This window comes from Eucyclogobius newberryi, unplaced genomic scaffold, assembly GCF_026437365.1.
Source record: "Eucyclogobius newberryi isolate DKJ021-1_F unplaced genomic scaffold, fEucNew1.0.hap1 SCAF_16, whole genome shotgun sequence".
Lineage (NCBI taxonomy): Eukaryota > Metazoa > Chordata > Actinopteri > Gobiiformes > Gobiidae > Eucyclogobius > Eucyclogobius newberryi.
In genome coordinates, this window is record NW_027315790.1 from 27,379,012 (window position 1) to 27,523,190 (window position 144,179).

At 44.1% G+C, this 144,179-nt stretch overlaps 1 protein-coding gene across 1 annotated transcript; it reads right to left on the reverse strand.

The window, feature by feature from the left end:
- Positions 1–6,111: 6,111 nt before the first annotated feature.
- Positions 6,112–89,357, reverse strand: angpt1 (angiopoietin 1). The gene is made up of 9 exons (XM_072448182.1): positions 88,892–89,357; positions 47,528–47,683; positions 46,213–46,334; positions 44,514–44,746; positions 34,493–34,620; positions 31,423–31,524; positions 24,546–24,712; positions 12,316–12,446; positions 6,112–6,721 (listed from the first exon to the last, which is right to left on the reverse strand). The coding sequence occupies exons 1-9, from the start codon at positions 89,345–89,347 to the stop codon at positions 6,558–6,560; spliced, it is 1,659 nt and encodes a 552-aa protein (XP_072304283.1). The 5' UTR covers positions 89,348–89,357; the 3' UTR covers positions 6,112–6,557.
- Between the last annotated feature and the right edge of the window lie 54,822 nt (positions 89,358–144,179).

The following is a 144,179-nucleotide window of genomic DNA, read 5'->3' on the forward strand; positions in this document are numbered from 1 at the left end:
GATACAAAGATAACGTGAAGTCACCTAAAATACAGCTCACCAACAGATTTTTACCACTTTCAGAGATGGAATTAAATGAAAAAAGGAAAGATGACGTGGCCAAAATACAGCGAGGAGGATCTGTGCCAGGAGCCAAGGTCAAGATTGTTTTAGTTGGGGACGGCGCGATAAGTCACGTGACGCATGAAAAGATAAACACACATTCTTTTCCAAGCGCCACTGTTTCTGAGATAACGTCACTCCTTCCAAATATTATGGCTAAGCATGGAGGAGCTAAACAGCTGATTGTGCACGTGGGTGCAGTGGACATGCGGCGGGAACAGACTGAAGTTTTGAAAAAAGACTTCTTGAAGTTATTCGACGTGCTTGATAAAATGGAAATCAAAACTTTCATAAGTGGACCTCTTCCAAACATCGACAGGAGGATAAACAAGTTTAGCCGGCTTCTTCAGCTGAACACATGGCTGTCCAAAGAGTGTTCCCCGAGAGGACTACACTACATTGAGAACTTCTATCTATTCTGGAAACGAGAGGACCTGTTTAAGAGAAATGGCCCCCACCTATGCAGAGGTGGAGTGAGGGTGCTGACAGAGAACCTGCTCCACGCTCTGAGGCATTGGACTGGGCCTGGACAGGGTCCTGAGCAGATAGTTAGAGAAGAGAGGAATGAGAGAAGAATTCCTGCTCCCTCAGCCAGAGACCGAGCCAATGTTTCAACATCAAAAGCACCACAACCTCAGCCTCCACCAAAGGATTCATCAGCAGCTGCTCCACCACCACCAGCAAAGGATTCAGCTCCAGCTGCTCCACATTCACCTCCACCGCCTCCAGCAAAGGAACAATCTTCAAAGGCCTTGGACCCATCTGTGACAAGCCCAACAACATCCCTGTCATCGCCCCTGCCTTCACACCAGCCCTGGGTTCCCCCTGCAACATCTACTCCCACTAAAGATTCATCATTCTCCTTCTCATCTCCACTCTCACCCATGGGCCTTCCCAGCCATTTTGAAAGTCTGATCAAATCAGGCATTAAGATGGCTCCACTCACGCCCAATATAGCAAGGGCTATGCCGACTACACCAACAAAAGCCCCATCACCCATCCCCCCTCGCCTCTCACCTGGTCCCAAACTCTCCTTGGCTACAAAAGCCCCACCACCCATCCAACCTCGCCTTTTACCTGGTATCTCCCATAGCTAGGATGCACTGGGTCTCAGCGTTGCCGGGACTTATTGTCACATTAAAAATCAAACCAACCCGGGGCCCTATGTAAAAAGTGCCCCCCCTAGTGCTATTTCTGTAGTCACATCATCACACAGATGGAAAAACAAAATGCGAGTCAGGCCCAATCTGAGAAATGTGATTCATATTCCCTGTGAAAAGATAAAGCCCGGTCCCACTGAAACTAGTCTGAAACTTGCTGTGCTAAATGTCAGATCCTTATGTAACAAATCTCTCTTAATTAATAATTTTATTTCTTCTTATAATCTTGATTTTATGTTTTTAACTGAAACATGGCTTGACAAAAACACAGGAAATGTAGTTCTGATAGAATCTGCTCCACCCAACTTTAAGTTTGAATCTGAAACACGAGAAAACAAAAAAGGGGGTGGAGTCTGTGCTGTCTTTAGAGATGAAATAATTACCCGCAGGTTGTCTTTTGGGGTGTTTTCATCATTTGAGTATGTATCCTTTAAAATGGAGCTAAAACGGTCTCCATCCATTCTCTTCATTGTTTTATACAAGCCTCCCCAGCACTGCCAAAGTTTTATTGATGATTTTACTGAGATGCTTTCAGTCATATGCACAGACTTTGATGGTTTGGTCATTACAGGTGATTTCAAAGTGCATGTTGATAATATTTTTGACAGAAACGCTAAAGAGCTTGATGCTGTCCTTGAAACCTTCAGTCTTACTCAGCATGTGAGAGGCCCCACCCACAGCAAAGGACACACTCTAGATCTCATAATTACAAAGGGGGTAAATATTTCAAATGTTAATGTGATCGATGTTGCTCTGTCTGATCATTTCTGTGTCTTCTTTGACCTGTCTGTTTCTCCCAAACCTCCGGTTGGTCCTGCAGTTGTTCAGAGGAGACACATAAGTGATGGCACAGGTGCACTGTTTATGGAAATGATAGACTTTGAAAATGTCTCATGTTCTAATGTAAATGATTTGTTGATCTCTGTTACATCTAGTGTTTTGAATGTTCTGGACACCATCGCCCCTATAAAGGCTAAAATGGTTAAAAATAAGCAGAAGGCGCCGTGGAGAAATGATGATTCGGTCAGGGCACAGAAAAGGGAGTGCCGCAGGGCCGAACGGAAATGGCGCAAGTCAAAGCTCCAGGTTCAAAAAGAGATTTACAAAGAAAAGCTGAACATGTACAACCTAATCTTATGTAGAACTAGGGAAAGATATTTTTCTGAAATAATTGGAAGCTGCAGTAACAACTCGCGTGTCCTGTTTGCCACAGTAAACAGATTAACAAACCCTCCAGCTCAGCTGCCGTTAGAACTCATTTCCACATCCAAGTGTAATGAGTTTGCATTATTCTTTAATGACAAAGTTCAGGGCATTAAAAATGCTATAAATCCCACAATGCAAAAAATTACCCTAAAACCACCAAGACACTTAGAGCTAACTTACTTTGCACCAGTAACTGACAAAACTGTCCATGAGATCATCACCAGTCTGAGTTCATCTACATGCTGCCTTGATGTGTTACCCACCAGATTTCTAAAGTCTGTGCTGAACAGTTTGTTAGCACCATTCACTCACATAGTTAACATGTCGCTTCAATCTGGAACATTCCCAATGTCTTTGAAAACTGCGGTCATAAAGCCTCTCCTAAAGAAGAGCAGTCTTGATGCCGCAGTACTGAGTCATTACCGGCCCATTTCTAATCTGCCATTTTTGGGCAAAGTCCTTGAAAAGGTTGTTTACCAACAGCTCACAGATTTCCTCTTAATAAACAACTCATTTGATGTTTTTCAGTCAGGTTTTAGACCTCATCACAGCACTGAGACTGCTCTTGTCAAGGTGACAAATGACATCCGCCTGAACACTGACACGGGCAAAGCCTCAGTCTTAATTCTGTTAGATCTGAGTGCTGCTTTTGACACTGTCGATCATGGGATCCTCTTACAGAGACTAGAGGACTGGGTGGGCATCACTGGCACTGCCCTAAACTGGTTAAGGTCCTATCTGGAAGACAGGAAGTACTTTGTTGAAATTGGTAGCTGTGTCTCAGACCACATGACCCTGACCTGTGGAGTGCCCCAAGGGTCAGTCCTGGGTCCCCTTCTGTTCAACCTCTACATGCTGCCGTTAGGTCAGTTGATACGCAGTGAAAATGTGTCCTATCACAATGATGCAGACGACACTCAGATCTATGTTTCACTGTCGGCAGGTGACTATGGACCAGTAGATTCACTCTGTCACTGCATCCAACAGATCAGTTTGTGGATGCAAAACAACTTTCTCCAGCTGAACTCAGACAAGACTGAAATAATCGTTTTTGGCCCACAGAAACAAAGAGAAAGTGTTAGCGGTCACCTCCAGAGTCTCGCTCTAAAACCTACAAACCAAATTAGAAATCTGGGGGTAATAATGGACTCAGACTTGAACTTTAATAGCCACGTCAAATCAATAACATCAGCAGCTTTTTACCATCTAAAAAACATTGCCAAAATCAAAAATATAGTGTCAAAACCAGATTTAGAGAGACTTATCCATGCGTTTGTCTCCAGTAGATTAGACTACTGTAACGGCCTGCTCACTGGCCTCTCCAAACGAGTTGTAAAACAGCTGCAGTACATCCAGAACGCTGCTGCTCGGGTCCTGACTAGAACCAGGAAGTATGATCACATTAGTCCTGTTCTCAGGTCTCTGCACTGGCTCCCTGTGGCTCAGAGAATAGACTTTAAAGCAGCTCTGCTTGTGTACAAGTCTCTCCATGGCCTAGCACCAAAGTACATCTTGGATATGTTAGTGCCATATGAACCATCTCGGACTCTGAGGACCTCAGGGACCGGCCTCTTGCTGGTGCCCAGAGTCAGGACAAAACATGAGGAATCTGCGTTTCAGTTTTATGCAGCTAAAATCTGGAACAGTCTTCCTGAAGATGTGAGACAGGCTTCTACTCTGACAATGTTCAAATCTAAGCTAAAAACAGTTTTGTTTAGCTGCGCATATGACTGAAAGGATTTTTTCTTTGCACTCTTCTCTTTTGTTTGTGATTTTATTAGTTTAGAAAATCAGTTGGATTGATAATTTTTAATTTAGTTAATTTTATTGTATTTCTGTTTCTGTAATTTCTTTGTGATTTGAATGCATTTTTCCTGCTGTGAAGCACTTTGAATTGCCTTGTGTATGAAATGTGCTCTACAAATAAACTTGCCTTGCCTTGCCTTGCCTATTCTCATCTAGATGTTACAAATGCACAGATACGTTTTTCAGCATCGCTTTTAGGCAAGATTTTCCGATTTAATCTATATTACACTGTCTGAAATAGGCAGTTTTACAGGCTTTATTTATTTGTACTTTGGATGAAAGATCTTTTCGGTGCAGTGCATTTGCCAATAATGTTACTTTACATTGTTTCTTGCTCAATCCAAAAAAGATAATGGAATAAATAAACCTCTCTTTACTGCATATTGGATCTCCATCTATTTTTAATTCAGTTATTAATGATTTGTTAACCAATGCAACGCAAGGTGATAACTCAGGTCTAACTCTTGGCAGTTCTTTGGAGTCTTTGAGCCAGCGACAAAAGGCCAGTGTGGATCCAGTTGCAGATGCCGGTCCAAAATAACCACATGCACTTTAATGTGACAGGACAACGAGACCACCAGTGTGACCACCCTCAGTGGTTTAACCGTCCACTTCACACTTCCCCCGCTCATCTGCTACGGTTACAGAACTCTCACAGCCGGGACAATGGGAACGTGAAGGGCCTTTACCTTTACTGTATGAAGACATTTGACTCACGCCATACTTTTACTTCTATTTGAGTCATAGTTTGAGGTACGTTTTATTTACTAAAAGTGACGACAGTAAATGATTAAAACATTTGTGTTTCTTACATTTTACCCTCAGATAGAATTTGTTTTTGTAATGTCTGTGTTTATTCTTTGTCAGAATCTGTGTTTATTGAATATTTTGTCGATCCAATGACCTGCACTCAGAAATGTGACTGAGCTCCTCCCCCTATCTCTAAGGGAGCGCCCTGACACCCGGCGGAGGAAACTCATTTCAACCGCTTGTGTCCTTTCGGTCATTACCCAAAGCTCATGACCATAGGTGAGGGCAGGAAAGTTGACTGACCAGTAAATCGACTCAGCTCCTTCTTTACCACAACAGTCCGATGCAGCGATCCGCCTGTCGATCTCACGCTCCATCCTTCCCTCACTCGTGAACAAGACCCCGAGATACTTGAACTCCTCCACTTGGGGCAAGGACTCCCCACCCACCTGGAGAGGGCAAGCCACCTTTGTCCGGTTGAGAACCATGACTCGGATTTGGAGGTGCTGATTCTCAACCCAGACGCTTCACACTCGGCTGCAAACCGTCCCAAAGTAAAGAGCAATTTAATACAAATATATATGAGTACTTGATGTGTTTTCTGTCCTGCAGTGAAGCAAAATACAAAAGAAATAATCAAGCATGTGGAAGGTTTTTCACAGGCATTACGTCATTTTCTGTGTAACGCTTTTAAATTTGCATATTTTAACGTGTTGTGCAGCACATTCACGACAAAATCGCATGTTAAAAAAATATATATATATAATATAATATCAATTAGCTCAATAATTAAGTAACTGTCTCCTCTTAATGTATTTCTTAAATTTTTTAATATTGCATTTATCTTGGGGAGAAAAGCTGGACATCAAACTGTTTTTCAGCACTGCTTACATGTTCAGAAGTGAAGATATTATATATATTTTGACCCGTATAGTTCATGGATATTTCTTAAAAGGTAAAATATTTAACCTTTGCTTAGTTATTTGTAAGTAATGCGCAGTTTGGTATTGCAATTTAATTACAAAAAGGAGCCCAAAATCAATAAGAATAAGTTTAAATAACCTCAAATATGAAATAGAAGTCAGTATTTTTAACAATAATACTTTATAGATACAGGATAACACTTGTAATATACAGACACATAATGGACATTAACATAGTTGCAATACAAAACACATAGAAACAGTAATGATAAAACACAAGTCCGTCCCGCAGTTCAAGAAGGTGCCGCTCCACAACAGCAGCGTCCCGTTCAGGGAAATGTACAAAAAAAAGAGTTCATACGCTCCATATTTATATCACAAACGTCTTTACAAGTTATGTTAGTCCATAAATAATCCATAAAGTTTACATTTCGGTTAAAAATCCTCTTCTTGTGTCCGTTGTGTCGCGTTATAAAAGGAGAGGAAAACAAAAGAGTCAAAAGAATCCGTGGCTTTTCAAAAACAATTCTCGACATCCTCAGCCAGCAACATGAGATGATTTCAGACGTAAAAACAGAAAAACTGTCCCAAAAGAGGACGGGACGGGGCACTACGAGAAGTCCAGGGGCCGGATCATCATGGCGGTGGCACGGAGAGAGTAGCTGGGGCCCTTGAAATAATGCCACTTGATCCCGTTCAACTTCCCGACGTGTTGTCCGTGCGGGAAATACACGCCGTTCAGATTGGAGGGGCCGCAGGCGTCGAACCACCAGCCTGGAAAACAAGGAGCGAAAAGCAGAAATGAACAGTGGAAAGTGTGAAACAATACAATAAAGTGGATATAATGTGGAATAATAACACACTTTTTGACTTTGAAGTGGTGGATTTGTGGTTATTGATCATTGTCAATACATTTATGAGACATTTACTTACTTTTTGAGACTAAATACTGTTACTTTTGGTCAGTTTGAGTTTGATTCTTATGTGTTTTTATGCACAAACGTTAAGATACATTCAGGATTTGAGTTATCGTGATATTATTATTGATTATTTGACTGCCGTGTATAATATGAAGCTACATACTTTTAACCAGGGCTGTAAGCTTAAGTCTTGAGTGTATTCTTTATTTTCTTTTATTAAAATGATTTATATGGATGCTTTGAGTGTGTTAGTTTAAGATGTGGGAGTGTATCCTGCCTTTTTACAGATAAAAACACCGTTTACAGGTGGTTTTCTGTATAAATATTTGTAATTCTGTGATGTCCTGCACTTTGGGTCCGATGCATGGTCGGATCATAGAGATACCTTAGAGATTTGAGAGCTGTTGTTCCCTTTTAGTCGACCAATCAAAGCACAGGGCATGTCTTAAGTTGACTCAACAACAGATTGCAGAACAGAAACGATCATTTACAGCTTGGGGGACTATATTTTGCAAAGTGTGAAAGGAGGAATCGGGTATTTAAATGAGTCGCGTACTCACTTATTTGCCCTAATTTAACAAATGTAGGTATAAAAAGTATTTGGCACATCACAAGTACATTTTTGGACACGTGCATCTGTCTTTAGAACAGCTATTTTTATGGAAAAGCAGAGTGCAACATATACCACGATGTTTAGGGCTGTAGAGAGTCGTTTAGTCGGTTCGTGGGTCGATGGGGTCTCGTTCGGCCACATTTTTTTTAAGAGTCAACCAATTCTTTTAGGGGAATTTTAAAGGATTTATGGACAAATGGAGAAGGTATGTGAAGAATTACACAGCTTTTTAGTAGTTTTCTATATACATATTTGTAATTGCGTGACGTCCTGTTGTGATCTCGAGGTCTTGTCAGTGCTTTTAGGTCACATCCTACTTAATTTGGCGCTTGGTTTGAGCACTTTTGCCGGACACAGACCAATAATTACACAAAGAAAATAAAACTGTGCTCATTTACAAACACAAAGTCAGGAACGCTAGCTTTTACGTGGCAAGAAAACAGGTTTTAGCTGCGTAATTTCTCCCCAAACTATTCAACTCCTCTGCATTTTGAGCAGCACATATTTGACACTAAACATGGCTTCACTGCTGTAATAGACAAACAGATGAACGTCCTCCGTGTGTTTAGCCGTTTCTACGTTAGAGCAATAAACCACGTCTTGTCTCGTAAGTATTCGCAGAGACGCCGTCAAATATCACGTTAGCGGATTTGTTTTATCTCCAGTTTTTCAGTCACGCCAAATGACGGGGGATGTTTTATTTCGGTCTCTTCTCCGGTCGAAAGCGCAGTTCGGTGTGTTTATGTCGGCGTTTGGGTGAAGGGTTGAGGGATTCCCATGTCTGCAGTTTAAACTCATTTTCCTCTCGGCCCGCTGTAACATTGCACTTTTACTGACAAATAACGCAATAAAGTTCATGATAGAGTTGAAATAATCAAAGTTCAGTTCACAGTGCGCATTTTAAAGAATTAACATTTGAGAGAAGTCTGATAAATACACTGCACAACTATTACACGGACATGTTTGAAAGGTTTACAGAGTTATAAATGGACAAAATGGACACAAATTAACATCTTTGTAGTTATTTGGACAATCCTAGTGATGATATTCAAACAATATTCTATCCATCCATCAGAAACCTGCTGAAATGCCTCTGTAAAATGATTGGTTAGGGTTTATTGAATGGTCTTTATGTGTATTTTTAATCAGTACACAATATTCAAATTTTGCCCCAGTTTCTAAAAGAACTACAATATTACACCATTTTTAATACATCTTCCACCTTCATGTAGCAAGATTTATACATAAATGTAACTCTATTCTTTATTATTTAAGCAATCACAGCAAGTTAAACGCAACAATAGCTTTCATGCATGTCTTTGTTATTTTATCATAGTTTATATTTTGGTCATTATCATTGTTTATAGGTCTATGTTCATGTCGCAAAAGCACATTTCTAGTTTGTGAATTTTCTGATCCAGAGATGGAGATTCTGACTCCGTGAACTTTATTTTAGAAAGTGAGACACAGCTCGATGCCCATAATCCTATCAGCGTTTCGTTTGCCCATCGTCAGGAGCTCACGCCGGATCTGTTGGATATTTGAGGTCGACACCGGCGTGAATCGAACCCAAAATGAAACACGTGCTGCTAAATGTGAAGCCTTATCGCGCGCGCAGGCTGGCAGCTTTCCTGTCAGTCTCATCGGATGTTTTTTTGGACGAGCTTGAAAGTGAAATATGCTTCAGGACTCTTATGGATTCCCGGTTGAAGGTTATCATGACCTGGCTGTTGCGCCGCTGTGAAAATAAATTATGAGATGCACGTCAGACAATATCCAGTTGGCTTCGGATCCTCACTGTCAAATCTGCATGAAATAGAACAGCTTCTCTTCATGGGAAAATGTTTTAGGGAGTTACATAATTGTTCAGTTATGCCAGACGAGGCTATGGCACTAAACGCATACTTCTGACAGCTACTTTTGCATATGTATCGTTTTGTTCAAATTCAATGTTAGAGAAAAGCAAATCCAAGCCTCATATTCAAGTATCGGCAGATAATTGTGTAAAATTTCAAGCAAGCATTTTATATTTTACTATATTTTAAGCCGTTTTTTTCCTTATTTTCTATTTTTCTTATTATTTTTCTTTTCATAAGTCATAAGTTTGTTTTATGTACGTTTTTGTTGCTGTATGTTTAAAAAAGAAATAGAAAAAAAAACACTGGGGAATTAGATGATTTTGTTCTTTGTGAAAATGTCTATATTTGTCACTGTGGCGTTCTGCTTTATTTGAGTTGTTTTAACGAGCTAAACAAACCGCTCCACTCATCTTCTTTTGGGCCGATATACAGGACCGTTAAAGCTGGTACTCCGTGTTCTGATGTGGTTGACGAGCCACAGACACTTGAGGCAGCGGAGCGCACGCATAATAAACCCTGATCCTGCACAGCGGCGCTCCTCAGGGATTTATCTTCATCTGTTTTCAGGACCGAGATACTTACGCACTTGTAAAAAGCTTGCAGTGAAACGGTCAGGCAACTGCAGCTCGTTTTCATGAAACACAAATGTCCTCCACCTCCTCCAGACACAGAGCGCTATCTAGACGTGAGATCTGCACTTGTGTACTCTGCAGGGCATGACGGGGCATCAGCCACTCCAGCCAGATCGGGCAAAAACTCATTCTTTTTATTTTTAAATTTTTGTTTTATGCGTCATATAAGCTATAAGAAACATTACAGCCCAAAATGCATCTAAATCAATGTATATCCAGACTTATATGGGAACTCAAAAAGGCTGTTTTCTCCATTGTCTCCCATATTTCAGCTCTTAAAGAAGACCCTACACACACTTACACCTACACACTCAAGAACGGAATAGGATCTCCAAAATCAAATGTGTCAACATAATTAAGCAAAATGTCACTAATATGTGACATTTTGGCCATTTCTTTTTACATAAAAATGCCCTATATTTATGTGAAAACATGATATGATGAAAAACGTTTAACTAATACTTTTTTCCCCTCATATTTATGAGCTGCAGTGTCTTGGCTTAAGAGTTTTAAGTGTTTTATCCCTCTCTGGCATTCCCAACACAAAAACGAAAAGGCCACGGATAAAAAAAAAGATGTATAGAAAACTATTCATTGAGTAAGAAAAATAAAACAATGATCAGGGAAAAAAATCTTATTAAGACCGACCTTTTTTCTCTGGCATGTTTTTTAAAGCTGTATTTATGGTTTTAGGGTTTCATTGTGTTATTGAGCACTATTAAAACAATTGTTCATTTATTTTGAATGGTTTTCTGTTTTACACATTGGAAACGTTTCAGTTCATAAAATGTGTTATACAAATAAAGTGGAACGGGGTCAGAATGAACCACTAAGTCTTGCACCGTGTAACTTTTCTGTCTCATCCATTCTTACTGTGAGCTCGCCTCTCCACAGATCTGACCTGTAACTTAGTGGCCTAGTGGCGCCACCTGCTCGTCACCACGGGGACAGAAAAGTAGAATACCCTACTGCGTTCAGGAGCATTCAGGACGAGCAACAACCTCTCAGGAGACCACAAAAGTTAGCGCGTCTTTATTACTGCGATGACATTTACAGTGGACGTTTTGCGCAGAATCTAAAGCGTACGGACCGTGTTTTGTAAAGACGAATACACGGGCCCCATAATCCCCTGCACAGAGGGTCTCGAGAACGCTCCGTGCCTCTCCTGCGACGTCACGGCTTCAGGCGGCGCATAAATCAGGCACGGCCAGCTTTTCGTCCCGATGACCTAAGACCTGAATCTCGAACATACGGGAGATGCTTGATTAACTCCAGGGCCCCGTTCACGCCCGATCCTCTTACACTGCACACAGGGGCCAGTCATTTTAAGCGTGTGGGACATGCCGGACCACGCCTGGAGCTCAAGGACCCCAGAACAGCAGAGCCACGTGCAAGCTCACTACATCGTCTAACTGTTCGCTGACTAACATGGGTTTGGTCGCCAATCAATGACATGTATTTCTCTCGGAATGCCTAAAACGGGACGTATCAGATTTGCGTATTTTCCCACGTCCAATTGTAAAATACCGTATGGATGAAAAGATATATTTAATGGGTTTGACGTTGCTGACGGGAGCCTGAAAAGGTCCAATTAAAGGGGAAACGGTGACGGTGTTCTGGCGGACTCTGTTGCTTTGGTTACGAGTGTTTGTTGTTCCGCTCGAACCGGGGAAAACGCAATTTTTTATTTGGTATTTAAAGGTCAGGCTGACATTTAGGGAGAGAAACCAACGGCATATACGACTCAGACCACCTTTAGACCTGGCATTTATGGGATTTGAATTATTGGTTCTTGTCACTCCCTCAGATGGATGCAAGGGCAAGTTTTCCTGTACTTTCCTGTATTTTAATTAAACTACACACATTTTGAAGAGATTTTGCAACAATAAAAAGTTTGCCACGTCTCATTTAAACACGACAGGCCGATTATATAATGCTGTAAATGTATCTGAACATTTTGTGTGAACAGTAAACCTCAAAACGATCAATAAACCATTTTGAAATGTGCTTTTTTCACAACTAAAACACACTTTTTGAATTAAATTGTCCCCTTGAGCATTTACAATGAATAAAACGTGAAATAACAATCAGCAAATGTCCAGTTTAATACTAAATACTGGGGAAAAGAGGCGCAGTATTTCCTCTTTAACTGTCCTTAGAGTGACATTCTTCTCTCTGAATGTTGTTCTGTTATTTCTATCTCGTATATATGGAGCTGGACGCCGGAGACACTTCTTTGGCCATTGCGGACCCTCTTAAATCTCTCTTATCGCACTGTCCTTGCACGGTTAGCGCAGTAGTAGCGTGTAGCCGGTTAGCGCAGTAGTAGCGTGTAGCCTCTTACCGCCGGTTAGCATGAGCGCGCACTTGCACATGCAGTTGTCGTTGTCCACGTCCTTGGTGCTGAAGTCTGCTCCGTGGATCACCAAACTGCTCTGTCGTCCCGCCGTCCCACTGTGGCTTTTGAGGAACAGCCTGGAGGACAAAAGAGAAGAGGACGAGTTACAGCAAAGAGGGGCAGTCCAAACGCTGCACCGTGGAGGATATCTACAGTTCACGTCTGTGGAGAGGCGACCCAGCTCACAGAAATAATGTATGAAATTCTTAGCAGTAGAATCTTTACATAAATTCAGGATGTACAAGTTAATTGCCATTCTGTTGAACATTCCAGACAAAGTAATATCATGGGGGAGGAAAGTGACATACTGGACCTTTAAAAACACATATTCTGTATCATTTGTGTTCTTTTGTATAAGTATTATTCTTACACAATGTATGTATTGCATTGCTTTTTATCAGTCAGGACTCGTCAGGATTTGGTGTTAGAAGAATTATCATGGGAAAAGAAAAACAAAAGCTAGCTTCCGCGCGACATGCTAAGGCTAGCTAGTTGTTGGAATGAATACAATTTGACAGCAGAAATCCTGATTTACGCAGGAAACCTTTAAATCTCTACCTTTGACGTCACAAATCTGAAAAATGTGAAACCAAATTCAGAGAAGGAGCAGGGACGACAAACTTATGAACTGGATTATAAAACAAGCATTACTTGTTTTATAATCTTTAAGAATGCAACAAAAGGAAGAGTCTGAATCACGTCTGGAAGCTGCAGCATCCTCACAACCAAAAACAATGTTATAACAAAGATAAAATAGTCAACGTCTGCTCCTCTTGTTCTAACCTTTCATTCAGTAGTTCAACCCAAACAACAGTGACAGTATTTTCATGTTAAATTATGCCGTTGCCTGAAATAAGCTCTGATTTATGTGGACACACACGCAGACCTACATGAGCCTGAGTGCGTCTGCTAAAGCCATCTCCGTCCTCAGTGTTAATTTACACCAGTGTGACAGACTAAACAGAGCTCAGTGACCCCGGGCGGAGGCACAACAGCGGCTGGGCTGGTGAACGCATCAGCCCCAAACACTGGACGACGGCGGGGGCGGAGTTTTAGATAGACTTTCTTTTGAATAATAATTGCATTACCGAGATGAAGATTTTACACATAAAATACTGGTTATCTACGGGCCCAAGTTTTTTTTTTTTTTTTTTTTTTAAACAAAACCGAACCTTAATTTAAGTAAAAATCAGTAAAGTTCAAACCGAGACTATTATAGATTGTGAACTTTCTCTTGTTTAGTCTGGGGTTTCCGCTGAGAAATACAATAATCCTTTGTCCAATTGTTGAATCTTTTCTCACAAATCTATTCCCAAACTGAATATGCAGACACATTCATACATTTATGACTGGAAAATAAAACGTATTCAGGCGCGATGATGGAGTCCCTTAATGATCATCTAAAATGTGTTCCAACTCTTTTGCATCAGGTGTAAGTGTTCAAATGGTCTGACAATCCGACTTGTCACAAACTCATTTAACATGACGGACGGCTGTATTTGGACAGCTGTGTAAAGGGCTCATTAGTGCCTCCGGGGGCCGAGAGTGGCAGTGCGTCGCTGAGGGGAAATCACTAAAGCCACTAAACCAATATGTGCAATATCCTACAGTGAGCGTGCGTCATTGAACCTGCTGCACAGGAGAGCGGAGCTGCACCGTTTGGACAAGAGCCTCAGAGCTTTCTTCATGGAGGTGCACAGAGAACCTGGAGGAACACTCATGTGTGTTATGACAGTTCTGATCAGATGCACATATTCAGTATTTCCTGCGTATCATGACGTATCGTGCACATTACAATCCGGTAATGGCAGGACAAGTAACATGACTTGACATCAGACCGATTAAAAATGCCACTTTGAGGTGAAGGTATTTTCTAGTAGAAATTTTTAACATTTCTATAAACTATTGGGTTATACTATAAGCTAAAGCTTCAAGTTTTTGAAAAAAACTTTTCAGTGTCATTGTTGGATCAGTTTAAACTCGGATGGAGCAAAAATAATAACCTTTTCATGCCGAGGTAAAATTCTTGTTTGGTCAGTCAAGACAAGCTTTTACAATACTTTACAAACATGTTCAGTTTGAAACAAAATCCTGACTCTCCAATTTCCAATGAGCACAATTGACATGCAGATTAACCAATCAGAGGCTGTATTGTCTGTGTCAAAACAAACATGGCAGATTTCAGCAAGTGAATCACTAAACGCTTTTGTAACTGAGGTAGGAGAAGTTACATATTTTGTACTGAATGATACACAAATATTGAGAGATGTTTTCCACATTTGACAGACATGAGCAATAGAAATTAGTGGCTGTGATCGGATTGTTTGTGATTGGTTTTACCCATCACAAAAACTTACAATTATACATGGGAACGTGCACCAAGCCCGGGAATCAAATCTGGAACCTTCTTGCTTTAAGGCGGGAGCACTAAGCACTCTACACTCCACAAACCACACTTGAGTCTTTGCCAGTCCATTAAAATAAATCAAGAGAAACTGGTTTTATATAATCCTCAAATTGTTTGCTATCTTGTAAATAAAAGTAATGGGCTGGGTTGACATGCAGCAGCCAAAAGGCAAACTGGCGTCGCACGTTAATGTCCAAATGTTCCGTGTAAAGTAAAGCGGAAACACAGCGGGTCAAGCCTCATTAAAAATCACACATAGAGCAATAAACAAATTCTTCATTTGATGCCTGTGGGGAAGGAGTTTTCTTCAAATCTGTAGCAAATTAGTTGACAATAGAAAAAATAGATGATAAAATTAACACATAAGAGTAGTATGGTCATGCTGTCCAGTGTCAGTGATACTTGTGGCTTCACTGTCCCCACATCTTTATTATAAGTTTTAATCAGTCCCAGAGGAAAATAAAGTCTTGAACACATTGTGCACTAACCTAAAAAAGTGAAATGTCTTGTATCCAGGCCCTAAGACTCTTTGTGTTGCTTTCAAACACGCAATGCTTAAAGTGTTAGACATTTTTGATGAAGTTCTGAACATATCTAGAGGTAATCCGAAACTGTTTCTTAACAAATACTGTGAAAAAAGACCCACGAAAAAGACAAAAAAGTGTCCTGTGTGCGTAAATTGCTCCTACATTTTAAATATACTTTTGTGTATTCATGACACTGGGATTCCTTGTTAAAACTGTCCCGCAAATGCTTTTTTACCGTATTTTCCGGACTATAAGTCGCACATTTTTTTCATAGTTTTGGCCATGGTGCGACTTAAACTTATATTCATACTTATATACTTATACTTCGGAGCCACTTTTATATGATATTATTTGTTATTTTCACACTTGCAACCGCATTTCACACTCCAGTGCGACTTATATATGTTTCTTTCTTCTCTATTATGCATTTTTGGGCTGGTGCGACTTATACTCCAGTGCGACTTATAGTCCATAAAATACGGTGATCAACTCTTCTTCAGAAACTGCCACTCGACTGGTGTAAAGCGAAGGTATAATCACCAAAACGGAACAGTAATAAGATAAAAACATGAAAACCTGTTTGAACGCACTTGTTCTCTCTCTGTTATTACATTACGCCATTGTTGTGATTGAATAATTGGTCTTCATCTTCTTAAAACCCCATCGTAAGTGCTCAAAACCCAGACATTTCTCTTCCATCGCACTCTTCCAACACTAATAATCAAATAGCAACGATCCTTGATATTGTGGCTGTTAAGAGATTACTTTCACACTTGAACTAATGAATCAAACGTATTGGCAGGACGACCGAACCGCTGGGGGGACTGAGATAATGTTGTCTTTGTAATCCGTGCACGATAATGCGGTGTCACAGGCCTGTGTGCCTCAAGCGCTCCAGTGGATTGTGGGAAACGAGCCGGAGTGGGTCAGGTGAGGAATCAGACGTTTAGGAATGAGCAGCTCCAATGCAAACTTAGCCGAGTTTGCACACGGTGTGAAATATATTGGCGTAAAATGGCTAAATTCCTGTGTTCTGTTCATTAAAGGTGCACTAGCCTCTCTGGAAGCGGTCTGTCACCTGCTTGTGTTGTATTGTCTTAAAAAATGTAACAACACAACTGGTTTTATTTTAAATAGTTTGCAATGATCTTAATCCATTGCTCACTTACTTAATGCTTCTAAACGGTGTAATTATTCACCACAATAAGTTCATAAGCGCTTTTCACAACGTTCAACGGCCAGAGCAGAGTTTACCGTAACCACCGTGAAGCTAACAAACATTAGCATGCTAATTACAGCAAAATACAAATCTTACTCTTATAATGACTCTCATTTATTTAGTCATTTTACTTGAGTAATCTCCTTAACTACAACGTTGTACTCTTTCTTGAGCAAAATGCTACGACTACCCACCAATACTACCTCATATTTTTTAAGTAGATGCTAGTAGAAAAGTACTGAGCATGAGCTAATCCCAGCAGAGCGCTTCTCACAAGAGCCTGAAAAACAAACTGAGATAACAAATTGGAGACGTGTTTTTGGATGACGGGGGGAAAGTCGAAGCTCTTAGTCGACTCTGAGGGATATCGAAGTGGTCCACTCTTGGTCCTGTGCGGTCAAACTTCTAACCAAGCGGCCACTGCACTTCGATATATTATTGTCATCGACATATCAACATCTTGTCCAGTTTATTGTACGTACTTCAGAGGAACAATAGCTCACATAATTAAATTCCCCTTAAAATCGAAACGCGATCAAGCGTCTCTACTTATCCTAGCAGCGTTTGCGTCTATGTTTTGGAAAAATAACAAGTTCTTTCGCAAAATATATCCATATCTTTTAGCCCGTAGCAATAACACAATACTTTACGACTGTTAGCACCTCAGAGATCTTGGCAGGGTCAGGTTCGCGCTGACGTTCCCGTAATTAAAAGCAGAGAAGCTTTTAAGGCGACTCCATTGTTGCTCCGTCGGAACACGTTTTCCACCGAAAAGCACAGATTTGTGAGGGATTACCGCACTTCTTCTTTTATCCGACACGTCCCGTTTCACAACACGTCACAGAGGATATTGCAGACTTTCCGACGCATTACGAATACATTTTATACCTTAGAAACATTTCTGTCAAATAGGCATTGCGTGTGTCAAAGTGTGCAAAAGTCGAGCGATTCCTATCTTCCGTTGTCAAACTGTTCCTCCTCTCTCGCCCGGGGTTCTCCAGTTGTTTTGATGTGAGCTCATGCCCCGCAGGTGACGCCGCCGTTAGCGTTAGCCGTTTCACACATGGCAGTGGTTAGCCTCCCGGTCCGCGGCCTGGTTGGCTCGCTGCTGAGGTTAATCGCCCGGCCGATGTCTGCTTCCTTCTGGCGGCTCTCAGGTGTCGATCCGGTCGGCTCCTCGCTTTGTGCAGGTCAAATCCCAATGTTTACGGATGGTTCAACGCAATGTTTTTTCAGAAATAAGTATTCCCAAATTGCTTTTAAAGGTTTCAGTCGACTATACATGTTTTGGAGGGCGCAGTGGTGCTCTTTGTGTAAAGCGGTGGAAGGGGATGTTAAAGTTATTAGGTTAATCGATAATAATTTAGGACCAAAACAATACAATCGTGACAATTTTAGAAGCAAAATTTGTCATCATCCTGGTGCAATCATTTCTGTCCATAAAACAGCCGTAAATAAGAGTGTTATTTTTATTAAGAGTATAACAGTTTTTTTTTTTAAAAGAGGTTTTTTTTTAATATAAGTTATCTGTTTTTTTATTATTACACTTCTGTCCCTAATCTGTTTCTGTACCTAATCTGTGTTGTAACACTAGAATTTCCCCATTGTGGGACAAATAAAGGTTATCTTATCTTATCTTATCTAAATTTAAGTATTTTTTAGTTCAAGCTATAGCCCAACAAATTGGCCTAAATGTAAAAAAACATATTTATCTGGCTGTTTTTGTCCAATTTAGCTTTATTTATGTGCAAAAACTTGAGGAACAGGCACATGTCAGACCACGGGAATGACAGAAAATTAAAGATTTCATTGTTGTTTGGTTTCCGTAATCGTGAATAAATCGTTAAATCGTGATGTTTTTTCTCACAATAATCATAGCACTAAAATGTGATATTGTGACACCCCCATTGGTGAATCAGATCTGATCTTCCTGTCAATATTCCTAATCAAAAAGTATAAAATGTACCAGACTATGAAGCACAGACGTCACCAGACTCTTTTAAAAGTTAAATTTGTGTTAATTTAAAAAAAAAAAATCATTCTGTTTACGAGGTTTTTTGCTTTTGAACCTCACAAAAACACTACATTTCAAAGATAGAAACCATTTTCAGGTCATGAGTTTTTCCCTTTTCAACGCAAACGCACACTAAGAGCTCTGGAATCAGCGCATTGTGTTTGAAAAAATGGTTTTGTGATGTGAAAAGTCGTATTTGGCGAGTTGTTTGACATGTTCTCTCCGTGTTTTGACAGACAGGTTGAGATGAACTACAGGGTGCTCAACAGGACTTTAGTATCTTCTGATCTGAGCGTAAAGAGACAAAGGAAAGGGTCATCCAAAGCGCCCTCATTATCTCGTACGAATCTGAGCTGGCCCGGCATCAAAACAAGCTCTCTGTGATTCCTCTGCGCTCTTTTCCATATGGAGGAATGACTGGGGAATGACTGGGGAACTTGGCGTCCCAACTGCAGCGGATATTGAATAAAGATGTAACGGCGCATGTAAAAATAAACTCGAACATGTCTTCTTGGCCTCTTCTGTTCCTGTTCCCGCGTCATACCTGAAGTTTGGGTCCCGATCGTAGAGAGTTGAAACGGTTGCTTGTCCCGGGCCAGTTTACCTCCTCAGACTGTATTTACTTCCTTTGTATTTTTTTACTGCTGTTTTTGTTCGGTCTAAACGTCACTAAATATATACGTTAAGTGATGATGACTGAGTTTGCTCTTTTATTCACATTCATTTCACTCTTTTCTCTCCACTTATTTCTCTGGAAGCACTTGAAGACAGTACCGTATTTTCCGGACTATAAGTAGCACCTTTTTTCATAGTTTTGGCCGGGGTGTGACTTATACTTATATTTATACTTATAATCTGTTATTTTCACACTTGCAACCACATTTCATACTCCAGTGCGACTTATATATGTTTCTTTTCTTCTCTATTATGCGTTTTGTGCGACTTATACTCCGGAAAATACTGTAAACCTTCTCAAAGGCACTGACCTTGCAATGATTTACTCACAGTATCTAATTATGGAGAAGCAGCTCTAGACAAAGCTCCTTTCACTACAACTGAGCTCCTGAACACAGGGAGTGCTGAACATTTCACATGTCCTGATATTTAAAGTACAAAACACACAGTAACGACAGGGATTTGTGGTTAATTTATGTTTTTTTTAATGCTAGGTATAAATGACACAGAGTCTAGACTTTAAAAGACTCGTAATTAAGTGCAGGGCGGGGAAAAGGAGTGGGGGAAATGCACTCAAGCCTTGAATACTGAACGTTACTCACATGCAGAACATATGAATCAATCGAAACACAACTCAGACTAAACTAAAGATGAGGAAGAATCACTGCAACACGGTCGGAAAATCTTTAAAGTTTGCAGAAAGCGCGCTGATATGGGAAAGAATCAATCTAAAAGTGATGTGTCCATCCCGGAGACACATATTTTATTGTATTTCTGTTTCTGTCATTTCTTTGTGATTTTAACACATTTTTCCTGCTGTGAAGCACTTTGAATTGCCTTGTGTATGAAATGTGCTCTACAAATAAACTTGCCTTGCCTTTAAACGTTGATTTTGCATCGTTCGTTGTTGATCATTCTTTTAAAATCAACACAATGATAAAGGGTTTGGTCCGTTTTCAAAGACAAACTTCACCTTCTGTGACGGGAGCAGAACATTGTCCGGTCGGTGCTGAAATAGAACGTGAAGACACATTTCAGGATAACCAAACGCTCGTGACCTTAATTTAGAGTTCTCACAGCTCAAAGCGGAGATTCAGCTGTGGATACATCTGTATATCGTCTCTTATTTACATAACTCTTCCAGCACAGTTTTATTTCTTCACACTAAATTATAGCAATCCTCCCCAGGCACTGATGTGATTGATATCCTTGAAACAATATTTGCAGATCACCAATTTCAGCCGTGACACTGCTTGCTGAAAAGGAGCGGCTCTGACTCGCTGCTTACGCCTCTTGGAGCCACTTGAATCAGAAACGGAGGAAAAATAAACCAAACCGGTTTATGTCACAATTACAGAAAGATGTGGTTCAGTAGAAAACATCAGGAAGACCAGGTCCGGAGCTGCTGAAAACCACAGTGAGTCATTACATGTTGTGTACACTGAACTCAATCTGGATTCAACTATTTTCCACTTCACGCACAGTTGAAATAATTAGAACTGAATTTTCCTTTTTGTTGTGTTATGGTTACGGCAATTACAGGAACATTCTTCAAATAATTAGATCCTTCTTCTAATAGGTAAAGTGCTCTATAAAATCAGCTGAATTGATGGCAAACTACTTATATTAACTACTACAACTATTGCAGCCTAATTTCAGAATAAAATAGAAATGTGTGTCACAGAGACCGCATTTCAAACTCGTCCAGGAAAATTCACATTTGAGACTTTCATTTTTACATTTTATTTCAATAACAGGACATTTTGTTGTTTAAAGAGGACATTCTGTGACCTACATAATTGCACCTACTTAAATTACAATTTTGATTTGATTGTGATACATTGTGAAGCCCTGATTACAACTACTACAACAACAAATACTTCCAGTACTATAAGGTTTACACTGCTCAATGCAAACGCTTCATTGGTGAGGATTTTAACCTCCACTTACAACCTCAATAAGCTGCAACTATCCTATCCTTCTCCCTTTGCAACGTCCTATCATTATTATTTTCTTATTCCATTTGAAAATGTACAAATGCATTATTGTTTATTAACTGTCCTCAAAAAATCTCCTTAAGCCAATTTACTTTAAGAGCCTTGACTGCAAATCCAAACCACAAAACAGGTTTAAGTGTTCCCAGTGGTCCACTTTAATGAGCATGTGGTGTTTTTAAAAAAAGAAAATGAAACTATTATCTTTTACCCTTTGCAATCATGAGACCTTTAACTGCAGTGATTGTGTGCGCATCCTGCTCCCGTTTGGTATTGAGAAACATTGCATCATTTGAACCACAAAACGACCCGTAACTTTCACTCACGAGGACATTCCGTTCATTTAAATGCAGTATAAAAAGTCAAAGTGTTGTCACATTTATTGCTACCATCACCCACGTCATTGGAAACGGTTAAGAATGTAAAATAAGCTTTGTAATGGCTTTCCAACTGCTGCATAGTAAAGCTAATGCCAAAATGTAAGCGCAGCGCTGCTAATAAATGTGTCATTTATCCCATGGCTCTAACAGGATTTAGGTGAACAGTTTTCACATGAGTAACTCCTCACACCTTCTGCAGCTCATTAGATGCTTAATAATGGTTTAATAATAGTTATAGTGTAGAGGACACGACCGAACCGGGAATCGTACCGTGCCTGATGTAAAGATGTCCCATGACAGTGATAATCCCAAATGACCAAGGTATTAGTATTTATGGAGCAATAAGCTGTGTTCACATGACATGACAATATAATATAGTTTAAAATACAGAGGCAGGACAAGGCAGAAATCTAATGTTTGTTAATCTGATTTATGGTCATTTCTTTGGGATCACTGGGCCTATTTACGTGAAAAAAAACTGGTCTTCTCTGTCGGCCTAAATAAACAAAAAGTGAGTGATTTTTGGTGCCATGATTGAAGACTAAAGACGTTATTGTGGTCATGGCAAGTTTGCGCCCTTCACACTTCACCGTTCGAATCCTTATTTAGTCCCAATTTCCATGTGTTCCCACTAACATCATGATAAGTTTGGCTATTCCTTAAAAAAAAAAACTCCCACAGAGTTATGAAATCATCAAAGTACCGTATTTTCCGGACTATAAGTCGCATTTTTTGGGGGAAATTTATTTGATAAAATCCGATATCTTTATACTACTACAACAACTTCAATACGCAATAACTACAGCATAATCATCTTACCAACTCCTATAAAATCATGATCTCAAATGAATAAACATACGGCAAATACGACTGATACCAAGAAAAATGCAGAATGTTTACTACTGAGCAGAAAACACATGGATTACATCTGATTATTGTGTGTTTACATGCACGAAATAAAGCTGATTAATCAAAAACGTCTAGTCACATATATCAGTTCATTAGAGGATTTTAGAGAAACCGTTCAAGTGCAACCAAATCTTTAATCTTAACTCTTTGTCTTTTCCACATTTGCTTGATTATCATTTTTCTTATCTTTTTCCCCCCTTTTTTTGGTCAACAAGACACAATTTACATGCATTATTCCGTCTGTGTTTGGCTGAATTCAAAGCCAACCGTCAAATCCATCCATCCGTCCACTTTAAATCTACATTCTCGACCTAGATTCAACCCAAGAAATTGATTTGCCAAATAATAAAACAAGTCGATCCTCTTGGTTCCACTGCAAAGCTCTAATCCCAGCGACTAAAGCCTGTCAAACCATTGCATCAAGGGGAAAAGCAAAGATATCACATTTGAAAAACAAAAAACAAAACAAAACAGGGAGGTCTTTTAAAAGTCGGATGCACAAGAAAACAGCGAGTATCAAAAAAATCCCATCTAAATGTAAAATGAACTGCCTAATCACAATTTGAATCTATATTTTTGTGGCGTCTTTATGATGCTTAAACGTCTTGACTTTCGCCTCCAAAACCATTTTTTTTTTCTTGAACTCTGAGGAATTCGCGGTAGTCTTTCCACATCGGAGGAGGCCAAGCATCTGCCGCAGTGCGAAGCGTGTTATCATTAACCTCCTGAAAAGAAAACTAGACCTTCAACCCCCGGCAACGCACGAGGACCGAGTGTCAGTCAAGAGAGCGAGAGGTTCGGAAAGAATCTGAAAGGGGAACACAAAAAAAGACGTCCCGGTGCAAAGTTACATAAGAGCGTGGAGATAATGAAAGTGTCTGGAAAGCAATAATCAGCGCATTTGGGTTGTTTTCTTTCGCTCTAAACCACTAAGCGCCCTCTGCACAGACGAGCTGACCGCACTCTGACCGGCCAAAAGGGGAAATGTGACGGCGGTAAACAAAAAAAACCCAAACCGTGAGCAGCTTGAATGACACCGTTACACACCACGAAGACCTCAGAGCTGTCCCGCGGGGAGAGGACGGCACTATCCTGGAATCTGACTAGAATCATCCAAATCGTTATGTACGAGCGCCGTTTTGGGCATTTCCACCACTGTTTTTTGAGTTGCATGCTGTTCAAATGCCAAACCAACAAACCAGCGCTCAATGGTGTCGACAACAAAACGTCTAATATTGAATAAAGTCTTCTCTGTTACTTGGGGAAACAGATTCACTCAGAAAACGTTTTCGCTCCATAATGGACTGTTGTAGACTTTGCCACTTTAGGGAACCGTTCTGATTGGCTTCCCGCAGCTGTCGATCAATGAAAAAGCGCTTCCGTTGTGTTATTCTTCGCCTGAGCTACGCACCATGTCGCTGCGCCGCATTCTTCCACTCTCCAGGGAGTTATTTGGGTGTTTGAAATGAAGCAACAAAAATGTCCTGAAACTCAAAGGCGCGATCGAGAAAAAACAGTGTGATGAACCCCAGTGGCAATGTTGGTTCACTTTAATTAATTATGAGAATATATATACCGTATTTTCCGGAGTATATAAAAAAAATGCATAATAGAGAAGAAAAAAACATATATAAGTCGCACCGGAGTATGAAATGCAGTTGCAAGTATGAAAATAACAAATAATATCACATATAAGTGGCTCCAGAGTATAAGTATATAAGTATAAATATAAGTATAAGTCGCACCTTGGTCAAAACTATGAAAAAAGGTGCCACTTATAGTCCTGATACGGTATATAAACATGTCCACTCACCTTGCTGTCATCATCGTCCATAGAGTTTCAATAGTTTCACACCGAATCAGCACTTAGATAATAAATTAAAATACAAACACCATGTGCAGTGTAGCTTGATTATAATGTACATTATAAGGTGTTTTCTTGCAGCTGATTGGTTGAAGACTGTGTGGTTGGTGGTCACTGGCGCGGCAAAACGAAGCGTCGGCGAGCAAAGCCAGTCGCCCAGAGTCGAGCGTTAACTGAGGCTAATCACCTGTAATTCTGCTTCTCGCTGCCGATCTGGAAGCGGTCGTAGAGGGAGAACGCCTGATGCCCGTCCCAGTCCGTGAGCTCCACTCTCAGGGCGTACTGCCTCTGCGCCGTCAGCTGGTACACCAACTCATTACCCAGCCAGTGCTCTGAAGACACGCTCCCGAAGCCCTGAAGGAGGGCGAGAGAAAACAACACGTCAAGGATATCGTTCATCGACCGCGGAGGATCGTGAGGCAACAGATTCAACGATTGACGTAGACGTTATTGGTCAAATCTGTGGATGTTCTCGCCCCGTTGACTGTTTTATCTTCTATAAAGTTGTATTTGTGGTCGCTGATCGCATCCAAAGCTTACACAGAAATCTTACGCAAAAAACCTCTTTTTCTGGGGGACTTTGATATCTGTTTGTTTCCATGGAGATGTTGCGTCTTTGCCCAGAATGTTCCACACTTACTTCTTACTTACTCTCACTTACAGATGCTTTTATTTGTTAAAACCTTGAAACAAAAGCATCGTGGGTTCAATTCTAGCTGGAGGTCTATATCCTTTCTCCACTTTTCACGCTGAAACTGTCCCGGTTAAATAAAGCTAAAAAACACATGCATTCTGTGAAGGGGCTTGCATCTCCACAGATCTGATCCGTAATTTGGTCTGGTGTCTGGCATTACCTGCATGTCTCCATGGAGAAAGACAATAGTTCGAGGTCAAAGAATATCTATGGACACAAGCAGGTGGCAGACCCTCCTCCATAAAGAAAGTAGTAGTAGTAGAGTAGTAGTAGTAGTAGTAGTAGTAGTAGTAGTAGTAGTAGTAGTAGTAGTAGTAGTAGTAGTAGTAGTAGTAGTAGTTGTTGTAGTAGTAGTAGTAGTAGTAGTAGTAGTAGTAGTAGTAGTAGTAGTACAGAGTGCACCTTTAAAGGTAAACACAGAAATACTCAAAGCAAACAGTCTGATACCAAAACAAGAACAGAACTCATTATAGAAGAAGAATGGCACTGAGGACCTGAGGGGCCCGGGACCCCGCTCTGTTCCTCCCACTCAGCAGGACATGCCTAAGGCCAGAGGAATGCCCCATATTTACTCATTTCTCATCACCATGTGCTCTCCAGACAAACACACATTCTCCTCCTCTCTTCTCTCTCTCTCCTCTCTATCCACACTCTCTCTATCCTCTCTCCTCCTCTCTTCTCTCTCTCCACTCTCTCTCCTCCTCTCTCTCCACACACTCTCTCTTCTCTCCTCCTCTCTCCTCTCTATCCACACTCTCTCCTCCTCTCTCCTCCTCTCTTCTCTCTCTCCACTCTCTCTCCTCCTCTCTCTCCACACACTCTCTCTTCTCTCCTCCTCTCTCCTCTCTATCCACACTCTCTCCTCCTCTCCTCTCTTCTCTTCTCTCTCCTCTCTCCACACACTCTCTCCTCCTCTCTATCCACACTCTCTCCTCTCTCCTCCTCTCTCTATCCACACTCTCTCCTCCTCTCTTCTCTCTCTCCTCTATCCACACACTCCTCCTCTCTCTATCCACACTCTCTCCTCCTCTCTCTATCCACACTCTCCCCTCTCTCTATCCACACTCTCTCATCCTCTCTCTATCCACTCTCTCCTCCTCTCTCTGTCCACACTCTCTCCTCCTCTCTCTATCCACACTCTCTTCTCTCTATCCACACTCTCTATCCACACTCTCCTCTTCGCTCCTCCTCTCTCTCTATCCACACTCTCTTCTCTCTATCCACACTCTCTTCTCTCTATCCACACTCTCTCCTCCTCTCTCTATCCACACTCTCTTCTCTCTATCCACACTCTCTTCTCTCTATCCACACTCTCTCCTCCTCTCTCTATCCACACTCTCTCCTCCTCTCTCTATCCACACTCTCTCCTCCTCTCTCAATCCACACTCTCCTCCTCTCTCTCTATCCACACTCCTCTCCGTCTTTCTTGTTCTCTCTTGCCTGGAATCTTATCTTCTATGACAGTGCTTCCCAACAATGAGTGAAAGCACTTAAGCCACACTTGGAGAGGTTTAAGAATGTAAACTTTAATAGGGTTTGATCAAAGATGTTCTTTGCTCGTACATTTCCCATTCTGGGCAGCGTTGTATAAGATATAACATCATAAAACAAGAAAATACGTCAGTTAGAGTTTGATGTTTTGAAGTTTTAATTCTTACAGTCAGACTTATAGTATTTTTGTGTTATACCCTGAGACGTTTTGGCCGCACCGCCGACACTCACATACTATGTACTCGGAGTGTGAGATAAAGCTTAGGAAGTACTCCAGATATTACAAGTTGTGTTCTATGCTACAACTTCTCTTCAGTCATCACCTTTTCTCTCGCTGTCCTTCTCCCTTATTTCCATCTCTCCTTTTCTTCACTCTCTCTCTCTCTCTACATGCAACTTAATCTTTCTCTGTCTCAAAATGTGTCTCTGGGCTTTTAATGTTTTGTACCTTAAGTCTATTGTTTGTTTACGTGGTTGTCTTTTAATGTTTTATCTTTCTGCACGCGTTTTTCCAATGCGTTGTAACTGCAAACGGCAAATAAACTAAGCCAATTACCATATTTTCAGGACTATAAGATAAAATAATCGTTAACCAAGTTATAGGTCATATCTGTGACGAGGCGACCACGCTCACAATAAGAATATTGTATTTTCCGGACTATAAGTCGCACCGGAGTATGAAATGCAGTTGCAAGTGTGAAAATAACAAATAATATCACATATAAGTCGCTCCAGAGTATAAGTATATAAGTATAAATACAAGCATAAGTCGCACCCCGGCCAAAACTATGAAAAAAGGTGCAATTTATAGTCCGGAAAATACGGTACTGTACACAATCCCTTCTGTCCGTCGCTGTAATCCCGTCGTCCTCCCCGACACTTCCCCTCCTCACCCGTCTCTCTCTCTCCTTTAGGATCCCTCCCTCCTTTAGGCTCTTTCTCTGCCGCTGTCAGAAGTACTTTTGCCTGTGACAGAAGCAGCTCTGATCAGATCTGAGCTCCGGCGGGTGTTTGAAGGAGCGTCCTGTCGAGGAGCTGATGTTTTGGAAAAAGAAGCCGCTTGCGTTATAATGACTTTAACATGTGCGATTCGTTGCTGAGGTTTCAGGTGGTTCCGATTTACACGTGAGGGCGAGGAGAGACCTTTTAAAAGAGAAGTCAGAAACGCAATGCCACAGAACAGATTTGTGTATTTTAATTCTGTCGTTTATGAAATGGGAACGATGGAACTCAGATTAGAGACGCTGCTCCTCCCACAGAACACTCTAAACTGAATATTAAGCTCATTACATCGTCCTACAAATGTATTTACATTTTGATTTTGTCTCTAAACCTTTTGGTACCTTTTTAATTTAGGATTTTTTTAAAGATGCTCCACATTTTCTGGTGGAGGTCTGTTCGTCTCAATAGAGATGTCATTGCTTTGCCTAAATTAATACCTATCTTGCATTTATTCAATTATGGGTGTTTTTGTTGTTGTTTGTTGTTTAGAAGTGACACAGGAAGACGAATTCAATGGATTTAGTGATTTGGGGTAAAACTGATGCTTTGGTAAACTTGTTAGCATGTTCTTTATGCTATAGTTATCTGAATAACTGTTCATATGTTACGTTAACATACCAGACACTTACCACAGTTCTGTCTGTGCATTATGTAGCTGAAGGTGTTAGTGTTAGCATACGTACACCTATTCACCATGTTCTCTAATCTGTTATTATTTTAAATCTTGGTCTTGGATTTTATCAAATACATTTCCCCCAAAAATGCAACTTATACTTCAGTGCGACTTACAATATACATGTTTGTTTTCTTCTCTATTATGCATTTTTTGGCTGGTGCGACTTATAGTCCGGAAAATACGGTACTAATAACACTATAATATCAAAGTAGGCGCAAACAGATCTGACAATATCTACTATCACACTACGTTACAACACATGTAATCAACCTTCTATAATGGAGCTGACGAGATGTGGCTGCCTCCCGCTGCGATCGGGAATTCTACTTTTGGCTCCGAAATCGTTCCGAACCTAAATCCCGTTGACAGTTTCCCTTTGTCCATCTCCGCACGCGAACCTGGTCCTCATCACGGCTCGTCAGTTTGTTGGACCGATGGCGCGTATCGTATTTCAGCCACACTCGTTCTGATGATACAGAGCTATTGTAGACGTAAGGTGTGCGTTACCCCGGGACCGTCGCACTGGGAACGCGCCTCCATCCTTCACTCGATTCGCGCGTGGGAGTAAATTACGAGGTGTGAACGGTCCCTGGCGACGACGAACCGCGCCGCCACGACAACGCGCAAGATTGATTAGAGTCCGCGGACCGTGGACCGTTCAGCGCTATTCTCCGTCGTCCCAGCGCGGGTCGGTTCACACTATTGTTTCGCATCTAATGTTTGAAAACCCGTCCCGTCCGATTAATGTGATCGCTGACCGTTGGAGACGCTCAATGTGCAAATGAGTTGTAAAAACGTGTCGGTGGAAAGGGAGTGATGCGATGTTTGATGGACAAAGCCAATGGCAAAGTTCAAAGATGAAAGTTTGCAAATGGGCCCTCATGAGCCATAATCTACGTAATGACTTGAGAGTGTGATACAGGCTTCTCCTTGTACGCCCTTTTGTGCTGGAGTCAATTACGTAAGCCAGTGTATTGTTATGGTACATGTGTAGTACAAGCGCATACACGTGTTACTTGGATTCACACCCACCTATGGAAATGTTTGCCTTTCCGAGTACAACCAGGTCTAAACCAGGTCTATAAAAGGACTAGTCCAGGTCTAAACTAAGAATAAAGCAAATGACAACTATACAGGGATCAGTAAATTAGCCCAGATTCAAGACTGGAGGACAAAGAACCACGCAAACCACTCTGCAAAACACTCAGCCACAGTGAACTCCACAATATACCAGAATTGTTGTTTGGAGAGTTATAATTTATGGTACGTTAAACAAACAATTTTTGTTTTCTTTTCTACATACTTTATGTTCACATCTATATTTTAAGTATAGCATCTTAAAATACTTGGATCAACATAAAAAAAAAAACATTGTGTCAACCGTGTTTTTGTTGGTCGTATTTTATATTTTAGAGGAACAAGTATTTTTATTTCCATCCATCCATTTTCTACCGCTTGTTCCCTTTCGGGGTCGCGGGTTTTAAACAAAGCTTGAAATCCAATTGTGACACACATTTTAATGTCTGGTTGTTATAATCATTATTTAGTCCTAATTTATTTTCGTTCTGATTTCGACACATTTTGAATACATATTTGACTGATTATTATCACAATTTCCATCATAGTTGAGTTTTTTTCTCTTTCTCTTTGACGAATGGCTCATGAAAGAAGATCAGAAAAGCCAAACAAACGGAGAACTTACAGAGGATCACCTGAGTGCGGCCTGTGAACACAACGCTGACGTCCGGAGCAAACAGAAGAGCGGCAACTGCCAGAAATAATAAATGCAATTTGGCGTTAAATGGCCGACCCCCACAACACAAATATGCACGGGCTTTTCTGTGATTACAAGCAGACGGTATTCAGGGCAACACCTGCAGTAGCACCAGAGACTACGCAAATGTTTGGTGATTCCTGTAATCATTTCCCGTCAGAGAGAGGGAAGAATAACAGTGGCAGAGCAGCGGAGCAGGGAATTATGGGTAATACAGGTCAGATTGAGGAGCGATCTGTGTGACGATGTTCAGACTCTGATCTATAGCTGCAGTTTTCAGCATTTCCACCCGGAGCCAGAGAAACACATCATTCGTCACAATTTGTACAGGTTTAAAGAAGGATTGTAACAGTAAAATGAATAGGTTGAAGTCGAGTTATGTAACATTATAATGAGTCTATGGAGAGCTCGGGATAGAATGACAAAAAAGCAACTATTCTTCATTTGTTTGTATGTTTTTTGGCGTTAAACTGGACATTGGACATTACATTCTGATGCGTGACGATACAATCCCGAGCTCTGAAGGTTAAAATGAGCTGGAGGCAGGTCAGAGTCTTGTAGAAATATGCTTTTAGCTGTTAAAATGCACCTGGTTTACGGTGAATGTCTCTGTAATCCTGCTCCTGTCCACATGAAAAAAACTAAACTGTGTTCAATTGGATCATTTCTTTTTTAAGTCCAAGTCTCACAGTCAAGTTCTCATTGCTTGAGTCCAAGTCCAGGTCACTTAGGACTGGACAGAGTCGAGTCCAAGGCAACTTCCTTAGAGACCTCCTGGTGCTGGTCTAAGTCCAAGTCGTCAAAATAAGGTTCGATTTCAAGTCCAGTACATTTAAAAAGTGCTGTTCTTCTATTTACAGAGAGGTGCAGAATGGACTTTAGAGCTCTAACTAGTCCTTGATCCACGAGTCTAACTAGTCCTTGATCCACGAGTCTAACTAGTCCTTGATCCACGAGTCTAACTAGTCCTTGATCCACGAATCTAACTAGTCCTTGATCCACGAGTCTAACTAGTCCTTGATCCACGAATCTAACTAGTCCTTGATCCACAAGTCTAACTAGTCCTTGATCCACGAGTCTAACTAGTCCTTGATCCACGAATCTAACTAGTCCTTGATCCACAAGTCTAACTAGTCCTTGATCCACAAGTCTAACTAGTCCTTGATCCACGACTCTAACTAGTCCTTGATCCACGAGTCTAACTAGTCCTTGATCCACAAGTCTAACTAGTCCTTGATCCACGAGTCTATGTCATAGTCTCCTCAAGTCCCAAAACATCAGTCATTTCGTTTGTCCCAAAGTCCCGAGTCAGTGAAAATGTCGCTGTAATTTCGCGTTTGTCCAGACGCTGACCGGTCCTGGACTTTACGCTCGGGTTCGGCTCTCACTCCGTGTAAATACAAACTGCAGTGTGAACAACGCAGTACCAGCTTGTACTCCTTCCACGTCCGCTGAAAGTCCACGCTGCCGTCCTCTCTGCGCTGAACCACCGTCCAACCTCCTCCGGCTGTTTCCATGTTGCAGTAGACCTAAAACAGGACATCGCAGAGGGGTCAGTTCTCCGAAACATCATCGCCCCATCTTTTTAAAATAAATATAACCCTACATATATGGACAGCTGTGACAGAAAAACCAAATACACAAAGAGTAAATGTACTAGCTGTCGACATTGCTCTCAAAACGGCGTGATTTGTTTCTCGTATTGCGCAATGCCGTCCCGACTTTCCCTTTTATCGACTATAACAGAGGTCATTGGGATAATTATTTTCTTTTTGGCCCCTCCTACTCTATGTTTTGGGAATGAATCATCAGAAGGAATGCGGCGTGTCCGTGTCCTCCTCAAACTCCATCAGCATCGGCTCCTTTGGCTCCCGTCGGCCATATTGGAACCCCATCAAACACGGACAACGTTATTTTCCCCATTGTTATTCCATGTATTTCATCTGGATCATGTTTTACTCCGCTATTTTATTTGTTGATGGGCTGCAAAATGATTTGTGAAGGTCGATTGTGGCCATGAAACGATCAGAATGAGGCTGTTGAAGGTTTATGAACACACTCGGATTATTTATGACATCGTGCGGTGGGTAAAACATGTTTAAAAAATAGTCTGGAACCTTTAACAGTAAGATGATTCTACGACCGAATAATTTACTTTATTGTGCTGTGCTAAAATATTGAAATGTTGTTACATCGTGACACAAACTTTGGCGATTTTTAGAGCATTTTTTGGATATACTTTGCATCATTGTTTTGTGACAGTGCTACTATTAAGGGAACCTGTTTATGCAACACATTTCACTGTTTTGATGATAAAAAAATTGGTGTATTTTGCATGGTGTTTGTGCAGGTAGAGGTTAAACAAAGAAATACTGCTGTTAAAACGTATCTGACTATTACCGTATTTTCCTGACAATAAGTCGCACCTTTTTTCATAGTTTTGACCAGGGTGCGGCTTATATTTATATTTATACTTATATACTTATACTCCTGAGCAACTTATATGTGATATCATCTGTTATTTTCACACTTGCAACAGCATTTCATACTCCAGTGCGACTTATATATGTTTTTTTCTTCTCTGTTATGCATTTTTTGGCTGGTGCGACTTATACTCCTGAAAATACGGTAAACAATTGTGATATATGTAGCAGAATAGCATGAGCCCTGCAGTGTAGAAGTTATATTATTGCATCAAGAGCCATTTATCAAATCACGAGGGACCCTGCTGTTTTCATTGGTTTATATTTACACACATTGTACTCAAGAAAGAATACTGTCATTTCTACATAATATTACTCAAAAAGAAGCGCTCAAGATGTAAGAAATGTTCAAATCGTGTATTGCTGTCAAGGTTTTTGTACAATTTCACTCATATTACTCAATTAGGAGTAAAAATGCAGTGTCTAAAAGTGTTAATCTGAAAAGCTTTGTCGAGTATTTGTAACAGAGTACTTCCTACTTCTAGCGATACGTAGAACTACACTGGTGGCTGTGTTCAGACCGGTGGTTTTTGCGGAGGAGCGGCGCCTCTCACCTCAGACGCCCGAGCAGCTGCTGCGTGAAGCCGGCCTGGATGTGATTAAAGCGGTGCTCTCGACTCGATCACCGTCTCGCTTTATTGTTGAAGAGCAAAGGCGTCCAGCTGCTCCCGAGCTAAAGTAAGCAGCGGTGTTTTGACACGCGAGAGTGAGCCGACGGAAAAGTGGCGTGGAATTAAGACTTTCACAACCGCGCTGTGTTTTGAAGTTAGAAATATCCAAAACAACAGAGACTTTGTAAAGACTGTGAAGCTGTTACTGTCGTTATTGTGTTTTATCATCTGCTGCTCTTCATACTGTCAGATCTACAGCATATTACACATTATATCACACATTATTGCTCTACATTTGCTTGTGCTGCTGCTTCTTTGTATCTTACGTTAATTTGTTAAGTTTAAGTCGAGATGCTACAGGCAAAATCATTTATTTCCTTTTCAGTTTGCGCTCTCAAGATCTTTCACTTGGAAACAACAACATTGTCCTTTCTGAAGCTAAAGATGCTTCGTTATTTAATTTAATCAATTCAAATTCATAGATTTATACGGGACATTGTAGCTTCTCACATAGACACAAAGAGCTTTAGTGGCTCCTACACACACCAAACTTTCCAAACCTGTTCTTTTGACGGATCAGACTGAAGGATTTGTTGATGTCTAATTTCAAACTCACATTTACAGTAGTTTACTCAAAAAACTGAAGAAGATACAAAATCCCTGCTGTACATTTTGCTGTACGTTTTTCTGATTTGGATGTCCCAAATTTGTGACTTCAAACTTATTTCTTTAAATATCCTATTCACCTGCAATGTCTCACCTTAAACTCATCAGACAAGATCTCATGAGAACAGGTTCAGGAAACTTTATTTACCCATAGGTAGAATTGGTTTGCAGTTTGTGTTGTTAGTTCCATCTGTAGTTATGAAAGGCATTTTTACAATAACTGCTAAAATAAATCATAAATTGTGAGGCCAAAATTGAACCGCACGATTGATGTATGACAAATTATGTGTAAATCACATCTCGTCTTTTAAAATGAGTCCACAGTGTGCTGCCTGCATCTGCATTATTGTGTTTTTATCATCCACAACCAGGAAGTATCGCTGGTTCGCTGTTAGCTGTTAGCATGCTAGCTCCACCGCTCTGGCCTCTGAACGCTGTGAAGAATGCTTACAAACTCACACGGTAAATACTGTTATTACGACTCTAGGAAAGCATTAGAAAAGTGAAGATTAAAAAAGTTTGGACCAATGCAAACGGTTTAAAATAAATGTGTTGTATTTTTCACGTTCTTAAGCCAGAATCTTTAAATCATTCAAAGCCGCGAAGGTCAGTTTCTCTGCCAGACCAATTAGAATGCCAGGATTTATCATGTCAGCGAATTATAACCAAAAGTGTACGCCAAAAGCTTTAGCAGGGCAGAACATTTATAATAGAAGGGAGTAGTTACAGTCGCTCACCTTCTTGTTTTCCTGAGCCGTGGGTTGGATGGTGTAAACCCCATTTTTTCTGATTCCGTTTCGATACAGATCTGCACAGTCTCGAAACTTCTTCTCCTCTTCAACCGTCTTCGTAGTGTTTGGAACGACTGAGGAAAAACAGATAAAGACACATGAGAATGTATAAAATGACACATAACAGGGAAAGTAAATGTATCTAAGTGGATGTAAAACACCTCAGACATTTTATTGTTCCAGAATAACATTGAGCAGTCCATAACACGAGGTTTACTGTATCGGGGTGCGACTTATATGTGATATTATTTACACATTATATAATTTTGTTCAATACCACACTGGAAACCGCATTTCACATGTTGATTATTTTCACACTGACAACCTCAAGAGGGCGCTCTAGGCTCTAAGTGACGCAGAAGAAGAATCTGCACTTCCTCTTCCTCTGGAGTTTGTGGAGTTGTTTAGAAGTGACACAGAGGAAGAAGAATTCAGTGGATTTAGTGATTTGGGGTAAAACTGATGCTTTGGTAAACTTGTTAGCATGTTCTTTATGCTATAGTTATCTGAATAACTGTTCATATGTCACGTTAACATACCAGACACTTACCACAGTTCTGTCTGTGCCTCATGTAGCTGAAGGTGTTAGCGTTAGCATACGTACACCTATTCACCATGTTCTCTAATCTGTTATTATTTTAAATTGCATTTCAAGATGAAATGTCTGTTCTTGGTCTTGGAATTTGTCAAACAAATTTCCCCCCAAAATGCGACTTATATGTTTTTTTTGTTTTTTTTTTAATCCAAACCGGGTCCAGAAGAGATGGTGAACCTTAAAAGGATAAATTCAGAAAATAAGGTGGACAAACAGAATTTTGTTGTAAGTAAAAATAGCTTGAATTAAAATGTATAACTTGGTTTAAATGTATTTTTATTAGATTTTAATACATTTTGACTAGTGCCAGTATTTAGAAGTATTTTTTATATCGTATTCCATGTGCAATAAGATTAAATTAAATAAAACCTGTTCCATTGGCATTTTTACCTTAACAAGACAAAATGTAGTAAGTTGCTCTAAAGTTGGATCGTGGGGCTTTGTAGACCTGTTTAAGACCGTTGTTTTCGTCGCATGTATTCTCACTTCTTACATCGAGAAGTGCCACGCTAGAAAAGGATTCAGACGATTCCGATCAGATCCGGTGGCAGAAGCCGGACACGCAGCCAGATCAAATAAAGAGAAGCAGATCTTCTCAAAAGCATCTGCAGATAATTACGACGGCCCTATTTTGAAAACTAGCAGGGGCCGAGGACAAAACACTACAAAAGCGCTGGATGTGGGGGTCCTGTTGTAACAAGTGCTTCATATTCACTGCTTTTTTCGCTTTTGTTATTGACAGAAACTCCTTCCGATTCCCTCTTTTCCTTCATTTGACCCTGAACGTTGCTTCCTGCGTGTGGGTTTTTATCTCTCCGCACACCATTTGCTTTCACTGTGGAGCACGCTGGACTTCAGAGGCTCCGGCGGAAGTCCTTGGGATTATTTGGATGTATTCGCCGACCATTTTGACAAAGTATAACGTGTGGGTGACAAGGAGCTCCAGCCGGGACAGGTTGACGGAGAGGGCCCTCGCGCTCCAAAGTCTAACACAACAAAGGCTAAAGCTGTCGGGAGGTGATTTTCTCCAAGTTTTCTGACAGCGGGAGGCATTCTGGGGGTCAAAGAGATCGAAACAGGGAGGGGAGAGTCTGCAAAGAGCCCAGCTGTTCAAGCGAGAAAGAGAGAAGAACTGAGCACATTTAGCCCATAACTTGTATTCATTCATAAATTGAGCACTTTGGAACATCATTTACATTTGGAAGGCAATAAGCTATTCGAATCTTTAGTTTTGTCCCCCTCAACTATTGTGATATCAAATGGTTCAGTGTACAAACAGCAAAACCTTATCGATGAAAGAGCAAACTTATCTAAGGGTGAATTCACATTTGTCGTTATTTGGTCCTAAATTGAGCCCATTTTAGTCCTGACGTGGACTTGGTTTGGTCCTGTTCTAGTCCTTGTTTAGCTCTGATTCGGGTTTAGTCCCAATTGAGGTTGTGATTTTTTAAATTTGATAATTGTTCCATGGAATTTACTTGTTGCTTTTTATTAATTTCTCAATTTTACATGGACAATATGGCAAACAACGACTGATCCCAGTGCAGCACCCATGGCACATTTCTCCATGGTCAGTCCGGGAATTGAACCCAACACTTTCTTGTCGGAGGAACAGTGCTGTGCAACATACGCAAAACAAATTGTGATAGTGCCCGATGCAAGAATGTAGATCGCAACAAACTAAACATCAAAGTCCTCCATTTGACATAAATTTAATAATTATCAGAGGTAAACAATATCGGAAAAGGCTGATTTTACTCATATTCAAGTGTCCTTACTCAGTGTCCTTGATTTCGTCCCTGTAAAGTTTTATTTTGACAAAGTTTGAAGTAATACATTAAGAAATTGACCTATTTTTTTACATAAACATGAATTCCTTGTGCTTAAAAGTATCCAAATATGACAATACTTATCAATATTGCAGTAATTAACAGCCATATCATACAGTACATTGCAGTCATTTCTAATAATATTTTGTAGCCATAATCATTTTCTGCACATTTTACAACATCGAACAGGCTTTTTCATCAAGTAAACTCTCAGAAATCTGCTTTTGACCAACCCAAGTCCACAACTTGTCAGGAGCAGTGGCCCCTTCTCCAGAACGTTCCATTAAAATGAAACCAAAACGAGTAGTGACCGTTTCCATATCGCGGCTCAACGCTGCGACCATGAATTTATTCCGTGTACAATTATTTCACAATCGTCTCTCTCGCTGCGGAAGTGTAGGATCGGCTCCTCTCGAACAGCGTGCCGTCCAGCTCTCCAAATATTATTTATGTCCCAATATTTATTTACAGAAACATATTTAGCGGTTCAGTGGGGACTCGCGGGCCGTGGGGGGGTTCATGTGAACAGATCAGCAGGTCTTTGGCCGCTCGCATAAATCTGGAGCCTTTTGCCAAATGAGCCACAATATTACGGACAAATCAGAGTGATGAATGGACCGTAATGGACTGTTGTGGACATCAGTGCTCCCATGTGTGCGCAATTAGTCTCCCAAGTACCACTCGGACTTAAAGGGAATGCGCACCGTATTTTACTCCAGTGTATTTGTGCATGTGCGAAGTATGCAACATGTTATGAACTCGTAGCAGAGAACTCTCAGAGGCCAGTGCAGAATGTATTTAGGGCCGAAGCCATTTGCTGGTGATCCGTCAACATTGATGACGCGAGTTCCTTTAAACTCCACATCTTTGGACCAAATGGGAACAGAGAGCAGCATTAAGACTGAACCGGATCAACTCTGAGCCACAATGACAGCCGCTTGATTCCTCCCAGAGAAAATGTAAAGTAAAACATACATTTTCACAGCCTATTCAATATAAAAAACGTAAAGCGTAAATATGAGGTATGTAATACAAATGTGCACGATGTAAACCTTCAGCTGAATAATAATAGTAATAATCCATGTATTTATTTATTTACAAAATTTTATTTTGAATATTTATTTATTTATCTTTATTTATTTATGTATTTATTTATTTTTATTCATTTTTATTTATGTTTTTATTTTGTATCTATTATTTATCATTATTTATTGTATTGATTGTTGATTTTACTTTATTTATTTTATTAATTGTTGATTTTATTTTATTAAATTGTATTTTATTTATTTTATTTATTTTATTTATTTTATTTATTTTATTTATTTTATTTATTTTATTTATTTTATTTATTTTATTTATTTTATTAGGTATTTAAATCTGAATATCCACACACATTTATTTTCAAGTGGATTTGAGCAGTGACAGTCCACCTGTTTGTCTCCATGGAGATGTGACAGCTTTGCCAGAAACGTACCACACTATGGCTTTAAACTTAGCACAACAGAGACGACGCCTCCAGGCAAAATTACAGGTCAGATCTTTGGAGAGGCGAGGGCGCTCACAGTGACTCAACTTACATTTAATAAAAACACATGCGATTGAATAAATGCTCGATATCAAGCAACAACATCCTGACCACGAATGAGAACATATCCACGGCATCATCACCAGGCAGGGCATCTGGCATAAAATACTGCGTACCATAATACTGCACGGTGAAGGGCAGATTACTCGCTGTGAGGACGTGCTCAGGGTTAAGTCAACGCTCATGAAGTCACATCTTGATGCTTTAAAGATGATAAAAACATCCAAAATGTTCTCATGATTCCAAAACTCACATGATTAAAAAACAGATATTTCCTTCTCTTGATGAAGAAAGTGAAAGGACAACCAGGCCGAGCACACGAGTCCACGCCAGACTTCTGTTGCTAATTACAATTCTCAAACTCATTGGACAAACAACAAACATTTTGAATTCCTCTGAATACATTTCAGACTTGTATTTTCTTATTTTGTCTTCTGTATAACCTGAAAATACAGCAAATCTCTGTTATGTAGTAGCATGTTGTTTTTCAAATACAACATTTTAAAGTTTTAGGATTTTGTCAAATTGAAAACATTTTGAATAATTTACAAAACTGGACACAGAAAAAAAAATATTTTCTGGACTATAAGTCGCACTTTTTTCATAGTTTTGGCCGGGGTGCGACTTATACTTACATTTATACTTATATACTTATACTCTGGAGCGACTTATATGTGATATTAGTTGTTATTTTCACACTTGCAACTGCATTTCATACTCCAGTGCGACTAATATATGTTTTTTCTTCGCTATTATGCATTTTTTGGCTGGTGCGACTTATACTCCAGTGCGACTTATATTCCAGAAAATACGGTAACTGAACTAGCAGCAGCACAAAGTCAACATTTATGCTTTACAACACCATCAAAACCAGTTCAAACCATTCCACTTCTCATTGAGTCTTTACAGTGAGTTTTCTGCGTAAAAACCCGTCGAGGGGCTTGTGGTTAAACGTCGACAAAACGTAAGCGCGTCGTAAAAACCGTGATGGATGTCGGTGAATTTGGGGGGATAATGGTTCTGTGTAAAACTCGATCATATTTAACGGCCGCTGCAGTCTCAAACCTGAGCTCCATTACTCTAATAGCGGTGTGTGGCTCGTTACCTCCTAATGAGCTTTGTGTAATGACCACAGCCTAAACAACTGCGCTGCCGCATCCCCCGCTTCAAAAGACCCCCGCGCGGGCCCCACTTTGCATTGCAGCGGGGGGAACCTTTCATTAGAGCTACACGCGGTACAGAGCAGTAGAGCTAACCAAATCACAACGTTCAGGCTGCGTATTTTGTCTTTTACCCATTGGAATTTGGCACAAGTTTGTCAAAAGTTCCATTCGCATCACAAAATAACATTTTAATACTCGGACAATGATTATTTTGTCTTCTTTTTCACAGATCCACAAACTTAAGTTACTTTTAGAGACTTAACAATAACTTATCTATTTACTCTGTCTAATAGGTCACAAACCCTTGGACTATTAGCATTTAATAATGATTGATTTATGTCCACTAGCATCATCTGTCACCCCAAAGTTATTTAGTGATTTTATAATTAGATGAAGGCAGTGTTGTGTTCATGAGCGGGAGGAAAACCACATTTATGAGGAAAGAAAAGTTGGTTATTTCGGCTTTTGTGTTTTTTTTGTGATTAAAATGTCCTGTTATCTAATGAATCAATTCAGTCATTAATTTGCCTTAAAGGGCAACAGTTAAAAAACAGATTAAACAGTGTTCAAAGGAAATTAGCAAATGGATAATAACGTAACACAGCATTCATTGTCCTTAAACCCTCATTCTCGGCAACTACAAAACCCTTAAGTTGGAGAAAAAAGGTCCCATTTTACACCACAATCAAACAGATAAATACTTCGAACACATTGTCTCGCCGCTTAAATATGCTATAAAGTAGATTACGTTGTGTCAAATGTTCAATGTTTACCCTCTCATACATATATTATAGTCCTATGAATGTTTTTGTTTCCCTTTTTTGATATAACACTTGAAAATCTATTCTGGATTATCTAAAAAGTATAGCGTAAAGTGTCCTGGCGGTAGTTAGCTTTAGCTTTCAAACGGATCCAGTGCTAAACCGCCCGGTGATCAGTAAAGTCTTTCTTCCCCCTAAAGGCAAAGTCAAGGATGATTTGAGTTCAATCCGAGAGGAAATGCAGCGTCTCAGTTTTCAAAACAGTCTGAGCGCCGCGGACGCCACCGGACGCCGCCGAGCGCTAAAGCGGCTCCTGCCTCTCGAAACCGCTAATCTCCACAAACAAACAGACGGACGGAGGTGGCTTCCGTGAGCGCAGGAAAAGCACCACGGCAACACTCCGGACTCAAAGCTCGGACGGGGTCTTTTGTTGAAAAGCGTGAGGCCCGTGAGCGAAGTTTGAGGGCGATACCGTCTACACCTACAGGGAATCCCTCAGGGCCCATCCACGGTTTGACGGATTTCAGCTGCAGAAAAGAGGGATAAAGAGCGGGAGAGACGAGCGGGGGGAGGACGAAATGGTGGGAGGACGACCGGGTGAGGGAGGACGACTGGGGGGGGAGGAGAGGCGGGACATTTGACCCCCGACTCCCGCTGCAGCCGTCAACGCTTCTGTCCCCCGAACAGGAAAGGACCAACCACAGAGCGCGGGGGCGGCTAACGGCTATTAACGTCTCGTATCATTAGCGCGTACGTTTGCGCAATGAAATACGCAGGTGTTTAAACCGTAACGAGAGTCCAACTTTATGGTTCCTGTAACAAAACGGGACAAATGTAATGTCTCTAATAAAACAAGCCGATGATATTCATGGCCGACACGGAAAGTTACGGCAGTACACGCTTTTAAAATGTACAGTATTTACAAATGTTGATGTATTGTGATTTATATTGTGTTGTTTGAATTGTGCTCTACAGATACTTTTACTTGACTAGTGCGGGGCAAAATACTTCTTGTGAGTTTTAATTCCCAGCTCAGACATTTTGCTGTATGTCCTCCGTGCTCTTCTTCTACTATATCACGAAGGTTGGCCAGAATAACTACATTTACTTGTGGTAAAGGCGTGTTTTTCTATGTATATATTCATTTTCCGATACAAAAGAAAGGTATAAAAGGCCAGGTGGAAATGTGTTGCCGTCTTTCTGCTAAATTATACTTGTAATATTTGGATCAGACTGTTTTTCCGAGCACGCTACACGTTCCTTAACTGAATACTTACTTAAGAGGCTTGATTCCTTTGTCATGTAAGATAGCTTTATGTTGCCATTTTGCAGAATATTCGAGATAAAGCAAAAACCTGACACGAGACGAGCAGAAAAGTCACAAAACGCCTTTAAAAACAGCACTTCTGCAATAAAACGACACGTAAATGATCTTTTTTCTTTTCTTTTTGCATCTCTCGTTACAGTAAATCTTCATTAAACTCAAATCATCCTCTTTAATAACCACACAAATACTTGTTCAGCCTTGTACATTTTCCCTTCACTGCTTCATTTTTAGCGCCAACGCTGGGAAACATTTTTCAGACATTTAAGCAGGAAATTCAAAATGCAAATGAAGCGGCTGAAAATTGATCCCACGACACGCCGAGCGTTTTCGAGTGAAATCTCCAGGGTTTCAGGCCGAAGTGGACACTGTGTTTTAACAAGTGCGAAAGAGCTAATGAGCTCAGGCCATTGGACTGGAGCTGCCATCTCACACGGCTGCAGGTCAAACCGCTACAGGCTGAAAGGGAAATCCCAAGTCCCTTATAAACAGAAGGGAGGCTCTCTGAGAACTAGACTCAAGCCAATTATTTCACCGGATTCCCATGCAATATTTGGTCTGTGAAGTCGTAGTGAGCGCACAACATGAAGAAAGCCCCGTGCTGATTTATAGGAGAACGGACGTACTTGGATTTTTGGACCAGAAATTGACAGAACCAATGAAATCGATGATAATAAAGTATTGCTCGAATGTCAATGGTTCAATTTCTGGAATATGTCTGGTACGTCCAGTATCTCTGACGGATTGACTCAGCTACAGTATTTTTTGGAACTGGAAATGCCTTGAAAATGATGTATTCTAAACATTAGCAGGATGTTTTAGTCGTAAGTTGTGTGCCAAAGGAAAGTTTGTGCAGCTAAATTCACTTCACATTTTTAAAACGATCAGAGCATTGCACTTCTAGAGTAAAAATGGTGCAATTATTATTTTGTAAAATGTGGATAAAACCAATATTTGGCACATCAGATGACAAATGAAGTGTTGTGTTTACAATAGCGAACCGGAGCTTGAAAATAAAGCACCCCACGTCCACATTTCCTGGGATGAAGTCAGTAAAACATGTGTTCACAAAATGGCTATTTGCAGTATTGGATCAGTATCGGAAGAGATGGAATCAATACTCGATCCATTACATTTTGCAGTACCAACCCATACTGGTGTCGGCGCATATTTACATTGTTTTTAGGACGTTTTATCCCACATTTGCATGATCCAGATGTATATGTTTTAAGTCTGAGGATAACTGTGCTGGGACAGAAGTAACATCAGGTAGTTCATCTTCAATAGAAGTTCAAATATGACACAATTGGAAACACATTTAGTTTCTTCGGTGATCTCACGTTGGCCTTTTTCTCCCTGTGTCTCTCAGTGTGGGGCAGGTTTACTCTGTCAGCGGCATCATCATCATCGTGAAGGATTGGTAAATAAACCCGTATCCCAGCAACGTGAGAAAATACTTGTAAAAACAGAGTTAATGCTGTCGGGAAGTGAATCAACGTTTCAGACGAGGTTTTGACAAATCAGCAGAAATATTGAACATGTAGAATCGTTTTGGTCTTTTTGTCTTGCTTCATATATTTAATGTCAGTCAATCAAAATATGTTAATCCCTTGTTTGCTCAGAGGAATCGGCCAATTTGTTCAATTAAATTCGGACATTCTTTGTTTATACTTGCCCAAATAGGGTTTGAGAGATGTATTTTTAGCCATGAGAATCAAATGCCTTATCGGAATCGCTAAACAAATGACTGCCTGCTGAAAGTTCCCATCTCAGCCAACTTTGAATTTTCATGGACCTCCTGCTTAGACAAGTCTGTTTCCCTTGAACTCAACACAATAAACCAGCAGTGTTTCTTGTGTCTGGCCTTGAGCTTGGTAGAAACTGGGCTTTCGTGTTTGTATTTGGCAACAATAGCAACACAAACATCAGCAGTTGCATCTTTTAAGACACTCAATCCGTTCTCTGCAATAGACCTTTCCTTCAATCGAGGTGAGGTAAGATGAGAGGAGCTGGAGGCCCCTGGAGGACTCTGATGATCAGTTTTCACATGTGCAGGCTTATCTTATTGTGATTTTGTACTTAGCAATGCAAGTCTTAACTTTGGTCCAGAACCAAATCTTCAAGTGGCTTTGTTGGCGTTTTATTTACATGTTCATTAATGGCAGAAATGCTAATGCTAACGACCCTATTGTGCTGGATTGATTTATTATAATTTTCACTTCATGCCAACTCGTGCTACACAAAGTAAAGACCCAAAGCTTCAGTTCCACAATCGGACCCAGGTTCTTCTTAAGATGAGGCGACTCTCTCTGAGTTGCTAGGATACAGCTGTATATGTAGTCCACCTATATACTACAAATCGTAATAATCCAAACATGCCCAATGTTCATTATAGAAGACAAATAGTGCTTTTTTCAGGTCCAAAGTGAGTTGAACTATAACAGATAATTTTGTATTTTGTTCATTGCAAAAAACGCGATTGAATCTAAAACGACTTTAAGAGGCTGGACCCAACTATTAGTTTTGCCCTTTGTGTCAAAATGAGAATGTTGTTTGCTTGTGCTATACCAGGAAGTGCACTGTTATCATGCTAGTAGCTGCTTTCGCGTAACGACAAAACTCAACTCTGGTTTCCGAAAGTGAATGTGCTTGTGAACTCCATGTCCAGGACCGGCTTCATGGCGAGCGTCTTCGTCTTCACTGGACTTACCGCCGTCCTTGGAGCAAAGGTTGATGAGGTTGTGCACCGTGTCCATCATCTCCTGCTGCTGCCTCTGGAGGGCGCTGCTGTTCCCGGTGGCTTTGCTCAGCTGCGTCTCCAGCTCTTGGATGACCCCGCTCTGTCTCCCGACCAGGGTCTGCAAACTGCCCTTCTCCTGCTTCAGCGTGTCCAGCTCCTCCCTGTGCCTGTCCTCCATCTCGAACATCTTCTGTTCCAACAGGCTGGAAATCACACACAAGACGAAAAGGTCAAGGAAAGTTTGTTATGGAAGATGGGAAATCCCTGAATTATGACTTGAGTCGCAGCAAATCCTTTGGCACAAGTTTGTCTAAGTATTTAATAAAGTTTTGATATCAGTGATTTACACATGATATAACCTGGATATGTTCACGGCCAATACATCGTTTTCAGTAACATTCCTCAGAGTGTCCGTGCCGTGATTGATTTTGCGCACAGCTCCAATCAAAAATGACTAAGTATGTTCCATTTGTTTGACTTGACCGGGATTTCCTTTTGCGCAACATGGGACATCCCAATACAAACTGTGCAAAACTATGAAATATGAGGCACCAGAAATAGCAAGTCTCCTGCTGTTCAATCCATTTGATGCAACAGGCGAATGTGCATAAACGCAGTTACTTGAGAATGAACGAAGATGCAGTTACTTGAGAAACAATTTCAAGCTCAGTGCGTGGATGCAATCACCAAACCTCTATATTTGACATCACAATTCTGGGAAATTTAAAGCCAATGATTATCCGAGGCTCAGCGAAGAATCAGGGAGGATGACCTCATAAAAAGTGCAAATGAAGCAAAATACAACTCTGGGTATGTCTTTGATGGAACAATGTCATGACACGGTTAAGCGCTCGAAAAAGCCAATTTTGTGAGACATTACGTTTGTTAAAGGAACCATAAAATAAATGCGTGTGAATACTAGCGATGTGCCAAAGGGTTTGAGAGAAATGGAAACAAGTACCCCTGCTGTAGTAATTGTATTTACTTGACTTTACGTCAGTTGACTTAAGTCCGCAGCTGCTTAACAAGTGTTGACTTCTTAAAGTTGAGAGACTATGTTGAAATTAGCATTTTGTGATCCAACTTGCCTCTTGGAGCTACAGAAATTGCGCTGAAAGATGGCACGAGTTCAAATCATTAAGATATCACGTAGCTCATTCTGTAAAAGGGAAAAAACTTAAACGCACTAATACTTTAATGTTTGGGAATTCCACAAATCAAACTCAATGAGCTTTGAGCACAACTATAATCCCTGGCCATCAGCGCTTTGTTGGACTTTCCGACATCGCTTTCAAGTCACTGTAATGGGTCTCTATGGATACGGGTCACAAAGAGCACTTTAAAACACTACCTCATCCGTGACACTCCCAACGGACCAATCACTGCATCCAATCCGACGTGGAAACTCAGAAGAATTTAACTGAAATCTGCAGTTTTAATTTATTCATTTTGCACCATGGAAAGTCCAGCCTCATGCCCTGAGACGGACTGCCAGAGACAATCCACGCTTCTGTAATGGATACGTGTAGAAGGGCGAGCGCTGTGGTTATGGGTCGCAAAGGTTTTGATTTTGTTTTTACACAGCAGAGTCGGCAGTGGTTTTATTTCACTTTATTTTGCAGAGGAATGACTGGGCGGAGTCGATTGCCTAAGTGTTGTGCGTTTTGACCTGTTCTTGTCGTGGAGTTTGCTGATCTCGTTGGTCTGAAGCATCAGCTCCTTCTCCAGTTTGTTGGTGGACAGAGAGTTTTCCAGCAGTTGGATTTCGAGCCTCGATGTTTGATTCAAGACCTGGGAAATGCAAAGAAATGAAAAGATGAAAAGTGGTTGTAAAAGAATCATTGCAGCATTAGTTCACTCTCAACTTAGTTTTCTTTAATGGTTTAAACCTTAAAAAAACGTTAAAGTTAAAGGTGGTATGGACGATTTTTTTTCAGCAATTTTTTTTTATCATATTTCCTCGTGGCGTGGATAAATCATTTGTCCTGCCACGTATCAATCATAAAATGCACCTATCGCTCACCTGCAGCCGCGTCAGGCTCGTCCCCACGTTTCCGCGTGCCTAAGCGCATGGATCTATCATAATATAGTTCCCTCAGTGTACGGGGCAAAATGAAGACGGAGAAAGACAGTTCGAGCTGACGCAGAAGTGGACAGAAATCTACGGGAGACGAGAGATGCGATGCGCTCCGTTGCGCTAATCAACAAACGCACATGTGTGTTGGATCAGTCCACACGGGGGAGTGCGCATGCGCACTTCCACCTGCGTTCTCAAATCGCCGAAAAATCGTCCATACCGCCTTTAAGTAACAGAGTCTCACTTAAGACTGTTCTATTTCATATGTGATTTAATAGCTTTGTTGTACTTTGTTAAATTATAGGAGATCCTGCATCTTCTCTCTTCTGTTGTGCAGCACTTTGGTTTTTCATAATGAACACATACAGTACAAATAAAGTAGCTACTAAGCCTGAATTTAACTCAAAGTATTTATTAAGCCTGAATCGTTTTCAATAATCTATTTGTTCATTATGAATTAAGCCACAAGGAACAAGAAGTTGTCTCCACTAATGCCAAACTCCACAGAAATTCAGCTTTGCAATCGGCTCATTCGCAGCTCACATAACCGTTACATTTGTCGGAAATCTGATCGCATATTTTGGCTAAAGCAAAGATTTATTTTCCTTTTAATAATCAATCATTTCTGACGTATCACAAAACAACCTCCAATGTAACTAACCTCAACCTATTTGCCCTTTTTACAGAAGAATTTGAGTCTAGTTTTCCGTTTCATTGGCTGACGAAAACCTGAAAGACGCACGTTTCCAGCCGTCTTTATGATATTTGACCAAACCATTGTGACTTTACGGACGCAGTAAAAGTAGAAAGAGCGGCGTTAATGCCCAGTCGACCTCGCTTGACCTCCCACAAAAGCCCGCTAACGACTCCCTTTTTACGCTCTCGGCGGCGTTTGCGGAGCCTTCACCTGCGTCTCCACGTCGGTGAGTTTACGCGTCTGCTCTGCCGTCTGAGAGAGGAGATTGGTGCCCATTTCCAACATGGCCGCCGTGTGGTTGTGTACGGCGCTCTGCTGCAGCTGGACCATCTCCGTCTTCATGCTCTCTTTGATGTAGCTCTCGATCTGGAAGAAGAGCGAGAATATTAACGATAACGTAGATGGTCGTAGCCGCGAACTCCATTGTGGGCTAAAAGTGGGACAGTATGGCAGAGCAAAAAAATATGTCTGTTTGCCGTAACCCGACCGACCCGGTAAAAAAATAGCTGACTGAAAAAAAGATAAGCATTTTGTGAAAATTATGCCAAATATTTTTTTTTCTCTTTTTCGCCGACTCACCGTCCGTTTTTTCCAAAAAGCGCCTTGTTGAATACATTTCTATCACTGGAACTCGCTAGATGTATTTTAAAGCCGAAAATGTTGCAAAAACCGCCGAGAAATGTAACTAACATGAACGGAGAACGTCTCATTGACTGTTGCGGGTCACTCGCAGAATCAAAAAATGGCGACAACAACATGTGTGTTCAGTGTGTCGGGGAAACAGTGAGAATTAAGAATAAGTTGATGGTTTTAAGACAGACTGAGACGTGGCGTGATGTGCTAGTGGACTTGGTAGGTGAAAAATGTATCGCTATTCCGTGACGCTCAGTGCCAACCGAGAATCCGAACATTCAAATGAAGTAGAGTTAATTATCATTAAATGGGTAGATTTTATATACAAATTTGGATTTTTCTTATGCCTTCAAAGTAAAAAAATAATAATAATTTACCTACCTACCCACTTGAAAAATGTTGGGTCGGGTTACAGCAAACATAAAATGTATTTGGGGCAGCCTGAGATGTGTAGAAATAGGCTGGAAAAGCTAGAATGTCATTGAAATAGACACAAACCTTACAGCCTATCAGAGAACATCTTGAACCAGCTCGATGACAGCAAAAGCAGAAATGACAGACGATACAAAACATTTAACCTGCCAGGCATTTTCATAAACGATGACGGTGCGATACGATGTTGTGATGTCATCTGAAAACCAGCAAGACCAAAACAAGAAGAGTTGATGCCCCTCCAAGACCAGGATTCACACGCAAAAGTCCATTCTTTATCTGTTTAGTGGGCTTTTCCATGTCGAGGTCAGATAAACAAATACGCTAGGACGCTCCCAGATGTTTTTAAAAACGTTTCAATCAGTGCAGTTTGGATCCATTCAGATAAAACACGAAATTAGATTAAATTAGCATTGGCCCAGATATGATTTGATTGGAGTCAGCTTTACGTCTTTTGTAGTACGCACTGTAGTGAGTTTACTCTCCGCCGGCGCGTCCAGATGTCGGCGGTTAGTTTCGCGCGATGGCGGACGACGCGGAGATGGGTCGATATTGTCTCAAACTTGTCGGGAAACAGCTCGGGCCGTTCTTATCTCTAAACCTTTGACCTCAAACAAACGACAAGACCGATGAGCGTTCAATACGGACCATCTGTGTAATCACCGTGCTATACGCTCTCCAAAATAATGTGTTTCGTCGGTTTTACACAACGTTGCGTATAAAGAAAAGAAAACGCACATTGCTAATATGTTTTGGTAAATACACTCAACCCGATTTAGTTTTAAGTGGTGATTCGTCCCGAGGGAGGCGAGCGGTTTTTGGACACACAGTGAGATGATTCAGTTATGGGGTATAAAAGCGGGGGCCGGAGCACTTTCACTCTTTAAAGATGTTTTACTTTGGCTCATCAGTGAGCTGTGACCGCCATGTTTCAGGAATGCAGCAGCCAAAGCAAATCAGCGTCAAGTCTCCCGTGTGTTCCGTCCCGAGCAACCGTTTCCTACACTTCACTACATTGACGGCGCTGACACAGTAAAGTGATATCGAGTCGATCATTTATACTCGCATTCGGTTCTGTCAGGTGTATTGGGAAAGACTGTGTCCATTTTTGTCCTTACTTTCACTACGTCTTTACTAAGAAACGACAGTGGAATATATATATATATATATATATATATATATATACATATATATATATATGTCGGTGTAATCCCTCATTCGTCCAGGCGTGTTCCATAGTAGAAAAAGCTTCAGTTGTAGTCATCTGGACTCAGTTTTCAATATCGTTATTGACAATGACTCTTGGATGAGAGTCGAAACGTCTATTTTTGCAAACTGAGTCCAGATGACTACAACTGAAGCTTTTTCTACTATATATATATATATATATATATATATATATATATATATATATATATATATATATATATATAGGCTGTGGTTTTACTAACAATGTAAGGCCAACTTTTGAGTCACGCATTCGATCACTCGCACATAGGTTTGCATGGTGGACGTGCGTTTAATGCCTTGCAAATTGATCATATTAAATGTAGACGTTGTACTCTTCATGAGTTTCAGTTATAGATCAAATTTTGAGGACTTTTGACCATTAGAAAACTACAATATTTCATTTCTATAACAAAAGCGCTAGTTTTTCATCACTCTGAAACCCATTGATAACTAAATCTTACTCATTAATTAGTTCCATTATGCCACAAGTTAAAAAAAATATATATATACAGTGTCTAAACCAGTGATATATGCAATTCTAGCCACAATGCAGAAGGATTGATACTCTGGGAAGCAAAAATAAAGCACAAAAATGGCTTATATCAATTGAAAAGTTGCATCTAACAGGGCGGGCGTCATTGACAAGAATGCATATCTCTCTTTATCTTAGCCATTATCTCAATAATTATATTTTAACTTCAGGAATGTGCTAAAATGTGGTTGTAAATGTCCCTGGTGGAGGTTCAAGTAAAACACAAAACGTAAAAAATTTACGACAAAAGTGAAGAAATATCACTCTCTCCCCTTTTACACGGATTAAACTAGACAATTCTGTTCTATTTTAGGTCACTTTTAATAATTTAAATTATAGACAATACTCAATATTCTAGTTGAATACGATCACATCTTAAAAAACAACTATTGAGATGTTATAGCTGTTTTTTATACGTCCCATAGTGTGTTTTTATAAGATAAGATAAGATATTCCTTTATTGTCCCACATGGGGAAATTTCATTGGTGCAACGCAGGTAGATACAGAGGTAGATACAGAAGAACAGATCACTTATAGGAAGTCTGAAAAACACTTTCAGTAGAAGATCTACTATAAATAAATAAAAACTCCCATAGACAAATAAATAAATACATAAATACCATTGCATGTGATCACGACAGTAATTGCACATGAATATGTGTCACGACAGCACATAGATTGCACATGAATTTCACAGTAATTGCACATTATATACGTCCCATATATGTATTTATACGTCCCATAGTGTGTTTTTATACGTCCCATAGTGTCTAATCCAAATAGATTATGCCGAGATGGATGTCTTGCTTAAACTCTGTAAAGTGCCCATTGAGATACTGTAAAACAAAAGTGATTTGAAGGATTGACTGCGTCGTTGTCCCTCATTGGACTCTTCTCATTCGTGACCGTCACTGCGCGTCTGCCAGGTCGGATCAGACTCTCAGTTCTGACCTTTTCTTGGCCGAGTTATTGCCCAGTGACTTCTGGTTCATTTTCAGATCAAACACATGTTCCAATAAGTGCAGAAGATTGATGAGTAAAGTGCCATTTCCCAGACAACCTCCAACAGTTCGATGTGAGAAATTGTGCAGAAAATTACACTTACAACAATGATTGATTACTTTGCTCAGTAATGAATTCCTGTTTTTTTTGGGGGGGTTTTTGCAAGCGGTTACTGGATATTCAAATTCTCTGATCTGGGGGTAACACATTTTGTTTTATTATCCTTTTTGGTCACGGTTGAAGTCTTAAAACCTCAAGAATTATGACCATCACATATTTGACATTCAACCTCATTTATGCTCTGGAAATGACCCTTCTCCCGTTATGACAGGTCAAGCTAATGTATTCTTAAATTAATGGATAATGTTTCAAATGTAGAAGATTTAAGGGTCGCAGGAGTTAGCGGACTAGCAGGATAGCGGCACAATTGTTTGTCGTAGCTGTAGTAATGATCTAGTTTCCCCAGAAGTAGTACAAATAGTAGTATTCATTGCAGTATCAGTAGCAGTAGTATCAGCTCACATAGCTCTTCATCTATGCTAACTTTGGCTGTGGCATGTATAGAGATAAATAGAGTCTGCATTCGAGGTAACGCCCATGAATAGACTTCTGCGGAGGAAGCAGTTCATTCATTTCAATGTAGAAGAGCTGCTCCATCACCCACGGGTCAAATGCAGACACAAAGACATGAAGAATAAAGAGGTCCAGGGCTAGATGCTGTACTTTTACATCTACAGAACAATTCATTTACTTTTCTGAGTTAACGTAATGTCGACAACCAAGACATAATACAACAGGAAACGTCTTCAAAGAGGGACAAAGTGTTTCCTGTTGAATCGACTGAGAACGTTCACCCACAACAGGCCACGCCCCTCGCGATGACGCGCTGCCGACTGCATCCGTCACTAAAACGTCTTCATGCGTCCGGAAGATACTTTTCTCTACACATTTTGTTTTATTTATGTAGAAATACCGTCGAGGAATAATTGGGATAAACACGTGACTGTGTTACAAGAACGTCAGAAAAGAACGACAAATTGTATCCTTGAAAATACATTATTAAAGATTTATTTGTGAATTTAACGACAAGTAAATTTAAATTAATGTGCTGTTGTGCTGTGGTTTAAGTGATATTGAGATTGATTCCCGCCGGCTCTGACAATTTTCTGAATGTCCTTCCTGCTCTTCTCACCTAGTTCACACTATACTTTCCAAGCCAATAAAGCCTAGGGGCCAAAAAAACCTCTAAACAATTATGGGACGTAGACTCCTGGTGATTTATTATCTGTGTTTTTAATTGTTAAACTGTGCTTTCTTCTGATTTAAACCGTACACAGGCAGTAAAAAGTCCGACTTTAGAGACAAGGCGGCTTAAGGGAACCGGCTGGGACCCACCACCTCTTCACACGTCACGTCTGTGGGAAAGTGCCTGAGTCAGGCCTTAATCTGGTGGGTCATAAATGGAAAGTACCAAAGAGAACCAAGATAACACAAACAAAACCGCCGATCCTGTCAAATCACCACTCGGTAGGGTTTAAAAATGGGACTCTGTGGATGCTGTGGCTTATGTGGACAGTTTATAACCTGTACTTAAAAACATATTTCTGCCCCAATATCCACGAGAGACAACCAATGCCATGTCATAGTGCGAGGTCAAACGCAGATTGTGTCAATGTATGAATGCGATTATAGAAGATTGTGGCGTGCGATCTCGGGTTCGTGTTCCGTACCCTGAGAGTTGAATTTCAATGTTTGAGTGTGAAAATAAGGAGTTCGGAGCTTGTGAAATATGGTAAATGATCTAAAATGTTCCTGCCGTTGGGGTGAAGCGCATGAGGTCACAAACACATCTGATGGAGCGCTCGCTGAACTGCCACTCAAACAGACACAGCCTGGTTGAATCAGACATCGTTATTGTCAGGAAAACGAATCCATCTCTGAACAGAAATGGGGGTCTAAGGCAGCGGTTCTCAACGAGACGCGACCCCCAAAATAACCTTTGGCAGTCGCGACCCCCGACTTAAAAAAAGTAGGCAACCCCCAAAGTGATAAACCCTTAAAGTGATAAAGTAGCCTCATGTCTAATGTTGGTTTTATTTTGAAGACATAAACGTAGATAAATGACTTAAATAGGCTAACAAATAAAAATCTACATTTACCATTGCATATGAAGGGTTCCACTATTGTTTTTACAACTTTCTTTAAAATAAAAATGTAAATATAAACACAAATAGCATAAGTTAAGTGAGGGATGAAATGGGGAATGGCATCCAAGGAAAATAAGGGTTGAAGCATATTAAATCCAAAATAAAAGTCCCATTTTGTCCATCGTCTCTCAAATGTGTCTATTTTCAGATTAAGTCCAGAAGTGATTTTTTTCCCATAATGCCTGTGTCAGTTATGATGTCAGTCCAGTCCTCGGAGCAGTTTGTGTCATCCGTGTTTTTGGGATGGCCTTCTTCCCAGCTGTCAGGAGTACGTTCCAGACATGTCCTTCCGTTATGTCCACGCCGGGGGTTTAAGACTGTTTCCTCTCATATCATCTGGGGAAATCACTTCGCAACCCCCAGGTTGAGAACCAGTGGTACAACCTGTCACCCATTTACAACGCCGTGCTCAGGCCTAAACCAAAAGAAAGGAAACGATAGGGCTAATCAGAGAATGCCCCAAGTAGCAGTATAGTATGACCTATTAAGCAAAATATGACTCAGATGACACACTTTAGGGTCATTTAACAGACTTAATAGATCATTCTTACTGTAAACAACTATTATGATACAACAATTGTGTTAGCTTCAGTGTCGTTAGCTCCTCCTTTCACTTTCCTGTGTCAGAAGAACTGAAGAAGCAACATGGAGCACTTTTTAAAACTTTAATCCAGTTGACAAAATCACATTTTCTTTTGCCACGGACAGTTCAGGAATAAATTCAAACATCCAGCTACAAAGCAACAGATGATATTGTAAACCTTCACATTTGAAACCTTTTCTACCATAAACTGTATTGTCGCAAAGTATCACAAGCTAGTGTACGGACAATACTTCAAGAGTCGTCCATTGTAGGCGCCTGTGAAGTATAATTTTCCAGCAAAACGTTCTTCAAAAATACATAGAAAAGGAGTGAAGATCATAAAATGTTTCCAAAAGCCTAATATTTTGCAGCGAGCTTCATGAATTTACGACGTGCTGTGAACGATACGGTTACAGACGTGTCTTTAAACAGCCACTAAGTGAAACCCTACATTAACTTTAGTGTCTGGGAGGGTGTCTGCCCGCACTGGCCTGTCATTTCAGATGTTTTATGAGCTACAATCAGGCTCTAATCTGGGGCCGTCTGCTGGAGGCTGCTGTCCGGGACATCAGTGACAGGCTGCAGACCTCACAGGGCAGCGGGGCGGACACTTTAAGACCAGAGGAGCGGCTTTATCAGGACACTGTTTGGGTTACTGAGCGAATGTGGTGGAAGAGCAAAAGGACCCGATCCGTCAGTGAGAAATCCCCACACGTATTCTGCAGTTCGTCAGGCGGGATCCGGTAAACGGGACGAGCGTGAGAGGTTAACTCCTGAGGTCAAATTTCTCAAAAAACAAATTTAACAAAAAAAACAGGATTGGGTTTGTTACTTGTGACCTTGATCCTGTTTAGTTTGAGTCCCAAGTTTTTTATAGATGTGCTGTACAATCCCGGAACATGAGTATCGGATCAACATGACAGAAATAATACTATACTGTGCGATTTAAAGTGAAAATATATACCGTATTTTCCGGACTATAAGTTGCACCAGCCAAAAAATGCATAATACAGAAGAAAAAAACATATATAAGTCGCGCTAGACTATAAGTAGCATTTTTGGGGGAAATGTATTTGATGAAATCCAAGACCAAGAACAGACATTTCATCTTGAAATGCAATTTAAAATAATAACAGATTATAGAACATGGTGAATAGGTGTACGTATTCTAACGCTAACACCTCCAGCTACATGACGCACAGACAGAACTGTGGTAAGTGTCTGGTATGTTAACGTAACATATGAACAGTTATTCAGATAACTATAGCATAAAGAACATGCTAACAAGTTTACCAAAGCATCAGTTTTACCCCAAATCACTAAATCCATTGAATTCTTCTTCCTCTGTGTCACTTCTAAACAACTCCACAAACTCCAGAGGAAGAGGAAGTGCAGATTCTTCTTCTGCATCGCTTAGAGCCTCGAGCGCCCTCTTGTGGTTGTTAGTGTGAAAATAGTAAATAATATCACATTTAAGTCGCTCTGGAGTATAAATTGCACCCCTGCCAAAACTATGAAAACATTTGCAACTTAAAGTCCGGAAAATACGGTATGTAGTCCTCACATGCATCAATCAGATCCTTTAGTTCAAGGTTAAACCAATGTTTTGCTCATCTCCAAAACTTAAATAAAGGTTCTTTCACTGGCTGGAGCTCAAATGCTACTGGAAGCCAAGAACTCCATCCACCAGTGAGAACCTCCAACTCATCTTCTGTACATCATCACGAGCTGACAGACGCACGACTTTAGCATGAGAGGCTAATCCCTCAAAGATGTCCTCCTCGCTATCATTGTTACACATTAGCACAGCCGTTTACCACTTTTTCCTGACAGTTCCCATCGAGGGGGACTTTGGTGGTAAAAGGGGGTCTTGATCTGTGTCTAAACAGCGTCCAGGACACGAGTGAGAAGAGAGTAAACGCGATGTAGGCCTGGACTGTACAGAGCACTTGAGTTATCTGAGTGTGGGCGAAGGATTTGGGGGAATGTTGCCAAGTGTGGAATTAAACTTATCCACCTCCACGGAGACAAGCAGGTGACGTTACAGCAAGTTACAGGGTGGATCTGTGGAGAGGAGTATTTTTGAGCTTTAAAAACAACTAATTGAATAAATACCAAATAAATAAGATGAGATAAGATATTCCTTTATTGTCCCACATGGGGAATATTCATTGGTGCAACGCAGGTATATACAGAGGTAGATACAGAAGAACAGAACAGATCACTTATAGGAAGTCTGAAAAACACTTTCAGTAGAAGATCTCCTATAAATAAAAACTCCCATAGACAAAACCCAACAAGGGATGGAGGGGAAAAAATAATAAAGATAAAAATAAATAAATACATAAATACCATTGCATGTGATCACGACAGTAATTGCACATGAATATGTGTCACGACGGCACGTGGATTGCAGATGAATTTCACAGTAATTGCACATGAATCACGACAGTAATTGCACATATGACGGAATTGCATATCAGTATTAGGTTAGGTCAGTATTGCGAGTGTTCAGGACAAACAGTTTTTGTTATAAAGTCTGACAGCAGCAGGAAGGAAAGACCTACGAAACCTTTCCTTCCCACAGCGAGGGTGGATCAGTCTCTCGCTGAAGCTGCTCTCCAGAGCGGACAGAGTGTCCTGCAGGGGGTGACACTCACGGTCCAGCATAGATGTGAATCTAGCCAGGACCCTCCTGTCCCCCACCTCCTGCACCGAGTCCAGAGCACAGCCCAGGACGGAGCTGGACTTCTTGATGACTCTGTCCAGCCTCTTCCTCTCCCTCTCTGTGATGCTGCTGCTCCAGCAGGCCACACCGTACAGGAGGGCTAATGCCACCACAGAGTCATAGAAGGTCTTCAGGAGTGGCCCTGTCACTCCAAAAGACCTGAGGCTCCTCAGGAGGTAGAGCCGACTCTGGCTCTTCCTGTACAGTGCGTCTGTGTTATGAGTCCAGTCCAGTTTGTGGTTCAGATGAACACCCAGGTACTACGTTGAAGGCCATAATTGAGGAATATTCCGGGTAAAGTATTATAACACCTTCATGTAGACAAACAGGTGGCAGACTCGTGGGACGCAACTGTAATCGTTATCGGGATTATAAAGAATATAAAACACATACGAAGGTACTATTTATACCAAAGGCAACAGCATTATAGAACATAAGGATAAAAAAATGCTGATTTGTATCAATAATATTCTTTATCTAGAAGTCTTCAGTCCTCGTATTTCAACATTCATTTGGTCGATTATGTGTAATAGAAATAATCACTGACTAGTCGACTACTAAAAGTAATAGTATATGCACCTTTAGTATATGCAGGTTTTTAATGTAGCTCTGGTCCCTTTGTCAAACTTTTTTCCCATCACTGACCATCAAATCCAAACTACAATCATATTCTGAGGTCAAAAGCTGTCAATGGAGAATTACAGTTTGAAATTAAAATTATGGGAACAATGAACATGTACAAATGTGGTGTCCGACTGTAGGTTTCTCACGCTCAGCTTCGTGTCCTGAGAGGGCAGTGGCTAATAAATTAGCCTTTTTTGTGTTAGTTTTATGGGGTCATCACAGCCAAATGTCTCCTTCCCCATGTAGATCTTTGCAATTCATTTTACATGTAGGTTTTAGCCACACACACAAAAAAGACAGGCTACTTATACATCCATTTTTCCAGGTTTAGGACAGGCGCATAAATATACAAAAGTGAAAGAAAAAAAAAATGCTCAATAGCTTTAGAAAATGTCATTCAACTAAAAACATGTGATTGTCGACACTTGAGTAAGAATCTAGTTAGAATATTGGTTTTACATTTACTCTGTGAGCCTCAAGGCACGATTTTTGAGCTTCAAGGCACGATTTTTCCAAAGTTTGTTCGGTCCATTCTGGAAAGGTTCATTACAATCAGTTCAACACTGTCTTTCAAACGCTTACATTACTCAGTATTTTCAAAAGCGGGATACAATTTAGTATAATAAAATATCATTCTGTCCCTCCATGAGCAAATCCCTTCATTTATAGATAGTGTTTTAAACGAGAGTAACTATTTAACCTGTGATGGTTAAATATCTGTTTTTGGGGCGTGTCCGTCGTCTCCTGCTGTTGCTGTGCGGAAAAGAAGCCTTGCATCATTTGCCAACATCGACCCCAAGAAAGCTATCCTGGGAAAACCTTTATACATGTGTGGACAATAAAGTATTATCTTATCTCATCTTAATTAAAAACGTATAAACACACACCTGGGTCCGTTCTCTAAGAGTGTATTTTCACTAGGGAGCTGCAGGGGGAGCTCTATTGCTGACGTTTCTTAGTTCTGTTTCATATGAATTGTTTTTTGCAAATAAAATGTTCAAACGTACGGAGCTTAAAGGGAGGAGGTTGAAGTAATATCTTATGTGCACATTAATATAGTTTATGGAGCCAATCTGTAACATTTAATGATGATCCAGAGGAGTTAAATCCCTCAGTCCCTCTCCCATGGAGTTAAAGGTCCCTGCATGTCCCACAAGTCTGGAAGAAGTTTAGGATGTAAACACAATTGATTCATAAAAGGAAGTCATGCATTATCAGCATAAAGACCGTGTCTATTGTAAAGATAATTTGCTCAGTCATTCATCTTGTGGCCTTTATGTTACGAGCCTGGATTGTATAACACCCCTGTCACTTTAGCCCTTATCTGAGGCCTTGTGATGGAGGTGCAGGGGCTTCTGGGATACATCCTGTACGCTCACTGTGGACCCATTTTGAAGCACTTTAGTGGACAAGAGCTCGGGGCCGCTGCTCTGAACTCAGCACCTCTGCTTGTATCTGACACCAGCTTTGGGGCCAGTGCCAGCTCGGACACTTTGCACATGTTATCGTCCCGACAGAGAAAGGGCAATCCGACACCCTGGAGTCCGACCCTGGCCTGAAGAGACCAGAGCCGAGTTTATCTAGACCTTTGATTCAATAAAGACATGATTTACAAGGCCTCTACAAGATATAATGTTTTTAAGTCCAGTGATGGGCTTTTTGATGATAAAGTTGAGCATGACACGCTTTTGCTTCTGCCCAAATCTGCTCATGGACTATTTTAGATTGTTTGTGTATTAATTAGTGTGTCCAAATGAATGAATGAATGAATGAATGAATCTATAAGAGACAGCGTATTTTCTACTTTATTTAGCCGACATTAGGGAAAGTCAGTCTTGCAAAATGAACTATAATGACTAATAAGCAGCAGGGTATCTCGTATCTCTTCTCTAAGAACTGTGATCAATTCAAACATGTGTATGAACGTATACAATGTCAGACACAGGGATGAGATTATAGAGATGAGACATTATTGTGAAAAATCTACAAAAATCTAATTTCTCTTTCATTCACATTGTCTTCAAAAATTTCAAATTCTTCTGAAAAGCTTTTTACTCATAGGAATAGATTAGATTAGATTGAAATTAGAATTATTATGTTTTAGTTTATTTTGATCGGAATAACCACGATTAATGATTAAACAAACAATCTGGACAACCTTCTCAGACAGAAAAATCAAGATCAAGGTCAAGTTCAGTAAAATTCTTCCTTCTAATCACATTCTTACAGATGCATGTTGTAATTGAGCAATGCCAAATAATCTGATTTCAGAGATCAGTTATCTCTATTATCTATTATTATCAGAATAGATAATAGTCGCTCTAAAACAAAAAATACTAGTAATGGGCACCACTCATTTAGCAAGAAATATAGATGTGTTGTTGTTCATTAACAGATATATATTACATCCACAAAAGAAGGACATTTTGAAGCTGGTATTGTCCCAAAATAAAAATGCTTTGACGGAACAAGATTTCAGAACATTTCCGACGACACATTTCAAAAACATGAATATTTTACAGATTGTTTACGCTGGCGAAAAGAAACAGTTACTTTCTGCGTCGAGAAAGCCCCCCCAGCCCCTCGCGTTTAACCCTGTCAAGTCGAGTTGAGAAACAGCTCCATCTGAACCCAACTCTGACCTCTGACCCTGCCCCACGATCCACACACAGTCACTCAGTCAGAGGCTTGGCACTTCATGCTCCCGACGGACGTCATCGGGAGAAGATAAATACCTTTTATTCTTAGGGACTTTTATTGGCAACAACAGCAGCAACAAGAAGGTTTGACTAACTTTGATCAATTGGTGATTTTGAAGATTAGTATTGGGTTTGAAACAGAAGGGTTTTGATGTGGGTGGTCTACGTTTTCAGTTTGTGAAAGCTTTCGAATCCTGCCATCCCGAAAACAAGCGAGCGAATGCAAACGCTCTCCAAGACTCTTTATACTGTCCGTCTCAAAGCTTTTGTGTTGCTGTTGGGTTCTTTTCCAGAGACAGAAGAGGTTTTGTGTACACAGCCCGAGCCCAAAGCCTCTGTTCTTCTGTTTAATTCTACAGATAAATCAAGGCGCCTAAATAGGGCCACAATCAATTTGAATAGCTCAAAACGTAGCACCATTTTCCACGCCGCAAAGCCTTTCCAGCCACAAGTCTTTGTCAACAGGGCAGCGCATGAAAGAAATGGAAGAGTGTTTTTACTCTGGCATGTTTTAAAGATGGTAAGTGACGCTTCTTTACGGAAAACCGACCAGGAAGAGGGCACATCTTGTTGGGTACGGTGGTTTTCCATATTCGTTTTATCATACTTACATTGACAGTTAAAGTAATCAGTTATATTTAGAGTATTTTGATAAAAAACGAGAACACCGACAAAACATTCCCATTTATAAAGTCTACATTCAAGGCGCTCAAAGTCACGCACCAGAGAACACAAACACTGGGGGGGCGGGGCGTGGCTGGTGTCTTGCCCAAGCACAAAATGGCAGTATTTTTTGTAATGGATTTTTTGGGCCTGTAAGCTTTATTTAGACAGGACAGCAGAGCGGGAAATGGGGATAAGAGAGAAGGGAGGACATGCGGTAAATTGTCAGAGCCTGGATTCAAACTCACCACCTGGATCCTGCCAACACGTGAGCCAGTGGATCTGACCAAGGATGCTTTTTTTTACCTTTCCATAGATCTGAGGTCTTATTTATAAAGCTTGTGTTCTGTCCAAAAACTCTGAACTTTATGCATTTATGCTTTTCATGACTTTTCTCTGTTGCTGGTCCCAGACTCTGGAACAAACTGCCCCCCGACAGCCTCCATCACAGACTTTAACCTTTTTAAATCCAGGCAAAAAAAGTATTTATTCAGACTGGCTTTTAACACTCGTTTTTTTATTTAGTTCTATATTTTGTATTGCCTTGATTTTATTGTGAAGCACTTTTGTCACTCTGAGTGTTGTAAAGGGCTCTATAAATAAAGGTTGATTGTTTGATTGTTTGATTGATTGATTTATTGACTTTTCTGCATGTTTCTGAAGTTTCTGTTTTGTACTTTTAGTTGTAAAAATGTACGTAAAGTTTAATCAATGAGACCCCTGTTTGTCTCCATACAGTTCGATATGTTTAGTGCCGTACTGTGGAACATTACGTCCCCTCGGAGACAACTCAGGACAGTTGGCAAGAGCACCTTTAATAAAACGTCAAGGGAAGGACGCTGTGCCCCTAATGACCCTCACGATGAAACCCTCCCTCTGAACTCTGATTTCCAAGGCCCTGGTTAAGATCAGTGACCCTCAAGGAACAAAACATCCAGCATTTTCATCACTTAGCAACCTAACGTAAGGATATACAACAGTCTGGTCGGGCATTTCTTTCACGAGCTGGAATAAACTATACAAGCCATAAACTCTTCCGTGTCAGTGTGCCCTTTTCCCGACGCACACTGTCCTCCATCCCACTCCAGAGTCATGCCACGTCCAAATACTTGAGTCATTATCAATGGCCTATAATATACAATCCTCATTAACAAATAGTTTTGAATCAGATAAGTGGGACGGATCACAGACTGTTTGAATGCGGTATCCATGGCACGAGAAACAACTCCCGACGATTATTTATTATAAGGTGTATAACTTGGGCTTGGGTATGCGGGTGGTCCAAGTGTGATCGCGGATATTGTGTTTGCTACTGAAAAAACACGGCCGTGATCGAGCGCAGAGTATAAATACATTGAAACAATTTGAGATATTTTAAGCCAAACAGAAACCGCTGCTTCTGTGTTGCTAAAACACTCCGGAATTATGTTTTTATAGCTCTTAAATAAGTGTGCCAGCGCCATCGTTTATCACGGCCGGTGTCTCTCGTAATCTAAACGTATGGCTCTTTAATGACACTGATGTTTTTCTCCACGTCAGGTCGGTGTTTATCCTCCGTCCTAACATCCCATTAACTCCTCTGTTTACGCAAAATCTTCCTGCATAAAAGAATACACCTCCTCTTTCACTTTCTCCACTCGTCTCTTGTATCTCTCCATCTTTTCCCTGCAGAATTTTCCGCAAGCCTCTGCTCAGTCTTGCCTCCGCGACCGCGCACAGGCCGACAGTATCGCCAAAAGCAGCGGATTAAGTTACTCCTGGCTCACGGTGAACTTAAACGAGTGGCAAGCACCCCGGAGACGGCACATATATCACCTCTGCGGCTGAGCGCGGGGGTTTGGACTCAGGCGGTGGAAACGCGCCGCGAAGGGAAGCGAAAACGGCGAAAACTTGACGCAGTGAAAATTCGGCAGGGCATTAACCATCCGAATGAAACGATTAAAACTGCAATCGTAAAGAAGATAATATGCACTAACACATGTAGATCATTGTTTTACACTGTGCTCATTGTAAACTGTAAAACTGATCCAAAACGACTGACTAGAAACAGGTCTGCTGACTTCCTGTTGAAATCTGCAGTTGTTTGAATTACTGTGACTGGGCGTATCCTTAGAGACAGGTAAGGAGCTCAGAGTATAGCTGCTGCTCCCCCTCCATCGCTTCACTTGCTGACCTGGAAATTCCTTGAACCGCTGCATGCACGGACCCCAAACAAGTGCATTAAAGGATCAAATCGAACACATGAACCCATAACGTAGACTTTACATTTAAAACAAAGATGACAAAGACCCAAATATAGTATGTTTTCTACAATTACTTCATCCCGTGTCATTAAACAGACGGCCCCCCCAACTCTGATGTGTGACTGTTGTGAGGCCACTTCAAAACCAATGTAATTTATTGCTACTAAAATGATATGAAACAGATGTGGCGGTTTGCCTGAGCGATTTGTCTGAGTGTTTTTATTTGGTTATTTACAGCATGTTGTGGTTTTTGGAGAGGCTCGGCAGGGGCAGAGGGAAAAGGCAAACAAAAAGATACTTGGTATTCTTAGGGTCGTTTCATGTGTGACACTGGACTTTCATGTTGTTTTTTGTTCCAGTTTATCTCTGGCGCTCAAAAGTACAAATAGTTCATAAACAGTGGAGGGTAAACTGGTCAGATTCTGTTTTGCCAGACAAGAATTGGTGCAGTTAGCAAATTAAACTTGTGATTCTCGTGATACAAATGGCCGTGTTAACAGATGGAACCTGTTTTCAATGTGAATCACTGCTTATTTAGCTTTTCACATGATTCAGCTCGTTGCCCTCGGGAGTCACGAGTGCCCGAATTCAACTTTAGAGTGGTGTTTTTAGAGATACTTCTATACAGTAACATGAGTCCTGTAAAATAAAACATGTTATCTGTACAGTGTGTGTTTTCAGAAGGCACATTTAGCATATTTCTGATGGATTTCCATAATATCGCTCTGGATATCGTCTCAATATTGCACACCTCATGACAGCATTGTCCCACTGCGCTACATGCACTATTTCTTCCACATTCGCACGTTTTTAAATAATACAAATGTTATAAAATGATTCCAAGGTCGAAGCAGTGTAATGGTCTTGATGTATGAGCTGCAGAAGTTGCTGGGGGCCTGATTAGTGCTAATAAAGAACACGTGTGCGACGGAAGAACGATTAAGTGATGAGGAACAAACCAGCTATAAACATCCATCTAAGTCTAAGGAGAATTACGATTTATTCATTCATGATAAAGTACTTTGGTGAGCTTCGGAGGTGCAGCGTTTGGTAGCAGTCTTATGCCATTAAAATCACAAAACAAGCTTATTATTAATATTATGTGACTGATTATCCTTTCTTCATGTGTGTCTTGTCCATAGTTAATGAGTTATTTGATCAAACAAGAGATGGAAAGTAATGTAGCACAAGTAAAGGAACCAAGTGCTATTTTTACTAACTGTACTTCACTACATTTGAGAGCAGGTATCTTTACTTTTTACTCCACAACAGTTTTGGAAAGTAATGAAAAAAAAAACGTGTTTTGGGACTGTTCTGTTGCTCAAAAATATTGGACTGAAATGAACAAAGCACTGACTGTTTTCGACATTGTGTATTTGTATTTGGGCCTCAAAACTCCTGCCATGGACACAGTAAATGGATACTTTTAGAATGTGCTTTTGGCAGTGGGACAAAAAGGCCATCAAAAAGAAATGAACGACACAAACCTCACCAACGATCAAAGACCGGACTGACAATCGAAAAATGTAAAAAAATAACTGGAAATGGACCAATTTGACAGACTTTGGACCAAATGGGACTTTAATTTCAATTTAAATGTGTTGTGATTTAGTTTCTTTTGATGTTTAGTATTTAGTATTATTTAGATTTTCGCTCTCTCGTGTTTTGTAGTATTTTTTTTTACTATTGAAAAAAAACTAAAACATCTTTACCATCATAAGATAACTACAAGTCTTGAAGGACTTTTCAACCTTTTTTTTCAACCCTTCTTCCACATTTTTACGCTGCCATCTTGCACTTTCTGAGACTGAATGTGCCGTGGTTGTCGTGGTTACTTCATTTAAATCAGTGCTCAAATCACAGCTTCAAAAGATTGAATAATAGACCTATGCATATTTCTTTTCCAACTAGTTAAACATACTTTTACAGTTTTTTAATACATTTTCCCCAACGTGGTTTGAACGTAAATCCACCCTCAGTGGAATGCTCAAAGTTACACTCCAAAAACGATCCCATTGTTAGTTCTTGAATGCCAAAAGAAGGACTCTTGTTTTCTAAATAAGTGTGTGAGATCCTGACACAACAGTCCGGTTCCAGGCTGAGTTATGCCCCTTCTCATCAGTGTTTTGGCCTCGTTTCTCCCGACTTTCCTGTCTTGCATCACAATGTCAGAACCCCAGCAGGCCAACAAGCTTCGCTAAATCCACACTATCGATCAAACCGGAGAGAGCTTCGCTGACCGCAGCTGCTAAAGAGCTGACGCCGTAGCATCAGACCAGGGCCAAAAAACAAGGAGATAATCCACTTTGAATCTCAGAGCAACCTGCGCAAAGCTCGGCAGTAAATCTCAGTCCAAACCAGAATTAACCCGGAAAACAAGCTCGTTTTTCTCTGTGCATTGTCCAGGGACTGAGCCTCTTACGCTCATCTTCATTCTCCAGATGTTTTATCAGTCGCCGTCCGAAACAGAGCCACAAAGATGTCACCAAACGTCGAATGCACGAGCTCTCGGATTGGCTCATGATGAACCATTGACTGCGATTGGTCGAAATGACGTGGATATGAAACAGCGAGGTGCACAGACTATTACATCAGAAAGAAACAGTGTTATGGAGAATATTCTTGAATTGTTTTGGCTGGTGACGGACCCTGCAGCGACTGGCCCTTTCAAATATGTGAGGTGAGGAAAGGTGTTGTACAAAAGATTGTTTATAGGAACAAAAATAAGACTATACTCAAGTGACAAATGCTACTAAAGCGCATGAGTGCATGTTGAAAGGGGATTATATGCAATTAAAAGTACGTAGAACATGGAATTTGGTTTACTCCTCCCATTTTCTGCTTATTTAAGGTCTGAAAGTGTATTAAAAGTGGGATACGGTGCGACAGATAATAATAATTGCTATTCATTGTTTCTGATTTTAATGATTTTTGTGACCCAGATTTTTTTTTACATTGCAATAGTGTAGTTTTTATTTTTTAATTGTTTTTTACAAGTCGGTTTAGTCCCTCATTTGTCCAGGAGTGTTCCATTGTAGAATCATCTGGACTTTTTGGGGTCCAGAGTGATACAACATAATTTTTTTCTACAAATATTTTTCATGTCATTTTTTGTAATATAATTTATGGGCCACCAATGGCATTATTATTATTATTATTATTTTCTATTAAACTCTCTAAATAAGTGGGACGAGGGACAGATTCCTAAATGTCAGTGAAAGACAACTAAAAGTGGGACGGGACCTACTCTTAATGGGATTCCGAAGGAAAAAAAAACGGAATAAAAAGACAGTATCACTTTGAATTCTATCTGCACCGCTGCTGCTGCACACTCGAGTATATAAAGATACTTACGAGTGCATCGGCCTTAGTCCTGTGTCGGCCCTTGTCTCAGGCTGAAGTATAGGCGCTGTATAAACTCTATAGGCTGCCATTGTGTTTGCCTGCGTGTACTTTTGTGTACTTTAGTGTCAGTGCACTTGTGCGGTCGGGTATTTATCACATTGTGGGGACTGAAATAGATAAAGCATTCACTATCAGATCAACAACATGGTGTAAAGTTAAGATATGGACACATTTGGGTTCATTCGTGTTTATGTCGAAGTAGTAATTATGATTAAGGTTAAGATCTGTCGGCAGGAAGTGAATGTAAGTCAATGCAATGTCCCCAAAAGCATAGACATCCAACTCTGCGTGTGTGTGTGTGTGCTTTTGTGCGCTAACATTTGTGTTTGAGCGAGTCGTCTGAATGAGGTGTCGCCCGATCCCCCCCACTCAGCAAATAAACCCAGGACGGACCCTCTGAAGAGCCCCAGCCACACACAGATAACCAGCAGAGTCTGTCTGTGTCCAGCAGCATGTTTTTACAATGACCTTTGATTCACTTTGGATTTTTAGTCACTGGAATATTTTTTGCAATGTTTTGTCAGGCTAATTTTGTTGACTAAATCTGTAGTTTTAATAAACCAGATAATACTATTTATTTTAATGCAATTATTAGATGTGTGCCTTTGACGCTGGGTTTGTTGGGTTTGAAAAGTTTAGTTTCTACTCTTTCCTTTCACTCATTAATGTTCAGTTTTTTCTTATTCAACAAAAATATCTGTACTTTTAAATGACAAAAATATCTACTCACAATCATAGTTTTAATAAAGGAACATACATGTGTTTTGGTCATAGTTTGTCATTTTAGTAATTTACAAAAAAACGGACAAAGGGTTTGTTGACAAAATACTTTAGTTGACGAAACTAAACACAAATCTTTTTTTTTGAATAAGGATTTATTTTATTCTTCTGAGAACAATTTTGGGGCCCAAACGTTGGTGAAGTGGTGAGTCACACACAAGGAGCACGTTTGAGTCAAAGCAAATTTTCAGAGATATAATTCCATTTCACACACTATTTTTGACATTTAAATTTTAAGAATGACATGGAAATGAGTTTAGAGAGTCTTTCTTTCTGCCGCAGTGAACCTTTTAACAATAGAAGGCAATTAAAGAGTTCAAAACTACAAATTAGGCAGTTTAGTCATTAAAATGCTAATATTTGACAGTAAATATAATAACATGGTAATATTAAAGAAACAACTATTACTTTATGTTGAAAATGACACTGTAAAAAGTGTATTTTTATCATCGTGGTATCAGAGTATCAAATATCTAACGTCAGCCTCAAAATTGACATTGAAATGTTAGTATTGTGACAACGCTAGAGTTTAGAAACACAGACAGAAGTGGTCATAAATCACTCGGACGTCTCTGCGCTCGTGTCCAAGACTGTCCACCTGATCCTGTCCTCTCCATCCTGTCTTACATTCTGTCTCAGCTTTGTTTTCTAAATCATCTCTATCCCAACAAAAGAATGTTGCTTTTTTTTAACAGCATTGTTTGATCCCCAAATTACTAAAACATGATCCCCCCCCCCCCCCGCTGCACGCCCCCCCCCGCACCGCTGACAGACAAAGACATCCTCTCACAAAGAACATCTGTCCGTGGGGAAAAGTCCGAAGCGGCGTGTGCGGAGGAGAGAAGACGTTTACTCCCCACTTCACAGACCTCAGGGTATCGAGTTCAGGAGGAATAATAATCCAAAATCACTCGAGAGGGTGTGAAGAGTGGTACAAACGGAGAACATAAAACACACTGTAAAGAAGAACGCGCCAACATTCCCTCTAGCACAGAAAGCGTAATATAATATGAGCCATGAATAACCAACAGATCGAAACTGGTGGATTCAGAACGCAAATGAGGACGTCTGCAAGGAAAACGAGGGGCACCCACATGATACTGAAGCATCTTTTCAAAACGTGGGTTAGGTTCTTGCAACGTTTACACCAAAAATCTGCTCCTTGTCTGATTTCTGGAGATATCAGATGATTGAAATGCTGACCAGTTGCATCTGAAGAGCGATTCGTGTAAAGAAACTGATGTTGGCTTTATTTGACTGAACCGCTGTAGTTAGAAATGCGGCAAAGACATTCGGCAAACGTGCAAGACAGCGAGGAAAAGCCACAACGCCACGCGCAACGCCTTAAACCGCAACAACACCGGCAATTGGATCATCGAATTGTTCTAGTTTTCGGATGAAACCGTTGTACGACCAAAGATGAACTGATATTTGAGATTCACATTTTGTAACCTCGGTCAAAGATTGAGCCCTTCTGTCGGTGTATTTACGATCAAATCTCCGTGCAACATGTGTCCGACAGTAAAGACGAGTCCTCTGTCAAAGTATCAGATGAAGAACTCGGCCACAGAAGCGGTGCTAGCCTCAGCTGACCGCTAAGACACGGCGAAGACGACTACACAGCGTCAAGAGGTCGATATTCGCTTCGACAAACCGATCGTCGCCATGGTCGTGCAAATACGTCGTGAGAATGCAAATACCAGCTTTGAATATGACGTTCTCCACATCCTGTAGCGTGACGGACGAAATATTTTAAGCCAGAAAACATACAAACTGAAAACACAGCAGTTAAAGGAAAGTATAACGTTCTTAAACCAGGTCTAAAACAATCCTCTTATGTCAGTCGTCTACTGTAATGTAATGTGTGTCCAGCTCCTGCAGAATCCATTCTTTTTGTTTTTCCAAAGGTCTTTCCAGTCCCTTCAAAGCTTTATCCCTTCTTGATTTAGAGCCGCCGTCTTAATTTAACCTGGAGGCAATAAGAAAACAGAACGAGCAGATACGGCAGACTAATGGTAGAATCCGTTACGTTTTATCGCGGCGCAACTTCAACATTGATAACTCTGAGGTTTTCTGACTATATTTCAGACAGGCCTGATTGGGACGACTGCGATAACGCCACGATGTTTGAGATTGACTGCAGTAATAGAGGATAAAAGTCTGACAGAGCGAAGGTTTATTTGGCTCTTGGTCAGTGAGTCTTGGCAGTTGTAGGAAAGCAGACCACAGAGAGTCTCAGCAGAGAGTAGAGGACAAAAAGAATAGCTCACTTTGCTCAAAATACTATCATCAAATATCTATCTTGTGTTTTGACTGCTTTAAATTTGATCTCATTTCCAGGAAAATGCTTTTCTGTGTTACTCAGCATTAGTGGTTGTAGTGCGATGACTCAATTCCAGTGAATAGAATGATGAAACGAAACAGGAAAGTTGTATCTGTTAAATATAAAATAAATAAACATACCATGTAATACAATATTAAATAAATAAATAAACTGTGGTATAAAATATAGAATAAATAAATAAACTGTGGTATAAAATATGGAATAAATAAATAAACTGTGGTATAAAATATAGAATAAATACAAAAACTGTGGTATAAAATGTAGAATAAGTAAAAAAAACTGTGGTATAAAATATAGAATAAATAAATAAACTGTGGTATAAAATATAGAATAAGTGAATAAACTGTGGTATAAAATATAGAATAAATAAATAAACTGTGGTATAAAATGTAGAATAAGTAAAAAAAAAACGGCGGTATAAAATATAGAATAAATAAATAAACTGTGGTATAAAATATAGAATAAATACAAAAACTGTGGTATAAAATATAGAATAAATAAACCGTGGTATAAAATATGAAATAAATAAACAAACCGTGGTGTGAATAGAAATAATCATCACAGAATCAAAATGAGTTTACTGTATTGTTTTAAATCTTTCAAAAAATTTATAATCAGTTTAGATTATTTCAATTAAAGCAGTATTGATTTACAATTTGTGCAGACTAAAATATTGCATTTGTTCACCTGCTTCCTCTACTATTTGTGTTGCCAGCGTTGGTCGTAGGAGTAAGTTTGGCTCAGTTTCTGTCATCAAACACTCACACAGGCCACCACATTCACACAAAGGCCAGGTGAGTAAAGTGTCTTGCCCAATAAAATAAATAAAATAGAAAACTGCAGAAGTGTGTGTTGCCGGCGAGTAGATCAGGAGCGTGAAGCTGCAACCATCAACTGGAAAAAACGACAAAAATGATCCGACTCATTGACTATTTGAATATTCTTTAGTCAGTATCTGGACCAAACCGTCTCTATGTCTCTTATGCAAAGAGACATTTTATCACAAAGACAGCTGAATTAATCACTTAAAATGGCAAAGAAAGAAACAATTGTATCAGTAATAAGCTTCACTGATGACCTCAAGCTGAATAATCGACAAATACTGAAATAATTGTTGGTTTCTTAAATGATTCCAGCCTCTCTGCACTACAAGAATGTCGTTAAATCTTTCCATTTCTTTCAGTGTGTTCGGGTTCACACAAGCGCACACTCTGATTATTCGTGCAGTCGACCCAATGAAGAAAAATTAGCCCCATTTAAGGCGGACTCAGGGGTGTTTGGAAACACAAACCTGTCACAGGAAACACTAAATGTATTTCACCGGAGCATCAAGGAGCGCCAAGCTACAAAGCAACAACACGCTTTTCCGAAGGTGAACCATAAATTCTGCCCGGAGCAAGCCAAAAGTGAGAGTCTAATTAAAACACAGTGCGCACAAGAGGCCAATTCACCGGGATGAGTGATGGACAGGATCATGCGCGCGGTGATATTTTATGTACAGTGTTGACTAAAGACAAACACGACGTGCTTAGGTGTTCGACGAGGTGAGCGCATACTTCCAAAAGAGAAGGAACTGAAATATTATGGTTACAGGAAAGTCTCCGAAACAAAGCATCTTTCATTTTTAGTGTGACAATTAAACTAAATCCAAATAAGTCACTTTATACCGTATATTCTGGACTATAAGTGACACCATTCAAAAAATGCATAATAGAGAAGAAAAAACATATATAAGGCGCACTGGAGTATGAAATGCGGTTGCAAGTGTGAAAATAACAAATAATATCACATATAAGTTGCTCCGGAGTATAAGTATAAATATAAGTATAAGTCGCACCCGGGCCAAAACTATGAAAAAAGGTGCTTATAGTCCGGAAAATACGGTACATTATTTTAAAGTTTCTATGACTGCGGTAGGCAGGTGTAGCTTCATTAGTGAACTAAACAAGGAAATACTTTTAATGCGTGTTTGTTTCGCTCTGGTTTGGTCAGATTAAACCTTTGTAATTGTTTCATGTCTTATTATCAGTCCTGAAGTTCACTACATCACTCTGCAAACCTGGGCTAGTCCTGCTTTGAATTTGATTTTGGATAAGAGTTCACACCTGGTTTAGACCCAGTTCAATAGTTGTATTTGGTCGTATTCAATTAGTTATCCAGGTTTCTGCAATATTTTGACGACTTTTGTAAATGGAAATGATATTTAGTTCATTCTTCATCAATTCTTAAAAAAACAAAGGATGATCAAGTGAGATTGTGGCGCTTTCCATGTAAATTTAGAAGAAAAAAAAAGCCTCAAAGCCCCAACATTTAACTTTTTTGTTCAGTTTCCTCTTTAGTGACGTTACAGCGTTAAATATATCAAGCATTTATTCAGTTTCAAATGGATTTAGGTGTAGAAAAAGGACTTAAAACAGGCGTTATTTTAGACAACAGGATCATCTCTCAACAGCTTGTAAGATAAGATAAAATATGATAAGCCTTTATTTGTCCCACAATGGGGAAATTCCAGTGTTGCAACTCAAAGCAGATAACTTATAAAAAACTTTAAAAACACTCTTAATAGAAAAGCTCTTACAAAAACTCTCACTAACTTACTGTAACTTACTAATAATGTCATTTTGTTTACTACTTCACTACTACAACGTCTCTGGACATTTTATTGTCCTTCAGAAATGTCCATGGTTTCCTTTGTACAAGTTTAAGGTCAGGACGGAATAGCCTTTTATTCCTGTGAGCGCTCCAGCTTTTCTGCCTCATCCCTCTGTTAGCTTTGGCCCGCGTTATCAGTAAAAATAAACCTTCATGTAGAGGAAGTCGCCACTAGAATGGATGGGTTTCTGCTTGGATCTTTGTGTGGCCCTCCTGATAGCATTAAGGAGAAGATAGATCAGGTATAAGTGGTTCAAGTAAAGGAAAGAAAACAAGCTGCTGCCGACATCTCCCTGGGTTTGTCTGAAGAAAGTTTGTCCTGGTTTTTGTGCTTTTCCAGTCGTGGTTTGGTCCTTAGTCATGTCCGGTCTTAAGTGGGCTCATTTCTCACCACGCGTGTCCAAATTAAAATATCAGCAAAAAAATAATAAAAAAATGTCCTTGTTAACACTTTGAAGTACCCGTTTGAAAATGTACTTAAAGAGTAGAAAGTAAAACAATTTCCCGAGAACTGTTGCACCGTTAAATGTGATGATTTTGATTTTTTTGAAGTCCACTTGAAACAATTTGTTACAATTTATTTTTTTAGGCTTGGGCATAAACATAAAACCTTTAGTCAAAATGCCACCGAAAATGTCCTAACTCCTTAGACCATGTGAAATGTACTTTTTAGTTCTCAGTCCAGTTCAAACATGTAATGAAGTAGAACTGCTCTCAAATCTAGTGGAGTAAAAGTAAAATGTAAACTGTGAAAATTAAATAGAGTGAAATACCCAAAGAATTAACAGTACTTTTAATTCAGTTTAATGTTTTTGAACTCATTTATTTCATTTATTTGTATTTATTTATTTTTATTTGCCATAATATGGCAAATATTATGACATGTTACTTACCTAAAGAATTAACAGCACTTTTTATTTTGTTAAATGTTTTTCAATGGCAAGTATTTATTTATTTTATTGTATTTATTTATTTGTTTATTTATTCATGTTATTCATGTTATTCATTTTATTCATTTTATTTATTTTACTTATTTACTTATTTTATTTATTTTAAATTTCATTTATTTCATTTGTTTTATTTATTTCATTTATTTCTTTTATTTCATTTATTACATTTATTTTAATTTACCATATAACACGTTTATTTTGTTGAATGATCATTTAGTTCAGTTAAGTCTCTGTGTTGTTGTTGTTTTTTGGGGCACTATATCTCACAGACACATTTCCACTGAACAGACTTATCTCTTTAACCAGAAAAAAACTAAACACTGACCAGACCAATAAACTAGTCTTTGGTCTGATGATGTATTCTGTATTCAACATGTGATTGTGCAACACCCTGCTTACATTTCACTCTCTAACTGTTAAATAATTACACTTAAACCACGTTTCCAGTCATTTCCAGTATTCTAGCAACATTCCTGGACACAATGCTGGTTTATTATTGCAAATTTTAAAGGTTTAGAGCCGTTTTACACCTGGTTTATGAGGTTTTAGCAGCTTGTTTTGGCTCTGGACGCTTCACTGCAGTGTCTCTGAACAGTGCAGGGGGGAAATACTGTATTATGTTCAATCCCCGGAGAAGAACGATCTCTTGGCTTACCACAACCTCAGCCCAAGCCAAATGTTCACTGTCCTTGAAATATTAGTCACACTGACGGTATTCCCAGCATATTGTGTAAAGTAGGAAGTTGTCCAGATGCTGAGGACTCTCGGGGACATGTGTTAGAGGGAATTTGCTTTGATTAAAAACATTATTGATGCTTGAGAAACATCACGTCACAGTAAAAATGTAAAAAAATGTTTAAAAAATGTTTAGCGGTGTTGTCAGAACAGAAAAGTTCTATAGTCAGAGGTGTGCAGTATTCATATTTAATCAAGTTTATTCATGCTTTTACTCCTACTTGAGTACCGTATTTTCTGGACTATAAATTGCATCTTTTTTTCATAGTTTGGCCGAGGTGCGACTTATACTCCAGAGCGACTTATATGTGATATTATTTGTTGTTTTCACACTGACAACCACAAGAGAGCGCTCTAGGCTCTAAGCGACGCAGAAGAAGAATCTGCACTTCCTCTTCCTCTGGAGTTTGTGGAGTTGTTTAGAAGTGACACAGAGGAAGTAGAATTCAGTGGATTTAGTGATTTGGGGTAAAACTGATGCTTTGGTAAACTTGTTAGCATGTTCTTTATGCTATAGTTATCTGAATAACTGTTCATATGTTACGTTAACATACCAGACACTTACCACAGTTCTGTCTGTGCCTCATGTAGCTGAAGGTGTTAGCGTTAGCATACGTACACCTATTCACCATGTTCTCTCATCTGTTATTATTTTAAATTGCATTTCAAGATGAAATGTCTGTTCTTGGTCTTGGATTTGATCAAATAAATTTCCCCCCAAATGCGACTTAAAGTCCAGTGTGACATATATGTTTTTTTCTTCTCTATTATGCATTATATGGCTGGTGCGACTTATAGTCCGGAAAATACGGTACTATATTTGAGAGTGTAACAGCACTAAAGGTTTTAGTTTCTCTTCCCAGTGTTTTATTTGCATTATTTGATTTGAATATTTGTGTCTCGATATTATTACTTTGACATGTTCTTTGTGGTCTGTGCTTCGTTTATTATTAGTCTTTAAATTGACATTAAAGGAGAAATACAACACCACTTAGTAATAAACTATAACATTTCATTATTTTATATAAACATTTTGTTCATTGTAAACTGTTAAATTGATCATAAATGGTTAAGTAATAGATAAAGCACCACAAAGAAGCATCATTAAGAAGCCCTTATCGTAATTGCATTTCACTGTAACAAGCAGCAGCTTTTACTTGCTTGTTTTAATTCCTGACTGTTACAAGTTTGAACGGAGTCTAAATTTGAATTCTAAATTTGAAGTCATTATAGGTAAGTGGGCGTGGTTATGGGGTAGAAACTCAAGCCTCAAATGCAGGACAACGGGATTAACTCAAACGTGCACGAGTCAATCAAAATACCATTCTGAGTGAATTCATGATGAGAAAACACAGTTGATTTAATTTAATATGTCCCCTTTAACTTTCAATTATAAATCTGAGGTTATTCTTACACATTTTCCCCCCAATTTGTTCTCAAACTTGATACGAAAATTGTGTTAATGGTCTTAGCAACATTCAATCATTGCATTAAATCAATTAGGAAGTGAAATAAAAGTCTAGAGACTGTATGATTTAAGATACAAATATTGTATCCACTTCAAATATCATCAAAAACAAAGACTTTTGAAAAATCCCTGCACATGTTTCCACTGCTGTTGTGAGATGTCGGGGTTATTTATAACGTATAAATATGCTTGTTTCCTGCCGCTGTTGCTCTGTTGTTGACCCGGGAGCTGCCTGTGGTCTGGGCCTGGCAGCCGGCTGCACTGGGGTAATCCTTGGACAAACACCGGTCACCTTTGACTGGTCAGGAATGTTATCAGGCTCATATACTCTGGAGCTGGACACTGAAGGAAGAGCGGACACTGCCCACAGCTGTTTACTGCATCATCACTCCCACCGGCTCTGCGTCTGTGGCCCCGGGACGGTCCAGGGCAGTCCAGGACGGTCCAGGACACTTATGACTCTCCGTCTGTGGCCCCGGGACGGCCCAGTACGGTCCAGGACGGTCCGGGACACCTATGACTCTCTGTCTGTGGCCCCGGGACGGTCCAGGACGGTCCGGGACACCTATGGGCGTCGTATAAGCAGGTCCTGTTGAGTTTAACCCTTTTGACACAATTGGGGGTCGTACAAAATATCCTGAACACTAGATCTGGTGGTACATATTATTATTATTACACAATGTAATAACATTCAATTAAGAAAGGCTTTACCAACAATGATCTAGAACAGACCTGGGCAAACTACGGCCTGCGGGCCACATACGGCCCGTTTGTCTTTATAATCCAGCCCACCAAACATGTCAAGAAATATTTAAAAATATATATATTCATTTTTTGCCCTTAGACCAGACCTGGGCATTTGTGGCCCCAGGGGCAAGATGTGGCCCTCGGCATGTTTTAATCCGGCCCCTAAAAAGATTTTAGTTTCAATTTTTCAACTGTCTGTAACATCTGTCTGCACTTGTATCCTTAATAATGTAGGGTAATGAAATGATTTAAATAATAGATTCAATAGCCTATATTTGACAGAAAAGTTATATTTTATTTGAAATGTTATATATATATGAGACCTGAACGTGACGAGTCCTGAACGTGACGAGTCCTGAACGTGACGAGACCTGAACGTGACGAGTCCTGAACGTGACAAGACCTGAACGTGACGAGACCTGAACGTGACGAGTCCTGAACGTGACGAGTCCTGAAGGTGACGAGTCCTGAACGTGACGAGTCCTGAACGTGACGAGTCCTGAACGTGACGAGTCCTGAACGTGACGAGACCTGAACGTGACGAGTCCTGAACGTGACAAGACCTGAACGTGACGAGACCTGAACGTGACGAGTCCTGAACGTGACGAGTCCTGAACGTGACGAGACCTGAACGTGACGAGTCCTGAACGTGACGAGACCTGAACGTGACGAGTCCTGAACGTGACGAGACCTGAACGAGACGAGTCCTGAACGTGACGAGTCCTGAACGTGACGAGACCTGAACGTGACGAGTCCTGAACGTGACGAGACCTGAACGTGACGAGACCTGAACGTGACGAGTCCTGAACGTGACGAGTCCTGAAGGTGACGAGTCCTGAACGTGACGAGTCCTGAACGTGACGAGTCCTGAACGTGACGAGTCCTGAACGTGACGAGACCTGAACGTGACGAGTCCTGAACGTGACAAGACCTGAACGTGACGAGACCTGAACGTGACGAGTCCTGAACGTGACGAGTCCTGAAGGTGACGAGTCCTGAACGTGACGAGTCCTGAACGTGACGAGTCCTGAACGTGACGAGTCCTGAACGTGACGAGACCTGAACGTGACGAGTCCTGAACGTGACGAGACCTGAACGTGACGAGTCCTGAACGTGACGAGACCTGAACGTGACGAGTCCTGAACGTGACGAGTCCTGAACGTGACGAGTCCTGAACGTGACGAGTCCTGAACGTGACGAGACCTGAACGTGACGAGTCCTGAACGTGACGAGTCCTGAACGTGACGAGACCTGAACGTGACGAGTCCTGAACGTGACGAGTCCTGAACGTGACGAGTCCTGAACGTGACGAGTCCTGAACGTGACGAGACCTGAACGTCACGAGTCCTGAACGTGACGAGTCCTGAACGTGACGAGTTCTGAACGTGACAAGACCTGAACGTGACGAGTCCTGAACGTGACGAGACCTGAACGTGACGAGACCTGAACGTGACGAGTCCTGAACGTGACGAGTCCTGAACGTGACGAGTCCTGAACCTGAACGTGACGAGACCTGAACGTGACGAGTCCTGAACGTGACGAGTCCTGAACGTGACGAGTCCTGAACGTGACGAGTCCTGAACGTGACGAGACCTGAACGTGACGAGTCCTGAACGTGACGAGACCTGAACGTGACGAGTCCTGAACGTGACGAGACCTGAACGTGACGAGTCCTGAACGTGACGAGTCCTGAACGTGACGAGTCCTGAACGTGACGAGTCCTGAACGTGACGAGACCTGAACGTGACGAAACCTGAACGTCACGAGTCCTGAACGTGACGAGTCCTGAACGTGACGAGTCCTGAACGTGACGAGACCTGAACGTGACGAGTCCTGAACGTGAAGAGTCCTGAACGTGACGAGACCTGAACGTGACGAGTCCTGAACGTGACGAGTCCTGAACGTGACGAGTCCTGAACGTGACGAGACCTGAACGTGACGAGTCCTGAACGTGACGAGTCCTGAACGTGACGAGACCTGAACGTGACGAGTCCTGAACGTGACGAGTCCTGAACGTGACGAGTCCTGAACGTGACGAGTCCTGAACGTGACGAGACCTGAACGTCACGAGTCCTGAACGTGACGAGTCCTGAACGTGACGAGTCCTGAACGTGACGAGACCTGAACGTGACGAGTCCTGAACGTGACGAGACCTGAACGTGACGAGTCCTGAACGTGACGAGACCTGAACGTGACGAGTCCTGAACGTGACGAGTCCTGAACGTGACGAGTCCTGAACGTGACGAGACCTGAACGTGACGAGTCCTGAACGTGACGAGACCTGAACGTGACGAGTCCTGAACGTGACGAGACCTGAACGTGACGAGTCCTGAACGTGACGAGTCCTGAACGTGACGAGTCCTGAACGTGACGAGTCCTGAACGTGACGAGACCTGAACGTGACGAAACCTGAACGTCACGAGTCCTGAACGTCACGAGTCCTGAACGTGACGAGTCCTGAACGTGACGAGTCCTGAACGTGACGAGTCCTGAACGTGACGAGTCCTGAACGTGACGAGACCTGAACGTGACGAGACCTGAACGTGACGAGTCCTGAACGTGACGAGTCCTGAACGTGACGAGTCCTGAACGTGACGAAACCTGAACGTGACGAGACCTGAACGTCACGAGTCCTGAACGTGACGAGTCCTGAACGTGACGAGTCCTGAACGTGACGAGTCCTGAACGTCACGAGTCCTGAACGTGACGAGTCCTGAACGTGACGAGTCCTGAACGTGACGAGACCCGAACGTGACGAGTCCCGAACGTGACGAGTCCCGAACGTGACGAGTCCCGAACGTGACGAGTCCCGAACGTGACGAGTCCCGAACGTGACGAGACCCGAACGTGACGAGACCTGAACGTCACGAGTCCTGAACGTGACGATTCCTGAACGTGACGAGTCCTGAACGTGACGAGTCCTGAACGTGACGAGTCCTGAACGTGACGAGTCCTGAACGTGACGAGTCCTGAACGTGACGAGTCCTGAACGTGACGAGACCTGAACGTGACGAGTCCTGAACGTGACGAGACCTGAACGAGACGAGTCCTGAACGTGACGAGTCCTGAACGTGACGAGTCCTGAACGTGACGAGTCCTGAACGTTGCTTGCTCCAACCCTGTTTTAGTCCTGGTCTGGGTTTGGTTTTGTCTCAATTTGGTCCCAATTTTAATGTGGCGTGTGTGAGTGCATTTAAGTATCAAACAGAAGAACCTGTATGACAATATTCTGAAACACACTTTACAGCTTTGACGAGACACAATTAGTCAAGAAAGACGAGGATAATTTACGCTTCAAGACCGTCATCTCAAGTGCAAAACGACACTACAGTTGCGATCTCCTCTCCAGCTGTGCAAGCAACACTTATCTACCAGACAAATGGAATATACCAGGGTTAACTTTGCCCTGTCAGGGACCACTTTGCTCTGCGCCTCTTTCACCGGCCCGACCTGAACCAACACCGGCCCCACCACCCGAGCCCGCGGACCCCCGACGTGATGAAGATGGATTGACTTAACGCTTAATGCCCCGTCTCATGAAGAAATGCTAAGTGCGTCCTGATGTCGCCCCCCCACGCCGCGAAATTACACCGCTCTACCACCGCGCTTTAAGCTCTCCACCTTCAAACGCCGAGGCTAATTGTGATGCTATGCTAGGCTAATCGCACGTATTTCGAAGCCATTTGGAACACGCAAAATCTCATTCTGCAACAACACCACCGCGCTTTAAGCTCTCCACCTTCAAACGCCGAGGCTAATTGTGATGCTATGCTAGGCTAATCGCACGTATTTCTAAGCCATTTAGAACACGCAATTTCTCATTCTGCAACAACACCGCCGCGCTTTAAGCTTTCCACCTTCAAACGCCGAGGCTAATTGTGATGCTATGCTAATCGCGCGTATTTCTAAGCCATTTGGAACACGCAATTTCTCATTCTGCAACAACACCGCCGCGCTTTAAGCTTTCCACCTTCAAACGCCGAGGCTAATTGTGATGCTATGCTAATCGCGCGTATTTCTAAGCCATTTGGAACACGCAATTTCTCATTCTGCAACAACACCGCCGCGCTTTAAGCTTTCCACCTTCAAACGCCGAGGCTAATTGTGATGCTATGCTAATCGCGCGTATTTCTAAGCCATTTGGAACACGCAATTTCTCATTCTGCAACAACACCGCCGCCGACACCGCTCGATTTTTCATCATCGCCGAGTCGAATCGCCTTGACGAATGGGCGGTCTGGAGAAAAAACACACCTCGACGTCAGAGAAAGAAGTATGGCACTTTCGGTGGTGGTGTTGGCAGACGTTTTCACTCAGTTTGACCATCTAGGTGACTCCAGAGGTGTCATTACTCAAGGCGAATAGTCCGCTCGCGTGGATGGGCTGTTTTCTTAGTATCGCCGGTACTATCGCGGAGGGTTGAGGTCCACTGAGCAAAGATAAAGCCAGTGTTATTGCACCCCTGCACCTCTCTTGACTCGTAGATCACTTTGGGGAGTTGTACAGAAACACACGTGGCCGGGGGGCTGCTGATTGAGATGGTCAAAATGGTGTGGAAACATTTCAATAAAACGAGAGACGCTGGAGGAGAAAAGCTCAAAAGTCAAAAATAGTTGACTGTGCATAACTTAAATGTATGTTGTTTTGGCTCAAGAGAACAAATATCCCTCCCCGATCTTTAAAGTATTGTGCATTCTTGTGGCTTTGTCTTCTGAACACGCTTTTGGTCACATTTGTACTCGTATTTCATGCTTTGGAAGTCTGAACTTTGAAGACACTTTAAAAACAACACCTCTGTTTCCAGTTAAGCATTAGCACACACTCAATGAAAAAACAACAATGAAAACACAAATAATTAAGCTCTTTGGCAATGTGACTGCTGTGCTAATAGAGCCATCACAATTTGACCTAACAATGACTCTGGTGAAGGTTTATGGTCTTAAAGTTGCATATCAGACTGTTAGGTTTCTAATCTGTCTGGGTAATTACCCAGAGGAAATTGAAACTGGGTAATTCATATTTAATTAATTAAAAAAGGGACTGTGCAGATTATAGAAGTAATGACGTGTGAATTAAGCAAAAATACAACTCCTGGTATATTTTTGGTGAGGACATGATGTTGTAGCATGATTAAAAGCTCAAAAAGTAAATTTTACATCATACTTTTCATCAGTTCATGTGGTTAGAAAGTATAAGAATATAGCACAATTTCAATCTGGATATTGCAATAAATAATTAAAAAGATCCAATACTGTCATATTCATGTGCAATACTGTCATATTCATCTGCAATACTATCATATTCATGTGCAATTCTGTCATGTCATATTCATGTGCAATACTGCCATGTCATATGCATGTGCAATACTGTCATATTCATGTGCAATACTGTCATATTCATCTGCAATTCTGTCATGTCATGTTCATGTGCAATACTGTCATATTTATGTACAATACTGTCATATTCATGTGCAATACTGTCATATTCATGTACAATACTGTCATATTTATGTACAATACTGTCATATTCATGTGCAATACTGTCATATTCATGTACAATACTGTCATATTCATGTACAATACTGTCATATTCATGTGCAATACTGTCATATTCATGTGCAATACTGTGACATAATGTCGATCATCCTGGTTCTCTGTCCATATAACAGCTGTAAATAAGAGTTTTTCAACAAGAGTGTTTTTAATTATATATTAAGTTATCTACTTTTTATTATGTATTTCTGTACCTACTCTGTGTTGCAACAGTGGAATTCCCCCATTGTGGGACAAATAAAGGCTTATCTTATCTTATTAGCCTCACTGAACAACTAAGTGAAATGATCAGTATTTTGACATGAATGTGAAAGTTGTTCATCATGAGAATATCCACATGTGTTTTATGACGGCTGAAGTGTGATTATTTTCTCTTGCTGCCTAAAACCTCAAAGAAATGTGCCACTTTTCTCTCTGAAACCCATCATAATGTGCTCTGTGTAATGGCTGTGTCTCTTCAAATGCCTTACACAATCTCCATACACACAATTATCATTCAATTGGTCCTAAATCGCCTTCGTTTTGATTGTTCTAATCTCACACATCGGCATTTATTTCAGTATTTTGCTTAGGCTTTTGAGCTAAGCGGGCGTTGCTTGCCTTTACTCTGCTTTTTAAAGGTAAATCCAGAGCTTAGAGGGATTTACACTGCAGCGTTCAGAGTATTCAGAGTATTCAGAGTACACTAACGCTGACAGGCTCCATATGCTACTGTAAATCCCTGTTGCCAGCGGAGATAAAGCCAGTCAGATACAAAACGATGATAAGACGATGTTACGCAGATGCCGGCTTTCGATTGGTCATAATTTGAAATGAACGGTCGTGCATGGATACGGTTTAGTTTAGTCGTCAAAGGGCAGAAATAACAAGATACGGTCGACAAGTTTAGAGTGACAAATTGCGTATAAATTGATTCCACATGTTGGTAAGTGGTATCGATGTCCAGACCTCGTTGCGATTCATCTCTAACGTCAACTCTTATCCAGACGTACATTTGCCTCATGTTACCACGTTTTTTTTTTGCTCAAGATAACTCATAAATCCTGCCAATTAATCACGAATTAAGCTCCACAAATCTCGTTGAAGACTGCCAATATCTGCCAAATATGGAAGCTTGTTTATTTGAGCGTGGTTTTATTTTCTGAGCGTAAGCAGCGATTGCTTTGGAGACGCGGAGTCGCAAAGCCTAGAAAAGCATCTGGTCTGCCAAGTTATATCAGCTAAACCAGAACAATTTGGATGTTTTTAGTGTTCAGAAGAAGTATGTGCAAGTCTATTGGACGTGTCAGACTGGTCGTTGTGGTGAGAGATCTCCAGCCCCAAACATGTTATCAATACATGAACTCTAAAGATCTCTATCACAGACAATTTAGAACATATTTAGTAGAAGTATTGCACCATTGCATCAGCGAACTTTTCAAGGCTAAAACAAGGTCGACCCAGGATTAAACTACTGGACTGAACCCAGATATGAAAAAAAAAAAGAATGAAAAAACGTACCAAAAGGGGATAAACCAGGTCCAAACCAGAACTATAACAGGACAGCCCTTGGAGTAAACCAAACCAGGACTAAACCAGGTCCAACCCAGGACTATGCCAGGTCAAAATTAGGGCCCACACTAAATAAGGACTAAACCAGGAGTCCAGGACTATACCTGGACTATAGATAAAGCATGTCTAAATAAGGGCAAACCAGGTCTAAACCAGAACTATAACAGGACTACCGACTCGACTGGACACCAAACCAAACCAAACCAGGACTAAAACAGGTCTAATCTAGAACAAAAGCTCACTAAACAATGACTTTACCAGGATTGTGACTAAACTATGTCTAAACCAGGACAAACTCATGACTAAACCAAGACTAAACTAAGACAAAGGACCAGGACTAAACCTAGACTAAATTAGATCTAAACCAAGACTTCACCAGGACTAAACCGGATCTTAACCTGGAAAAATCTGGTCCAAACCAAAACTACATCAGGGCTGCTTTGGAATGGACTAAACCAGGACTAAACCAAAACAGAACAAGATCCAAACCAGAACTGTGCACTAACCATGTCTAAACTAGGACAGAACCAGGTATAAAGCAGAACTATTGGACTAACCAGGTCTAGATCAGGACTAATCCATGACTAACCAGGTCTGGATCAGGACTAATCCATGACTAACCAGGTCTAGATCAGGACTAAACCATGACTAACCAGGTCTAAATCAGGTCTAAAACATGACTAACCAGGTCTAAACCAGGACCAAACCCGTGAGTAAACGTTGCTTCAAAGCCAGGCACTTCTGTTTGAGAGAAATGCAAACACAACAAGTTATTTCAGTCCAGTGGATTCTGGAGTTCAAGTCTCACAGCTTAAAAAATAAAGCCTTTTTCCCCCTTCTCCTTCTCAGGCCGTCTCCGGGGACTTTCTCTGACTTCCTGCCATTAAAGAGACAGACACTGGAGAAGTGACATACAACCACCACCTCTGGACTGCGACCTGCATTAAAACCACCTCTGGACAGCGACCTGCATTAAAACCACCTCTGGACTGCGACCTGCATTAAAACCACCTCTGGACAGCGACCTGCATTAAAACCACCTCTGGACAGCGACCTGCATTAAAACCACCTCTGGACAGCGACCTGCATTAAAACCACCTCTGGACAGCGACCTGCATTAAAACCACCTCTGGACAGCGACCTGCATTAAAACCACCTCTGGACAGCGACCTGCATTAAAACCACCTCTGGACAGCGACCTGCATTAAAACCACCTCTGGACTGCGACCTGCATTAAAACCACCTCTGGACAGCGACCTGCATTAAAACCACCTCTGGACAGCGACCTGCATTAAAACCACTCAGCTCAACACGTGTGCCAACTGGGCCCGATCGTGTGGAAACAGATTGACAGCTATCGCTCAAGGCTGCGTTCACACTGGGACAACACAAAACTGGACGAAACCTGGATGAAACCTGGACAAAACCTGGACTAAACTTGGAATAAACTTGTACATAAGGCGCTGGTACAGCTGGCAGCCCGGTGTAAACGCTCTCTCTTCTTTCTCACACTTATTGTGCTTTATCTCCTATATTTTGTAAATATAGTTAGTATATTTTTTCTATTTTACTGTACGATAGGGACACGCGCTGGAATAGTTTTTTAATTCAACTGTTTTTGACTTTTTTCGGCTGGATTTGAGCGTTTTTCGTTGCGTTCGTTGTGTTGTTGTGACGTGAGCTAGCTCCGAGCGAGCCCACCAGCCCCCCCCCGCGCCCTCCGGCCGCGCTAAAGTACGGCGTGTCGTCGGTACACGTTTATATACACGTTTATATGAAAGAGGAACTTCACGAACGATCGGGACACGCACTGGAATCGCTTTAAATTAACTTGTTTTGACTTTATTCGGCTGGATTGAGTGTTTTCGTCGTGTCGTTGCGATGTGTCTTGGCTCTGAGCCCCCCGGCTCCGGCCCCGCCCCCCGGCTCCGGCCCCGCCCCCCGGCTCCGGCCCCGCCCCCCGGCTCCGGCCCCGCCCCCCGGCCGGCGCCGTACCGCGTTTCCACAAAGGAGGAACTCATGAAACTGCGGAGAACAGTCGTCTTACCCGGAGATCGTCACGTTATCCCGTCGCAATACTGACCTAACCTAATACTGATGTGCAATTCTGTCGTATGTGCAATTACTGTGAAATTCATGTGCAATTACTGTGAAATTCATGTGCAGTCTATGTGCTGTCGTGACACATATTCATGTGCAATTACTGTTGTGATCACATGCAATGGTATTTATTTATTTGTCTATGGGAGTTTTTATTTATTTATAGGAGATCTTCTACTGAAAGTGTTTTTCAGACTTCCTATAAGTGATCTGTTCTTCTGTATCTACCTCTGTATCTACCTGCGTTGCACCAATGAAATTTCCCCATGTGGGACAATAAAGGAATATCTTATCTTATCTTATCTTACTAAACTTGGACTGAACCGGGACTAAACCTAGACGAAACCTGGATGAAACCTGGACTAAACCTGGATGAAACCTGGACTAAACCAGGACGAAACCTGGAATAAACTTGGACTGAACCTGGACTAAACCTGGACTAAACCTGGACTAAACCTGGACCAAACCTGGACTAAACCTGGACTAAACCTGGACTAAACCCGGACCAAACCTTGACTAAACCTGGACTAAACCTGGACTAAACCTGAACTAGACCGTGACTAAACCCGGACCAAACCTGGACTAAACCTGGACTAAACCTGGACTAGACTTGGACTAAACTTGGACTAAACCTGGTCTAAACCTAGACTAAACCCGGACCAAACCAAGTGCAAGTGCAGAGATGGATTATAGAGCCTTTGCAGTTTGCTTTAAAACTACTTCAAAATAATAGTACTCAGGTGGAAGTACAAAATAGTGGTAAAACGTATTTCGGGTAGGATTAACTATCTGGACACATCATCTGATGTAGTTAATGTTTTTAATGTAATTGGAAGTAAATAACATTAAATAATACACACAATCTGGTATTTTCAAAGAATGGACCACAGTAATTAGTGAAGTAAATCTTATGTGAAGGAGCGTTGCAAGAATTAATGTTCAAATCATGTATTGTTTTTCCCGGTCCTATAAGTCACACCTTTTGTCATAGTTTGGCGACTTATACTCCGGAGCCACTTTTATGTGACAACCACAACCTCAAGAGGGCGCTCTAGGTTCTAATTGACGCAGAAGAAGAATCTGCACTTCCTCTACCTCTGGAGTTTGTGGAGTTGTTTAGAAGTGACACCGAGGAAGAAGAATTCAATGGATTTAGTGATTTGGGGTAAAACTGATGCTTTGGTAAACTTGTTAGCATGTTCTTTATGCTATAGTTATCTGAACAACTGTTAATATGTTACGTTAACATACCAGACACTTACCACAGTTCGTTGTCGGTAATAGTGTCAACATAAAGCTTGTGTCCCTTGTAGACTTATGCATGGTGGACGGTGACATAAAAGTACTTCAGTAAGAGGATTATCTTACACAAAATACAAGAGCCGGGCTGAGAACTCTCACAGCACATAATGTTCGAGCTGCAGAGCGATGAAGAATTATCATAAACATTGTCCTGGTTTGGCTGAGAATTCAAAAAGAAAAACATTAATGTAAAGTGCAAAGCCCTCGCTCACCAGAGCATCAGCTCCGAGTCTTGTCAAGCGACAACAATGTGTTAGAAGTAACACAATACAGCTCCGAAATGACATTTTAACATGGAACACCTGCCGCACTCGCAGTGAAGACTACAGCAGGACCTAAGACTACAGCAGGACCTAAGACTACAGCAGGACCTAAGACTAAAGCAGGACCAAAGACTAGAGCAGGACCTAAGACTAGAGCAGGACCTAAGACTAGAGCAGTACCTAAGACTAAAGCAGGACTAAACCAGGACCTAACACTAAAGCAGGACCTAAGACTAGAGCAGGACCTAAGACTAAAGCAGGACCTCAGACTAAAGCAGGACTAAACCAGGACCTAAGACTAAAGCAGGACCTAAGACTAGAGCAGGACCTAAGACTAAAGCAGGACCTCAGACTAAAGCACGACCTAAGACTAGAGCAGTACCTAAGACTAAAGCAGGACCTAAGACTAGAGCAGGACCTAAGACTAAAGCAGGACCTCAGACTAAAGCAGGACCTAAGACTAGAGCAGGACCTAAGACTAAATCAGGACCTCAGACTAAAGCAGGACCTAAGACTAGAGCAGGACCTAAGACTAAAGCAGGACCTCAGACTAAAGCAGGACCTAAGACTAGAGCAGGACCTAAGACTAAAGCAGGACCTCAGACTAAAGCAGGACCTAAGACTAGAGCAGTACCTAAGACTAAAGCAGGACCTAAGACTAGAGCAGGACCTAAGACTAAAGCAGGACTGAAGCAGGACCTAAGACTAAAGCAGGACCTAAGACTAAAGCAGGACGTAAGACTAAAGCAGGACCTAAGACTAGAGCAGGACTAAAGCAGGACCTAAGACTAAAGCAGGACCTAAGACTAAAGCTGGACCTAAGACTAGAGCAGGACCTAAGACTAAAGCAGGACCTAAGACTAAAGCAGGACCTAAGACTAAAGCAGGGCCTAAGACTAGAGCAGGACTAAACCAGGACCTAAGACTAAAGCAGGACCTAAAACCAGAGCAGGACCTAAGACTAAAGCAGGACCTCAGACTAAAGCAGTACCTAAGACTAAAGCAGGACCTAAGACTAAAGCAGCACCTCAGACTAAAGCAGGACCTAAGACTAAAGCAGGACTAAACCAGGACCTAAGACTAAAGCAGGACCTAAGACTAAAGCAGGACTAAAGCAGGACCTAAGACTAAAGCAGGACTAAACCAGGACCTAAGACTAAAGCAGGACTAAACCAGGACCTAAGACTAAAGCAGGACTAAACCAGGACTAAACCAGGACCTAAGACTAAAGCTGGACCTAAGCAGCACTAGACCAGGATTAAACCAGGACCTAAGACTAAACCAGGACTAAACAAGGACGAAACCAGGACTAAAGCAGGACTAAACCAGGACCTAAGACTAAACCAGGACTAAACCAGGACCTGCGATTAAAGCTGGACCTAAAACTAAAGCTGGACCTAAGCAGGACTAAACCAGGATTAAATCAGGACCTAAGACTAAAGTAGGACTGAACTTGGACTAAAGCAGGACTAAAGAAGGACTAAATCTTAGTAATAAACTTGTTTCAGAAAGTTTCTAGCCTAAAGACTTAAGAGACTTAAGTCCTGGAGGGCATCTGGTGTAAAACTGTTGACAAATTGACTTGGATTTATCTGGCAAATTGGAGGATCAGTCCCAGTTTCAACCACAGATTGACTGACATGGTACAAAAAAAAAAGAAAAAAGAAAAGCTAACAGAGCAAGAGAAAGTTTAGAGCCTCTTTCAGAACAAGTCGAGTTCCAAACAAACTGTGAAGACCACACACTCACACTCACGCAAACAACTCAATAAATACTCGCAGCCGCATCAAAAGCAGACGGAAGATTTTTAAACTTTTTCAGCAAACCGGATAATGGCGATTACAGTCCTGGGCAAACTGTTTTATTACAGGAGGTGTGTCCGGTTTCAAAAGATACACAATAACTAGAAGCAGTAAGAGATATACAAAGCTTCCAAGACATTTTTCTATCTTTAGTCAAACCGAACGACAATTTTTATTCTTAGTGGAAGAAAAACGACTATTATATCGTTGTTTATTTGTTCTTTTTACGATGCAGAATCAATATCACTTGTACCTTTTTCTCAACTTTATCAATACACAATTAAAACTGAAAAATGACACACACATTTGACAAAAACCTTGATACGTTCGAGTACATTTCCCTTACCTTTTGGAGCCACTGCGTATAGTTTGCCATGATATGCTCGAGTTCTTGGATCTTCTGCTTTGGAAACTCTGCCTCAGGTGGTGGAGCGTCCCTCTGGAGCGAGTTGGTATTGTACTGCGGACTGCTACTAGTACCACTACTACCTGCACTACTGCCACTTCTCGCATCTCGACACGACCCGTCCGTTTCTGGTAAAATGAAGGTGTAGGTGCACTGTCCATGTTGAATCTTGTGGAAACGTCTATTATTACTGTAATTGCTCCCACTGTTGTTATTACTACTACTACTACTACTACTACTACTACTACTACTACTGGTGCTGCTGCTGCTGCTGCTGCCACCTGCGCTACTCGCCGCGCCGTCCACCCCTCGCCGCTGGTCTCCTCCTATACAGCCGGCGACCACCAAAAACGCTGCGAGCGAGAGCAAGTTGCGACTCAATTTGCGCCGCGGCATTTCGGCGAGAAGTCTCTATAAACCAAGGACGATCGTGAGTCTTTTTGAAGCTGGGTCGCCTTTGAGCTGCTGTGAAAACCGTCGACTTTCCCTGGCGAAAGAAAAGCCAAATCAGGAAACGGCACGGAAATCCATTGTTTTCGAGAACTCCATCCTCACGAGCGAACTCAAATGTCCAGATCTCGCAGCCATTTGCGACCGCTTTTCTTTTCTTTTCCCTCCCTGCAAAACAGAATGATAAAAACTTCCGGAGGTCTCTGAAATCTCGAAAAGCGAGTCTTGACGTTTCTCAAAAGGTTTCTCAAAAGCCCCGTCTTCAAATCTCATTCATGCACACGCAGTTCTTTGCCTGCTGCGCTCGCTGTGTCGTCAGACCTCCCCCGGTCTCTGTTGCGTTTCTCCTCGTCCTCCTCCGCTCTGTGTTAACGACCGGAGAGAGCGAGAGTGAGAGTGAGAGGGAGAGATAGCGAGTCCAGAAGCACTGAAAGCCTGCCCCTCACAGAGAAGTGGAGGAATGTGTGTGTCGTTTGGAGTGGTTTTGGGGCAGAGCGAAGAGTCCGAGGATCGCCTTTCAAACCCTGTGCGTCCGTCTCCGACCTGTTGCGCCGCTGTCATGTCGCCGGGGATCAAGAGAATTTACGCGGTACTTGGACTTCTGCTTCTCGTCGGCAGGTGCAGACGTACGGCTCGCGATGTCGGAGGTTGGACGTGGTTGTTTCGCGATGTCGGGGAATGATTCTTCCAGAACAATACGAACGTACGTGAAGAACACAGTACGTTCTTCGTGCAAGACTCAACGGATGTTCCGAGCGACATTTGTATTCAAAGGCACAAAGAGTTATGTAGATTTGACACGAGAGGGAAAATGAAGAAAGCCCAAGTCGATTTTCAATCTGCATTTATTTATGGTGGATTTGAGAAGGATGCGCTCACAAGGGCTTATTTTTCACACTTATTCCATGCACGTCAACGACTAAATTATATGATCTAACACCACAATGTATTCCAGAGCACTTTTATTTAGTTTTTTTCCCCCAACACTGATAGCAAATAGCGCTATTAAATAAGTACTTTAGCTTGAAATACTGTTAAATGTGAATGTTCTGTTTACCGACCTAAAAAACATTTGCTTTTTCTGTTTTTAAACTGTGAAAAAAGCCTTCTAACTTGTTTCTAGATCACAAACTCCTCCACACAAACGGTTTCTTAACAGCGTTGCGTTTTAATTATATCCTGGGTGTGTTAATCACGACGAGCTGGAATGAATTAACTGACAAAATGTGACTCGTCGACTATAGAAAAAATGATCGGAATCGTATTTTGATAATCACTAGCTGGACTATACGGACTGTAAATTGCATACAAAAGGAACACTTTATAACAAAGACAAGTGGCATTATCAAATCAAAATGTCAGAAATGAATTAACAATTTCTGATGTACATGAATAAGACGCTTTTGGTGTAAATCCTCTGTCTAGCAGCCTTCAGTCACCAAATTGCCACCTTTCGACAATGTATTTAAAAAGCCTCAATACAACATGAGAACAATAGACATAATCGACTAGTAGAAAAAGTATTTGCTGACTAGTCGACTATTACAGTAGCTAGGATCAGCTTTATTCCTTCAAACTTCCTATAAGTGATCTGTTCTTTTCCTCTGTATCTACCTCTGTATCTACCTGCGTGGCCACGATGAAATTTCCCCATGTGTGGACAGTAAAGGATTGTCGTATCTCATCTTATTCCAAAGTGTAATTTAGCTACAAACGTGGACTTGTTCTTCCTGGTTTATGATCAGTATAAGAAGCTTTAGAACTAGACACAGACAGTACACGGCGGTCTGATTCTTGCTCGTACAATTCACTCTGAAGTCTCCGCTCTTCCCTCCTGCTGGACATAAAGGCTTCTGGACGTTCTTGGTCGTGAAGTCATCTGAAAAGATTTACTTGGGAATTCTCTCCCCTCATCCAAAATGATTCACCTCGACTCCGGAACAGAACGGTGTTTCCAATTAGACCGAAACACTAACATAAACTACACGCTACTTTGTGTCTCATTTCCACTCAATCCGTCTCCATTAAAATCTCCTCGGCGCTCTCAGCTCGGCGCACACTCGCTGTTGTTATGTTCTCAGCAAAACACGAGAGGGCTCGAAGAGTGAGATGGGACCCCTGGAATGCTCCTCCGTTACCGAGGGCCCCCGAAGACGGTTACAGCGCTGAAAGACTCGGGTTCAGAAGTCAAAGTCCTTGTTATGGACAGTGTCTTCCGCGCGTCCGAACCAGCTCGATACAGCTGTCTCTGAACTGGCAGCGCTACAGAAGAGTGTTTTTAAAGTTAAAACGTGAAAATCTGTGTGACAGCGCATGTCCGTGTTTGCAAAAGTGAAACCTGCGTAATGCGTGTTATGCTATAGCTTTTGGCCATCGGTGATTGTGCAGTGCAATAGTTGAGGAAATAAAAACACAGGTAACAGTGATGGAAGTAGAGAGTCATCCAAATGCAAGAAAAAAATACTAAAGTAAAGGTATTGAAGTATATGTGTGATGTGTTTTGTGCAGAGATCTTGTACTTGTACTTCATCAGAGAGTCGCTTAAAAACTGCACGGTATAGTAAGTGAAAAAAGAGAAAGTGAGTGTGATTTGTCCTTGTCTAATCGGTGATAAATAAATGCACAGCAAACGGTGAAACAAACAGAATAAATTTGTTCAATTTTTGATAATCTTCTTTAAAATTTTAGAATAAATGTGTTTAATTTTTGATAATCTTCTTTAAAATTTTTAAAAAGAAATTTGCTTAATTTTCGATAATCCTTTTTAATATTTTTTAGAAGGAATTTGTCTAATTTTTGATAATCTTTATTTATTTATAAAATTTTAAAAGGGGCGACAGTGAAAAGTTATGGACACACATTTACCCACGCAGCTCTCATTCATCCTTTTTATTCATATGTTTTACACTATAATATTCAAACTCAATGTGAAAATATGTACTATACAATTATCTATCTCGTGTTTTCATGTATAACGGCATTTACAATATATTATAAGGAGAAAACGTGTTTTCCTGAACTAAAGGCAATAAATGTCAGGTAAAGACCAGTAAAAGAGCCAATCGCACGCGGCTGTTTTGTCTTCGTCCCATGTGTATTTTTAACTAAATCTACGTTCACACAAGCGCTCACCACGGCAACATTTGAACTAAACTGGGTCTAATCCTGGAACTAAACCTGGACTCAACTAGCACTAAACTAGTACTAGAAGAGAAACAAGGAAAACCAAACCAAAAGTCACATTTGAACCCAAAAGGAAACATTTAGAAACATTGACTCAACAGGAAAAGCAGTCAGAAGTATAAACCAGTATATACCATTCTGCGCTTTGTAAATGCCATTAAGTGAATTTGACGCAAAGCCCAACAATTCACTGTGGCAAAGTAATTCATGCACATCATAAAATTGTCCAGACGCTGCTGCGGTCTTATTTTGGTTCGCCATTTTACATGTTTTGGCTCCAAATATGGCCACAGTGCGCCGTGTGTGTGGGTCGCCTCGTTCTGCCTTCGCTCATGTAATAAATGTCCACCAATCCCCAAACGGGCCGTTGGACCGTGGGCTCGGTGATAGCAGGGGGCGCCCCGAAAAGCACAGGCCCGGAGCAGAAAATAGTGCAAAAATCTATGTAGGACAACCAAGATAACAGCTCGAATAACAACTTTGAATCTAATCTCGACTCCATAAATGCCTAAAAACCCACGAAAACAAGTTGTGTGTGAAAGTATTTGAGATAAACAGTGTTGCATGTTCCAACTATAAAGTTTATTAGCTTGAGTGGAGCCTCGTTTAGTTTTAAAATGCAATCAGCAAAACATTACTTAACTTCCACTACTATGCAATAAAACGCGGATGCAGTGATTATGGCGTCATATAAAAGTCTGCGGCTGCGAGCGGCTCAGAATGAGCTCTAAACCTGAAATATGAGCCAAGAGTCCATCTGTTTGAAAGATATGCACAATAAAATGATAACTGATGATAACTGATGACTGGGGATGACAGGGTTATTGGGTTGATCGATAATCGTGATGATTCAGGTCTCAATATAATCGTAAGAATCAAAAAATAATAATTGTGACAGTTTTTAGAGTATTATTTTTAGTTCAAGCTATAGCACCAAAAATAGTGGTAATAGTAAATGTAAAGAGCTTTTTATCTGGCTGTTTTAGTAAATGTAACTTTATTTATGTGCACTAAATTGAGGAACAGTCACATGTCAGACCACGGGAATAAAAGAAAATTTAAGATTTCTGTTTGTTTGTTCACAGTCTCAATAATTGTGAATAAGCTGCTGTAAATAAGAGTGTTATTTTTATTAAGAGTATATGAGGTTTTTTTATAAGATTTTTTTAAAAACGTCTTTTATAAGAGTTTTGTTTTTTCAATATTTCAATTTCAATGTTTTTTCAATATATTTATGTCTAAGTTATCTTTTTTATTATTATACTTCTGTGCCTAATCTGTCTCTGTGCCTAATCTGTGTTGCAGCACTGGAATTTCCCCATTGTGGGACAAATAACGGTTATCTTATCTTATCTAATCTTAATCGTTAAATCGTGATGTTTTTTTCTCACAATAATCGTAGCACTAACATTTTATATTGTGACATCCTCATTGATGACTACACACTTTACTACAACTATAATTAATAAAGTATTGCATTCATTGTTTCCACGCACAGACATGTATATTGACAGGGGAGGCAAGACTGTAGAATTGCATACAACAAACACTCACCAAATCCTATTATTTGATATATAAAAAAATGAGACGTAGACACATTTTTATTGATCCACAGCAGAATTTTCTGGGCATAGCTTTTTTAGTAACTTCTGACCGCGATCCAAAAAGCAGCGTAACATCTGGGCTGCAAAAGTATGGATGGAAAACTCTCGAGGAAGGTCAAAAACACGACTTTTATAACGACTGATGTATAAAAGCACCAAGGAATTTGCAAACCAGATCTAATCTAAGAGTCGGACCTTAAACCACAACACGACCCAGGATAAAAAAAAAATACTATTTCCAAGCTTTTATAATGGAAACTATAACTAACCACCTGAAATAGTTTTAAGTTTGAATTTAGACACATTTAAAAGTCATCACGCACTCCCTCACCTTGCATCGATTTAATATCCATTTGGAATTTGTAGATTAAACAACAAAAACCAGAACAAACAGACAAAAATCATAACACGTCGTCAATCAAAAGTCTAAATTTTGTTTTGTATTTTCCGGACTATAAGTTGCACCTTTTTTCATAGTTTTTGCCGGGGTGCGACTTATACTTATATTTATACTTATATACTTATACACCGGAGCGACTTATATGTGATATTATTTGTTATTTTCACACTTGCAACCGCATTTCATTCTCCAGTGCAACTTATATATGTTCTTTTGTTCTCTATTATGCATTTTTTTGGCTGGTGCGACTTATACTCCGGTGCCACTTATACTTATATTCATACTTATATACTTATACTTATACCCTGGAGCGACTTATATGTGATATTATTTGTTATTTTCACACTTGTAACCGCATTTCATACTCCAGTGCGACTTATACATGTCTTCTTCTTCTCTAATATGCATTTTTTTGGACGGTGCGACTTATACTCCAGTGCGATTTATACTCCAGAAAATACGGTACATAGTTTTAATTGTTCCTAATCTCTACATCTCCCACAGTCGTGGTGGAGTCGCATTTACCCGGTGACAGTCTGGAGAGGTCGAGTCATCGGAACAGGCCTCAAGGCGAAGAGAATCTGGCTTATGTTTGACTCGTGACAACTCCGGGAGGACCGTTTGTATACGTCGGCGTCACTCCCGCCTGACAACGCCTTCCGCACGTACAGTCGAGCGGGACGAATGAGAGAACTTAAAGGATCGGCGGTTTGTTGTTTCAGCGCGTTTGTTGTAGCGGCGCTTATCTCTAAAACGATGTCAAGGCCGGGGGTTTATGCGCAGGGGCTAACGACGTGGGGTTTAGCGTTAGCGCCGCGCGACGTCTCCTGGTTCACCGACCACTTAAAGCCCGCCGCGGTTAAACAGACGGTACAAAAAGCCCAATTAATAACCTATCTGCGAGCGTGGAGAGCAGGTTTTAGACGTACGAGGAGCATCCGAGGCCAAGCGGACGATGTAATCATTTGTAATCATATGGTTTCGCTGTGTACGGTACTTTGGGGAATGAGACAGATGATGGTTCTCAAAACAGCTGAGTGACATCATTTTTACAAGGAGGCCGTGCTGCACGAGGATCAACTCATAGTGGGAGATCTGTTTGTGTGGACGTGATTGTAAAATATGGGGGTCCTGACTCTTCGTGGCTTAGCACAATCTCTGCAGAGTTGAGTTGTTGTAAAAGGGTGCATGCGAGGTGACTTTGTGGCACGTATTATGCATCGTTTTTTTGTATTGTTTGAAAATGCTCTTGCGTACTTCAGATTTGGCCTTTTATACTCTAGATAAAACTTTGAATAATGTATCTACGGACCGCATACATTACTGTACGTCTGTGTGGTGATATCTCATCAGGATTTGTGTTAGAACTCCATCTACTGGCAGCAGAGGGAAGCACAAAGGGGAGATGAAGAAAGCTAGCTTGCACCCGACATGCTAATATAAGCATGCAGTTATTTAGAATGCAATTTGACAGCAAAAAAAAGCTCAAAATGAGTCTTTTTGTGCATAAACTTACATTGATTTAGTTTTCGAGCGTCCGACTGAGAGGATTAAAGGACTAAAGCAAGAATACATTAAACTAATTACAAATGCAGATGTGTTTTGGATAAAGTCGGCGTATTTTTGGTGACCAGCAGTGTCCCTATTGTGAAGTCACTTTGTTTATGTGCAAACTGTGCTTTTTTGAATTGCCCCTTTGGCTATAAACAAAGTGTAACTGTATTTAACACCCTCCAGCCCGAGTCTACTGCAGCGCCATCAGGAGCCTCCTCTGCACAGCTTGGACAGTACTACCAACAGTGTTTACCTCAGTCTTCAAATCCATAAAGGCGCAAAATCGACTTTTACGAACCTTTGACCGGTTTAGAATTGTTTTCCCTTCTCGTTTTCGCTCTTAAAGTTGTCAATTCTGTAATTTTAGATGTCCGACATATATAATAATGATCCACTGGTGCTATAGGTTGTAACTATAGAGCAGATAAAAGCATATTTGTCTCCTTTAAGTCCATTTTAAAACTAGATATTGGGAAAACAGAAACAAGCAAAACATTTTAACAGGTAGAAATTGGGCCTTTCCTGAATAATTAGGAAAAAGCAATTTTATTACACAACTTAATCAATCTATTTATCAAAGTTTGTTCATTGAGCGGCTTCCAACTGCCTAAAAGGACACAAATAAAAACACAAATACAAAAGGCACAAAACAACACATGAACACAAGACGAATACTTTAACTCAGTCATGTTTCGCAGCAAACACGTGACGAGGCAGATGGTTTGCTGTGGCAACCCCGGAACTAAAAGACGCCGATCCATCACTGTCTTCTGCCGTCCGAGACTCTATTATTTTACGCCAACTGATAAATGCTAGCTTACTCTCCATTTGATCCAGGGCACAGTCTGTTTTCTCAGCCGCCTTTGTCGCTCGGTCCCTCAAAGCCGCTTGACTCTAAAACAGCTCCTCATTCAGACGCACTTGCAAAGTCTTTTATCCGCGCCGCGTTCACCCCGTTCCCCCCCCCCCCCCCGACGTTGGAATTGATTAAAACGCGCAGACAACCCTCTTGGACCTGCGACGGCGTCTCCGAATGAGTTTGCGGGCTGTGTCGTTTGTCACGCCGGCGCTGATTAAAACCCTCGGCGACAAGTGCCAGCATCCTCTCCATTTAGTCGGACGTATTTGCCAGCCTTCGTGCACAGTCACTCCATTATCCCTCGGAGTGCGGGCCCACACTTGTCATATCCGTTGCCGCCGTTGAAAGATCCCGAAACCTGTGGAGGGGAAAAACCTTAATCTCAGCCACAATGGTCTGATTACCGTTTCACTGACTGACGACTTCACTTCTCGCACCAGCGTAGAGGTGAGAGTTGACAATTTGAACAGATTATTTTTTGGGGGGGGGACAGGTTTTGTAAAGGACCAGGTGCAGTGGGCCGTAATCTGGGAGGCCACTTCACAGACGCTGCATTGGAATAATAGGATTAAGACTTTTAAGAGAGTTTACAGAAAGGCTTAGAGTGAAAATACTTAGTCTGCAGTCGCAACACACTTCCTCGCTGTGGGCACAGATGACAGCTTGAGAGGTGAATGTGGAGTTTAATAAGGAATTACACAGTTCAAAACGCAGTCAATAAAGTTTAAAGGTGTCGGATTTTCAAACCACGACAGGAGAACGCATGTATTTAACTCCCACAAACTCTTTGGCTAATATTCTTATGCATACATTTTTGGGTGCACGACTTAAAGCAGCGATGCCCAACCTTTTTCCTCTCAAGGACCAGTCAAAAGATTTATTTTAGGGACCAGTAACAACAGTGTACAGTGTGTACATATAACTTTTAAAATACCTTATTACTTATGTTTTCTGTTTATTAGAGTCATTGGCTCTATACTTTCATGTTAAAACACATATAGAATATTGGGGCATAGCAACAGACTATAAAACAAAAATAATAATACATTGTGATAAAAAATGGGTTATAATGGGCCCCGGCCCGGTGGTTGGGGAACCCTGATTTAAAGGACACATATTATGCAACATTGACTTTTAAGTATGTTCTAACATTGTTCCCTCATCAAAAATGTGTCTAAAGTTGCGTTTAGCTTCATTGACACTAGTTTGATGAATCCTGGTTAGAACGTCCTCTCAAAAACACTGCATTCTTTCAGGTCATATTCTACCGGGCTCCAAAGATTTTCTGCGATCTTCATAAATCATGAAATCACGATCATTACAACTGTGTGCCTGCATTAGCATGTTGGAGACAAGCTAGCTTTTGTTTCTCTCTTATATTCCCTCAGCAGCCAGTAGATGGAGCCAAATGTCATTTTCTAACGTGGGAAAAGCCAGAGTGACATGGTCTGTTTTGTCTTCTTTTTTGTAGTAAAACATAAGGTACATGAGTTACTCAATTCAATTCTGCAACGCCCAAAATCACAACAGCAGTTGCCTCGAGGGGCGACAGTGAAAAACAGATTAAACGATGTTCATACATGGCAATGTCCCAGCATTCTGTGTCCTTAGACAAATGTCCTAAGCTCACCCCAAGCTTGATTTATATGAGCTTTAAATGAGAGCTCTCAAATAAGACTCTGAGGTTTCTTACAGTAGAACTGGAGGAGTGATTTTCTGCTCAGATAAAGCGTCTCGTAGACGTTTAGGGCCCAGCACAATGACCTCTGTTTTTTCAGGGTTAATAAGCCAATAATTACGTGTCACTCAAGCTTTTATATCCTTCACACAAGTACTAAGTCTGTCTACTTGATCGCTCTGATCAGGTTTCATTGATAAATACAGCTGAGTGTCGTCTGCATAGCAGTGGAAGTTAATGCCATGCTTTCTGATAATGTTGCCTAACGGCAGCATGTAAAGAGTAAACAGAATTGGACCGAGTACCGAACCCTGAGGCACACCGTAAATTACTTTAGAACAAGGTGAGGAGCTCTGGTTTACTTTAACAAATTGGTACCTATCAGATAAATAGGATTTAAAGCAGCTGAGGGCGGGGCCTTTGACACCTTCATCACATTCTAACCTCTGCAGTAGAATGTTGTGGTCAATGGTGTCAAACGCTGCGCTGAGGTCCAACAGAACCAGGATTGAGACCAGTCCATCGTCAGCGGCTAATAACAAATCATTTGTGACTTTAACTAGTGCAGTTTCAGTGCTGTGGTGGGCTCTGAACCCTGACTGGAAAACGTCAAATAAATTATTTTCCCATAGATGGCGACAAAGCTGCTTAACTACAACTTTTTCAAGGGTTTTAGAGACAAAGGGAAGATTTGAAATAGGTCTGTAGTTTACCAATAGGTCGGGATCTAGATTAGGCTTTTTCAGAAGAGGTTTAATGACTGCATGTTTGAAGGACTGTGGAACATAAGCACTTTCGAGTTAAGTATTTATTATATTAAGAATAGTGTCTATAATTAGGGCGAGAATGTCTTTGAGGAGTTTAGCATTAGGTCTAGGACACAAGTTGAGCTTTTAGAGGACATAATGGCTGAAGTTATCTCTGCTTGATCAACAGCTGTAAACCTTTCTAAATTTACTGATGGATTTATATGGGACGTTAGTTTTACAGCTTGGGCTAGTTCAGGGCTAATAGCGGGAGTAATTTACTCTAATTGATCTCTGAAAGTTTTTATTTTATTGTTAAAAAATAGAAGAAAATCATTCGAGCTGAGAATAGCTGGGATCGAGGGCTCTACTGTGACAGTTTGTTAGCCTGGCCACAGTTCTGAAAATAAATCTACATCCTCCTGTTCAAGAGCAATAGCATGTTTAAAGGCAAATCAAAACACATGAAAGGCACGATATGTGTCCTTTAATATTTAGTCAATAGCTGTGATTTATGTTAAAGGTGCACTTACTTTTTTATGGTTTTGGACTGTTTTTGAATGAGGAAATTACTTACTTGAAGACGCAACTTGTGTGATATTGGACAAATATTTCATTCATAAAACTTTCTAAGAATACCGTTTTGGACAGCCCAAGGGATGAGAATTAACAGTTCTCCGACTTCACAACACATGACTTTTTTGTTGTTGCGTATTTGTGTGAGAAAGTTTCTTTTATAAAATGCGGTGATGAAAAGTATCACAAAGTTTACACAATGTCACATTGTTCTCTTTTGCAAATAAAGGCTCTAGTGACCACTAAATACCACCTCAGCTTGTGCATCGCTTGACGGTTACAACAAACCTACGGTGGACACGACCGCGGGGGACGTGCTGTCCTGCCTGACTTGTGCTGAGCTGAGTCAACACTAAACAATAGCATTCTGCTCCACACAAACACGGACCCCCAACAGAGCAAAGTAAACCCAAGAAACAGTCCAATTACATCATGTGGGTAAAGTTTCACAGAACGGCACCCACAATGACACAGATACAGTGTCATTGTGTATAAATGTTTCAAACTTTACAATGTGATGTCTAGAGAAATGTCACAACTGGATGTTTGTGCAGAGTTTTCAGTTTTAAGTGAATATAAAAACATACAAAAGGGAAGAAAGATGGTTTGACCAGAGCTAAACTCTCGTATTGTTTAGCAGTACAGAATTCTGGACACAAACTGCTTCAAAATGTTCCTTAAAATACATAGAAGGCCTTTCACCAGAAACAGTTACATGGCTCAGGGATTCCCAACCTTTTCAGGCCGGGACGCCAAAACATCCAAACCAGGACTCTCACTGCTAAATCAAACTGTCTTCTGTGTGTTACTATTGTTATTATTATTATTAGTTTTGTATAAGAGGTTTTTATACAAGAGAGTGTTGTTTGTTTGTTTTTTCCTTTTTTTTAATGAGTTATCTGTTTTTTATTATTTACTTTTGTACCTACTTTGTGTTGCAACACTAGAATTTCCCCATTGTGGGACAAATAAAGGCTTATCTTATTCCATCTGCTGCAAAACATTTAAAATCAGGTATAACTGTTTCTTTGAGTGGCTTATTAAATTAGTTGACTTAATCACACTAAAATATACTGTTTTTCAATTAGAAATACATTAAAATACAGTGTCATAATTCTAAACGCAACCCCAGCTCATAACTCGCGACCCCCATGTTGGGAACCATTGACATTGAGCATCTTTACATAAAAAAAAAAAGAGTGCAATTTTGTTTCCTTTATCATTTGTATGAATAAATATAAATTGAATAAGCAAACGATCTTTGTCTTGGCTCTTTGTCCAACCAGATTGTTTTGAAGTGTGTTATAAATAAAGTTGCAGATGGCATTAGCTCTAGCTTCATGTTCATATGACATTGTAATAACTTTAAGAAGCCCTTTTGATTGGCCAGTGAGTGTAGCTCTGCCTCGTTACTGTATTGTGTGGAAATGTAAGTCGTCTCGCAGTTGATAAAAGGGGATCATTCAGGGCTAATCGAAATGCCTAAGGTTTCGCACCAGTCGAAGCATCGCGTTACAAAGAGGCTTTGAGTTTTGTCTGGCCTCAGCTCTGACCCTGAGCAATCTGACTGCTCAGAGCACGTAGAGGTCAAGCACCAACAAGAGCGCAAACTCACTTTTCTATCACAAGTCATTATCATTTACACTGTTGTTTGTTGAAATAATTGCTTTGGTTACATGCAGGGTCTGTTTGATTTAAAATACACACATTTGTAACATCATCTTGAGGAAAGCGGACGCTAAATTTGGGAACAAAGTGGACGTATGAAATGGAAGATTATGTTTATTATTATGCTAATAGAACGTCCTTCAGGTCACTCAAGACTCGAGAAGATTTGGAGAACCGTACCGTATTTTAAAGTAAAAAATGCATAATAGAGAAGAAAAAAACATATATAAGTCGCACTGGAGTATAAGTTGCATTTTTGGGGAGGAAAAGGAGTTGATTCAATCCAAGACCAAGAACAGACAATTAATCTTGAAATGCAGTTTAAAATAATAACAGATGAGAGAACATGGTGAATAGGTGTACGTATGCTAACGCTAACACCTTCAGCTACATGAGGCACAGACAGAACTGTGGTAAGTGTCTGGTATGTTAACGTAACATATGAACAGTTCTTCAGATAACTATAGCATAAAGAACATGCTAACAAGTTTACCAAAGCATCAGTTTTACCCCAAATCACTAAATCCATTGAATTCTTCTTCCTCTGTGTCACTTCTAAACAACTCCACAAACTCCAGAGGAAGAGGAAGTGCTGATTCTTCTTCTGCGTCGCTTAGAGCCTAGAGCGCCCTCTTGTGGTTGTCAGTGTGAAAATAACTAATAATATCACATATAAGTCGCTCTGGAGTATAAGTCGCACCAAAACTATGAAAAAATGTGCGACTTATAGTTTGGAAAATACGGTACTTTGAATCCTTTTCGGTTCCAAGCACAATTAAAGCAAATGCGCATGACTAATTTTCTGATTAGTAGATTGAATTAAACCTAAACCTTAGTCTCACTGTTGCATTTTTATGTATCTTTTTTAATGGTGCACTATACGTTCCTGGTTGAGGGTTTGTCTGATATCTTTAAAGCCTAAAAATACTTGGTTTGTTGGTGTAAAATCGTAAAATATTTCAGACTGTCCATCAGGATATTAAATGCTTCCCCTTTACATTTATTTTACAGTATTAATTTCATTGTGTTCGCTGGGTTTTGCTCATATTTCAGCATCAAGCAGAGAGAAAACCTGTCAAGAGCAATCGGCAACCACAGTGCAAAGCTCGGGTCAGATTTTCCGTTATGATCACGGTCAGGAGTCTAAGGATTGGCCCATTGTGCAAGAATTGTGGTGAAAGTCCCCCGTTACGAACACTGCACGGCCTCTTTGCTTTTGTCAGCACTGATATCGAACATAGCAACCCGATCTTACGACCCGGGGTGAATGCGGCTCGCCTTTAATTAACTCATTTAGCCGGGGACACATTTGGACATCGCCCCGTTTGAGCCGCTGACGGAGATCGTTTAGGCCTCACCGTCCGACGCCATAGATCAGCCGTGAGTCGAGTGTATTTCACCGTTCTTCTCTCTCTCCTTTCACTCCTGGCGCTTGCGGTTAATGGGCCTCCGGTTTGAGTGTCATTTGTCATGGCTGTTATGGGTCTGTAATGGGGTCGGCCGGCCCTGACCTGGGACCGGCCTGACATCATCACACAGATATGCTCCTGGCGTAAAGCGGAGGAAGTGGAAGCAGCAGTAAATAATGTGGGCATCTGAGTCAATAGCGTTATAGCTGCTGTAAGACCTCTGTTGACTCTCGGATGACGTGCTCTTCAAGGTCAGGCATCTGCAAGTGTAATAAGCGTTAAGTGCACGACAACAGGTTACACGACTCATTTTAGTCTAACCTGTTTTATGATTTTAGTTTATAATTTTACAATCTGGTTGGACATGAACAGATGTGACGCTGTCCCTGGTTGTCACACTGCCACGAGTTAAGTCGATGTAAAAAGCTTTCACTCCAGGGAGGTGCTCTTAGCCCAGTGTGAACATGATGTGGACCAGATTAAAGAGCTGCTGTGAGAGCAAATAGAACAGGTGGTCGAGGAGTGGCTCAGGGGGACATGGGGTGTGAAAGGGGACAACATCCACCACGCTGTCCACGGTGAGAACAAATGCTCTTGAAATCAACGATCAAGCTGAGCGTTGTTTCCTGTAGTTTTCTTTTTTTTCTACAAACTGACACTTGAACAATGCATTATTTATGTTCACGTTAAATATTTATCAAAAGAATTATGCAACTAAATGAAATCATGATTTGAAAAAGTACTAAACTAAACATCTCTATTTAGTCACTGTTTTGAGCACTTTTTGCTCATTTATGGTCACTGTGTCAAAGCAAATGACTTGGACGAGAAATAAGTGATTATGACACTTTTTTTGTGTTTTCACTTGCATGTTCTCCCTGGGTTTAGGTAAGCTGGGGTTCCTTTGGGATTTTTTGTCTCCTTCATCAACTTAAACATGTTCAAAAGCCCAATCCCTCAGGAACCCCAAACTATTCACACATCACCATATACATCATATATGTATAAATACATCAAGACTAAACAGGTCTCAAACCAGGATCAAATCAGGACAAATGTGAACATAGCAACAGCTCAAGATCTGGAGATGGAGCCTCAGGCAACATGACTTTACTGCAGGGACACGAGCATCTTAACTTTTATAGTAGTGTAAGTAACGTTAATACGATAAGTCTAAGCTCTGTGTGAGTTATCCAAACAGACCCAGGATTCACGGAGAAATGGTCCACTTAAGACTTCAAACCGAGAGTGACGATGCAGATAATTAAATATCCATGCGGAGAATTAACAACCAATCAGTGCCAATGCATGGACTTTCAGTGATGTTTACTTTGAAAACAACCAAAACAGAGATGGTTTATTTCCCTGGCCGGGACCAGTACTGCACCAGGTCTAAACCAGGACTATAAAAAAACCTCAATATATATAGTTTATCAACCTTTCGTTTGTAAGACCCTTGCAGACCCTTCAGTATGTCATGACACAAGAACACCATCTCCTGTTCCATTCTTAGGTATGTAACACCCATCATTTTACACCCAAATCCACACACAATTGACGGTGTTTGGGCTGTGTGCGTGATACAGCGTTCCCTCCGACAGAAACAGATGAGCAGAGGGCGATTGTGCCGCAGCCTCTCACCTCAAGTCTACTCCCAGTGATGAGGTCTTCCACGGTTTAACAAAAACGCACGTTCTCGAATCAGATAAGGCTCAAAATACGATCTATGCGTGCGTGTTTCCAACCCACCTCTTCCATCTACGCCTCGGCTGCATATGACGGATGAGTCCGCCGCCAGGAGGTCCATCCGTTCTCTCACTGGAGTAATCCTTTAATGGAGGTGACGTTGGCTCGGCGAGCGCTGAAGAATGCAGAGGTAGAAGACAGATCGGTACGATATAACTCACGATGTTACATTCATCTGCAAACCTGCCTTATCTCAGAGCGATGACGAGATAAAAACTGAAAGAAAATAGTGTGAAAATGTAGACGGATCACAGGCTATAAGATAACAAGGTGTGACAGGTGAAAATGAATGTACAGCAACAACTGATATTACTCGATGATAAATTGTATCACAGACGACATCCATTAGTTTCAAAGCTTTTTTTTTTGTTCTTGTAGAGGAGTAAAACGTGCCGTGCCCCAGTAAAGTATCGTAAAAGCTTCTTATTTTGGTCGCAACAGAGATACGTATTGTAAAAGCAGTGGATTGTATAGCATTTCCTCCCATTCTCTGTCATTCATACACCAGAGTGCATCGATTTGTCTTGCCCAAGGACAGCGCTTTCGTCAACCACGAGGAGTGCAAGTTGCTACGTCAGCTCAAACGCCAACGTTTCTCACCGGAGGCGGTTGAACACACAAATACACGAAGAATAGTCTGTTAAAAAGGCATTAGCAAACTGAGGAATGAGATTTGACTCCAGCTAATAAGCCCGTTGTGGTTTGAAAACAGTAGAAATCCGGATAATTTGACCTTTCACCCACTCTGGGCCACCGCAGAGACATTCAGAGAGATTACTATTCATCCACTATAGCTTTAATTAACTCCGACAACACGACTCCAACTCGACAGGGCCAAAACCGTTAAGATGGAGAGAATGGCTGTTACATACTGTAGGTTAATGGACCTCGACAACTCAGCGGTCGCACGCAGAAGGGAGTCTTTGGCCCCGGGTCGCGCTCCCGCCTCACCGCTCATCGGTTCAAACCTCGGGTCGGCACATTTTTGGCTCTTGTTTACAATGCGGTTGCTAGGTAACAGTCGTGGAATCACCTGTGTTGTTTTTTCTGGCCACATCAAACCAGGAAGTGACATAATAAACATCATCAAAATTGCCAAAATGGAGAGAAACTGACAAAATGTTTGGTAAAATCTTAAATATAATCATATTCCCTTTGTTTTAAGTGTAGTCGAATGTGTCAAATGGATTTTAAAGGCACGCTATGTAACTTTTCTAGAGGAGGGTCGCTCACATGCAGGAGCTTTGTCTGGATCGTTCCACAGGGATTTAAATACAAAGTCAGTTACATGTACTTTTGTATTTTTGCTTAGGTTAAGGTGACGAGAGAGCTTTATCTACCACACATTCACACACAGACTATTCTAAACAGCATGATTATATTCTGTACGGTCCTATCCTCCGTGGCTTCTGATTAATTGACCATTTCATTGTTTTTCTTTCAAATACCCACGTGCATATTTTCAGATCTTCCACCCCCGTCATGCTTCTGTGCTTGAAATACTTCCACATTAGAACCTGTTCCCACAAAAATAAAATCAAGCGGAAAAAAAATGACCGAACAGGACAAACTCTTGGCAAACTTAAGTACATTTAGATATACTTTTCTCGTCGTACTTCCCACTTGGATTCTGCAGGAATGTGAAAGGCACACAGCGTTTCTTTTGTAACACAGATGTTGTTGAATATTTGGCTTTTAGAAGTTAAAAATGCCATTACTGTGAACATGAATCAGATGAAAACGTACTTGATTAATCGATAAGAAATTCAAAACCTGCAAATTTGAGTTCACTTTCGGAACATTTGTAACCGTCCACCGATGCTAACTGACCGGGAACAGGAGCCAAACTAAATTCCCAACACTTTAGGCAAATGTGTACTTTTATTGATTATTGACAGCCGAACGAACATTCCAGCGGATCATAAAACGGTGAAAGCCAAACGAATTCACTTGGCCCTGGGTCACGGTCTGAGGTAGTGCATGATAAAGATGTTGTCAGCGAAGCGTGGGCCGGCTGCGAGTATGTGATATCAAGATATAAATACATGTGTTCGTTGATAGCACCTTTTACTTTGCTTGACAAGAACTGATAAGAGAAATGTGGATGGTTCATGGGGTGAAAATGCTGGAAAAATCTGCTGTTTTCCTGACCTAAAAGCACAGAAAAAAGACAGTTATGCTTCCACTGTATGAATGATTTAAATTGGGTTGTGGTCACTCAATTTTAAATTTAGTTTAATCAGTATTAGCCAAAAATTGTCCAACCACTGTCCATTTTATTTGATGACGCAACCGTATGACCGACGGACCGAATTCAGAATTTCAAAAATAAAGACTCTATTTATAGAAATAGTTTATCTTGCAGTGCATCTGTTTTAGTGCAATACAAATATTATGTCCTGATGGCTCCTTCAAACCCGGACCTGCAACATGCACTGGGACGGTTTGCAGCCGAGTGTGAAGCGGCTGGGATGAGAATCAGCACCTCCAAATCCGAGTCATGGTTCTTCTCAACCGGAAAAAGGTGTCCTGCCCTCTCTACGTGGGTCCTTGCCCCGAGTGGATGAGTTCAAGTATCTCGGGGTCTTGTTCACGAGTGAGGGAAGAATGGTAAAGAAGGAGCCGAGTCGATTTACCGGTCAATCTACGCTCCTGCCCTCACCTATGGTCATGAGCTTTGGGAAATGATCGAAAGGACACAAGCGGTTGAAATGAGTTTTCTCCGCAGGGTGGCTGGGCGCTCCCTTAGAGATAGGGGGAGGAGCTCAGTCACACGGGAGCATCTGTTCAGGATGCCTCCTGGGCGCCTCCCTGGGGAGGTGTTTCAGGCATGTCCCACCGGGAAGAGGCTCCGGGGAAGACCCAGGACACACTGGAGGGACTATGTCTCTTGACTGACTTGGGACTGCCTCGGGATTCCCTCGGAGGAGTTGGAGGAAGTGTCTGGGGAGGAGGAAGTCTGGGAGTCCCTGCTTAGACTGCTGCCCCCGCGACACAGCCCCAGAAGAGCGGAAGAAGATGAATGGCTGGACGAATAGTATGTTATGTACATTTATTAAGATATAAGATATTCCTTTATTGTCCCACATGGGGAAAGTGTAGAAGTAAAACAAATTTGTCCTTTGTGACAAATGTTTAACTCTTTTTATGTTGATCCCAATCATTGTGAGATGTCTGAATTTCATGTCCGTCTGTCCGTCTGAGGGAGTCAGATCTCTTCTTCACTGTGGAACTCCTCCAGGTTTCTACTTTTTCCCAAGGAGGTTTTTTGTAGTTTTTCCTGGCCGAGAAGGAGGGTGTAAGGACATAGGACTCTGGGACATCGCCAAGTCCCTATGAACATTGTGTAATCCTTTTTTAACTGTCGCCCTCCGAGACAACCGCTGTTGAGATTTCGGGCGTTACAAAAATAAATTGAATTAAATCCCAACAATTTCAAAAAGCTGCTCTGATGAAGGTTGTGTGGACCAAAACACGGTGGTAGACTCGCCGCTCCACAGATCTGTCCTGTAACTTGTTCTGGTCCTGTCCAATGTGTTCAATACATCTTTCTAAATAGATGCTAACCTTAAAATAAGACAAAAACATGTTATAGAATGCCAAATATTATTTAAAGGTGAGACTAAATCTACTCAGTCCAAAACCTACAAACAGTCCCACTTTTCGTTTATAGAGGGAGGTTTTTGCTTGACATGAGCTGACACACATTTTGGGCTTGTGCACGACATAGAAACACATATTGGGCCTAAATGTAAAGGAGAATGTTCATGGCTTTCACTCTAATCTGAAAATGGCCTGGTGGACGGTGCGTCAGCGCTTGGCCACCTCAAACACAATGAAGTCAGAGAGAGTGGCCTCAAATCCCTCTCAGAAACGCACCTAATAGCGCCCCATTAAAAGTGAACGTGAGCGGAGCGTGGCTAACGCGCCATGGCAGCGTCCACAGTCTTCACCTGGCTCCGTGGGCGGCAGACCTGCTCACAACTGTCAAATACACTGACCAGAACCTCCATTTCAATCTATGACGTACAGGCAGCGCAAGGCTTATAACACACGGATTTACATCACATTAGTTTATGCATAGTGCACCTTCAAATAAGACTTTTATAAGGTATTTACAGATAATTATATATTTTGTTCATTGTAAACCAGAAAATTAATCTAAAATGGCTTGATAAAAGATGGTATTTCATCGTAGCAAGGAGCATAATTTTTATTTACGCGTTTTTACAGTTGAAAAATTGCTTTGGGACATTTTTTTAACATGTCCCATTTAAGTATAACATCTGCAAACTCAACATCGCAAACCAACAAAGTTCAACCCATTTTCTCATCTCTTTTAACACTTTGAATCAAAAAACTTGCGACTCTTTTATAGACTGAATCTTTAATAACTCGCGTCGTGTTCGCATGCGGACGCTCGGCCCGTCGCTTTCACGGAGGTAAATTCTTGAGGGAACGATCGGCAAAAGAAACGTCCAATTACGCCGTCACAGCTGATGGATTGACTTTCTAAACGGGAGTAATTTTCATAACTCGGCGTTATCACTGGAGTCATTAGTGCTCGAGTCTCGACTAAGTGCGTCCTAAGTGCGGTCTGTCAGTTCAGGTAAAGACGAGAGGGCGGCGGTGGCTAACGTCACATGGGCTCTCGTGTGTGTGTGTGTGTGTGTGTGTGTGTGCGTGCGTCTAACCACTGAGTCTCGCCTGAAGCTCAAACTAATGAAAACTCTCAGATCGTGTGTTTCTACGAAGCTGTCACGCTCCAAATTCACGACTACGAGAACAAATAAATGGAGGCTAATTGGGGCGAGAGGCGCGGCCGTGGCAGCACATGGCAGAGATGACCTTTGACCCCGCCCCTTCTTTCTGTTTGTTTCTATTGCGGTTTCACAGTTCGACATGGAGACGATCCTCGCTCGAAAAGAAATTGCTGAGTTGCTTTTTTTCATTCACGCAACGTTTTCACCTTGAGTAAATTAAACCAGTAATAAATCAAATTAAACTGCTTTATAATGTTCAATGTTCTGAGAATCATATATGTATATGTTTTTGAGATTATTAGGTCTTTTGTGGTAACGTTGTACTTAGTTCTAATTGATAATTACAACGTTTAACTGAAAAAAAACAAGTCAAAACATTGTTGCATAGTAAAGAAATTCAAGTTTCATGCAAATTATTCCTTTCAGTTTTGAAGGATTTTGTGAGGTAGTTTTTTCCATTCAAATATTTTAATTTGTATGTAATTTATATGTTTTTTGCTTCTCTATTATGCATTTTTTGGCTGGTGCGACTTATAGTCCGGAAAATACGGTAGTTATGCCCATGAATATAATGTAATTGCCAATGATTAAGGATGGGACGATGCACAAATCCCTAAAACGCCACACACTTGAATGAATACTTGGTACTTTTTCACAGGATCATTTAGTACGTAGCTACGTAATCGTGATATGAACTGTAATTCACTTCTTTACCGGTACAAGCAAAACTGGTAGGTGACGTATATTCTACGAGACAAATGTTTGTGTAAATCCTTGCGGTTTTGTGAGTTCAGAGAGTGGACATTGTGAGCAGATCTTATTGTTTGCACTGTATGATTTATTTGTGTAAATCAGGACCGGCAGATAATGGATAATCTGGTGCTGATCTCTGCTTTTACGAGCCTAATGTAGCTGTAAAATGACAAAATTAAACTAAACTAGACAAGACGAGAGATTTTTTGATGCATTTGAGCATTAAATGATGCAGTTTTGTCCATGATATTGATGTATTTCATTGTATATTATCGTCGTACTGCTTCAAACAACGGCTTCTCTAAAGGTGAAACTCAAGCGTCAAGCGCCAAACAAACAAAAGGAACACATCTCACAATCGTTCTCCACATGTGCACAATCCTGCAGCGGTTACATCTTGTGAAATCTTGTGGCGTGAGATCTTGTCCCATCTTTACCTTTTGGCACGGGCGAAAAGGCGGTCGGACACTTGATTAGAGAATATATTTATAAACTGGCCTTTCGCTGCCAGAAAAGCTCTCAGGACGTCAGACAGTTCGAGCTCTTCTGGAGTCAATACACAAAGTACGGTACATAAATGTTCAGATGTGTTTTAATTTAAATGTATAATTTAATCACTGAAAAACATTTGGGATCTTAAGACAGTTCAGTTTGTCGATAATTGTGATTAAACAGGTCACAATTCTATTAAATCTGCTTTTTAGCTGTCTATTTACATTCCATTAACAAGTCAGAGTGTTTCATTTCATAAAGCTAAAATGTTAATGGGTTTGTCGTTGAGTATAGAATTAAAAATGAACCATAAAACCAGTGCGCAGGTCATTATAGTTTTATTTTAAAGTCTTGGGCGACAACGTTAGACTATGGCAACGACTGAACATTAAAGTGCCTATGACAGGTTTTTATAATTTTCTAATTTTGACTTCATTTGGTGTGTTTATACCTGTCGTACACATAAATATATATTTTTTTTACATCAATTCCGTAGGTATTTGTGGAGAAAACGTTGAAAAGGATGTAGAAAATGACAGAAAGTGACATCACAAGTTTGTGCATATTTTGTACAAAATAAACTACTTTTTGAGTCTAAACATAATTCAACAAAATAAAGTCGCTTTCATGTATTTTATTAATCAAATTAAAACAAAAAGTGACATTAGATGAGTTTTTGTCCAGTGTTTGCGGCGTAATTTCCTAGTGTGACGTCATCGATTACAAACAGGAAGTGAAATTATAAACCTAAAATTGTGCTATTTTGTTAAAAAAAATTCTATACTTTTTTATTCAAATGTAAAATATATTTATCTTAACTGCATTTTAGTTTAATTAGTGGTCCAACATGTCAGAGGCACTGTAAGGTTTTCACTATTATTTCACGTGTCAAAAATCATCAAAAATCATTATAAACCGCTTTTTATCACTATAATCGTTTAATATTGTGTTCCTAAACCAATACCACATCCTGCTTTGAGCCTGATTATATAGAACCTTTTGTTTGCTAGTAAACTCTGTTAAAGCCATGCAAACGGGCTTTAAAATGCACTTTAGTGAAATTGTGAGTGACATTGTGCACCTTTGGGAGATTTGATCCAATAACACAAACAGAATCGGAGCACAGTCCGGACTTAACAGACCTGGATTTGAAAAAAAGGAGAACAATCCATAAAGAAACAGATCATAAAATTGACATAAGCCTGATTCACGGCGGTTTCATTTCACAAGCTCCAAATTGCACTGGAGATGTTGAGTTTCGTTGAGAGGATTTGGCCCTTTTCAGTTGCTGTTGTGTAAGAGACGCTTTAGCCCGCACGACTCTGGCCGCGCTTTAGTGGTCAAAGTGTTTTCTAAAGAGTCCTTATATCATTTTTGGAGTTTAGATACGATCTTCCAGTAAATGTCTTAAATATGTCATGTGAAAAGCTTGTCATTATTCGGGGGTTGTAATGTTTTATGTGTGCGCGCATGACTCCAGATGACCGCTGACCTCTACGTGATCGCTGGACCGGTCACACGCTATTTCACGCAAGTGTCGATACAGTTTGAGTTTTTGCGGATTTGGTCGTTGTGCACCATTAAAAATTCAACGTTTTATTTGGATTTTAATAGGTGTTTGTTTAAATTCCTCATGACAAAACTATTTCTTTGGCATTTTCAAATATTTGTGACGTTTGAGGGGAAAAAATACTAATTGCGATCATTTCAGTCATATATTTAATTGTTTTTTGGCGTTTTTAGTATCTTGGGATTGGCAATGTAAAAAAAAACCTCTCAAACATAGTCAATTGTTTTGATTGGTATATATCCTCAAAGTGAATTGTGATGAGAATTAAAATTTGATTAATTGATCAGCCCTTTTTCCAGATGTTTTTTTGTCACATAAAAGTCTGCACAGATTTAAACAATTGTGGAGCAAATGTTCTCAAGATCATGGCCTGAATTGTCTGACATTGTTTGTCTCATTTTCACAGTGAATCCAGTCGGAAGTTGGAAGTTTGGAAGTTGAATGAGATAAAACACATCTGACTACAAAGCTTTTCAAAACAGATAGAACAGATTTTTTTGACCCTCAGGCTTGTCCCAAACAACAAAAGGTTGTACATTTTTCTGTAAAATGGGAAAATTCAAGCATTTTGATGTTATACCAACCTAATGTTAATGTTACAAGCATTTTTAAAGGTGTGGAGGCGGATATATAGATAGAAAAGTTTATCATAAAAAGACTGGTCTAGTTGGTGAGTGGTTTGTCTCCTTTCAGCGTGTTAAGAGCTTAAAGGGCACAAATGATGCAAAATGTACTCTTTTTGTTTAGCTTTAACCCTGTTCTAACAATATTCTATCATAAAAAACATACTTGGCGTAGCATTTAGCTTCATTCACGCTAGTTTGATAAATCCTGGTTAGATAACGGAAGTTTCCTCTATAACTGACATTTCCTCAATAACTGGCGTTTCCTCAATAACAGACATAACGTCTCCTCGATAGCTGACGTTTCCTCGATAGCTGACGTTTCCTCGATAGCTGACGTTTCCTCGATAGCTGACGTTTCCTCGATAACTGACGTTTCCTCGATAACTGACATAACGTTTCCTCGATAACTGACATAACGTCTCCTCGATAACTGACATAACGTCTCCTCGATAGCTGACGTTTCCTCGATAGCTGACGTTTCCTCGATAGCTGACGTTTCCTCGATAGCTGACGTTTCCTCGATAGCTGACGTTTCCTCGATAACTGACGTTTCCTCGATAACTGACATAACGTTTCCTCGATAACTGACATAACGTCTCCTCGATAACTGACATAACGTCTCCTCGATAGCTGACGTTTCCTCGATAGCTGACGATTCCTCGATAGCTGACGTTTCCTCGATAACTGACATAACGTTTCCTCGATAACTGACATAACGTTTCCTCGATAACTGACATAACGTTTCCTTGATAACTGACATAACGTTTCCTCGATAACTGAAATGACGTTTCCTCGATAACTGACGTTTCCTCGATAACTGACATAATGTTTCCTCGATAACTGACGTTTCCTCGATAACTGACATGATGTTTCCTCGATAACTGACGTCGCTCTGGGTCTGAGAATCTTCTCTGCTGTTTTTAAATCCATAAATCATCATCAGACTCTGTGAAGTTCTGTTGTCTTGTCATGATCAGTACAACTGCGTGCTGAGACCAGGAAGTAAACCTTAGGCCTAGTCTCTGAAATATGTCTTAAACTGTTGAGTGGTGGTGCCACCTACTGGCTGCAATGGGAAACTACACAGTGTTGGAAATAGGAGTAGAGCCAATTGTAATTTTGTTTGTCATAAATCTTCTTTTTTAGTTCTTAACCTGTTACCACCCACCTGTCCGCCGGCGAACATTTTCTATATCTCAAATATTCTCTTACATCATCACTTTTATTTCCGTGGTCAATACCAGCAAGCCATACATCATTTTAAAGCTTATTTTCTCAACAAAACGAATATGTCATTGATTTACATTGAATAATATGCCCCAAGAAGCAATTGCCAATAGTTTGTGAGAAAGTCTCAACTTTTACAAACGCATGTCCTACCTGTTTGCTGTTTATGACGGACGAAACGGCTTTAATTCTGTACATCCATGTGCTCAGTCTGTCCGTAAGGAACCATTGAAAAACAATATCCACTTGTATTTTTCCTGAAGTTATCCGATTTCAAGATATTGTCAAGTAAACAAACTTTTCTTCGTTTCTCGCCGGACGAGAATGCGCTTGTTCGGCGCATTTCTCCGTCCATAACAAATGACTTGTTTGACCTATAAAATAATGTTGGGTATCCTTCTTTTCTTCAGACTGTTTCCTACAGAATGAGACCATCCACGAATTTTTCGGTCCACGGGTTTGTTTGCTACAGCCTCCGCAAAAAAAAATGCGCCGCTTGCGACGCACATGTATTAGTCTGTTTACATCTAAACAGCGCCGCGTGCGAATGACGTAGCTCAGATTGATTGACAGATTATTCTAGCCAATGAAAATAGCTTTAAAAAGAGAGGCGGGACAATGGGGCTGATTGACACAGAATGTTCTGTATTCCCTTGCGTAAGGCTCCGGGAAGGCTGTAAAGAGCCAGATTTCTCGGCAGGATTTTGCGCATAACGTTTTCTGATTTTATTAGCCTTTTGGACGTGCATATTGTTAGATATATGTATTATTATACCAATACAAAAATAAAATAAAAATAATATATATATATATATATTTTTTAACCTCTATATGGGAAATTCATGGGTAAACTCATATTTACACATTTTCACATATTTTTTTTTTAGCAGTTATAATTGCTATTAGTGGCCTACAAAACATCAAAATGTATGTTTTATGATCATAGAGGTGCTAAAATTGTAATAAAACAGTTTGGCACAGTTGGCACATATTTGGATCACTTGTTCCGAATATACTTTTTGATACAAAAAGGTCAACAGCACCAAAATGCCTGTTCCTAGAGATCTGAAACTGTACACAGTTGTTGTCAACAAGATAAACATCATGTACAGTGAACAGCATATGCACACAATGAAGTATGTCATGCTCAGGACCATTACAAATTAACAATATTCAGGCGAGACTAAAAAAGGATGTTTTGTTTATGTTTGGGCCTCTGTAGTGCAAGTTCTGAAGCCCTAACAGTGTCCATGTGCACATCTGCAGAAACTAGAAGGCCTAAGCTTTCTAATGATGCATCACACTTGCATGTGGAACATAAGATCCTCTTTTAATAAGCAATGCCATTTGGGTATGTCCAACCATTGTGCACAGGGCGAAAATAGGTGGATGGTAACAGGTTAAACATGAGATGCCAAACTAAAGGTGTTCAAGAGCATCTTTAAAGGCCCATAATAATACAGATAATGCATCATATTTAACCTTTAAGTTTGATTCATTGTTATGGACTTGATTTGACTTCTAAATACTCCGTCCGTCAATGCTCATGCATGTGAACACTATCCATGTGCCAAAGGTAAGATTAGATTAAATTTAAATACATACTTTACTAAATCAGATTTAATCTATTCATGATAAACCCGAAGAAACTGATTCAAGAGTTTTTCTTATTTATGAACTTTTGGCAGGTCCTTGTTTTGGAACATTCCTTGCTTCAGGGATCACAAAGGCACAACAGATGCTTTAGCTGTTCTAACAACAAATACAGGCGCTTTGGCTGAACCAGAGTCCTAAATAAAGCAAGTGTTACCTTCAACTGTGCAAGATAAAGAGGAAAGAGCAAACTAACTTCAATAAAGAGGGCAAATAACTCACAGTAAATGTTCATTTTAGCTCGAGGGGTTTGTGACGTCCTCTGGTGGAGTACAACGACTTCAAGGTTTAAATTCTCTGCATTTCCGTGTGGTCGGTCCTGATTGGTGCAGACAGCAGCGTGACTGACACTCTCTTCTGATATCTGCAGTTTCCCCGTCACCTCTGAGCTGGAGACACTTCACATTCAGACCTGCTCGTACTTCGAACAGTTCAGTTCTATAATCCAGAGCCAGAGAGTTATGTGGTCTTTGTAATGGTGGCAATACTCAGAACACAGGCCCGGAAATACTCAGAACACGAGTTAAGAGTCCGAACTGAATCCCATCCCAAACATTGTCGCTTTTAGAGGCGACGATCGCTCTGAACCTATTCACGTTGTTCCTGCTCCGCTTTCACTTTTTGCCTCTAGTAGTTGTAATATCACATCCACATGTCTTTAAATACCGGTCTGTATTAATTAACATGGACTTTTATTTAAGTGAACATGTTTTAATAATGGCTTGATGGTATTATTAGTGCTGAGCGGATTGAAGTTTTGATGTTGACATGTATCGAAAAGTATCAATCCTGAATCTGAAAATGTCTTTTAAAAATGCATTATTCAAATTGTAACGAAAGTTGGAAAATTGCAGAAATCGAGTAGTAAATAAGTAGATTTGCTAGTGAGGGGTATCAAAAATAAAAAAAAAAAACAGTTAGCTCTAATTTTGAGTGAAAAAGACGGCTCAGTAGCGCCACCTCAAAAATCAATGACCATGGGGCCAATGGGACGCCAGAAGCTGAAGCGCCTTCAGGTTCGGCCATAAGGAATTTCAAACAAAATGGCAATTTTTGGACACATTTTGTTTGTTATTTTAATGTTATTTAAGCTTTTGTGAAGATTTCCAAGCTGTTCACAATGTTACGCAAATGTAGTGCGAGCTAAAAAAAATGGCTCTCTAGCGCCCTCTCCAAATTTGATATTTAAAAATTCATAAAAGACTTTCTAATTGTTCTAGGCAACAGAAAATGTGCCTAAAAGTGATGCCTTATCCATGCATTTGTAACGACTAGATTAGACTACTGTAACTCCCTGCTTGCAGCGTGTCCTAAAAGCTCCATAAAAAGCCTTCAACTGGTTCAAAATGCAGCAGCAAGATTACTAACAGGAACAAAAAGAAGAGAGCACATTACGCCAGTGCTGAAGTCTCTTCACTGGCTCCCCGTCGAGTCCAGAATCAAATTCAAAATTCTACTCTTGACCTACAAAGCCATAAATGACATGGCCCCATCCTACCTCAAAGATGCTATAGAACCATATCATCCAAACAGAGCTCTTCGCTCTCAGAATGCTGGCCTTCTGGTGGTGCCAAGAGTCTCTAAAAGTACTGTAGGAGGTAGAGCGTTTAGCTACCAAGCTCCTGTGTTATGGAATCAGCTCCCGACCCATGTTAAATATGCTGACACAGTCTCTTCATTTAAGTCCAGGCTTAAAACGTTCCTCTTCGAAATCGCTTATGGTCAGAGTAGTTAGGAACAGAAAGATAAACCCACAGCTTCAGCTACGCTGCCCTAGGAGTAACTGTGCTGGGGGAAGTATGAGAGCTTGAGCACTATCCTCTTCTTCTTCTGACTACTTATGCTATCAAACAATATTTATTTTTTTGATTCCACTTGCAAACTGTTCACCGCCTTCTTTTCTTTCTCTCACTCCTGAGGACCTGTGGACCCAGATGCCCCTCCCCTGGTGAAGTGGTCCCTGCCCTGTGTGGACGGTCCCTCATCTGCCTGAAGAGTGGGTCCAGTTCGCCTCAGTCGGTCCCTCTTCTGCCTGAAGAGTGGGTCCAGTTCGCCTCAGTCGGTCCCTCTTCTGCCTGAAGAGTGGGTCCAGCTCCAGTCTCCTCGTGTCCGTCTGTCCGTCTGTGAGAGTCGGATCTCTCCTTCACTGGAACTCCTCCAGGTTTCTACGCTTTTTTCCCAAAGAGGTTTTTTTTGTAGTTTTTCCTGGCCGAGAAGGAGAGTCTAAGGACAGAGGACCCTGGGACATCGTCCCTCGCCACCACAGACATTGTCTGACTCCATCGCCACCACAGACATTGTTGATTCATTTCTCCCTGTGGCCCTCAGAGGCAACTGTTGTTAAATTGAAAATAAATTGAATTGAATTGAAAATATTTATAACAGGTTAATTTGTGACCGGGCACAATGTAACAAAATCACGTAACTCTAGCTGGAGTTTTATAGTGGAAGAAATGGCAGAAAAAAGAGTTATCATTATTATTAATCTATTTTTATATGTGTCAAAAGACCGTCACCAGCAGATTGGACTGATCCATCTGTGTATTTGACACTTTTAACAAATTACATTGTTTAGGGTGTTAATATTTTGATTTATATATTAATAATGCAAAATAACGAGTGGTAGTAGTACATATATTCATTAAAAACCTTCCTAAGACAACAGTATTAAATCGGTTAAGGTGCCATTCACTTCAGTCTTGATTAGTTTGAGGGGGAAGTGCAAGATAATGTTGCCAGTATCTGCTTTTTCATCTTGTTCTACGTCTTAAAATAGATCCTGTGACTGTCAAAGAACTTCCTGCCTCAAGTTTGTCACCGTTTAACAGTCAAACCTCTCGATGTCGTTTCCTGGAGCGTCTAAAGTATCAGAAAGTCCCGTCGCCGTGTGAATGAACCCGTCTCTCTATCAGCGCAGAGGTGTGAGCGCCGTGGCCTTTGTAACGTCCACACCTGCTATTTTTACCCCCCAGTGACAGGTGGACGGGGACAAAAAGCACGCGGGACGCCTCGCGCCGAAGGGAACGGGAACTCTGCTGGCTCCTGTCCGCGGGGGGGCAGCTCGGAAACTAAATTTATCATCAGCTAATCCAGAAGCAGAAGTTCTGTGTGGGCGCGTTCACACTGTGTCCTCTTCATCTCCACCGAAGCAGAAGTGAACTCTGCCCGGCCGGACACGTGTTAAGTACCGTAACGAACAGGAAAAACGCTCTTTGCCATTGGATCATCAGTGAATGATAAGAAATGATTGCACTTGCAGCATTTGTTGTTGTTTATTCAGTAACTTTACCTGTTTGTCTAATGGAGCTGTGGGTCATAGTGCAAAACTATTTGTTAAAATGAGTTCAAAATGTTGATCTTGTTTTCAGTATTTTTTGCAAGTTTGTGTACTTGTTAAGGAGCTGTGCCAATTTTCTTTTTCCAGCTTTACCCCCCAAAAATGTACCGTATTTTTCGGACTATAAGTAGTACCTTTTTTCACAGTTTTGGCTGGGGTGCGACTTATACTTATATTTATACTTATATACTTATACTCCGGAGAGACTTATATGTGATATTATTTGTTATTTTCACACTTGCAACTGCATTTCATACTCCAGTGCGACTTATGTATGTGTTTTTCTTCTCTATTATGCAGTTTCTGGCTGGTGCGGAAAATATGGTATAGTAAAAGCAGCTCTTAGGATCAAAATGAGACCGTTGTGTGCTGCCTGCATCTAATTATGAAGCATTTTCATCGCTAACCAGAACGTTTTGGTACGCTGTAAGCATACTCGTTGTATTTTTCTAATTACATGACGGAAAAACTCCATTAAGAAAGTTGTGAATAAAAGGATATAAATGTGTTTAAAAAGGTGAGGAATACTTTTGGACCACGATGGACTGTTTAAAACAAACTAACACATGTTTTTAAACCATTAAAGGGCCTTTAACTGCTTACCCTGCACAAACTATATATTGTTTTTGCACTTTGGGCCATTAAGGTTCCTTTATTTTTAAACCCACATGGATTTTTCCTCATGGTTTTGACGTAATTACACGTACATTACAAGAAACACATTTCCGTAACATGACTCTGTATGTGCCATCTGTAATGATAAAACTGTCTACATGACGGTGACCGCGCAGCACACGCCATTAGTCGTGTGCTCCTGCCGCCACACGCCTCACATTAGCACGTCTATTTGATTTGGCTCGGGGCCTGCAAAGCTGTCGTCTTAACATCCCGTAATACGCCCCGAACCTCTGAAGTCAGGCAGCGCCCTCCGTCGCCGTGCGCGTGATCGATGCAAAGCGCTTTAAAACTCACTGCGAACACAACGCGGAGTGTGTCTGCGCATGTAAGTGCTCGCCAATTCCAATTCATCTGAAAAACCAACACGCTCCCAAGTGGGTCTTAATAAATCTGACCTAAGTCCAGCGGTTTGGTTCCATTTCACTTCGGCGTTGTGTTTTATTCCCTTTCCTTCCCCCGGCGTCACGTAGTGCCCGAGTTTTGTCATGCCAAGAGCTGTTTCCCCAAACCTCTCCGTCTTTGACTGTCCCGTCGGTGGATGGAGAGATGGCAGTTTTCGGGCGGGGGTCTCGTGGCTCTGAATGGGCTCTTTGTGTGACCCTGTCCAACCCGATGCCTTCTGCGGAGTGTCACCCCGGTTCTTATCTGGACGCCGGCAGAAATGGCTTGCAGATTGTGCTCGGTTAAAGGGAGGGAAACGCCGCTCGGAGCTCGCTTTGATGAACGCGTGCTTTAATCGGGCTTTAAATGTGCGTTTGCGAGTGGTTTTGAGCCGCGTTTCACCCTGGAGCGATGCAAACGACACATAACTAGTTTGTAAAATGTATTAAATTCATTAAAAAACCCATTTTTAACTGGAAGCTGCTTGTCTCGCAGGAGGAAAACACTTGAATTTACCACTTATAACAAATTATGTTGGTGCAGTTTTTACGGTGCAATATCTGTTAAAGAATGTTTTAAGAGTTGAGGGGATCGCGCAAGTATATTTTAAGTCTTTTAGTGAATAATGTTGTGAATTGACAGTTACTCACTTCCTGTTCTTGTGTCCGGGTGGCAAAGTGGTCCCCTGTGAAACAAGCTCCTCTTACGGTTCTGGACAGGACAGGACCAAGACAGGGAAATGTACTGAAGAAGCAGGTGTTTTAATGAGTTTTAATTCTATCTGGTGTTTTTAAGGTTTTTATGTTGGGTTTTAATACTGTAGTTTATGGGATTGTGTTTGAAGGGTTTAGAAGACTTTGATAAACGCTAAGGATAAATGAGTCATCCCTGTTTAGCCGGCAAACCAGATAAAAGGCGCCTCATTCACTCAGTCTGTGTTCTGCTGTTGGAGCATAAGCTGCCTCCTAAGCTCTTTTAGAGTTCACTTCACAGCGATTATATTGCTGAAGAAAATGTAGACAATAAATTATAATAAACTAATTCATACCACTGACACTACGACCCCTAAAGCAGGATTATCTCAAACAATATTCTAAATGTACAAAATCAATGAAATTAAAAACATGATCTGAACAAATAGTAAATAGTAGAATGAAACACTATATTTGAATCTATAATGAGTCTTAAAACATATTTATTCAACCGTCTACAGCTCAAAACTGATCATAGTGCAAAAAGAAAAATGCCTGATAAAGGTTGACCCTTCAGATATATTGTTCCATCTATTATTTATTAAACAAAAAGTTGTTATAGTAATTAAAGACAGGCCACTTTGAAGCATTACCCTTTATTTTTTATGACACATTTTTTACTTTAAAGATTGATGATGTAAAGAGCCCTTGCAGAACGATCCCGATCTAAACTATTTGTGTGTAAAATGAGATTTAGACTTTCCTCCTGAGAACTGTTACTCACCTCAAACCGCCCTGATACAAAATCTACTAAACCTTCCAGACAAATCCTCCTACACAGCATTTTAAAATTGTCATCAACACTATTTCAGAGAAGAGGACATAAAATATAGCAGATGTTGTCAGTTTAACTCCACTTATTATCACATTCTAAGGCTTTCCCATCCAAACACAAGTTCTGCTCAACAGCTGCAAATCTGTTGATGTGTCCAAGTGATTTATTTCTAATGCTAATTGCATTGATTCCTGTCCACATTTAGGACATTTGGGACATTTGATGGAGGTTTATGCGGCAGCGGTTCCAATCGACCCGACAATAAAACCCCATGCGGTGGCCGTGAAGTAACGGAAACTCGGGCCCTCCGCTCACATTTAGCGCCCTCGCTCTGCTCGCGCTGACAGCGAAAGGTGAGATCCGGCGCGTCGTGCTCATTCAATCAGCGGGGCCATATCTGTCATCGCCGTGGAAACATACGCCTATAAAATGCAGCGGCCGGCAGCCCCAAACGAACCACATCCTCTGCACTCGGGACGTCCTGAATGTATGTTAAATATACGCCACTGATAAATGCATTAGAGGGAGATGGGCGGACGATTACATTCTTTTTCCAGACCGAATATTCATCACTTCACTCACCGTTTCAGAAGCTGGCACGTCTCGACCTGTAATATTATTTTGTGGGACTTTATTTGAATTGATGGAGTTTTGAACGGCATATTTTTCACATTGTTGACACTGGAAATGATACGTGGAAAGAGATGTTGGGTATACTGCTTAACCTTCACGCGCAAGCCCAAAGTTTAGCGGGTCAATCCTGGAACCACCGGTCGAGTAAGACCAGGGATCTGCACACTATGGCCCGGGGTCCAGATGTGGCCCTTTGACAGATTTTGTTAGTCTTAGGCTACGTCGGCCCAAATAACATAATGTAAAATTGGACAAAATCCGCCATTATAACCTCAATATCAAACGTTTTGATGTGATACGGACTGAAGATGAATGTTCAAAGCCTGATTAAAGGTGAAGTGGTTCATCCAAACTATTTGCTTCATTATCACGTCGACTGTGGTCCTTCGCTCTGTATCTTTCAAAATGTGCCCTGCGCTGAAAATATCTTGAACTTGGCGCGTGAAGACTTAGATAAACTTTACTGATCCACACAAAGGGAAATTACTTTGACGCAATAGCTCACAAATCTCAAATTAAAGGGATAAATACCAAAATACTGTCAAATAAGGTACAAATATACAGAGGAGTATATGTACAAGTAGAGTAAAATAAAATACAGTAAATATAAAGCATTATTTCCTGCAGTTCTACCCTCGCTCACTGTATACTCATTATAATCCTTTCCATCCTGCTCAATGAAAAAAAAACTAAACATCTTCACTGACACATTTCGTTACTTTGAACACGACCCAGTCACGTTGCTTCTGGGTGCGTTTATACTTCTTTGATCCTGGTCCCAGTTTAATCCAGTTTTAGTCTGTTTAAGTGTGCTGTCCCGGGGAAGTGGCGGATCCACCATGACAACGAGGTCGCCTAAACGGCACTCTGGGACCTGATTTACAAAAGTTCAGTTTTCAACGCCTGCTCCATGTGGATAATCCCTGGTTCATACCAAATCTTTTTGTGGTTTGGCCTGAGTTTAGCTTCTTGTGGCCGTCTCAACAGCGAAGTGAGTCTGCCACAGCTCCGGCCTTGTCCTTGTCCCAAAAGAAAAAGTCAGAATTCACACAGTGATGCAATGTGCAAAGTGCTGCCAAATGTTGAGCAGGTGGGGCCGAGTGACAAGAACTTGACATGGTATTGTGACATTTAATCCATCAGTATCAGACTCCCGACACTGACAGGTCATAGAGGTCATCCAGGGGTCATAAAGGGGTCATAGAGGTCACCGCTGTGAGTGAAAGGGTGAAGGAAACAGACCAGACGACTGGAAAGATAACGAGGCTGTTCAGTCTGGGCTGAGCACGTCACAGTATCAAGCTTTGTGTTACAATTGTGGGTAAAAAACACTGCAATTCTATAGTTTTTGCGACAATTGACACAACAACAGTAGAAGAATCCCTTTATGAACAGAAATAGTGGAATAAAGTATAATCTACCTTCTGTTTACAACACTATACTCAAACCGGCAGAGCTCAAGCCAAAGGTCTGTTCTGTCGGCTGTGAGATGGAGGCTAAGACGGCACGATTGGATAAAACCACTCTAGAGGAACATAAATTGACAACGACTGAGCGAATTGAAGCTATAACTCCTCCTTTAGGGCAGGGCTTATTTAGCAGTATAAATTCAATACCTTCAGGTTGAAAAAGACTTCCGGATGGCTGTCGAAACGTCTAGATTTAAACCTAGATTTAAACATTGCCCAGATGGCAACCTCCAAAACAGTTTTAACATGGACCATTCCTGGACAAAAGATAACACGGACTCCTCCACACGTAATGATATCATTTTGACCGTAAAATCAAACCTGTAATGTGAAAAAAATGTCTTGTTTTCCCGTACGGTTCCCCCAGCGCCCTAAGTTCCAGTTAAAGTCATCATTCAATTGCAGTTTATCTAATCTAAAGCCAACAAAGCCTGAGCGCTGTGTTGGCCGGATCAAAGACAGGAGTGACCAGGCCTGGGACGACAAGCCAAGAAGCATTTGAAAACTGCTCCAGCTGCCTCAGGGTGAGAGACGACTGCCCCAGGGTGAGAGACGATTGCCCCAGGGTGAGAGACGACTGCCCCAGGGTGAGAGATGACTGCCCCAGGGGTGAGAGATGATGAATGGCCCAGGGTGAGAGACGACTGCTCCAGGGTGAGAGACGACTGCCCCAGGGTGAGAGATGACTGCCCCAGGGTGAGAGACGACTGCCCCAGGGGTGAGAGATGACCGCCCCAGGGTGAGAGACGACTGCCCCAGGGGTGAGAGACGACTGCCCCAGGGGTGAGAGATGACTGCCCCATAGTGAGGGATGACTGCCCCAGGGTGAGAGACGGCTACCCCAGGGTGAGAGACGACTGCCCCAGGGTGAGAGACGACTGCCCCAGGGTGAGAGTGAGAGATGACCGCCCCAGGGTGAGAGACGACTGAACCAGGGGTGAGAGACGACTGCCCCAGGGGTGAGAGACAACTGCCCCAGGGTGAGAGACGACTGCCCCAGGGTGAGAGATGACCGCCCCAGGGTGAGAGACGACTGCCCCAGGGTGAGAGACGACTGCCCCAGGGGTGAGAGACGACTGCCCCAGGGTGAGAGACGACTGCCCCAGGGGTGAGAGACAACTGCCCCAGGGTGAGAGACGACTGCCCAAGGGTGAGAGACGACTGCCCCAGGGTGAGAGACGACTGCCCCAGGGTGAGAGACGACTGCCCCAGGGGTGAGAGATTATGAATGGCCCAGGGTGAGAGACGACTGCCCTAGGGTGAGAGACGACTGCCCCAGGGTGAGAGACGACTGCCCCAGGGTGAGAGAAGACTGCCCCAGGGTGAGAGACGACTGCCCCAGGGTGAGAGACGACTGCCCCAGGGTGAGAGACGACTGCCCCAGGGTGAGAGATGACTGCTCCAGGGGTGAGAGATGACCGCCCCAGGGTGAGAGACGACTGCCCCAGGGGTGAGAGACAACTGCACCAGGGTAAGAGACAAGTCAACTGCCCCAGGGGTGAGAGACGACTGCCCCAAGGGTGAGATACGGCTTCACCAGGGTGAGAGACGACTGCCCCAGGGTGAGAGACGACTGCCCCAGGGGTGAGAGACGACTGCACCAGGGGTGAGAGACGACTGCCCCAGGGTGAGAGACGACTGCCCCAGGGGTGAGAGACGACTGCCCCAGGGTGAGTGACGACTGCCCCAGGGGTGAGAGACGACTGCCCCAGGGTGAGAGACGACTGCCCCAGGGGTGAGAGACGACTGCCCCAGGGTGAGAGACGACACCCCCAGGGGTGAGAGACGACTGCCCCAGGGTGAGAGACGACTGCCCCAGGGGTGAGAGACGACTGCCCCAGGGTGAGAGACGACTGCCCCAGGGTCAGAAACGACTGCCCCAGGGTCAGAGATGACCGCCCCAGGGTGAGAGACTACTGCCCCAGGGTGAGAGATGACCGCCCCAGGGGTGAAAGACGACTGCACCAGGATAAGAGACGAGACAACTGCCCCAGGGGTGAGAGACGACTGCCCCAAGGGTGAGAGACGACTGCCCCAGGGTGAGAGACGACTGCCCCAGGGTGAGAGACGACTGCCCCAGGGGTGAGAGACGACTGCCCCAGGGTGAGAGAAGACTGCCCCAGGGTGAGAGACGACTGCCCCAGGGGTGAGAGACGACTGCCCCAGGGTGAGAGACGACTGCCCCAGGGGTGAGAGACGACTGCCCCAGGGTGAGAGACGACTGCCCCAGGGTGAGAGATGACCGCCCCAGGGTGAGAGATGACCGCCCCAGGGGTGAAAGACGACTGCACCAGGGTAAGAGAAGAGACAACTGCCCCAAGGGTGAGAGACGACTGCCCCAGGGGGAGAGACGACTGAACCAGGGGTGAGAGATGACCGCCCCAGGGGTGAGAGACGACTGCCCCAGGGTGAGAGACTACTGCCCCAGGGGTGAGAGACAACTGCCCCAGGGTGAGAGATGACCGCCCCAGGGGTGAAAGACGACTGCAGCAGGATAAGAGACGAGACAACTGCCCCAGGGGTGAGAGACGACTGCCCCATGGGTGAGAGACGACTGCCCCAGGGTGAGAGACGACTGCCCCAGGGTGAGAGACGACTGCCCCAGGGGTGAGAGACGACTGCCCCAGGGTGAGAGAAGACTGCCCCAGGGTAAGAGACAATTGCCCCAGGGGTGAGAGACGACTGCCCCAGGGTGAGAAACGACTGCCCCAGGGGTGAGAGACAACTGCCCCAGGGTGAGAGACGACTGCCCCAGGGTGAGAGATGACCGCCCCAGGGTGAGAGATGACCGCCCCAGGGGTGAAAGACGACTGCACCAGGGTAAGAGAAGAGACAACTGCCCCAAGGGTGATAGACGACTGCCCCAGGGGGAGAGACGACTGAACCAGGGGTGAGAGATGACCGCCCCAGGGTGAGAGACGACTGCCCCAGGGGTGAGAGACGACTGCCCCAAGGGTGAGAGACGGCTTCACCAGGGTGAGAGACGACTGCACCTGGGGTGAGAGACGACTGCCCCAGGGTGAGAGACGACTGCCCCAGGGGTGAGAGACGACTGCACCAGGGGTGAGAGACGACTGCCCCAGGGTGAGAGACGACTGCCCCAGGGGTGAGAGACGACTGCCCCAGGGTGAGTGACGACTGCCCCAGGGGTGAGAGACGACTGCCCCAGGGTGAGAGACGACTGCCCCAGGGGTGAGAGACGACTGCCCCAGGGTGAGAGACGACTGCCCCAGGGGTGAGAGACAACTGCCCCAGGGTGAGAGACGACTGCCCCAGGGGTGAGAGACGACTGCTCCAGGGTGAGAGACGACTGAACCAGGGGTGATAGATGACCGCCCCAGGGTGAGAGACGACTGCCCCAGGGGTGAGAGACGACTGCCCCAAGGGTGAGAGACGGCTTCACCAGGGTGAGAGACGACTGCACCAGGGGTGAGAGACGACTGCCCCAGGGTGAGAGACGACTGACCCAGGGGTGAGAGACGACTGCACCAGGGGTGAGAGACGACTGCCCCAGGGTGAGAGACGACTGCCCCAGGGGTGAGAGACGACTGCCCCAGGGTGAGAGATGACCGCCCCAGGGGTGAAAGACGACTGCACCAGGATAAGAGACGAGACAACTGCCCCAGGGGTGAGAGACGACTGCCCCAAGGGTGAGAGACGACTGCCCCAGGGTGAGAGACGACTGCCCCAGGGTGAGAGACGACTGCCCCAGGGGTGAGAGACGACTGCCCCAGGGTGAGAGAAGACTGCCCCAGGGTGAGAGACGACTGCCCCAGGGGTGAGAGACGACTGCCCCAGGGTGAGAGACGACTGCCCCAGGGGTGAGAGACAACTGCCCCAGGGTGAGAGACGACTGCCCCAGGGTGAGAGATGACCGCCCCAGGGTGAGAGATGACCGCCCCAGGGGTGAAAGACGACTGCACCAGGGTAAGAGAGGAGACAACTGCCCCAAGGGTGAGAGACGACTGCCCCAGGGGGAGAGACGACTGAACCAGGGGTGAGAGATGACCGCCCCAGGGTGAGAGACGACTGCCCCAGGGGTGAGAGACGACTGCCCCAAGGGTGAGAGACGGCTTCACCAGGGTGAGAGACGACTGCACCAGGGGTGAGAGACGACTGCCCCAGGGTGAGAGACGACTGCCCCAGGGGTGAGAGACGACTGCACCAGGGGTGAGAGACGACTGCCCCAGGGTGAGAGACGACTGCCCCAGGGGTGAGAGACGACTGCCCCAGGGTGAGTGACGACTGCCCCAGGGGTGAGAGACGACTGCCCCAGGGTGAGAGACGACTGCCCCAGGGGTGAGAGACGACTGCCCCAGGGTGAGAGACGACTGCCCCAGGGGTGAGAGACGACTGCCCCAGGGTGAGAGACGACTGCCCCAGGGGTGAGAGACGACTGCTCCAGGGTGAGAGACGACTGCCCCAGGGGTGAGAGACGACTGCCCCAGGGTGAGAGACGACTGCCCCAGGGTGAGAGACGACTGCCCCAGGGGTGAGAGACGACTGCCCGTGAGAGACGACTGCCCCAGGGGTGAGAGACGACTGCCCCAGGGTGAGAGACGACTGCCCCAGAGGTGAGAGACGACTGCCCCAGAGTGAGAGACGACTGCCCCAGGGGTGAGAGAAGACTGCCCCAGGGTGAGAGACGACTGCCCCATGGTGAGAGACCACTACCCCAGGGTGAGAGACGACTGAACCAGGGGTGAGAGATGACCGCCCCAGGGTGAGAGACGACTGCCCCAGGGGTGAGAGACAACTGCACCAGGGTAAGAGACGAGACAACTGCCACAGGGGTGAGAGACGACTGCCCCAAGGGTGAGATACGGCTTCACCAGGGTGAGAGACGACTGCACCAGGGGTGAGAGACGACCGCCCCAGGGTGAGAGACGACTGCCCCAGGGGTGAGAGACGACTGCACCAGGGGTGAGAGACGACCGCCCCAGGGTGAGAGACGACTGCCCCAGGGTGAGTGACGACTGCCCCAGGGGTGAGAGACGACTGTCCCAGGGTGAGAGACGACTGCCCCAGGGGTGAGAGACGACTGCCCCAGGGTGAGAAACGACTGCCCCATGGTGAGAGACGACTTCCCAAGGGTGAGAGACGACTGAACCAGGGGTGAGAGATGACCGCCCCAGGGTGAGAGACGACTGCCCCAGGGGTGAGAGACAACTGCCCCAAGGGTGAGATACGGCTTCACCAGGGTGAGAGACGACTGCACCAGGGGTGAGAGACGACTGCCCCAAGGGTGAGATACGGCTTCACCAGGGTGAGAGACGACTGCACCAGGGGTGAGAGACGACTGCCCTAGAGTGAGAGATGACTGCCCCAGGGGTGAGAGATGACTGCACCAGGGGTGAGAGACGACTGCCCCAGGGTTAGAGACGACTGCCCCAGGGTGAGAGACGACTGCCCCAGGGGTGAGAGATGACCGCCCAAGGGTGAGAGACGACTGCCCCAGGGTGAGAGACGACTGCCCCAGGGTGAGAGACGACTGCCCCAGGGGTGAGAGATTATGAATGGCCCAGGGTGAGAGACGACTGCCCTAGGGTGAGAGACGACTGCCCCAGGGTGAGAGACGACTGCCCCAGGGTGAGAGAAGACTGCCCCAGGGTGAGAGACGACTGCCCCAGGGTGAGAGACGACTGCCCCAGGGTGAGAGACGACTGCCCCAGGGTGAGAGATGACTGCTCCAGGGGTGAGAGATGACCGCCCCAGGGTGAGAGACGACTGCCCCAGGGGTGAGAGAAGACTGCCCCAGGGTGAGAGACGACTGCCCCATGGTGAGAGACGACTGCCCAAGGGTGAGAGACGACTGTCCCAGGGTGAGAGACGACTGCCCCAGGGGTGAGAGACGACTGCCCCAGGGTGAGAGACGACTGCCCCATGGTGAGAGACGACTTCCCAAGGGTGAGAGACGACTGAACCAGGGGTGAGAGATGACCGCCCCAGGGTGAGAGACGACTGCCCCAGGGGTGAGAGACAACTGCCCCAAGGGTGAGATACGGCTTCACCAGGGTGAGAGACGACTGCACCAGGGGTGAGAGACGACTGCCCCAAGGGTGAGATACGGCTTCACCAGGGTGAGAGACGACTGCACCAGGGGTGAGAGACGACTGCCCTAGGGTGAGAGATGACTGCCCCAGGGGTGAGAGATGACTGCACCAGGGGTGAGAGACGACTGCCCCAGGGTTAGAGACGACTGCCCCAGGGTGAGAGACGACTGCCCCAGGGGTGAGAGATTATGAATGGCCCAGGGTGAGAGACGACTGCCCTAGGGTGAGAGACGACTGCCCCAGGGTGAGAGACGACTGCCCCAGGGTGAGAGAAGACTGCCCCAGGGTGAGAGACGACTGCCCCAGGGTGAGAGACGACTGCCCCAGGGTGAGAGACGACTGCCCCAGGGTGAGAGATGACTGCTCCAGGGGTGAGAGATGACCGCCCCAGGGTGAGAGACGACTGCCCCAGGGGTGAGAGAAGACTGCCCCAGGGTGAGAGACGACTGCCCCATGGTGAGAGACGACTGCCCAAGGGTGAGAGACGACTGAACCAGGGGTGAGAGATGACCGCCCCAGGGTGAGAGACGACTGCCCCAGGGGTGAGAGACAACTGCACCAGGGTAAGAGACGAGACAACTGCCCCAGGGGTGAGAGACGACTGCCCCAAGGGTGAGATACGGCTTCACCAGGGTGAGAGACGACTGCACCAGGGGTGAGAGACGACTGCCCCAGGGGTGAGAGACGACTGCCCCAGGGTGAGAGACGACTGCCCCAGGGTGAGAGACGACTGCCCCAGAGGTGAGAGACGACTGCCCCAGGGTGAGAGATGACTGCCCCAGGGGTGAGAGACGACTGCCCCAGGGGTGAGAGACGACTTCCCCAGGGGTGAGAGACGACTGCTCGTGAGAGACGACTGCCCCAGGGGTGAGAGACGACTTCCCCAGGGGTGAGAGACGACTGCTCGTGAGAGACGACTGCCCCAGGGGTGAGAGACGACTGCCCCAGGGTGAGAGACGACTACCCCAGGGTGAGAGACGGAGAGACAACTGCACCAGGGTGAGAGACGACTGCCCCAGGGGTGAGAGACGACTGCCCCAGGGGTGAGAGACGACTTCCCCAGGGGTGAGAGATGACTGCCCCAGGGTGAGAGACGACTGCCCCAGGGTGAGAGACGACTGCACCAGGGTGAGAGACGACTGCCCCAGGGGTGAGAGATGACCGCCCCAGGGTGAGAGACGACTGCCCCAGGGGTGAAAGACGACTGCACCAGGGTAAGAGACGAGACAACTGCCCCAGGGGTGAGAGACGACTGCCCGTGAGAGACGACTGCCCCAGGGGTGAGAGACGACTGCCCCAGGGTGAGAGACGACTGCCCCAGGGTGAGAGACGACTGCACCAGGGTGAGAGACGACTGCCCCAGCGGTGAGAGATGACCGCCCCAGGGTGAGAGACGACTGCCCCAGGGGTGAAAGACGACTGCACCAGGGTAAGAGACGAGACAACTGCCCCAGGGGTGAGAGACGACTGCCCCAGGGGTGAGGGACAACTGCACCAGGGTAAGAGACGAGACAACTGCCCCAGGGGTGAGAGACGACTGCCCCAAAGGTGAGAGACGGCTTCACCAGGGTGAGAGACGACTGCACTAGGGGTGAGAGACGACTGCCCCAGGGTGAGAGACGACTGCCCCAGGGGTGAGAGATGACTGCCCCAGGGGTGAGAGACGACTGCCCCAGGGTGAGAGACGACTGCCCCAGGGGTGAGAGACGACTGCACCAGGGTAAGAGACGAGACAACTGCCCCAGGGGTGAGAGACGACTGCCCCAAGGGTGAGAGACGGCTTCACCAGGGTGAGAGACGACTGCACCAGGGGTGAGAGACGACTGCCCCAGGGTGAGAGACGACTGCCCCAGGGGTGAGAGACGACTGCACCAGGGGTGAGAGACGACTGCCCCAGGGTGAGAGACGACTGCCCCAGGGGAGAGAGACGACTGCCCCAGGGTGAGTGACGACTGCCCCAGGGGTGAGAGACGACTGCCCCAGGGTGAGAGACGACTGCCCCAGGGGTGAGAGACGACTGCCCCAGGGTGAGAGACGACACCCCCAGGGGTGAGAGACGACTGCCCCAGGGTGAGAGACGACTGCCCCAGGGGTGAGAGACGACTGCCCCAGGGTGAGAGACGACTGCCCCAGGGGTGAGAGACGACTGCCCCAGGGTCAGAGATGACCGCCCCAGGGTGAGAGACTACTGCCCCAGGGTGAGAGATGACCGCCCCAGGGGTGAAAGACGACTGCACCAGGATAAGAGACGAGACAACTGCCCCAGGGGTGAGAGACGACTGCCCCAAGGGTGAGAGACGACTGCCCCAGGGTGAGAGACGACTGCCCCAGTGTGAGAGACGACTGCCCCAGGGGTGAGAGACGACTGCCCCAGGGTGAGAGAAGACTGCCCCAGGGTGAGAGACGACTGCCCCAGGGGTGAGAGACGACTGCCCCAGGGTGAGAGACGACTGCCCCAGGGGTGAGAGACGACTGCCCCAGGGTGAGAGACGACTGCCCCAGGGTGAGAGATGACCGCCCCAGGGTGAGAGATGACCGCCCCAGGGGTGAAAGCCGACTGCACCAGGGTAAGAGAAGAGACAACTGCCCCAAGGGTGAGAGACGACTGCCCCAGGGGGAGAGACGACTGAACCAGGGGTGAGAGATGACCGCCCCAGGGTGAGAGACGACTGCCCCAGGGGTGAGAGACGACTGCCCCAAGGGTGAGAGACGGCTTCACCAGGGTGAGAGACGACTGCACCAGGGGTGAGAGACGACTACCCCAGGGTGAGAGACGACTGCCCCAGGGGTGAGAGACGACTGCACCAGGGGTGAGAGACGATTGCCCCAGGGTGAGAGATGACTGCCCCAGGGGTGAGAGACGACTGCCCCAGGGTGAGTGACGACTGCCCCAGGGGTGAGAGACGACTGCCCCAGGGTGAATAACGACTGCCCCAGGGGTGAGAGACGACTGCCCCAGGGTGAGAGACGACTGCCCCAGGGGTGAGAGACGACTGCCCCAGGGTGAGAGACGACTGCCCCAGGGGTGAGAGACGACTGCCCCAGGTTGAGAGACGACTGCCCCAGGGGTGAGAGACGACTGCCCCAGGGTGAGAGACGACTGCCCCAGGGTGAGAGACGACTGCCCCAGGGGTGAGAGACGACTGCCCGTGAGAGACGACTGCCCCAGGGGTGAGAGACGACTGCCCCAGGGTGAGAGACGACTGCCCCAGAGGTGAGAGACGACTGCCCCAGGGTGAGAGACGACTGCCCCAGGGGTGAGAGAAGACTGCCCCAGGGTGAGAGACGACTGCCCCAGGGTGAGAGACGACTGCCCCAGAGGTGAGAGACGACTGCCCCAGGGTGAGAGACGACTTCCCCAGGGGTGAGAGATGACTGCCCCAGGGTGAGAGACGACTGCCCCAGGGTGAGAGACGACTGCACCAGGGTGAAAGACGACTGCCCCAGGGGTGAGAGATGACCGCCCCAGGGTGAGAGACGACTGCCCCAGGGGTGAAAGACAACTGCACCAGGGTAAGAGACGAGACAACTGCCCCAGGGGTGAGAGACGACTGCCCGTGAGAGACGACTGCCCCAGGGGTGAGAGACGACTGCCCCAGGGTGAGAGACGACTGCCCCAGGGTGAGAGACGACTGCACCAGGGTGAGAGACGACTGCCCCAGGGGTGAGAGATGACCGCCCCAGGGTGAGAGACGACTGCCCCAGGGGTGAAAGACGACTGCACCAGGGTAAGAGACGAGACAACTGCCCCAGGGGTGAGAGACGACTGCCCCAGGGGTGAGAGACAACTGCACCAGGGTAAGAGACGAGACAACTGCCCCAGGGGTGAGAGACGACTGCCCCAAAGGTGAGAGACGGCTTCACCAGGGTGAGAGACGACTGCACCAGGGGTGAGAGACGACTGCCCCAGGGTGAGAGACGACTGCCCCAGGGGTGAGAGATGACTGCCCCAGGGGTGAGAGACGACTGCCCCAGGGTGAGAGACGACTGCCCCAGGGGTGAGAGACGAGTGCACCAGGGTAAGAGACGAGACAACTGCCCCAGGGGTGAGAGACGACTGCCCCAAGGGTGAGAGACGGCTTCACCAGAGGTGAGAGACGACTGCCCCAGGGTGAGAGACGACTGCCCCAGAGGTGAGAGACGACTGCCCCAGGGTGAGAGACGACTGCCCCAGGGGTGAGAGAAGACTGCCCCAGGGTGAGAGACGACTGCCCCAGGGTGAGAGACGACTGCCCCAGAGGTGAGAGACGACTGCCCCAGGGTGAGAGACGACTTCCCCAGGGGTGAGAGATGACTGCCCTAGGGTGAGAGACGACTGCCCCAGGGTGAGAGACGACTGCACCAGGGTGAGAGACGACTGCCCCAGGGGTGAGAGATGACCGCCCCAGGGTGAGAGACGACTGCCCCAGGGGTGAAAGACAACTGCACCAGGGTAAGAGACGAGACAACTGCCCCAGGGGTGAGAGACGACTGCCCGTGAGAGACGACTGCCCCAGGGGTGAGAGACGACTGCCCCAGGGTGAGAGACGACTGCCCCAGGGTGAGAGACGACTGCACCAGGGTGAGAGACGACTGCCCCAGGGGTGAGAGATGACCGCCCCAGGGTGAGAGACGACTGCCCCAGGGGTGAAAGACGACTGCACCAGGGTAAGAGACGAGACAACTGCCCCAGGGGTGAGAGACGACTGCCCCAGGGGTGAGAGACAACTGCACCAGGGTAAGAGACGAGACAACTGCCCCAGGGGTGAGAGACGACTGCCCCAAAGGTGAGAGACGGCTTCACCAGGGTGAGAGACGACTGCACCAGGGGTGAGAGACGACTGCCCCAGGGTGAGAGACGACTGCCCCAGGGGTGAGAGATGACTGCCCCAGGGGTGAGAGACGACTGCCCCAGGGTGAGAGACGACTGCCCCAGGGGTGAGAGACGACTGCACCAGGGTAAGAGACGAGACAACTGCCCCAGGGGTGAGAGACGACTGCCCCAAGGGTGAGAGACGGCTTCACCAGGGTGAGAGACGACACCCCCAGGGGTGAGAGACGACTGCCCCAGGGTGAGAGACGACTGCCCCAGGGGTGAGAGACGACTGCCCCAGGGTGAGAGACGACTGCCCCAGGGGTGAGAGACGACTGCCCCAGGGTCAGAGATGACCGCCCCAGGGTGAGAGACTACTGCCCCAGGGTGAGAGATGACCGCCCCAGGGGTGAAAGACGACTGCACCAGGATAAGAGACGAGACAACTGCCCCAGGGGTGAGAGACGACTGCCCCAAGGGTGAGAGACGACTTCACCAGGGTGAGAGACGACTGCACCAGGGGTGAGAGACGACTGCCCCAGGGTGAGAGACGACTGCCCCAGGGGTGAGAGACGACTGCACCAGGGGTGAGAGACGACTGCCCCAGGGTGAGAGACGACTGCCCCAGGGGAGAGAGACGACTGCCCCAGGGTGAGTGACGACTGCCCTAGGGGTGAGAGACGACTGCCCCAGGGTGAGAGACGACTGCCCCAGGGGTGAGAGACGACTGCCCCAGGGTGAGAGACGACTGCCCCAGGGTGAGAGACGACCGCCCCAGGGGTGAGAGACGACTGCCCCAGGGTGAGAGACGACTGCCCCAGGGTGAGAGATGACCGCCCCAGGGTGAGAGATGACCGCCCCAGGGGTGAAAGCCGACTGCACCAGGGTAAGAGAAGAGACAACTGCCCCAAGGGTGAGAGACGACTGCCCCAGGGGGAGAGACGACTGAACCAGGGGTGAGAGATGACCGCCCCAGGGTGAGAGACGACTGCCCCAGGGGTGAGAGACGACTGCCCCAGGGTGAGAGACGACTGCCCCAGGGGTGAGAGACGACTGCACCAGGGGTGAGAGACGATTGCCCCAGGGTGAGAGATGACTGCCCCAGGGGTGAGAGACGACTGCCCCAGGGTGAGTGACGACTGCCCCAGGGGTGAGAGACGACTGCCCCAGGGTGAGAGACGACTGCCCCAGGGGTGAGAGACGACTGCCCCAGGGTGAGAGACGACTGCCCCAGGGGTGAGAGACGACTGCCCCAGGGTGAGAGACGACTGCCCCAGGGGTGAGAGACGACTGCCCCAGGTTGAGAGGCGACTGCCCCAGGGGTGAGAGACGACTGCCCCAGGGTGAGAGACGACTGCCCCAGGGTGAGAGACGACTGCCCCAGGGGTGAGAGACGACTGCCCCAGGGTGAGAGACGACTGCCCCAGGGTGAGAGATGACTGCCCCAGGGGTGAGAGACGACTGCCCGTGAGAGACGACTGCCCCAGGGGTGAGAGACGACTGCCCCAGGGTGAGAGACGACTGCCCCAGAGGTGAGAGACGACTGCCCCAGGGTGAGAGACGACTGCCCCAGGGGTGAGAGAAGACTGCCCCAGGGTGAGAGACGACTGCCCCAGGGTGAGAGACGACTGCCCCAGAGGTGAGAGACGACTGCCCCAGGGTGAGAGACGACTGCCCCAGAGGTGAGAGACGACTGCCCCAGGGTGAGAGACGACTTCCCCAGGGGTGAGAGATGACTGCCCCAGGGTGAGAGATGACCGCCCCAGGGTGAGAGACGACTGCCCCAGGGGTGAAAGACAACTGCACCAGGGTAAGAGACGAGACAACTGCCCCAGGGGTGAGAGACGACTGCCCGTGAGAGACGACTGCCCCAGGGGTGAGAGACGACTGCCCCAGGGTGAGAGACGACTGCCCCAGGGTGAGAGACGACTGCACCAGGGTGAGAGACGACTGCCCCAGGGGTGAGAGATGACCGCCCCAGGGTGAGAGACGACTGCCCCAGGGGTGAGAGATGACTGCCCCAGGGGTGAGAGACGACTGCCCCAGGGTGAGAGACGACTGCCCCAGGGGTGAGAGACGACTGCACCAGGGTAAGAGACGAGACAACTGCCCCAGGGGTGAGAGACGACTGCCCCAAGGGTGAGAGACGGCTTCACCAGAGGTGAGAGACGACTGCCCCAGGGTGAGAGACGACTGCCCCAGAGGTGAGAGACGACTGCCCCAGGGTGAGAGACGACTGCCCCAGGGGTGAGAGAAGACTGCCCCAGGGTGAGAGACGACTGCCCCAGGGTGAGAGACGACTGCCCCAGAGGTGAGAGACGACTGCCCCAGGGTGAGAGACAACTGCACCAGGGTAAGAGACGAGACAACTGCCCCAGGGGTGAGAGACGACTGCCCGTGAGAGACGACTGCCCCAGGGGTGAGAGACGACTGCCCCAGGGTGAGAGACGACTGCCCCAGGGTGAGAGACGACTGCACCAGGGTGAGAGACGACTGCCCCAGGGGTGAGAGATGACCGCCCCAGGGTGAGAGACGACTGCCCCAGGGGTGAAAGACGACTGCACCAGGGTAAGAGACGAGACAACTGCCCCAGGGGTGAGAGATGACTGCCCCAGGGGTGAGAGACGACTGCCCCAGGGTGAGAGACGACTGCCCCAGGGGTGAGAGACGACTGCACCAGGGTAAGAGACGAGACAACTGCCCCAGGGGTGAGAGACGACTGCCCCAAGGGTGAGAGACGGCTTCACCAGGGTGAGAGACGACTGCACCAGGGGTGAGAGACGACTGCCTCAGGGTGAGAGACGACTGCCCCAGGGGTGAGAGACGACTGCACCAGGGGTGAGAGACGACTGCCCCAGGGTGAGAGACGACTGCCCCAGGGGTGAGAGACGACTGCCCCAGGGTGAGTGACGACTGCCCCAGGGGTGAGAGACGACTGCCCCAGGGTGAGAGACGACTGCCCCAGGGGTGAGAGACGACTGCCCCAGGGTGAGAGACGACACCCCCAGGGGTGAGAGACGACTGCCCCAGGGTGAGAGACGACTGCCCCAGGGGTGAGAGACGACTGCCCCAGGGTGAGAGACGACTGCCCCAGGGGTGAGAGACGACTGCCCCAGGGTCAGAGATGACCGCCCCAGGGTGAGAGACTACTGCCCCAGGGTGAGAGATGACCGCCCCAGGGGTGAAAGACGACTGCACCAGGATAAGAGACGAGACGACTGCCCCAGGGTGAGAGACGACTGCCCCAGGGTGAGAGACGACTGCCCCAGGGGTGAGAGACGACTGCCCCAGGGTGAGAGAAGACTGCCCCAGGGTGAGAGACGACTGCCCCAGGGGTGAGAGACGACTGCCCCAGGGTGAGAGACGACTGCCCCAGGGGTGAGAGACGACTGCCCCAGGGTGAGAGACGACTGCCCCAGGGTGAGAGATGACCGCCCCAGGGTGAGAGATGACCGCCCCAGGGGTGAAAGACGACTGCACCAGGGTAAGAGAAGAGACAACTGCCCCAGGGTGAGAGACGACTGCCCCAGGGGGAGAGACGACTGAACCAGGGGTGAGAGATGACCGCCCCAGGGTGAGAGACGACTGCCCCAGGGGTGAGAGACGACTGCCCCAAGGGTGAGAGACGGCTTCACCAGGGTGAGAGACGACTGCACCAGGGGTGAGAGACGACTGCCCCAGGGTGAGAGACGACTGCCCCAGGGGTGAGAGACGACTGCACCAGGGGTGAGAGACGATTGCCCCAGGGTGAGAGACGACTGCCCCAGGGGTGAGAGACGACTGCCCCAGGGTGAGTGACGACTGCCCCAGGGGTGAGAGACGACTGCCCCAGGGTGAGAGACGACTGCCCCAGGGGTGAGAGACGACTGCCCCAGGGTGAGAGACGACTGCCCCAGGGGTGAGAGACGACTGCCCCAGGGTGAGAGACGACTGCCCCAGGGGTGAGAGACGACTGCCCCAGGGTGAGAGACGACTGCCCCAGGGGTGAGAGACGACTGCCCCAGGGTGAGAGACGACTGCCCAGGGGGGAGAGACGACTGCCCCAGGGGTGAGAGACGACTGCCCGTGAGAGACGACTGCCCCAGGGGTGAGAGACGACTGCCCCAGGGTGAGAGACGACTGCCCCAGAGGTGAGAGACGACTGCCCCAGGGTGACAGACGACTGCCCCAGGGGTGAGAGAAGACTGCCCCAGGGTGAGAGACGACTGCCCCATGGTGAGAGACGACTGCCCCAGGGTGAGAGACGACTGAACCAGGGGTGAGAGATGACCGCCCCAGGGTGAGAGACGACTGCCCCAGGGGTGAGAGACAACTGCACCAGGGTAAGAGACGAGACAACTGCCCCAGGGGTGAGAGACGACTGCCCCAAGGGTGAGATACGGCTTCACCAGGGTGAGAGACGACTGTTCCAGGGGTGAGAGACGACTGCCCCAGGTTGAGAGACGACTGCCCCAGGGGTGAGAGATGACCGCCCCAGGGTGAGAGATGACTGCCCCATGGTGAGAGACGACTGCCCAAGGGTGAGAGACGACTGAACCAGGGTGAGAGACGACTGCCCCAGGGGTGAGAGACGACTGCCCCAGGGTGAGAGACAACTGCACCAGGGTAAGAGACGAGACAACTGCCCCAGGGGTGAGAGACGACTGCCCCAAGGGTGAGATACGGCTTCACCAGGGTGAGAGACGACTGTTCCAGGGGTGAGAGACGACTGCCCCAGGTTGAGAGACGACTGCCCCAGGGGTGAGAGATGACCGCCCCAGGGTGAGAGATGACTGCCCCATGGTGAGAGACGACTGCCCAAGGGTGAGAGACGACTGAACCAGGGTGAGAGACGACTGCCCCAGGGGTGAGAGACGACTGCCCCAGGGTGAGAGACGACTGCCCCAGGGTGAGAGACGACTGCCCCAGGGGTGAGAGACGACTGCCCCAGGTTGAGAGACGACTGCCCCAGGGGTGAGAGATGACCGCCCCAGGGTGAGAGATGACTGCCCCATGGTGAGAGACGACTGCCCAAGGGTGAGAGACGACTGAACCAGGGTGAGAGACGACTGCCCCAGGGGTGAGAGACGACTGCCCCAGGGTGAGAGACGACTGCCCCAGGGTGAGAGACGACTGCCCCAGGGGTGAGAGACGACTGCCCCAGGGTGAGAGACGACTGCCCCAGGGTGAGAGATGACCGCCCCAGGGTGAGAGATGACCGCCCCAGGGGTGAAAGCCGACTGCACCAGGGTAAGAGAAGAGACAACTGCCCCAAGGGTGAGAGACGACTGCCCCAGGGGGAGAGACGACTGAACCAGGGGTGAGAGATGACCGCCCCAGGGTGAGAGACGACTGCCCCAGGGGTGAGAGACGACTGCCCCAGGGTGAGAGACGACTGCCCCAGGGGTGAGAGACGACTGCACCAGGGGTGAGAGACGATTGCCCCAGGGTGAGAGATGACTGCCCCAGGGGTGAGAGACGACTGCCCCAGGGTGAGTGACGACTGCCCCAGGGGTGAGAGACGACTGCCCCAGGGGTGAGAGACGACTGCCCCAGGGTGAGAGACGACTGCCCCAGGGGTGAGAGACGACTGCCCCAGGGTTTGAGACGACTGCCCCAGGGGTGAGAGACGACTGCCCCAGGTTGAGAGGCGAATGCCCCAGGGGTGAGAGACGACTGCCCCAGGGTGAGAGACGACTGCCCCAGGGTGAGAGACGACTGCCCCAGGGGTGAGAGACGACTGCCCCAGGGTGAGAGACGACTGCCCCAGGGTGAGAGACGACTGCCCCAGGGGTGAGAGACTACTGCCCGTGAGAGACGAATGCCCCAGGGGTGAGAGACGACTGCCCCAGGGTGAGAGACGACTGCCCCAGAGGTGAGAGACGACTGCCCCAGGGTGAGAGACGACTGCCCCAGGGGTGAGAGAAGACTGCCCCAGGGTGAGAGACGACTGCCCCAGGGTGAGAGACGACTGCCCCAGAGGTGAGAGACGACTGCCCCAGGGTGAGAGACGACTGCCCCAGAGGTGAGAGACGACTGCCCCAGGGTGAGAGACGACTTCCCCAGGGGTGAGAGATGACTGCCCCAGGGTGAGAGATGACCGCCCCAGGGTGAGAGACGACTGCCCCAGGGGTGAAAGACAACTGCACCAGGGTAAGAGACGAGACAACTGCCCCAGGGGTGAGAGACGACTGCCCGTGAGAGACGACTGCCCCAGGGGTGAGAGACGACTGCCCCAGGGTGAGAGACGACTGCCCCAGGGTGAGAGACGACTGCACCAGGGTGAGAGACGACTGCCCCAGGGGTGAGAGATGACCGCCCCAGGGTGAGAGACGACTGCCCCAGGGGTGAAAGACGACTGCACCAGGGTAAGAGACGAGACAACTGCCCCAGGGGTGAGAGACGACTGCCCCAGGGGTGAGAGACAACTGCACCAGGGTAAGAGACGAGACAACTGCCCCAGGGGTGAGAGACGACTGCCCCAAAGGTGAGAGACGGCTTCACCAGGGTGAGAGACGACTGCACCAGGGGTGAGAGACGACTGCCCCAGGGTGAGAGACGAATGCCCCAGGGGTGAGAGATGACTGCCCCAGGGGTGAGAGACGACTGCCCCAGGGTGAGAGACGACTGCCCCAGGGGTGAGAGACGACTGCACCAGGGTAAGAGACGAGACAACTGCCCCAGGGGTGAGAGACGACTGCCCCAAGGGTGAGAGACGGCTTCACCAGAGGTGAGAGACGACTGCCCCAGGGTGAGAGACGACTGCCCCAGAGGTGAGAGAGGACTGCCCCAGGGTGAGAGACGACTGCCCCAGGGGTGAGAGAAGACTGCCCCAGGGTGAGAGACGACTGCCCCAGGGTGAGAGACGACTGCCCCAGAGGTGAGAGACGACTGCCCCAGGGTGAGAGACAACTGCACCAGGGTAAGAGACGAGACAACTGCCCCAGGGGTGAGAGACGACTGCCCGTGAGAGACGACTGCCCCAGGGGTGAGAGACGACTGCCCCAGGGTGAGAGACGACTGCCCCAGGGTGAGAGACGACTGCACCAGGGTGAGAGACGACTGCCCCAGGGGTGAGAGATGACCGCCCCAGGGTGAGAGACGACTGCCCCAGGGGTGAAAGACGACTGCACCAGGGTAAGAGACGAGACAACTGCCCCAGGGGTGAGAGACGACTGCCCCAGGGGTGAGAGACAACTGCACCAGGGTAAGAGACGAGACAACTGCCCCAGGGGTGAGAGACGACTGCCCCAAAGGTGAGAGACGGCTTCACCAGGGTGAGAGACGACTGCACCAGGGGTGAGAGACGACTGCCCCAGGGTGAGAGACGACTGCCCCAGGGGTGAGAGATGACTGCCCCAGGGGTGAGAGACGACTGCCCCAGGGTGAGAGACGACTGCCCCAGGGGTGAGAGACGACTGCACCAGGGTAAGAGACGAGACAACTGCCCCAGGGGTGAGAGACGACTGCCCCAAGGGTGAGAGACGGCTTCACCAGGGTGAGAGACGACTGCACCAGGGGTGAGAGACGACTGCCTCAGGGTGAGAGACGACTGCCCCAGGGGTGAGAGACGACTGCACCAGGGGTGAGAGACGACTGCCCCAGGGTGAGAGACGACTGCCCCAGGGGTGAGAGACGACTGCCCCAGGGTGAGTGACGACTGCCCCAGGGGTGAGAGACGACTGCCCCAGGGTGAGAGACGACTGCCCCAGGGGTGAGAGACGACTGCCCCAGGGTGAGAGACGACACCCCCAGGGGTGAGAGACGACTGCCCCAGGGTGAGAGACGACTGCCCCAGGGGTGAGAGACGACTGCCCCAGGGTGAGAGACGACTGCCCCAGGGGTGAGAGACGACTGCCCCAGGGTCAGAGATGACCGCCCCAGGGTGAGAGACTACTGCCCCAGGGTGAGAGATGACCGCCCCAGGGGTGAAAGACGACTGCACCAGGATAAGAGACGAGACGACTGCCCCAGGGTGAGAGACGACTGCCCCAGGGGTGAGAGACGACTGCCCCAGGGTGAGAGAAGACTGCCCCAGGGTGAGAGACGACTGCCCCAGGGGTGAGAGACGACTGCCCCAGGGTGAGAGACGACTGCCCCAGGGGTGAGAGACGACTGCCCCAGGGTGAGAGACGACTGCCCCAGGGTGAGAGATGACCGCCCCAGGGTGAGAGATGACCGCCCCAGGGGTGAAAGACGACTGCACCAGGGTAAGAGAAGAGACAACTGCCCCAGGGTGAGAGACGACTGCCCCAGGGGGAGAGACGACTGAACCAGGGGTGAGAGATGACCGCCCCAGGGTGAGAGACGACTGCCCCAGGGGTGAGAGACGACTGCCCCAAGGGTGAGAGACGGCTTCACCAGGGTGAGAGACGACTGCACCAGGGGTGAGAGACGACTGCCCCAGGGTGAGAGACGACTGCCCCAGGGGTGAGAGACGACTGCACCAGGGGTGAGAGACGATTGCCCCAGGGTGAGAGACGACTGCCCCAGGGGTGAGAGACGACTGCCCCAGGGTGAGTGACGACTGCCCCAGGGGTGAGAGACGACTGCCCCAGGGTGAGAGACGACTGCCCCAGGGGTGAGAGACGACTGCCCCAGGGTGAGAGACGACTGCCCCAGGGGTGAGAGACGACTGCCCCAGGGTGAGAGACGACTGCCCCAGGGGTGAGAGACGACTGCCCCAGGGTGAGAGACGACTGCCCCAGGGGTGAGAGACGACTGCCCCAGGGTGAGAGACGACTGCCCCAGGGTGAGAGACGACTGCCCCAGGGTGAGAGACGACTGAACCAGGGGTGAGAGATGACCGCCCCAGGGTGAGAGACGACTGCCCCAGGGGTGAGAGACAACTGCACCAGGGTAAGAGACGAGACAACTGCCCCAGGGGTGAGAGACGACTGCCCGTGAGAGACGACTGCCCCAGGGGTGAGAGACGACTGCCCCAGGGTTAGACACGACTGCCCCAGAGGTGAGAGACGACTGCCCCAGGGTGAGAGACGACTGCCCCAGGGGTGAGAGAAGACTGCCCCAGGGTGAGAGACGACTGCCCCATGGTGAGAGACGACTGCCCCAGGGTGAGAGACGACTGAACCAGGGGTGAGAGATGACCGCCCCAGGGTGAGAGACGACTGCCCCAGGGGTGAGAGACAACTGCACCAGGGTAAGAGACGAGACAACTGCCCCAGGGGTGAGAGACGACTGCCCCAAGGGTGAGATACGGCTTCACCAGGGTGAGAGACGACTGTTCCAGGGGTGAGAGACGACTGCCCCAGGTTGAGAGACGACTGCCCCAGGGGTGAGAGATGACTGCACCAGGGGTGAGAGACGACTGCCCCAGGGTGAGAGACGACTGCCCCAGGGTGAGAGACGACTGCCCCAGGGGTGAGAGATGACCGCCCCAGGGTGAGAGATGACTGCCCCAG

Bases quoted from the DNA above. Each gene is read 5' to 3' on its own strand.
- angpt1 (XM_072448182.1), bottom strand. From the start codon at position 89,347: ATGCCGCGGCGCAAATTGAGTCGCAACTTGCTCTCGCTCGCAGCGTTT. The intron at 24,713-31,422 runs GTACTGCGTTGT...GCCCTCCTTCAG, and splicing joins CGTGGAAGGAGTACAAGCTG to GGCTTCGGGAGCGTGTCTTC. The intron at 6,722-12,315 runs GTAAGAGGCTAC...CTTGTTTTCCAG, and splicing joins CGCGCTCATGCTAACCGGCG to GCTGGTGGTTCGACGCCTGC.